This window comes from Camelus bactrianus, chromosome 27 (assembly GCF_048773025.1).
Source record: "Camelus bactrianus isolate YW-2024 breed Bactrian camel chromosome 27, ASM4877302v1, whole genome shotgun sequence".
Classification (NCBI taxonomy): domain Eukaryota; kingdom Metazoa; phylum Chordata; class Mammalia; order Artiodactyla; family Camelidae; genus Camelus; species Camelus bactrianus.
This window is the reverse complement of record NC_133565.1, coordinates 5,104,417-5,248,595: the sequence shown is the minus strand read 5'-3', so window position 1 is coordinate 5,248,595 and position 144,179 is coordinate 5,104,417.

Here is a 144,179-nt window from a genome sequence, read left to right as displayed (position 1 = left end):
GGTTGGAGATAGTACCTCCCCATAAATATGTATGGAGTGGAGTTTGCAACTGAAGAGAAACTTTGTGTTCCCAACAAGCTAGGTGAAGGACGGCTTTCACACACACTTATCTCTGAGAACTGAGCATGTGGAGAGACGTTCGTTCATCTAGCACAAAGGGAACGGGTTGCAGGAGAAACTTTTACTCTGGTTTCTCAGTCTGTTTACTACTGCCGGTTTGAAGTTCCTGCAGTTTTCACTGTAAAACCGAGTTGGAGCTAGTACCTCCCCATATATATGTATGGAGTGGAGTTTGCAACTGAAGAGAAACTTTGTGTTCCCAACAAGCTAGGTGAAGGACGGCTTTCACACACACTTATCTCTCAGAAATGAGCTTGTGGAGAGACGTTCGTTCATCTAGCACAAAGGGAACGGGTTGCAGGTGAAACTTTTACTCTGGTTTCTCAGTCTGTTTCCTAGTGCCGGTTTGAAGTTCCTGCAGTTTTCACTGTAAAACCGAGTTGGAGCTAGTACCTCCCCATATATATGTATGGAGTGGAATTTGCAACTGAAGGGAAACTTTGTATTCCCAAAAAGCTAGGTGAAGGACGGCTTTCACACACAATTATCTCTCAGATCTGAGCATGTGGAGAGACGTTCGTTCATCTAGCACAAAGGGAACGGGTTGCAGGAGAAACTTTTCCTCTGGTTTCTCAGTCTGTTTCCTAGTGCCTGTTTGAAGTTCCTGCAGTTTTCACTGTAAAACCGTGTTGGAGCTAGTACCTCCCCATAAATATGTATGGAGTGGAGTTTGCAACTGAAGAGAAACTTTGTGTTCCCTACAAGCTAGGTGAAGGACGGCTTTCACACACACTTATCTGTCAGAACTGAGCATGTGGAGAGACGTTCGTTCATCTAGCACAAAGGGAACGGTTTGCAGGAGAAACTTTTACTCTGGTTTCTCAGTCTGTTTCCTAGTGCTGCTTTGAAGTTCCTGCAGTTTTCACTGTAAAACCGTGTTGGAGCTAGTACCTCCCCATAAATATGTATGGAGTGGTGTTTGCAACTGAAGAGAAACTTTGTGTTCCCAACAAGCTAGGTGAAGGACGGCTTTCACACACACTTATCTCTCAGAACTGAGCATGTGGAGAGACGTTCGTTCATCTAGCACAAAGGGAACGGGTTGCAGGAGAAACTTTTATTCTGGTTTCTAAGTCTGTTTCCTAGTGCCGGTTTGAAGTTCCTGCAGTTTTCACTGTAAAACCGTGTTGGAGCTAGTACCTCCCCATAAATATGTATGGAGTGGAGTTTGCAACTGAAGAGAAACTTTGTGTTCCCCACAAGCTAGGTGAAGGACGGCTTTCACACACACTTTTCTCTCACAACTGAGCATGTGGAGAGACGTTCGTTCATCTAGCACAAAGGGAACGGGTTGCAGGAGAAGCTTTTACTCTGGTTTCTCAGTGTTTTTCCTAGTGCCGATTTGAATTTCTTGCAGATTTCACTGTAAAACCGAGTTGGAGCTAGTACCTCCCCATATATATGTATGGAGTGGAGTTTGCTACTGAAGAGAAACTTTGTGTTCCCAACAAGCTAGGTGAAGGACGGCTTTCACACTCACTTATCTCTCAGAAATGAGCGTGTGGAGAGACTTTCGTTCATCTAGCACAAAGGGAACGGGTTGCAGGAGAAACTTTTGCTCTGGTTTCTCTGTCTGTTTCCTAGTGCAGGTTTGAATTTCCTGCAGTTTTCACTGTAAAACCGAGTTGGAGCTAGTACCTCCCCGTATATATGTATGGACTGGAGTTTGCAACTGAAGAGAAACTTTGTGTTCCCAACAAGCTAGGTGAAGGACGGCTTTCACACACACTTATCTGTCAGAACTGAGCATGTGGAGAGACGTTCGTTCATCTAGCACAAAGGAAACGGGTTGCAGGAGAAACTTTTACTCTGGTTTCTCAGTCTGTTTCCTAGTGCTGGATTGAAGTTCCTGCAGTTTTCACTGTAAAACCGGGTTGGAGCTAGTACCTCCCCATAAATATGTATGGAGTGGAGTTTGCATCTGAAGAGAAACTTTGTGTTCCCAACAAGCTAGGTGAAGGACGGCTTTCACACACACTTATCTCTCAGAACTGAGCATGTGGAGAGACGTTCGTTCATCTAGCACAAAGGGAACGGGTTGCTGGAGAAACTTTTCCTCTGGTTTCTCAGTCTGTTTCCTAGTGCCGGTTTGAAGTTCCTGCAGTTTTCACTGTAAAACCGGGTTGGAGCTAGTACCTCCCCATAAATATGTATGGAGTGGAGTTTGCAACTGAAGAGAAACTTTGTGTTCCCAACAAGCTAGGTGAAGGACGGCTTTCACACACACTTATCTGTCAGAACTGAGCATGTGGAGAGACGTTCGTTCATCTAGCACAAAGGGAACGGGTTGCAGGAGAAACTTTTACTCTGGTTTCTCAGTCTGTTTCCTAGTGCTGGTTTGAAGTTCCTGCAGTTTTCACTGTAAAACCGAGTTGGAGCTAGTACCTCCCCATATATATGTATGGAGTGGAGTTTGCAACTGAAGAGAAACTTTGTGTTCCCAACATGATAGGTGAAGTACGGCTTTCACACACACTTATCTCTCAGAAATGAGCTTGTGGAGAGACGTTCGTTCATCTAGCACAAAGGGAACTGGTTGCAGAGGAAACTTTTACTCTGGTTTCGCAGTATGTTTTGTAGTGCCGGTTTGAAGTTCCTGCAGTTTTCACTATAAAACCGGGTTGGAGCTAGTACCTCCCCATATATATGTATGGAGTGGAATTTGCAACTGAAGAGTAACTTTGTATTCCCAACAAGCTGGGTAAAGAACGGCTTTCACACACACTTATCTCTCAGAACTGAGCATGTGGAGAGACGTTCGTTCATCTAGCACAACGGGAAAGGGTTGCAGGAGAAAATTTTACTCTGTTTTTCAGTCTGTTTCCTAGTGCCGGTTTGAATTTCCTGCAGTTTTCACTGTAAAACCGAGTTTTGGCTAGTACCTCCCCATATATATGTATGGACTGGAGTTTGCATCTGAAGAGAAACTTTGTGTTTCCAAAAAGCCAGGTGAAGGACGGCTTTCACACACACATATCTCTCAGAACTGAGCATGTGGAGAGACGTTCGTTCATCTAGCACAAAGGGAACGGGTTGCAGGAGAAGCTTTTACTCTGGTTTCTCAGTCTGTTTCCTAGTGCCGGTTTGAAGTTCCTGCAGTTTTCACTGTAAAACCGAGTTGGAGCTACTACCTCCCCATATATATGTATGGATTGGTGTTTGCAACCTAAGAGAAACTTTGTGTTCCCAACAAGATATGTGAAGGACGGCTTTCACACACACTTATCTCTCAGAAATGAGCTTGTGGAGAGACGTTCGTTCATCTAGCACAAAGGGAACGGGTTGCAGAGGAAACTTTTACTCTGGTTTCTCAGTCTGTTTTCTAGTGCCGGTTTGAAGTTCCTGCAGTTTTCACTATAAAACCGAGTTGGAGCTAGTACCTCCCCATATATATGTATGGAGTGGAATTTGCAACTGAAGAGAAACTTTGTATTCCCAACAAGCTAGGTAAAGAACGGCTTTCACACACACTTATCTCTCAGAACTGAGCATGTGGAGAGACGTTCGTTCATCTAGCACAAAGGGAACGGGTTGCAGGAGAAACTTTTCCTCTGGTTTCTTAGTCTGTTTCCTAGTGCCGGTTTGAAGTTCCTGCAGTTTTCACTGTAAAACCGGGTTGGAGCTAGTATCTCCCCATAAATATGTATGGAGTGGAGTTTGCAACTGAAGAGAAACTTTGTGTTCCCAACAAGCTAGGTGAAGGACGGCTTTCACACACACTTATCTGTCAGAACTGAGCATGTGGAGAGACGTTCGTTCATCTAGCACAAAGGGAACGGGTTGCAGGAGAAACTTTTACTCTGGTTTCTCAGTTTGTTTCCTAGTGCCGGTTTGAAGTTCCTGCACTTTTCACTGTAAAACCGAGTTGTAGCTAGTACCTCCCCATATATATGTATGGAGTGGAGTTTGCAACTGAAGAGAAACTTTGTGTTCCCAACAAGCTAGGTGAAGGACGGCTTTCACACACACTTATCTCTCAGAACTGAGCATGTTGAGAGATGTTCGTTCATCTAGCACAAAGGGAACGTGTTGCAGGTGAAACTTTTACTCTGGTTTCTCAGTCTGTTTCCTAGTGCCGGTTTGAAGTTCCTGCAGTTTTCACTGTAAAACCGAGTTGGAGCTAGTACCTCCCCATAAATATTTATGGAGTGGTGTTTGCAACTGAAGAGAAACTTTGTGTTCCCAACAAGCTAGGTGAAGGACGGCTTTCACACACAATTATCTGTCAGAACTGAGCATGTGGAGAGACGTTCGTTCATCTAGCACAAAGGGAACGGGTTGCTGGAGAAACTTTTCCTCTGGTTTCTCAGTCTGTTTCCTAGTGCCGGTTTGAAGTTCCTGCAGTTTTCACTGTAAAACCGGGTTGGAGCTAGTACCTCCCCATAAATATGTATAGAGTGGAGTTTGCAACTGAAGAGAAACTTTGTGTTCCCAACAAGCTAGGTGAAGAACGGCTTTCACACACACTTTTCTCTCAGAACTGAGCATGTGGAGAGACGTTCGTTCATCTAGCACAAAGGGAACGGGTTGCAGGAGAAGCTGTTACTCTGCTTTCTCAGTCTGTTTCCTAGTGCCGGTTTGAAGTTCCTGCAGTTTTCACTGTAAAACCGGGTTGGAGCTAGTACCTCCCCATAAATATGTATGGAGTGGAGTTTGCAACTGAAGAGAAACTTTGTGTTCCCAACAAGCTAGGTGAAGAACGGCTTTCACACACACTTTTCTCTCAGAACTGAGCATGTGGAGAGACGTTCGTTCATCTAGCACAAAGGGAACGGGTTGCAGGAGAAGCTGTTACTCTGGTTTCTCAGTCTGTTTCCTAGTGCCGGTATGAAGTTCCTGCACTTTTCACTGTAAAACCGAGTTGGAGCTAGTACCTCCCCATATATATGTATGGGGTGGAGTTTGCTACTGAAGAGAAACTTTGTGTTCCCAACAAGCTAGGTGAAGGACGGCTTTCACACACACATATCTCTCAGAACTGAGCGTGTGGAGAGACGTTCGTTCATCTAGCACAAAGGGAACGGGTTGCAGGAGAAACTTTTACTCTGGTTTCTCTGTCTGTTTCCTAGTGCAGGTTTGAAGTTCCTGCAGTTTTCACTGTAAAACCGAGTTGGAGCTAGTACCTCCCCATATATATGTATGGACTGGAGTTTGCATCTGAAGAGAAACTTTGTGTTCCCAACAAGCTAGGTGAAGGACGGCTTTCACACACACTTATCTCTCAGAACTGAGCATGTGGAGAGACGTTCGTTCATCTAGCACAATGGGAACGGGTTGCAGGAGAAATTTTTCCTCTGGTTTCTCAGTCTGTTTCCTAGTGCCGGTTTGAAGTTCCTGCAGTTTTCACTGTAAAACCGGGTTGGAGATAGTACCTCCCCATAAATATGTATGGAGTGGAGTTTGCAACTGAAGAGAAACTTTGTGTTCCCAACAAGCTAGGTGAAGGACGGCTTTCACACACACTTATCTCTGAGAACTGAGCATGTGGAGAGACGTTCGTTCATCTAGCACAAAGGGAACGGGTTGCAGGAGAAACTTTTACTCTGGTTTCTCAGTCTGTTTACTACTGCCGGTTTGAAGTTCCTGCAGTTTTCACTGTAAAACCGAGTTGGAGCTAGTACCTCCCCATATATATGTATGGAGTGGAGTTTGCAACTGAAGAGAAACTTTGTGTTCCCAACAAGCTAGGTGAAGGACGGCTTTCACACACACTTATCTCTCAGAAATGAGCTTGTGGAGAGACGTTCGTTCATCTAGCACAAAGGGAACGGGTTGCAGTTGAAACTTTTACTCTGGTTTCTCAGTCTGTTTCCTAGTGCCGGTTTGAAGTTCCTGCAGTTTTCACTGTAAAACCGAGTTGGAGCTAGTACCTCCCCATATATATGTATGGAGTGGAATTTGCAACTGAAGGGAAACTTTGTATTCCCAAAAAGCTAGGTGAAGGACGGCTTTCACACACAATTATCTCTCAGATCTGAGCGTGTGGAGAGACGTTCGTTCATCTAGCACAAAGGGAACGGGTTGCAGGAGAAACTTTTCCTCTGGTTTCTCAGTCTGTTTCCTAGTGCCTGTTTGAAGTTCCTGCAGTTTTCACTGTAAAACCGTGTTGGAGCTAGTACCTCCCCATAAATATGTATGGAGAGGAGTTTGCAACTGAAGAGAAACTTTGTGTTCCCAACAAGCTAGGTGAAGGACGGCTTTCACACACACTTATCTGTCAGAACTGAGCATGTGGAGAGACGTTCGTTCATCTAGCACAAAGGGAACGGGTTGCAGGAGAAACTTTTACTCTGGTTTCTCAGTCTGTTTCCTAGTGCTGCTTTGAAGTTCCTGCAGTTTTCACTGTAAAACCGAGTTGGAGCTAGTACCTCCCCATATATATGTATGGAGTGGAGTTTGCAACTGAAGAGAAACTTTGTGTTCCCAACAAGCTAGGTCAAGGACGGCTTTCACACACACTTATCTCTCAGAACTGAGCATGTGGAGAGACGTTCGTTCATCTAGCACAAAGGGAACGGGTTGCAGGAGAAACTTTTATTCTGGTTTCTAAGTCTGTTTCCTAGTGCCGGTTTGAAGTTCCTGCAGTTTTCACTGTAAAACCGTGTTGGAGCTAGTACCTCCCCATAAATATGTATGAAGTGGAGTTTGCAACTGAAGAGAAACTTTGTGTTCCCCACAAGCTAGGTGAAGGACGGCTTTCACACACACTTTTCTCTCACAACTGAGCATGTGGAGAGACGTTCGTTCATCTAGCACAAAGGGAACGGGTTGCAGGAGAAGCTTTTACTCTGGTTTCTCAGTGTTTTTCCTAGTGCCGATTTGAATTTCTTGCATATTTCACTGTAAAACCGAGTTGGAGCTAGTACCTCCCCATATAAATGTATGGAGTGGAGTTTGCTACTGAAGAGAAACTTTGTGTTCCCAACAAGCTAGGTGAAGGACGGCTTTCACACACACTTATCTCTCAGAAATGAGCGTGTGGAGAGACTTTCGTTCATCTAGCACAAAGGGAACGGGTTGCAGGAGAAACTTTTGCTCTGGTTTCTCTGTCTGTTTCCTAGTGCAGGTTTGAATTTCCTGCAGTTTTCACTGTAAAACCGAGTTGGAGCTAGTACCTCCCCGTATATATGTATGGACTGGAGTTTGCAACTGAAGAGAAACTTTGTGTTCCCAACAAGCTAGGTGAAGGACGGCTTTCACACACACTTATCTGTCAGAACTGAGCATGTGGAGAGACGTTCGTTCATCTAGCACAAAGGAAACGGGTTGCAGGAGAAACTTTTACTCTGGTTTCTCAGTCTGTTTCTTAGTGCTGGTTTGAAGTTCCTGCAGTTTTCACTGTAAAACCGGGTTGGAGCTAGTACCTCCCCATAAATATGTATGGAGTGGAGTTTGCATCTGAAGAGAAACTTTGTGTTCCCAACAAGCTAGGTGAAGGACGGCTTTCACACACACTTATCTCTCAGAACTGAGCATGTGGAGAGACGTTCGTTCATCTAGCACAAAGGGAACGGGTTGCTGGAGAAACTTTTCCTCTGGTTTCTCAGTCTGTTTCCTAGTGCCGGTTTGAAGTTCCTGCAGTTTTCACTGTAAAACCGGGTTGGAGCTAGTACCTCCCCATAAATATGTATGGAGTGGAGTTTGCAACTGAAGAGAAACTTTGTGTTCCCAACAAGCTAGGTGAAGGACGGCATTCACACACACTTATCTGTCAGAACTGAGCATGTGGAGAGACGTTCGTTCATCTAGCACAAAGGGAACGGGTTGCAGGAGAAACTTTTACTCTGGTTTCTCAGTCTGTTTCCTAGTGCTGGTTTGAAGTTCCTGCAGTTTTCACTGTAAAACCGAGTTGGAGCTAGTACCTCCCCATATATATGTATGGAGTGGAGTTTGCAACTGAAGAGAAACTTTGTGTTCCCAACAAGCTAGGTGAAGGATGGCTTTCACACACACTTATCTCTCAGAACTGAGCATGTGGAGAGACGTTCGTTCATCTAGCACAAAGGAACGGGTTGCAGGAGAAACTTTTACTCTGGTTTCTCAGTCTGTTTCCTAGTGCCGGTTTGAAGTTCCTGCAGTTTTCACTGTAAAACCGGGTTGGAGCTAGTACCTCCCCATAAATATGTATGGATTGGAGTTTGCAACTGAAGAGAAACTTTGTGTTCCCAACAAGCTAGGTGAAGAACGTCTTTCACACACACATTTCTCTCAGAACTGAGCATGTGGAGAGACGTTCGTTCATCTAGCACAAAGGGAACGGGTTGCAGGAGAAGCTTTTACTCTGGTTTCTCAGTCTGTTTCCTAGTGCCGGTTTGAAGTTCCTGCAGTTTTCACTGTAAAACCGGAGTTGGAGCTAGTACCTCCCCATATATATGTATGGGGTGGAGTTTGCTACTGAAGAGAAACTTTGTGTTCCCAACAAGCTAGGTGAAGGACGGCTTTCACACACACTTATCTCTCAGAACTGAGCGTGTGGAGAGACGTTCGTTCATCTAGCACAAAGGGAACGGGTTGCAGGAGAAACTTTTACTCTGGTTTCTCTGTCTGTTTCCTAGTGCAGGTTTGAAGTTCCTGCAGTTTTCACTGTAAAACCGAGTTGGAGCTAGTACCTCCCCATATATATGTATGGACTGGAGTTTGCATCTGAAGAGAAACTTTGTGTTCCCAACAAGCTAGGTGAAGGACGGCTTTCACACACACTTATCTCTCAGAACTGAGCATGTGGAGAGACGTTCGTTCATCTAGCACAAAGGGAACTGGTTGCAGGAGAAACTTTTCCTCTGGTTTCTCAGTCTGTTTCCTAGTGCCGGTTTGAAGTTCCTGCAGATTTCACTGTAAAACCGGGTTGGAGCTAGTACCTCCCCATAAATATGTATGGAGTGGAATTTGCAACTGAAGAGAAACTTTGTGTTCCCAACAAGCTAGGTGAAGGACGGCTTTCACACACACTTATCTCTCAGAACTGAGCATGTGGAGAGACGTTCGTTCATCTAGCACAAAGGGAACGGTTTGCAGGAGAAACTTTTACTCTGGTTTCTCAGTCTGTTTACTACTGCCGGTTTGAATTTCCTGCACTTTTCACTGTAAAACCGAGTTGGACCTAGTACCTCCCCATATATATGTATGGAGTGGAGTTTGCAACTGAAGAGAAACTTTGTGTTCCCAACAAGCTAGGTGAAGGACGGCTTTCACACACACTTATCTCTCAGAACTGAGCATGTGGAGAGACGTTCGTTCATCTAGCACAAAGGGAACGGTTTGCAGGAGAAACTTTTACTCTGGTTTCTCAGTCTGTTTCCTAGTGCCGGTTTGAAGTTCCTGCAGTTTTCACTGTAAAACCGAATTGGAGCTAGTACCTCCCCATATATATGCATGGATTGGAGTTTGCAACTGAAGAGAAACTTTGTGTTCCCAACAAGCTAGGTGAAGGACGGCTTTCACACACACTTATCTCTCCGAACTGGGCATGTGGATAGACGTTCGTTCATCTAGCACAAAGGGAACGGGTTGCAGGAGAAACTTTTACTCTGGTTTCTCAGTCTGTTTCCTAGTGCCGGTTTGAAGTTCCTGCACTTTTCACTGTAAAACCGAATTGGAGCTAGTACCTCCGCATATATATGTATGGATTGGAGTTTGCAACTGAAGAGAAACTTTGTGTTCCCAACAAGCTAGGTGAAGGACGGCTTTCACACACACTTATCTCTCAGAACGGAGCATGTGGAGAGACGTTCGTTCATCTAGCACAAAAGGAACGGTTTGCAGGAGAAACTTTTACTCTGGTTTCTCAGTTTGTTTCCTAGTGCCGGTGAAGTTCCTGCACTTTTCACTGTAAAACCGAGTTGAAGCTAGTACCTCCCCATATATATGTATGGAGTGGAGTTTGCAACTGAAGAGAAACTTTGTGTTCCCAACAAGCTAGGTGAAGGACGGCTTTCACACACACTTATCTCTCAGAACTGAGCATTTTGAGAGATGTTCGTTCATCTAGCACAAAGGGAACGGGTTGCAGGTTAAACTTTTACTCTGGTTTCTCAGTCTGTTTCCTAGTGCCGGTTTGAAGTTCCTGCAGTTTTCACTGTAAAACCGAGTTGGAGCTAGTACCTCCCCATAAATATTTATGGAATGGTGTTTGCAACTGAAGAGAAAATTGGTGTTACCAACAAGCTAGATGAAGGGCGGCTTTCACACACACTTATCTCTCAGAACTGAGCATGTGGAGAGACGTTCGTTCATCTAGCACAAAGGGAACGGGTTGCAGGAGAAGCTTTTCCTCTGGATTCTCAGTCTGTTTCCTAGTGCCGGTTTGAAGTTCCTGCAGTTTTCACTGTAAAACCGAGTTGGAGCTAGTACCTCCCCATATATATGTATGGATTTGTGTTTGCAACTGAAGAGAAACTTTGTGTTCCCAACATGATAGGTGAAGTACGGCTTTCACACACACTTATCTCTCAGAAATGAGCTTGTGGAGAGACGTTCGTTCATCTAGCACAAAGGGAACTGGTTGCAGAGGAAACTTTTACTCTGGTTTCGCAGTCTGTTTTCTAGTGCCGGTTTGAAGTTCCTGCAGTTTTCACTATAAAACCGGGTTGGAGCTAGTACCTCCCCATATATATGTATGGAGTGGAATTTGCAACTGAAGAGTAACTTTGTATTCCCAACAAGCTGGGTAAAGAACGGCTTTCACACACACTTATCTCTCAGAACTGAGCATGTGGAGAGACGTTCGTTCATCTAGCACAACGGGAAAGGGTTGCAGGAGAAAATTTTACTCTGTTTTTCAGTCTGTTTCCTAGTGCCGGTTTGAATTTCCTGCAGTTTTCACTGTAAAACCGAGTTGGGGCTAGTACCTCCCCATATATATGTATGGACTGGAGTTTGCATCTGAAGAGAAACTTTGTGTTTCCAAAAAGCCAGGTGAAGGACGGCTTTCACACACACATATCTCTCAGAACTGAGCATGTGGAGAGACGTTCGTTCATCTAGCACAAAGGGAACGGGTTGCAGGAGAAGCTTTTACTCTGGTTTCTCAGTCTGTTTCCTAGTGCCGGTTTGAAGTTCCTGCAGTTTTCACTGTAAAACCGAGTTGGAGCTACTACCTCCCCATATATATGTATGGATTGGTGTTTGCAACCTAAGAGAAACTTTGTGTTCCCAACAAGATATGTGAAGGACGGCTTTCACACACACTTATCTCTCAGAAATGAGCTTGTGGAGAGACGTTCGTTCATCTAGCACAAAGGGAACGGGTTGCAGAGGAAACTTTTACTATGGTTTCTCAGTCTGTTTTCTAGTGCCGGTTTGAAGTTCCTGCAGTTTTCACTATAAAACCGAGTTGGAGCTAGTACCTCCCCATATATATGTATGGAGTGGAATTTGCAACTGAAGAGAAACTTTGTATTCCCAACAAGCTAGGTAAAGAACGGCTTTCACACACACTTATCTCTCAGAACTGAGCATGTGGAGAGACGTTCGTTCATCTAGCACAACGGGAAAGGGTTGCAGGAGAAACTTTTACTCTGTTTTTTAAGTCTGTTTCCTAGTGCCGGTTTGAATTTCCTGCAGTTTTCACTGTAAAACCGAGTTGGAGCTAGTACCTCCCCATATATATGTATGGACTGGAGTTTGCATCTGAAGAGAAACTTTGTGTTTCCAAAAAGCCAGGTGAAGGACGGCTTTCACACACACTTATCTCTCAAAACTGAGCATGTGGAGAGACGTTCGTTCATCTAGCACAAAGGGAACGGGTTGCAGGAGAAACTTTTACTCTGGTTTCTCAGTCTGTTTACTACTGCCGGTTTGAAGTTCCTGCAGTTTTCACTGTAAAACCGGGTTGGAGCTAGTACCTCCCCATAAATATGTATGGAGTGGAGTTTGCAACTGAAGAGAAACTTTGTGTTCCCAACAAGCTAGGTGAAGGACGGCTTTCACACACACATATCTCTCAGAACTGAGCATGTGGAGAGACGTTCGTTCATCTAGCACAAAGGGAACGGGTTGCAGGAGAAGCTTTTACTCTGGTTTCTCAGTCTGTTTCCTAGTGCCGGTTTGAAGTTCCTGCAGTTTTCACTGTAAAACCGAGTTGGAGCTAGTACCTCCCCATATATATGTATGGAGTGGAGTTTGCAACTGAAGAGAAACTTTGTGTTCCCAACAAGCTAGGTGAAGGATGGCTTTCACACACACTTATCTCTCAGAACTGAGCATGTGGAGAGACGTTCGTTCATCTAGCACAAAGGAACGGGTTGCAGGAGAAACTTTTACTCTGGTTTCTCAGTCTGTTTCCTAGTGCCGGTTTGAAGTTTCTGCAGTTTTCACTGTAAAACCGGGTTGGAGCTAGTACCTCCCCATAAATATGTATGGATTGGAGTTTGCAACTGAAGAGAAACTTTGTGTTCCCAACAAGCTAGGTGAAGAACGTCTTTCACACACACATTTCTCTCAGAACTGAGCATGTGGAGAGACGTTCGTTCATCTAGCACAAAGGGAACGGGTTGCAGGTTAAACTTTTACTCTGGTTTCTCAGTCTGTTTCCTAGTGCCGGTTTGAAGTTCCTGCAGTTTTCACTGTAAAACCGGAGTTGGAGCTAGTACCTCCCCATATATATGTATGGGGTGGAGTTTGCTACTGAAGAGAAACTTTGTGTTCCCAACAAGCTAGGTGAAGGACGGCTTTCACACACACTTATCTCTCAGAACTGAGCGTGTGGAGAGACGTTCGTTCATCTAGCACAAAGGGAACGGGTTGCAGGAGAAACTTTTACTCTGGTTTCTCTGTCTGTTTCCTAGTGCAGGTTTGAAGTTCCTGCAGTTTTCACTGTAAAACCGAGTTGGAGCTAGTACCTCCCCATATATATGTATGGACTGGAGTTTGCATCTGAAGAGAAACTTTGTGTTCCCAACAAGCTAGGTGAAGGACGGCTTTCACACACACTTATCTCTCAGAACTGAGCATGTGGAGAGACGTTCGTTCATCTAGCACAAAGGGAACTGGTTGCAGGAGAAACTTTTCCTCTGGTTTCTCAGTCTGTTTCCTAGTGCCGGTTTGAAGTTCCTGCAGATTTCACTGTAAAACCGGGTTGGAGCTAGTACCTCCCCATAAATATGTATGGAGTGGAATTTGCAACTGAAGAGAAACTTTGTGTTCCCAACAAGCTAGGTGAAGGACGGCTTTCACACACACTTATCTGTCAGAACTGAGCATGTGGAGAGACGTTCGTTCATCTAGCACAAAGGGAACGGGTTGCAGGAGAAACTTTTACTCTGGTTTCTCAGTCTGTTTACTACTGCCGGTTTGAATTTCCTGCACTTTTCACTGTAAAACCGAGTTGGACCTAGTACCTCCCCATATATATGTATGGAGTGGAGTTTGCAACTGAAGAGAAACTTTGTGTTCCCAACAAGCTAGGTGAAGGACGGCTTTCACACACACTTATCTCTCAGAACTGAGCATGTGGAGAGACGTTCGTTCATCTAGCACGAAGGGAACGGGTTGCAGGAGAAACTTTTACTCTGGTTTCTCAGTCTGTTTCCTAGTGCCGGTTTGAAGTTCCTGCAGTTTTCACTGTAAAACCGAATTGGAGCTAGTACCTCCCCATATATATGTATGGATTGGAGTTTGCAACTGAAGAGAAACTTTGTGTTCCCAACAAGCTAGGTGAAGGACGGCTTTCACACACACTTATCTCTCCGAACTGGGCATGTGGATAGACGTTCGTTCATCTAGCACAAAGGGAACGGGTTGCAGGAGAAACTTTTACTCTGGTTTCTCAGTCTGTTTCCTAGTGCCGGTTTGAAGTTCCTGCACTTTTCACTGTAAAACCGAATTGGAGCTAGTACCTCCGCATATATATGTATGGATTGGAGTTTGCAACTGAAGAGAAACTTTGTGTTCCCAACAAGCTAGGTGAAGGACGGCTTTCACACACACTTATCTCTCAGAACGGAGCATGTGGAGAGACGTTCGTTCATCTAGCACAAAAGGAACGGTTTGCAGGAGAAACTTTTACTCTGGTTTCTCAGTTTGTTTCCTAGTGCCGGTGAAGTTCCTGCACTTTTCACTGTAAAACCGAGTTGAAGCTAGTACCTCCCCATATATATGTATGGAGTGGAGTTTGCAACTGAAGAGAAACTTTGTGTTCCCAACAAGCTAGGTGAAGGACGGCTTTCACACACACTTATCTCTCAGAACTGAGCATTTTGAGAGATGTTCGTTCATCTAGCACAAAGGGAACGGGTTGCAGGTTAAACTTTTACTCTGGTTTCTCAGTCTGTTTCCTAGTGCCGGTTTGAAGTTCCTGCAGTTTTCACTGTAAAACCGAGTTGGAGCTAGTACCTCCCCATAAATATTTATGGAATGGTGTTTGCAACTGAAGAGAAAATTGGTGTTACCAACAAGCTAGATGAAGGGCGGCTTTCACACACACTTATCTCTCAGAACTGAGCATGTGGAGAGACGTTCGTTCATCTAGCACAAAGGGAACGGGTTGCAGGAGAAGCTTTTCCTCTGGATTCTCAGTCTGTTTCCTAGTGCCGGTTTGAAGTTCCTGCAGTTTTCACTGTAAAACCGAGTTGGAGCTAGTACCTCCCCATATATATGTATGGATTGGTGTTTGCAACTGAAGAGAAACTTTGTGTTCCCAACATGATAGGTGAAGTACGGCTTTCACACACACTTATCTCTCAGAAATGAGCTTGTGGAGAGACGTTCGTTCATCTAGCACAAAGGGAACTGGTTGCAGAGGAAACTTTTACTCTGGTTTCGCAGTCTGTTTTCTAGTGCCGGTTTGAAGTTCCTGCAGTTTTCACTATAAAACCGGGTTGGAGCTAGTACCTCCCCATATATATGTATGGAGTGGAATTTGCAACTGAAGAGTAACTTTGTATTCCCAACAAGCTGGGTAAAGAACGGCTTTCACACACACTTATCTCTCAGAACTGAGCATGTGGAGAGACGTTCGTTCATCTAGCACAACGGGAAAGGGTTGCAGGAGAAAATTTTACTCTGTTTTTCAGTCTGTTTCCTAGTGCCGGTTTGAATTTCCTGCAGTTTTCACTGTAAAACCGAGTTGGGGCTAGTACCTCCCCATATATATGTATGGACTGGAGTTTGCATCTGAAGAGAAACTTTGTGTTTCCAAAAAGCCAGGTGAAGGACGGCTTTCAAACACACATATCTCTCAGAACTGAGCATGTGGAGAGACGTTCGTTCATCTAGCTCAAAGGGAACGGGTTGCAGGAGAAGCTTTTACTCTGGTTTCTCAGTCTGTTTCCTAGTGCCGGTTTGAAGTTCCTGCAGTTTTCACTGTAAAACCGAGTTGGAGCTACTACCTCCCCATATATATGTATGGATTGGTGTTTGCAACCTAAGAGAAACTTTGTGTTCCCAACAAGATATGTGAAGGACGGCTTTCACACACACTTATCTCTCAGAAATGAGCTTGTGGAGAGACGTTCGTTCATCTAGCACAAAGGGAACGGGTTGCAGAGGAAACTTTTACTATGGTTTCTCAGTCTGTTTTCTAGTGCCGGTTTGAAGTTCCTGCAGTTTTCACTATAAAACCGTGTTGGAGCTAGTACCTCCCCATATATATGTATGGAGTGGAATTTGCAACTGAAGAGAAACTTTGTATTCCCAACAAGCTAGGTAAAGAACGGCTTTCACACACACTTATCTCTCAGAACTGAGCATGTGGAGAGACGTTCGTTCATCTAGCACAACGGGAAAGGGTTGCAGGAGAAACTTTTACTCTGTTTTTTAAGTCTGTTTCCTAGTGCCGGTTTGAATTTCCTGCAGTTTTCACTGTAAAACCGAGTTGGAGCTAGTACCTCCCCATAAATATTTATGGAGTGGTGTTTGCAACTGAAGAGAAACTTTGTGTTACCAACAAGCTAGATGAAGGGCGGCTTTCACACACACTTATCTCTCAGAAATGAGCATGTGGAGAGACGTTCGTTCATCTAGCACAAAGGGAACGGGTTGCAGGTGAAACTTTTACTCTGGTTTCTCAGTCTGTTTCCTAGTGCCGGTTTGAAGTTCCTGCAGTTTTCACTGTAAAACCGGGTTGGAGCTAGTACCTCCCCATATATATGTATGGAGTGGAGTTTGCAACTGAAGAGAAACTTTGTGTTCCCTACAAGCTAGGTGAAGGACGGCTTTCACACACACTTATCTTTCAGAACTGAGCATGTGGAGAGATGTTCGTTCATCTAGCACAAAGGGAACGGGTTGCAAGTGAAGCTTTTACTCTGGTTTCTCCGTCTGTTTCCTAGTGCCGGTTTGAAGTTCCTGCAGTTTTCACTGTAAAACCGAGTTGGAGCTAGTACCTCCCCATATATATGTATGGAGTGGAGTTTGCAACTGAAGAGGATCTTTGTGTTCCCAACAAGCTAGGTGTAGGACGGCTTTCACACACACTTATGTCTTATAACTGAGAATGTGGAGAGACGTTCGTTCATCTAGCACAAAGGGAACGGGTTGCAGGAGAAACTTTTACTCTGGTTTCTCAGTCTGTTTCCTAGTGCCGGTTTGAAGTTCCTGCAGTTTTCACTGTAAAACCGAGTTGGAGCTAGTACCTCCCCATATATATGTATGGGGTGGAGTTTGCTACTGAAGAGAAACTTTGTGTTCCCAACAAGCTAGGTGAAGGACGGCTTTCACACACACTTATCTCTCAGAACTGAGAGTGTGGAGAGACGTTCGTTCATCTAGCACAAAGGGAACGGGTTGCAGGAGAAACTTTTACTCTGGTTTCTCTGTCTGTTTCCTAGTGCAGGTTTGAAGTTCCGGAAGTTTTCACTGTAAAACCGAGTTGGAGCTAGTACCTCCCCATATATATGTACGGACTGGAGTTTGCAACTGAAGAGAAACTTTGTGTTCCCAACAATCTAGGTGAAGGACGGCTTTCACACACACTTATCTCTCAGAACTGAGCATGTGGAGAGACGTTCGTTCATCTAGCACAAAGGGAACGGGTTGCAGGAGAAACTTTTCCTCTAGTTTCTCAGTCTGTTTCCTAGTGCCGGTTTGAAGTTACTGCAGTTTTCACTGTAAACCCGGGTTAGAGCTAGTACCTCCCCATAAATATGTATGGAGTGGAGTTTGCAACTGAAGAGAAACTTTGTGTTCCCAACAAGCTAGGTGAAGGACGGCTTTCACACACACTTATCTGTCAGAACTGAGCATGTGGAGAGACGTTCGTTCATCTAGCACAAAGGGAACGGGTTGCTGGAGAAACTTTTACTCTGGTTTCTCAGTCTGTTTCCTAGTGCTGGTTTGAAGTTCCAGCAGTTTTCACTGTAAAACCGAGTTGGAGCTTGTACTTCCCCATATATATGTATGGAGTGGAGTTTGCAACTGAAGAGAAACTTTGTGTTCCCAACAAGCTAGGTGAAGGACGGCTTTCACACACACTTATCTCTCAGAACTGAGCATGTGGAGAGACGTTCGTTCATCTAGCACAAAGGGAACGGTTTGCAGGAGAAACTTTTACTCTGGTTTCTCAGTCTGTTTCCTAGTGCCGGTTTGAATTTCCTGCAGTTTTCACTGTAAAACCGGGTTGGAGCTAGTACCTCCCCATAAATATGTATGGAGTGGAGTTTGCAACTGAAGAGAAACTTTGTGTTCCCAACAAGCTAGGTGAAGAACGGCTTTCACACACACTTTTCTCTCAGAACTGAGCATGTGGAGAGACGTTCGTTCATCTAGCACAAAGGGAACGGGTTGCAGGAGAAGCTTTTACTCTGGTTTCTCAGTCTTTTTCCTAGTGCCGGTTTGAAGTTCCTGCAGTTTTCACTGTAAAACCGAGTTGGAGCTAGTACCTCCCCATATATTTGTATGGATTGGAGTTTGCAACTGAAGAGAAACTTTGTGTTCCCAACAAGCTAGGTGAAGGACGGCTTTCACACACACTTATCTCTCAGAAATGAGCTTGTGGAGAGACGTTCGTTCATCTAGCACAAAGGGAACGAGTTGCAGGAGAAACTTTTACTCTGGTTTCTCAGTCTGTTTCCTAGTGCCGGTTTGAAGTTCCTGCAGTTTTCACTGTAAAACCGAGTTGGAGCTAGTACCTCCCCATATATATGTATGGAGTGGAATTAGCAACTGAAGGGAAACTTTGTATTCCCAACAAGCTAGGTGAAGGACGGCTTTCACACACAATTATCTCTCAGAACGGAGCGTGTGGAGAGACGTTCGTTCATCTAGCACAAAGGGAACGGGTTGCAGGAAAAACTTTTCCTCTGGTTTCTCAGTCTGTTTCCTAGTGCCGGTTTGAAGTTCCTGCAGTTTTCACTGTAAAACCGAGTTGGAGCTTGTACTTCCCCATATATATGTATGGAGTGGAGTTTGCTACTGAAGAGAAACATTGTGTTCCCAACAAGCTAGGTGAAGGACGGCTTTCACACACACTTATCTGTCAGATCTGATCATGTGGAGAGACGTTCGTTCATCTAGCACAAAGGGAACGGATTGCAGGAGAAACTTTTACTCTGGTTTCTCAGTCTGTTTCCTAGTGCCGGTATGAAGTTCCTGCAGTTTTCACTGTAAAACGGAGTTGGAGCTAGTACCTCCCCATATATATGTATGGAGTGGAGTTTGCTACTGAAGAGAAACTTTGTGTTCCCAACAAGCTAGGTGAAGGACGGCTTTCACACACACTTATCTCTCAGAACTGAGTGTGTGGGGAGACGTTCGTTCCTCTACCACAAAGGGAACGGGTTGCAGGAGAAACAATTACTCTGGTTTCTCTGTCTGTTTCCTAGTGCAGGTTTGAAGTTCCTGCAGTTTTCACTGTAAAACCGAGTTGGAGCTAGTACCTCCCCATATATATGTATGGACTGGAGTTTGCAACTGAGGAGAAACTTTGTGTTCCCAACAAGCTAGGTGAAGGACGGCTTTCACACACACTTATCTCTCAGAACTGAGCATGTGGAGAGACGTTCGTTCATCTAGCACAAAGGGAACGTGTTGCAGGAGAAAATTTTCCTCTGGTTTCTCAGTCTGTTTCCTAGTGCCGGTTTGAAGTTCCTGCAGTTTTCACTGTAAAACCGTGTTGGAGCTAGTACCTCCCCATAAATATGTATGGAGTGGAGTTTGCAACTGAAGAGAAACTTTGTGTTCCCAACAAGCTAGGTGAAGAACGGCTTTCACACACACTTTTCTCTCAGAACTGAGCATGTGGGAGACGTTCGTTCATCTAGCACAAAGGGAACGGGTTGCAGGAGAAGCTTTTACTCTGGTTTCTCAGTCTTTTTCCTAGTGCCGGTTTGAAGTTCCTGCAGTTTTCACTGTAAAACCGAGTTGGAGCTAGTACCTCCCCATATATTTGTATGGATTGGAGTTGGCAACTGAAGAGAAACTTTGTGTTCCCAACAAGTTAGGTTAAGGACGGCTTTCACACACACTTATCTCTCAGAAATGAGCTTGTGGAGAGACGTTCGTTCATCTAGCACAAAGGGAACGAGTTGCAGGAGAAACTTTTACTCTGGTTTCTCAGTCTGTTTCCTAGTGCCGGTTTGAAGTTCCTGCAGTTTTCACTGTAAAACCGAGTTGGAGCTAGTACCTCCCCATATATATGTATGGAGTGGAATTAGCAACTGAAGGGAAACTTTGTATTCCCAACAAGCTAGGTGAAGGACGGCTTTCACACACAATTATCTCTCAGAACGGAGCGTGTGGAGAGACGTTCGTTCATCTAGCACAAAGGGAACGGGTTGCAGGAAAAACTTTTCCTCTGGTTTCTCAGTCTGTTTCCTAGTGCCGGTTTGAAGTTCCTGCAGTTTTCACTGTAAAACCGAGTTGGAGCTTGTACTTCCCCATATATATGTATGGAGTGGAGTTTGCTACTGAAGAGAAACATTGTGTTCCCAACAAGCTAGGTGAAGGACGGCTTTCACACACACTTATCTGTCAGATCTGATCATGTGGAGAGACGTTCGTTCCTCTAGCACAAAGGGAACGGGTTGCAGGAGAAACAATTACTCTGGTTTCTCTGTCTGTTTCCTAGTGCAGGTTTGAAGTTCCTGCAGTTTTCACTGTAAAACCGAGTTGGAGCTAGTACCTCCCCATATATATGTATGGACTGGAGTTTGCAACTGAGGAGAAACTTTGTGTTCCCAACAAGCTAGGTGAAGGACGGCTTTCACACACACTTATCTCTCAGAACTGAGCATGTGGAGAGACGTTCGTTCATCTAGCACAAAGGGAACGTGTTGCAGGAGAAAATTTTCCTCTGGTTTCTCAGTCTGTTTCCTAGTGCCGGTTTGAAGTTCCTGCAGTTTTCACTGTAAAACCGGGTTGGAGCTAGTACCTCCCCATAAATATGTATGGAGTGGAGTTTGCAACTGAAGAGAAACTTTGTGTTCCCAACAAGCTAGGTGAAGGACGGCTTTCACACACACTTATCTGTCAGAACTGAGCATGTGGAGAGACGTTCGTTCATCTAGCACAAAGGGAACGGGTTGCAGGAGAAACTTTTACTCTGGTTTCTCAGTCAGTTTCCTAGTGCTGGTTTGATGTTCCTGCAGTTTTCACTGTAAAACCGTGTTGGAGCTAGTACCTCCCCATATATATGTATGGAGTGGAGTTTGCAACTGAAGAGAAACTTTGTGTTCCCAACAAGCTAGGTGAAGGACGGCTTTCACACACACTTATCTCTCAGAACTGAGCATGTGGAGAGACGTTCGTTCATCTAGCACAAAGGGAACGGGTTGCAGGAGAAACTTTTATTCTGGTTTCTAAGTCTGTTCCCTAGTGCCGGTTTGAATTTCCTGCAGTTTTCACTGTAAAACCGTGTTGGAGCTAGTACCTCCCCATAAATATGTATGGAGTGGAGTTTGCAACTGAAGAGAAACTTTGTGTTCCCAACAAGCTAGGTGAAGAACGGCTTTCACACACACTTTTCTCTCAGAACTGAGCATGTGGGAGACGTTCGTTCATCTAGCACAAAGGGAACGGGTTGCAGGAGAAGCTTTTACTCTGGTTTCTCAATCTTTTTCCTAGTGCCGGTTTGAAGTTCCTGCAGTTTTCACTGTAAAACCGAGTTGGAGCTAGTACCTCCCCATATATTTGTATGGATTGGAGTTTGCAACTGAAGAGAAACTTTGTGTTCCCAACAAGCTAGGTGAAGGACGGCTTTCACACACACTTATCTCTCAGAAATGAGCTTGTGGAGAGACGTTCGTTCATCTAGCAGAAAGGGAACGAGTTGCAGGAGAAACTTTTACTCTGGTATCTCAGTCTGTTTCCTAGTGCCGGTTTGAAGTTCCTGCAGTTTTCACTGTAAAACCGAGTTGGAGCTAGTACCTACCCATATATATGTATGGACTGGAATTAGCAACTGAAGGGAAACTTTGTATTCCCAACAAGCTAGGTGAAGGACGGCTTTCACACACAATTATCTCTCAGAACGGAGCGTGTGGAGAGACGTTCGTTCATCTAGCACAAAGGGAACGGGTTGCAGGAAAAACTTTTCCTCTGGTTTCTCAGTCTGTTTCCTAGTGCCGGTTTGAAGTTCCTGCAGTTTTCACTGTAAAACCGAGTTGGAGCTTGTACTTCCCCATATAAATTTATGGAGTGGAGTTTGCTACTGAAGAGAAACATTGTGTTCCCAACAAGCTAGGTGAAGGACGGCTTTCACACACAATTATCTGTCAGATCTGAGCATGTGGAGAGACGTTCGTTCATCTAGCACAAAGGGAACGGATTGCAGGAGAAACTTTTACTCTGGTTTCTCATTCTGTTTCCTAGTGCCGGTTTGAAGTTCCTGCAGTTTTCACTGTAAAACGGAGTTGGAGCTAGTACCTCCCCATATATATGTATGGAGTGGAGTTTGCTACTGAAGAGAAAATTTGTGTTCCCAACAAGCTAGGTGAAGGACGGCTTTCACACACACTTATCTCTCAGAACTGAGCGTGTGGAGAGACGTTCGTTCATCTAGCACAAAGGGAACGGGTTGCAGGAGAAACTTTTACTCTGGTTTCTCTGTCTGTTTCCTAGTGCAGGTTTGAAGTTCCTGCAGTTTTCACTGTAAAACCGAGTTGGAGCTAGTACCTCCCCATATATATGTATGGACTGGAGTTTGCAACTGAGGAGAAACTTTGTGTTCCCAACAAGCTAGGTGAAGGACGGCTTTCACACACACTTATCTGTCAGAACTGAGCATGTGGAGAGACGTTCGTTCATCTAACACAAAGGGAACGGTTTGCAGGAGAAACTTTTACTCTGGTTTCTCAGTCTGTTTCCTAGTGCTGGTTTGATGTTCCTGCAGTTTTCACTGTAAAACCGAGTTGGAGCTAGTACCTCCCCATATATATGTATGGAGTGGAGTTTGCAACTGAAGAGAAACTTTGTGTTCCCAACAAGCTAGGTGAAGGACGGCTTTCACACACACTTATCTCTCAGAACTGAGCATGTGGAAAGACGTTCGTTCATCTAGCACAAAGGGAACGGGTTGCAGGAGAAACTTTTATTCTGGTTTCTAAGTCTGTTTCCTAGTGCCGGTTTGAAGTTCCTGCAGTTTTCACTGTAAAACCGTGTTGGAGCTAGTACCTCCCCATAAATATGTATGGAGTGGAGTTTGCAACTGAAGAGAAACTTTGTGTTCCCAACAAGCTAGGTGAAGAACGGCTTTCACACACACTTTTCTCTCAGAACTGAGCATGTGGAGAGACGTTCGTTCATCTAGCACAAAGGGAACGCGTTGCAGGAGAAGCTTTTACTCTGGTTTCTCAGTCTGTTTCCTAGTGCCGGTTTGAAGTTCCTGCAGTTTTCACTGTAAAACCGAGTTGGAGCTAGTACCTCCCCATATATATGTATGGAGTGGAATTAGCAACTGAAGGGAAACTTTGTATTCCCAACAAGCTAGGTGAAGGACGGCTTTCACACACAATTATCTCTCAGAACGGAGCGTGTGGAGAGACGTTCGTTCATCTAGCACAAAGGGAACGGGTTGCAGGAAAAACTTTTCCTCTGGTTTCTCAGTCTGTTTCCTAGTGCCGGTTTGAAGTTCCTGCAGTTTTCACTGTAAAACCGAGTTGGAGCTTGTACTTCCCCATATATATGTATGGAGTGGAGTTTGCAACTGAAGAGAAACATTGTGTTCCCAACAAGCTAGGTGAAGGACGGCTTTCACACACACTTATCTGTCAGATCTGAGCATGTGGAGAGACGTTCGTTCATCTAGCACAAAGGGAACGGATTGCAGGAGAAACTTTTACTCTGGTTTCTCAGTCTGTTTCCTAGTGCCGGTTTGAAGTTCCTGCAGTTTTCACTGTAAAACCGAGTTCGAGCTAGTACCTCCCCATATATATGTATGGAGTGGAGTTTGCTACTGAAGAGAAACTTTGTGTTCCCAACAAGCTAGGTGAAGGACAGCTTTCACACACACTTATCTCTCAGAACTGAGCGTGTGGAGAGACGTTCGTTCATCTAGCACAAAGGGAACGGGTTGCAGGAGAAACTTTTACTCTGGTTTCTCTGTCTGTTTCCTAGTGCAGGTTTGAAGTTCCTGCAGTTTTCACTGTAAAACCGAGTTGGAGCTGGTACCTCCCCATATATATGTATGGACTGGAGTTTGCAACTGAGGAGAAACTTTGTGTTCCCAACAAGCTAGGTGAAGGACGGCTTTCACACACACTTATCTCTCAGAACTGAGCATGTGGAGAGACGTTCGTTCATCTAGCACAAAGGGAACGGGTTGCAGGAGAAACTTTTACTCTGGTTTCTCAGTCTGTTTACTACTGCCGGTTTGAAGTTCCTGCAGTTTTCACTGTAAAACCGGGTTGGAGCTAGTACCTCCCCATAAATATGTATGGAGTGGAGTTTGCAACTGAAGGAAACTTTGTGTTCCCAACAAGCTAGGTGAAGGACGGCTTTCACACACACTTATCTGTCAGAACTGAGCATGTGGAGAGACGTTCGTTCATCTAACACAAAGGGAACGGTTTGCAGGAGAATCTTTTACTCTGGTTTCTCAGTCTGTTTCCTAGTGCTGGTTTGATGTTCCTGCAGTTTTCACTGTAAAACCGAGTTGGAGCTAGTACCTCCCCATATATATGTATGGAGTGGAGTTTGCAACTGAAGAGAAACTTTGTGTTCCCAACAAGCTAGGTGAAGGACGGCTTTCACACACACTTATCTCTCAGAACTGAGCATGTGGAGAGACGTTCGTTCATCTAGCACAAAGGGAACGGGTTGCAGGAGAAACTTTTATTCTGGTTTCTAAGTCTGTTTCCTAGTGCCGGTTTGATGTTCCTGCAGTTTTCACTGTAAAACCGTGTTGGAGCTAGTACCTCCCCATAAATATGTATGGAGTGGAGTTTGCAACTGAAGAGAAACTTTGTGTTCCCAACAAGCTAGGTGAAGAACGGCTTTCACACACACTTTTCTCTCAGAACTGAGCATGTGGAGAGACGTTCGTTCATCTAGCACAAAGGGAACGGGTTGCAGGAGAAGCTTTTACTCTGGTTTCTCAGTCTGTTTCCTAGTGCCGGTTTGAAGTTCCTGCAGTTTTCACTGTAAAACCGAGTTGGAGCTAGTACCTCCCCATATATATGTATGGAGTGGAATTAGCAACTGAAGGGAAACTTTGTATTCCCAACAAGCTAGGTGAAGGACGGCTTTCACACACAATTATCTCTCAGAACGGAGCGTGTGGAGAGACGTTCGTTCATCTAGCACAAAGGGAACGGGTTGCAGGAAAAACTTTTCCTCTGGTTTCTCAGTCTGTTTCCTAGTGCCGGTTTGAAGTTCCTGCAGTTTTCACTGTAAAACCGAGTTGGAGCTTGTACTTCCCCATATATATGTATGGAGTGGAGTTTGCAACTGAAGAGAAACATTGTGTTCCCAACAAGCTAGGTGAAGGACGGCTTTCACACACACTTATCTGTCAGATCTGAGCATGTGGAGAGACGTTCGTTCATCTAGCACAAAGGGAACGGATTGCAGGAGAAACTTTTACTCTGGTTTCTCAGTCTGTTTCCTAGTGCCGGTTTGAAGTTCCTGCAGTTTTCACTGTAAAACGGAGTTGGAGCTAGTACCTCCCCATATATATGTATGGAGTGGAGTTTGCTACTGAAGAGAAACTTTGTGTTCCCAACAAGCTAGGTGAAGGACGGCTTTCACACACACTTATCTCTCAGAACTGAGCGTGTGGAGAGACGTTCGTTCATCTAGCACAAAGGGAACGGGTTGCAGGAGAAACTTTTACTCTGGTTTCTCTGTCTGTTTCCTAGTGCAGATTTGAAGTTCCTGCAGTTTTCACTGTAAAACCGAGTTGGAGCTAGTACCTCCCCATATATATGTATGGACTGGAGTTTGCAACTGAGGAGAAACTTTGTGTTCCCAACAAGCTAGGTGAAGGACGGCTTTCACACACACTTATCTCTCAGAACTGAACATGTGGAGAGACGTTCGTTCATCTAGCAGAAAGGGAACGTGTTGCAGGAGAAACTTTTCCTCTGGTTTCTCAGTCTGTTTCCTAGTGCCGGTTTGAAGTTCCTGCAGTTTTCACTGTAAAACCGGGTTGGAGCTAGTATCTCCCCATAAATATGTATGGAGTGGAGTTTGCAACTGAAGAGAAACTTTGTGTTCCCAACAAGCTAGGTGAAGGACGGCTTTCACACACACTTATCTGTCAGAACTGAGCATGTGGAGAGACGTTCGTTCATCTAGCACAAAGGGAACGGGTTGCAGGAGAAACTTTTACTCTGATTTCTCAGTCTGTTTCCTAGTGCTGGTTTGATGTTCCTGCAGTTTTCACTGTAAAACCGAGTTGGAGCTAGTACCTCCCCATATATATGTATGGAGTGGAGTTTGCAACTGAAGAGAAACTTTGTGTTCCCAACAAGCTAGGTGAAGGACGGCTTTCACACACACTTATCTCTCAGAACTGAGCATGTGGAGAGACGTTCGTTCATCTAGCACAAAGGGAACGGGTTGCAGGAGAAATTTTTATTCTGGTTTCTAAGTCTGTTTCCTAGTGCCGGTTTGAAGTTCCTGCAGTTTTCACTGTAAAACCGTGTTGGAGCTAGTACCTCCCCATAAATATGTATGGAGTGGAGTTTGCAACTGAAGAGAAACTTTGTGTTCCCAACAAGCTAGGTGAAGAACGGCTTTCACACACACATTTCTCTCAGAACTGAGCATGTGGAGAGACGTTCGTTCATCTAGCACAAAGGGAACGGGTTGCAGGAGAAGCTTTTACTCTGGTTTCTCAGTCTTTTTCCTAGTGCCGGTTTGAAGTTCCTGCAGTTTTCACTGTAAAACCGAGTTGGAGCTAGTACCTCCCCATATATTTGTATGGATTGGAGTTTGCAACTGAAGAGAAACTTTGTGTTCCCAACAAGCTAGGTGAAGGACGGCTTTCACACACACTTATCTCTCAGAAATGAGCTTGTGGAGAGACGTTCGTTCATCTAGCACAAAGGGAACGAGTTGCAGGAGAAACTTTTACTCTGGTTTCTCAGTCTGTTTCCTAGTGCCGGTTTGAAGTTCCTGCAGTTTTCACTGTAAAACCGAGTTGGAGCTAGTACCTCCCCATATATATGTATGGAGTGGAATTAGCAACTGAAGGGAAACTTTGTATTCCCAACAAGCTAGGTGAAGGACGGCTTTCACACACAATTATCTCTCAGAACGGAGCGTGTGGAGAGACGTTCGTTCATCTAGCACAAAGGGAACGGGTTGCAGGAAAAACTTTTCCTCTGGTTTCTCAGTCTGTTTCCTAGTGCCGGTTTGAAGTTCCTGCAGTTTTCACTGTAAAACCGAGTTGGAGCTTGTACTTCCCCATATATATGTATGGAGTGGAGTTTGCAACTGAAGAGAAACATTGTGTTCCCAACAAGCTAGGTGAAGGACGGCTTTCACACACACTTATCTGTCAGATCTGAGCATGTGGAGAGACGTTCGTTCATCTAGCACAAAGGGAACGGATTGCAGGAGAAACTTTTACTCTGGTTTCTCAGTCTGTTTCCTAGTGCCGGTTTGAAGTTCCTGCAGTTTTCACTGTAAAACGGAGTTGGAGCTAGTACCTCCCCATATATATGTATGGAGTGGAGTTTGCTACTGGAGAAAACTTTGTGTTCCCAACAAGCTAGGTGAAGGACGGCTTTCACACACACTTATCTCTCAGAACTGAGCGTGTGGAGAGACGTTCGTTCATCTAACACAAAGGGAACGGGTTGCAGGAGAAACTTTTACTCTGGTTTCTCTGTCTGTTTCCTAGTGCAGGTTTGAAGTTCCTGCAGTTTTCACTGTAAAACCGAGTTGGAGCTAGTACCTCCCCATATATATGTATGGACTGGAGTTTGCAACTGAGGAGAAACTTTGTGTTCCCAACAAGCTAGGTGAAGGACGGCTTTCACACACACTTATCTCTCAGAACTGAGCATGTGGAGAGACGTTCGTTCATCTAGCACAAAGGGAACGTGTTGCAGGAGAAACTTTTCCTCTGGTTTCTCAGTCTGTTTCCTAGTGCCGGTTTGAAGTTCCTGCAGTTTTCACTGTAAAACCGGGTTGGAGCTAGTACCTCCCCATAAATATGTATGGAGTGGAGTTTGCAAATGAAGAGAAACTTTGTGTTCCCAACAAGCTAGGTGAAGGACGGCTTTCACACACACTTATCTGTCAGAACTGAGCATGTGGAGAGACGTTCGTTCATCTAGCACAAAGGGAACGGGTTGCAGGAGAAACTTTTACTCTGGTTTCTCAGTCTGTTTCCTAGTGCTGGTTTGATGTTCCTGCAGTTTTCACTGTAAAACCGAGTTGGAGCTAGTACCTCCCGATATATATGTATGGAGTGGAGTTTGCAACTGAAGAGAAACTTTGTGTTCCCAACAAGCTAGGTGAAGGACGGCTTTCACACACACTTATCTCTCAGAACTGAGCATGTGGAGAGACGTTCGTTCATCTAGCACAAAGGGAACGGGTTGCAGGAGAAACTTTTATTCTGGTTTCTAAGTCTGTTTCCTAGTGCCGGTTTGAAGTTCCTGCAGTTTTCACTGTAAAACCGTGTTGGAGCTAGTACCTCCCCATAAATATGTATGGAGTGGAGTTTGCAACTGAAGAGAAACTTTGTGTTCCCAACAAGCTAGGTGAAGAACGGCTTTCACACACACTTTTCTCTCAGAACTGAGCATGTGGAGAGACGTTCGTTCATCTAGCACAAAGGGAACGGGTTGCAGGAGAAGCTTTTACTCTGGTTTCTCAGTCTGTTTCCTAGTGCCGGTTTGAAGTTCCTGCAGTTTTCACTGTAAAACCGAGTTGGAGCTAGTACCTCCCCATATATATGTATGGAGTGGAATTAGCAACTGAAGGGAAACTTTGTATTCCCAACAAGCTAGGTGAAGGACGGCTTTCACACACAATTATCTCTCAGAACGGAGCGTGTGGAGAGACGTTCGTTCATCTAGCACAAAGGGAACGGGTTGCAGGAAAAACTTTTCCTCTGGTTTCTCAGTCTGTTTCCTAGTGCCGGTTTGAAGTTCCTGCAGTTTTCACTGTAAAACCGAGTTGGAGCTTGTACTTCCCCATATATATGTATGGAGTGGAGTTGGCAACTGAAGAGAAACATTGTGTTCCCAACAAGCTAGGTGAAGGACGGCTTTCACACACACTTATCTGTCAGATCTGAGCATGTGGAGAGACGTTCGTTCATCTAGCACAAAGGGAACGGATTGCAGGAGAAACTTTTACTCTGGTTTCTCAGTCTGTTTCCTAGTGCCGGTTTGAAGTTCCTGCAGTTTTCACTGTAAAACGGAGTTGGAGCTAGTACCTCCCCATATATATGTATGGAGTGGAGTTTGCTACTGAAGAGAAACTTTGTGTTCCCAACAAGCTAGGTGAAGGACGGCTTTCACACACACTTATCTCTCAGAACTGAGCGTGTGGAGAGACTTTCGTTCATCTAGCACAAAGGGAACGGGTTGAAGGAGAAACTTTTACTCTGGTTTCTCTGTCTGTTTCCTAGTGCAGATTTGAAGTTCCTGCAGTTTTCACTGTAAAACCGAGTTGGAGCTAGTACCTCCCCATATATATGTATGGACTGGAGTTTGCAACTGAGGAGAAACTTTGTGTTCCCAACAAGCTAGGTGAAGGACGGCTTTCACACACACTTATCTCTCAGAACTGAACATGTGGAGAGACGTTCGTTCATCTAGCAGAAAGGGAACGTTTTGCAGGAGAAACTTTTCCTCTGGTTTCTCAGTCTGTTTCCTAGTGCCGGTTTGAAGTTCCTGCAGTTTCCACTGTAAAACCGGGTTGGAGCTAGTATCTCCCCATAAATATGTATGGAGTGGAGTTTGCAACTGAAGAGAAACTTTGTGTTCCCAACAAGCTAGGTGAAGGACGGCTTTCACACACACTTATCTGTCAGAACTGAGCATGTGGAGAGACGTTCGTTCATCCAGCACAAAGGGAACGGGTTGCAGGAGAAACTTTTACTCTGATTTCTCAGTCTGTTTCCTAGTGCTGGTTTGATGTTCCTGCAGTTTTCACTGTAAAACCGAGTTGGAGCTAGTACCTCCCCATATATATGTATGGAGTGGAGTTTGCAACTGAAGAGAAACTTTGTGTTCCCAACAAGCTAGGTGAAGGACGGCTTTCACACACACTTATCTCTCAGAACTGAGCATGTGGAGAGACGTTCGTTCATCTAGCACAAAGGGAACGGGTTGCAGGAGAAACTTTTATTCTGGTTTCTAAGTCTGTTTCCTAGTGCCGGTTTGAAGTTCCTGCAGTTTTCACTGTAAAACCGTGTTGGAGCTAGTACCTCCCCATAAATATGTATGGAGTGGAGTTTGCAACTGAAGAGAAACTTTGTGTTCCCAACAAGTTAGGTGAAGAACGGCTTTCACACACACATTTCTCTCAGAACTGAGCATGTGGAGAGACGTTCGTTCATCTAGCACAAAGGGAACGGGTTGCAGGAGAAGCTTTTACTCTGGTTTCTCAGTCTTTTTCCTAGTGCCGGTTTGAAGTTCCTGCAGTTTTCACTGTAAAACCGAGTTGGAGCTAGTACCTCCCCATATATTTGTATGGATTGGAGTTTGCAACTGAAGAGAAACTTTGTGTTCCCAACAAGCTAGGTGAAGGACGGCTTTCACACACACATATCTCTCAGAAATGAGCTTGTGGAGAGACGTTCGTTCATCTAGCACAAAGGGAACGAGTTGCAGGAGAAACTTTTACTCTGGTTTCTCAGTCTGTTTCCTAGTGCCGGTTTGAAGTTCCTGCAGTTTTCACTGTAAAACCGAGTTGGAGCTAGTACCTCCCCATATATATGTATGGAGTGGAATTAGCAACTGAAGGGAAACTTTGTATTCCCAACAAGCTAGGTGAAGGACGGCTTTCACACACAATTATCTCTCAGAACGGAGCGTGTGGAGAGACGTTCGTTCATCTAGCACAAAGGGAACGGGTTGCAGGAAAAACTTTTCCTCTGGTTTCTCAGTCTGTTTCCTAGTGCCGGTTTGAAGTTCCTGCAGTTTTCACTGTAAAACCGAGTTGGAGCTTGTACTTCCCCATATATATGTATGGAGTGGAGTTTGCAACTGAAGAGAAACATTGTGTTCCCAACAAGCTAGGTGAAGTACGGCTTTCACACACACTTATCTGTCAGATCTGAGCATGTGGAGAGACGTTCGTTCATCTAGCACAAAGGGAACGGATTGCAGGAGAAACTTTTACTCTGGTTTCTCAGTCTGTTTCCTAGTGCCGGTTTGAAGTTCCTGCAGTTTTCACTGTAAAACGGAGTTGGAGCTAGTACCTCCCCATATATATGTATGGAGTGGAGTTTGCTACTGAAGAAAACTTTGTGTTCCCAACAAGCTAGGTGAAGGAAGGCTTTCACACACACTTATCTCTCAGAACTGAGCGTGTGGAGAGACGTTCGTTCATCTAACACAAAGGGAACGGGTTGCAGGAGAAACTTTTACTCTGGTTTCTCTGTCTGTTTCCTAGTGCAGGTTTGAAGTTCCTGCAGTTTTCACTGTAAAACCGAGTTGGAGCTAGTACCTCCCCATATATATGTATGGACTGGAGTTTGCAACTGAGGAGAAACTTTGTGTTCCCAACAAGCTAGGTGAAGGACGGCTTTCACACACACTTATCTCTCAGAACTGAGCATGTGGAGAGACGTTCGTTCATCTAGCACAAAGGGAACGTGTTGCAGGAGAAACTTTTCCTCTGGTTTCTCAGTCTGTTTCCTAGTGCCGGTTTGAAGTTCCTGCAGTTTTCACTGTAAAACCGGGTTGGAGCTAGTACCTCCCCATAAATATGTATGGAGTGGAGTTTGCAAATGAAGAGAAACTTTGTGTTCCCAACAAGCTAGGTGAAGGACGGCTTTCACACACACTTATCTGTCAGAACTGAGCATGTGGAGAGACGTTCGTTCATCTAGCACAAAGGGAACGGGTTGCAGGAGAAACTTTTACTCTGGTTTCTCAGTCTGTTTCCTAGTGCTGGTTTGATGTTCCTGCAGTTTTCACTGTAAAACCGAGTTGGAGCTAGTACCTCCCGATATATATGTATGGAGTGGAGTTTGCAACTGAAGAGAAACTTTGTGTTCCCAACAAGCTAGGTGAAGGACGGCTTTCACACACACTTATCTCTCAGAACTGAGCATGTGGAGAGACGTTCGTTCATCTAGCACAAAGGGAACGGGTTGCAGGAGAAACTTTTATTCTGGTTTCTAAGTCTGTTTCCTAGTGCCGGTTTGAAGTTCCTGCAGTTTTCACTGTAAAACCGTGTTGGAGCTAGTACCTCCCCATAAATATGTATGGAGTGGAGTTTGCAACTGAAGAGAAACTTTGTGTTCCCAACAAGCTAGGTGAAGAACGGCTTTCACACACACTTTTCTCTCAGAACTGAGCATGTGGAGAGACGTTCGTTCATCTAGCACAAAGGGAACGGGTTGCAGGAGAAGCTTTTACTCTGGTTTCTCAGTCTTTTTCCTAGTGCCGATTTGAAGTTCCTGCAGTTTTCACTGTAAAACCGAGTTGGAGCTAGTACCTCCCCATATATATGTATGGAGTGTAGTTTGCTACTGAAGAGAAACTTTGTGTTCCCAACAAGCTAGGTGAAGGACGGCTTTCACACACACTTATCTCTCAGAACTGAGCGTGTGGAGAGACTTTCGTTCATCTAGCACAAAGGGAACGGGTTGCAGGAGAAACTTTTGCTCTGGTATCTCTGTCTGTTTCCTAGTGCAGGTTTGAAGATCCTGCAGTTTTCACTGTAAAACCGAGTTGGAGCTAGTACCTCCCCGTATATATGTATGGACTGGAGTTTGCAACTGAAGAGAAACTTTGTGTTCCCAACAAGCTAGGTGAAGGACGGCTTTTACACACACTTCTCTGTCAGAACTGAGCATGTGGAGAGACGTTCGTTCATCTAGCACAAAGGGAACGGGTTGCAGGAGAAACTTTTACTCTGGTTTCTCAGTCTGTTTCCTAGTGCTGGTTTGAAGTTCCTGCAGTTTTCACTGTAAAACCGGGTTGGAGCTAGTACCTCCAAATAAATATGTATGGAGTGGAGTTTGCAACTGAAGAGAAACTTTGTGTTCCCAACAAGCTAGGTGAAGGACGGCTTTCACACACACTTATCTGTCAGAACTGAGCATGTGGAGAGACGTTCGTTCATCTAGCACAAAGGGAACGGGTTGCTGGAGAAACTTTTCCTCTGGTTTCTCAGTCTGTTTCCTAGTGCCGGTTTGAAGTTCCTGCAGTTTTCACTGTAAAACCGGGTTGGAGCTAGTACCTCCCCATAAATATGTATGGAGTGGAGATTGCAACTGAAGAGAAACTTTGTGTTCCCAACAAGCTAGGTGAAGGACGGCTTTCACACACACTTATCTGTCAGAACTGAGCATGTGGAGAGACGTTCGTTCATCTAGCACAAAGGGAACGGGTTGCAGGAGAAACTTTTACTCTGGTTTCTCAGTCTGTTTCCTAGTGCCGGTTTGAAGTTCCTGCAGTTTTCACTGTAAAACCGAGTTGGAGCTAGTACCTCCCCATATATATGTATGGATTGGTGTTTGCAACTGAAGAGAAACTTTGTGTTCCCAACAAGATAGGTGAAGGACGGCTTTCACACACACTTATCTCTCAGAACTGAGCATGTGGAGAGACGTTCGTTCATCTAGCACAACGGGAAAGGGTTGCAGGAGAAACTTTTACTCTGGTTTCTCAGTCTGTTTCCTAGTGCCGGTTTGAATTTCCTGCAGTTTTCACTGTAATACCGAGTTGGAGCTAGTACCTCCCCATATATATGTATGGACTGGAGTTTGCATCTGAAGAGAAACTTTGTGTTTCCAAAAAGCCAGGTGAAGGACGGCTTACACACACACTTATCTCTCAGAACTGAGCATGTGGAGAGACGTTCGTTCATCTAGCACAAAGGGAACGGGTTGCAGGAGAAACTTTTACTCTGGTTTCTTAGTCTGTTTACTACTGCCGGTTTGAAGTTCCTGCAGTTTTCACTGTAAAACCGAGTTGGAGCTAGTACCTCCCCATATATATGTATGGAGTGGAGTTTGCAACTGAAGAGAAACTTTGTGTTCCCAACAAGCTAGGTGAAGGACGGCTTTCACACACACTTATCTCTCAGAACGGAGCATGTGGAGAGACGTTCGTTCATCTAGCACAAAGGGAACGGATTGCAGGAGAAACTTTTACTCTGGTTTCTCAGTCTGTTTCCTAGTGCCGGTTTGAAGTTCCTGCAGTTTTCACTGTAAAACGGAGTTGGAGCTAGTACCTCCCCATATATATGTATGGAGTGGAGTTTGCTACTGAAGAAAACTTTGTGTTCCCAACAAGCTAGGTGAAGGAAGGCTTTCACACACACTTATCTCTCAGAACTGAGCGTGTGGAGAGACGTTCGTTCATCTAACACAAAGGGAACGGGTTGCAGGAGAAACTTTTACTCTGGTTTCTCTGTCTGTTTCCTAGTGCAGGTTTGAAGTTCCTGCAGTTTTCACTGTAAAACCGAGTTGGAGCTAGTACCTCCCCATATATATGTATGGACTGGAGTTTGCAACTGAGGAGAAACTTTGTGTTCCCAACAAGCTAGGTGAAGGACGGCTTTCACACACACTTATCTCTCAGAACTGAGCATGTGGAGAGACGTTCGTTCATCTAGCACAAAGGGAACGTGTTGCAGGAGAAACTTTTCCTCTGGTTTCTCAGTCTGTTTCCTAGTGCCGGTTTGAAGTTCCTGCAGTTTTCACTGTAAAACCGGGTTGGAGCTAGTACCTCCCCATAAATATGTATGGAGTGGAGTTTGCAAATGAAGAGAAACTTTGTGTTCCCAACAAGCTAGGTGAAGGACGGCTTTCACACACACTTATCTGTCAGAACTGAGCATGTGGAGAGACGTTCGTTCATCTAGCACAAAGGGAACGGGTTGCAGGAGAAACTTTTACTCTGGTTTCTCAGTCTGTTTCCTAGTGCTGGTTTGATGTTCCTGCAGTTTTCACTGTAAAACCGAGTTGGAGCTAGTACCTCCCGATATATATGTATGGAGTGGAGTTTGCAACTGAAGAGAAACTTTGTGTTCCCAACAAGCTAGGTGAAGGACGGCTTTCACACACACTTATCTCTCAGAACTGAGCATGTGGAGAGACGTTCGTTCATCTAGCACAAAGGGAACGGGTTGCAGGAGAAACTTTTATTCTGGTTTCTAAGTCTGTTTCCTAGTGCCGGTTTGAAGTTCCTGCAGTTTTCACTGTAAAACCGTGTTGGAGCTAGTACCTCCCCATAAATATGTATGGAGTGGAGTTTGCAACTGAAGAGAAACTTTGTGTTCCCAACAAGCTAGGTGAAGAACGGCTTTCACACACACTTTTCTCTCAGAACTGAGCATGTGGAGAGACGTTCGTTCATCTAGCACAAAGGGAACGGGTTGCAGGAGAAGCTTTTACTCTGGTTTCTCAGTCTTTTTCCTAGTGCCGATTTGAAATTCCTGCAGTTTTCACTGTAAAACCGAGTTGGAGCTAGTACCTCCCCATATATATGTATGGAGTGGAGTTTGCTACTGAAGAGAAACTTTGTGTTCCCAACAAGCTAGGTGAAGGACGGCTTTCACACACACTTATCTCTCAGAACTGAGCGTGTGGAGAGACTTTCGTTCATCTAGCACAAAGGGAACGGGTTGCAGGAGAAACTTTTGCTCTGGTATCTCTGTCTGTTTCCTAGTGCAGGTTTGAAGATCCTGCAGTTTTCACTGTAAAACCGAGTTGGAGCTAGTACCTCCCCGTATATATGTATGGACTGGAGTTTGCAACTGAAGAGAAACTTTGTGTTCCCAACAAGCTAGGTGAAGGACGGCTTTTACACACACTTCTCTGTCAGAACTGAGCATGTGGAGAGACGTTCGTTCATCTAGCACAAAGGGAACGGGTTGCAGGAGAAACTTTTACTCTGGTTTCTCAGTCTGTTTCCTAGTGCTGGTTTGAAGTTCCTGCAGTTTTCACTGTAAAACCGGGTTGGAGCTAGTACCTCCAAATAAATATGTATGGAGTGGAGTTTGCAACTGAAGAGAAACTTTGTGTTCCCAACAAGCTAGGTGAAGGACGGCTTTCACACACACTTATCTGTCAGAACTGAGCATGTGGAGAGACGTTCGTTCATCTAGCACAAAGGGAACGGGTTGCTGGAGAAACTTTTCCTCTGGTTTCTCAGTCTGTTTCCTAGTGCCGGTTTGAAGTTCCTGCAGTTTTCACTGTAAAACCGGGTTGGAGCTAGTACCTCCCCATAAATATGTATGGAGTGGAGATAGCAACTGAAGAGAAACTTTGTGTTCCCAACAAGCTAGGTGAAGGACGGCTTTCACACACACTTATCTGTCAGAACTGAGCATGTGGAGAGACGTTCGTTCATCTAGCACAAAGGGAACGGGTTGCAGGAGAAACTTTTACTCTGGTTTCTCAGTCTGTTTCCTAGTGCCGGTTTGAAGTTCCTGCAGTTTTCACTGTAAAACCGAGTTGGAGCTAGTACCTCCCCATATATATGTATGGATTGGTGTTTGCAACTGAAGAGAAACTTTGTGTTCCCAACAAGATAGGTGAAGGACGGCTTTCACACACACTTATCTCTCAGAACTGAGCATGTGGAGAGACGTTCGTTCATCTAGCACAACGGGAAAGGGTTGCAGGAGAAACTTTTACTCTGGTTTCTCAGTCTGTTTCCTAGTGCCGGTTTGAATTTCCTGCAGTTTTCACTGTAATACCGAGTTGGAGCTAGTACCTCCCCATATATATGTATGGACTGGAGTTTGCATCTGAAGAGAAACTTTGTGTTTCCAAAAAGCCAGGTGAAGGACGGCTTACACACACACTTATCTCTCAGAACTGAGCATGTGGAGAGACGTTCGTTCATCTAGCACAAAGGGAACGGGTTGCAGGAGAAACTTTTACTCTGGTTTCTCAGTCTGTTTACTACTGCCGGTTTGAAGTTCCTGCAGTTTTCACTGTAAAACCGAGTTGGAGCTAGTACCTCCCCATATATATGTATGGAGTGGAGTTTGCAACTGAAGAGAAACTTTGTGTTCCCAACAAGCTAGGTGAAGGACGGCTTTCACACACACTTATCTCTCAGAACGGAGCATGTGGAGAGACGTTCGTTCATCTAGCACAAAGGGAACGGGTTGCAGGAGAAACTTTTACTCTGGTTTCTCAGTTTGTTTCCTAGTGCCGGTTTGAAGTTCCTGCATTTTTCACTGTAAAACCGAGTTGTAGCTAGTACCTCCCCATATATATGTATGGACTGGAGTTTGCATCTGAAGAGAAACTTTGTGTTTCCAAAAAGCCAGGTGAAGGACGGCTTACACACACACTTATCTCTCAGAACTGAGCATGTGGAGAGACGTTCGTTCATCTAGCACAAAGGGAACGGGTTGCAGGAGAAACTTTTACTCTGGTTTCTCAGTCTGTTTACTACTGCCGGTTTGAAGTTCCTGCAGTTTTCACTGTAAAACCGAGTTGGAGCTAGTACCTCCCCATATATATGTATGGAGTGGAGTTTGCAACTGAAGAGAAACTTTGTGTTCCCAACAAGCTAGGTGAAAGACGGCTTTCACACACACTTATCTCTCAGAAATGAGCTTGTGGAGAGACGTTCGTTCATCTACCACAAAGGGAACGGGTTGCAGGTGAAACTTTTACTCTGGTTTCTCAGTCTGTTTCCTAGTGCCGGTTTGAAGTTCCTGCAGTTTTCACTGTAAAACCGAGTTGGAGCTAGTACCTCCCCATATATATGTATGGAGTGGAATTTGCAACTGAAGGGAAACTTTGTATTCCCAAAAAGCTAGGTGAAGGACGGCTTTCACACACAATTATCTCTCAGAACTGAGTATGTGGAGAGACGTTCGTTCATCTAGCACAAAGGGATCGGGTTGCAGGAGAAACTTTTCCTCTGGTTTCTCAGTCTGTTTCCTAGTGCCTGTTTGAAGCTCCTGCAGTTTTCACTGTAAAACCGAGTTGGAGCTAGTACCTCCCCATATATATGTATGGGGTGGAGTTTGCTACTGAAGAGAAACTTTGTGTTCCCAACAAGCTAGGTGAAGGACGGCTTTCACACACACTTTTCTCTCAGAACTGAGCGTGTGGAGAGACGTTCGTTCATCTAGCACAAAGGGAACGGGTTGCAGGAGAAACTTTTACTCTGGTTTCTCTGTCTGTTTCCTAGTGCAGGTTTGAAGTTCCTGCAGTTTTCACTGTAAAACCGAGTTGGAGCTAGTACCTCCCCATATATATGTATGGACTGGAGTTTGCATCTGAAGAGAAACTTTGTGTTCCCAACAAGCTAGGTGAAGGACGGCTTTCACACACACTTATCTCTCAGAACTGAGCATGTGGAGAGACGTTCGTTCATCTAGCACAAAGGGAACGGGTTGCAGGAGAAACTTTTCCTCTGGTTTCTCAGTCTGTTTCCTAGTGCCGGTTTGAAGTTCCTGCAGTTTTCACTGTAAAACCGGGTTGGAGCTAGTACCTCCCCATAAATATGTATGGAGTGGAGTTTGCAACTGAAGAGAAACTTTGTGTTCCCAACAAGCTAGGTGAAGGACGGCTTTCACACACACTTATCTCTCAGAACGGAGCATGTGGAGAGACGTTCGTTCATCTAGCACAAAAGGAACGGGTTGCAGGAGAAACTTTTACTCTGGTTTCTCAGTTTGTTTCCTAGTGCCGGTTTGAAGTTCCTGCACTTTTCACTGTAAAACCGAGTTGTAGCTAGTACCTCCCCATATATATGTATGGAGTGGAGTTTGCAACTGAAGAGAAACTTTGTGTTCCCAACATGATAGGTGAAGGACGGCTTTCACACACACTTATCTCTCAGAAATGAGCTTGTGGAGAGACGTTCGTTCATCTAGCACAAAGGGAACGGGTTGCAGAGGAAACTTTTACTCTGGTTTCTCAGTCTGTTTTCTAGTGCCGGTTTGAAGTTCCTGCAGTTTTCACTATAAAACCGGGTTGGAGCTAGTACCTCCCCATATATATGTTTGGAGTGGAATTTGCAACTGAAGAGAAACTTTGTATTCCCAACAAGCTGGGTAAAGAACGGCTTTCACACACACTTATCTCTCAGAACTGAGCATGTGGAGAGACGTTCGTTCATCTAGCACAACGGGAAAGGGTTGCAGGAGAAACTTTTACTCTGTTTTTTCAGTCTGTTTCCTAGTGCCGGTTTGAATTTCCTGCAGTTTTCACTGTAAAACCGAGTTTGAGCTAGTACCTCCCCATATATATGTATGGACTGGAGTTTGCATCTGAAGAGAAACTTTGTGTTTCCAAAAAGCCAGGTGAAGGACGGCTTTCACAAACACATATCTCTCAGAACTGAGCATGTGGAGAGACGTTCGTTCATCTAGCACAAAGGGAACGGGTTGCATGAGAAGCTTTTACTCTGGTTTCTCAGTCTGTTTCCTAGTGCCGGTTTGAAGTTCCTGCAGTTTTCACTGTAAAACCGAGTTGGAGCTAGTACCTCCCCATATATATGTATGGATTGGTGTTTGCAACTGAAGAGAAACTTTGTGTTCCCAACAAGATAGGTGAAGTACGGCTTTCACACACACTTATCTCTCAGAAATGAGCTTGTGGAGAGACGTTCTTTCATCTAGCACAAAGGGAACGGGTTGCAGAGGAAACTTTTACTGTGGTTTCTCAGTCTGTTTTCTAGTGCCGGTTTGAAGTTCCTGCAGTTTTAACTATAAAACCGAGTTGGAGCTAGTACCTCCCCATATATATGTATGGATTGGAATTTGCAACTGAAGAGAAACTTTGTATTCCCAACAAGCTAGGTAAAGAACGGCTTTCACACACACTTATCTCTCAGAACTGAGCATGTGGAGAGAAGTTCGTTCATCTAGCACAACGGGAAAGGGTTGCAGGAGAAACTTTTACTCTGTTTTTTAAGTCTGTTTCCTAGTGCCGGTTTGAAGTTCCTGCAGTTTTCACTGTAAAACCGAGATGGAGCTAGTACCTCCCCATATATATGTATGGACTGGAGTTTGCATCTGAAGAGAAACTTTGTTTTTCCCAAAAGCCAGGTGAAGGACGGCTTTCACACACACTTATCTCTCAGAACTGAGCATGTGGAGAGACGTTCGTTCATCTAGCACAAAGGGAACGGGTTGCAGGAGAAACTTTTACTCTGGTTTCTCTATCTGTTTACTACTGCCGGTTTGAAGTTCCTGCAGTTTTCACTGTAAAACCGAGTTGGAGCTAGTACCTCCCCATATATATGTATGGAGTGGAGTTTGCAACTGAAGAGAAACTTTGTGTTCCCAACAAGCTAGGTGAAGGAAGGCTTTCACACACACTTATTTCTCAGAAATGAGCTTGTGGAGAGACGTTCGTTCATCTAGCACAAAGGGAACGTGTTGCAGGTGAAACTTTTACTCTGGTTTCTCAGTCTGTTTCCTAGTGCCGGTTTGAAGTTCCTGCAGTTTTCACTGTAAAACCGAGTTGGAGCTAGTACCTCCCCATATATATGTATGGAGTGGAATTTGCAACTGAAGGGAAAATTTGTATTCCCAAAAAGCTAAATGAAGGACGGCTTTCACACACAATTATCTCTCAGAACTGAGCGTGTGGAGAGACGTTCGTTCATCTAGCACAAAGGGAACGGGTTGCAGGAGAAACTTTTACTCTGGTTTCTCAGTCTGTTTCCTAGTGCTGGTTTGATGTTCCTGCAGTTTTCACTGTAAAACCGAGTTGGAGCTAGTACCTCCCGATATATATGTATGGAGTGGAGTTTGCAACTGAAGAGAAACTTTGTGTTCCCAACAAGCTAGGTGAAGGACGGCTTTCACACACACTTATCTCTCAGAACTGAGCATGTGGAGAGACGTTCGTTCATCTAGCACAAAGGGAACGGGTTGCAGGAGAAACTTTTATTCTGGTTTCTAAGTCTGTTTCCTAGTGCCGGATTGAAGTTCCTGCAGTTTTCACTGTAAAACCGTGTTGGAGCTAGTACCTCCCCATAAATATGTATGGAGTGGAGTTTGCAACTGAAGAGAAACTTTGTGTTCCCAACAAGCTAGGTGAAGAACGGCTTTCACACACACTTTTCTCTCAGAACTGAGCATGTGGAGAGACGTTCGTTCATCTAGCACAAAGGGAACGGGTTGCAGGAGAAGCTTTTACTCTGGTTTCTCAGTCTGTTTCCTAGTGCCGGTTTGAAGTTCCTGCAGTTTTCACTGTAAAACCGAGTTGGAGCTAGTACCTCCCCATATATATGTATGGAGTGGAATTAGCAACTGAAGGGAAACTTTGTATTCCCAACAAGCTAGGTGAAGGACGGCTTTCACACACAATTATCTCTCAGAACGGAGCGTGTGGAGAGACGTTCGTTCATCTAGCACAAAGGGAACGGGTTGCAGGAAAAACTTTTCCTCTGGTTTCTCAGTCTGTTTCCTAGTGCCGGTTTGAAGTTCCTGCAGTTTTCACTGTAAAACCGAGTTGGAGCTTGTACTTCCCCATATATATGTATGGAGTGGAGTTGGCAACTGAAGAGAAACATTGTGTTCCCAACAAGCTAGGTGAAGGACGGCTTTCACACACACTTATCTGTCAGATCTGAGCATGTGGAGAGACGTTCGTTCATCTAGCACAAAGGGAACGGATTGCAGGAGAAACTTTTACTCTGGTTTCTCAGTCTGTTTCCTAGTGCCGGTTTGAAGTTCCTGCAGTTTTCACTGTAAAACGGAGTTGGAGCTAGTACCTCCCCATATATATGTATGGAGTGGAGTTTGCTACTGAAGAGAAACTTTGTGTTCCCAACAAGCTAGGTGAAGGACGGCTTTCACACACACTTATCTCTCAGAACTGAGCGTGTGGAGAGACGTTCGTTCATCTAGCACAAAGGGAACGGGTTGCAGGAGAAACTTTTACTCTGGTTTCTCTGTCTGTTTCCTAGTGCAGATTTGAAGTTCCTGCAGTTTTCACTGTAAAACCGAGTTGGAGCTAGTACCTCCCCATATATATGTATGGACTGGAGTTTGCAACTGAGGAGAAACTTTGTGTTCCCAACAAGCTAGGTGAAGGACGGCTTTCACACACACTTATCTCTCAGAACTGAACATGTGGAGAGACGTTCGTTCATCTAGCAGAAAGGGAACGTGTTGCAGGAGAAACTTTTCCTCTGGTTTCTCAGTCTGTTTCCTAGTGCCGGTTTGAAGTTCCTGCAGTTTTCACTGTAAAACCGGGTTGGAGCTAGTATCTCCCCATAAATATGTATGGAGTGGAGTTTGCAACTGAAGAGAAACTTTGTGTTCCCAACAAGCTAGGTGAAGGACGGCTTTCACACACACTTATCTGTCAGAACTGAGCATGTGGAGAGACGTTCGTTCATCTAGCACAAAGGGAACGGGTTGCAGGAGAAACTTTTACTCTGATTTCTCAGTCTGTTTCCTAGTGCTGGTTTGATGTTCCTGCAGTTTTCACTGTAAAACCGAGTTGGAGCTAGTACCTCCCCATATATATGTATGGAGTTGAGTTTGCAACTGAAGAGAAACTTTGTGTTCCCAACAAGCTAGGTGAAGGACGGCTTTCACACACACTTATCTCTCAGAACTGAGCATGTGGAGAGACGTTCGTTCATCTAGCACAAAGGGAACGGGTTGCAGGAGAAACTTTTATTCTGGTTTCTAAGTCTGTTTCCTAGTGCCGGTTTGAAGTTCCTGCAGTTTTCACTGTAAAACCGTGTTGGAGCTAGTACCTCCCCATAAATATGTATGGAGTGGAGTTTGCAACTGAAGAGAAACTTTGTGTTCCCAACAAGTTAGGTGAAGAACGGCTTTCACACACACATTTCTCTCAGAACTGAGCATGTGGAGAGACGTTCGTTCATCTAGCACAAAGGGAACGGGTTGCAGGAGAAGCTTTTACTCTGGTTTCTCAGTCTTTTTCCTAGTGCCGGTTTGAAGTTCCTGCAGTTTTCACTGTAAAACCGAGTTGGAGCTAGTACCTCCCCATATATTTGTATGGATTGGAGTTTGCAACTGAAGAGAAACTTTGTGTTCCCAACAAGCTAGGTGAAGGACGGCTTTCACACACACTTATCTCTCAGAAATGAGCTTGTGGAGAGACGTTCGTTCATCTAGCACAAAGGGAACGAGTTGCAGGAGAAACTTTTACTCTGGTTTCTCAGTCTGTTTCCTAGTGCCGGTTTGAAGTTCCTGCAGTTTTCACTGTAAAACCGAGTTGGAGCTAGTACCTCCCCATATATATGTATGGAGTGGAATTAGCAACTGAAGGGAAACTTTGTATTCCCAACAAGCTAGGTGAAGGACGGCTTTCACACACAATTATCTCTCAGAACGGAGCGTGTGGAGAGACGTTCGTTCATCTAGCACAAAGGGAACGGGTTGCAGGAAAAACTTTTCCTCTGGTTTCTCAGTCTGTTTCCTAGTGCCGGTTTGAAGTTCCTGCAGTTTTCACTGTAAAACCGAGTTGGAGCTTGTACTTCCCCATATATATGTATGGAGTGGAGTTTGCAACTGAAGAGAAACATTGTGTTCCCAACAAGCTAGGTGAAGGACGGCTTTCACACACACTTATCTGTCAGATCTGAGCATGTGGAGAGACGTTCGTTCATCTAGCACAAAGGGAACGGATTGCAGGAGAAACTTTTACTCTGGTTTCTCAGTCTGTTTCCTAGTGCCGGTTTGAAGTTCCTGCAGTTTTCACTGTAAAACGGAGTTGGAGCTAGTACCTCCCCATATATATGTATGGAGTGGGGTTTGCTACTGAAGAAAACTTTGTGTTCCCAACAAGCTAGGTGAAGGAAGGCTTTCACACACACTTATCTCTCAGAACTGAGCGTGTGGAGAGACGTTCGTTCATCTAACACAAAGGGAACGGGTTGCAGGAGAAACTTTTACTCTGGTTTCTCTGTCTGTTTCCTAGTGCAGGTTTGAAGTTCCTGCAGTTTTCACTGTAAAACCGAGTTGGAGCTAGTACCTCCCCATATATATGTATGGACTGGAGTTTGCAACTGAGGAGAAACTTTGTGTTCCCAACAAGCTAGGTGAAGGACGGCTTTCACACACACTTATCTCTCAGAACTGAGCATGTGGAGAGACGTTCGTTCATCTAGCACAAAGGGAACGTGTTGCAGGAGAAACTTTTCCTCTGGTTTCTCAGTCTGTTTCCTAGTGCCGGTTTGAAGTTCCTGCAGTTTTCACTGTAAAACCGGGTTGGAGCTAGTACCTCCCCATAAATATGTATGGAGTGGAGTTTGCAAATGAAGAGAAACTTTGTGTTCCCAACAAGCTAGGTGAAGGACGGCTTTCACACACACTTATCTGTCAGAACTGAGCATGTGGAGAGACGTTCGTTCATCTAGCACAAAGGGAACGGGTTGCAGGAGAAACTTTTACTCTGGTTTCTCAGTCTGTTTCCTAGTGCTGGTTTGATGTTCCTGCAGTTTTCACTGTAAAACCGAGTTGGAGCTAGTACCTCCCGATATATATGTATGGAGTGGAGTTTGCAACTGAAGAGAAACTTTGTGTTCCCAACAAGCTAGGTGAAGGACGGCTTTCACACACACTTATCTCTCAGAACTGAGCATGTGGAGAGACGTTCGTTCATCTAGCACAAAGGGAACGGGTTGCAGGAGAAACTTTTATTCTGGTTTCTAAGTCTGTTTCCTAGTGCCGGTTTGAAGTTCCTGCAGTTTTCACTGTAAAACCGTGTTGGAGCTAGTACCTCCCCATAAATATGTATGGAGTGGAGTTTGCAACTGAAGAGAAACTTTGTGTTCCCAACAAGCTAGGTGAAGAACGGCTTTCACACACACTTTTCTCTCAGAACTTAGCATGTGGAGAGACGTTCGTTCATCTAGCACAAAGGGAACGGGTTGCAGGAGAAGCTTTTACTCTGGTTTCTCAGTCTTTTTCCTAGTGCCGATTTGAAGTTCCTGCAGTTTTCACTGTAAAACCGAGTTGGAGCTTGTACCTCCCCATATATATGTATGGAGTGGAGTTTGCTACTGAAGAGAAACTTTGTGTTCCCAACAAGCTAGGTGAAGGACGGCTTTCACACACACTTATCTCTCAGAACTGAGCGTGTGGAGAGACTTTCGTTCATCTAGCACAAAGGGAACGGGTTGCAGGAGAAACTTTTGCTCTGGTATCTCTGTCTGTTTCCTAGTGCAGGTTTGAAGATCCTGCAGTTTTCACTGTAAAACCGAGTTGGAGCTAGTACCTCCCCGTATATATGTATGGACTGGAGTTTGCAACTGAAGAGAAACTTTGTGTTCCCAACAAGCTAGGTGAAGGACGGCTTTTACACACACTTCTCTGTCAGAACTGAGCATGTGGAGAGACGTTCGTTCATCTAGCACAAAGGGAACGGGTTGCAGGAGAAACTTTTACTCTGGTTTCTCAGTCTGTTTCCTAGTGCTGGTTTGAAGTTCCTGCAGTTTTCACTGTAAAACCGGGTTGGAGCTAGTACCTCCAAATAAATATGTATGGAGTGGAGTTTGCAACTGAAGAGAAACTTTGTGTTCCCAACAAGCTAGGTGAAGGACGGCTTTCACACACACTTATCTGTCAGAACTGAGCATGTGGAGAGACGTTCGTTCATCTAGCACAAAGGGAACGGGTTGCTGGAGAAACTTTTCCTCTGGTTTCTCAGTCTGTTTCCTAGTGCCGGTTTGAAGTTCCTGCAGTTTTCACTGTAAAACCGGGTTGGAGCTAGTACCTCCCCATAAATATGTATGGAGTGGAGATTGCAACTGAAGAGAAACTTTGTGTTCCCAACAAGCTAGGTGAAGGACGGCTTTCACACACACTTATCTGTCAGAACTGAGCATGTGGAGAGACGTTCGTTCATCTAGCACAAAGGGAACGGGTTGCAGGAGAAACTTTTACTCTGGTTTCTCAGTCTGTTTCCTAGTGCCGGTTTGAAGTTCCTGCAGTTTTCACTGTAAAACCGAGTTGGAGCTAGTACCTCCCCATATATATGTATGGATTGGTGTTTGCAACTGAAGAGAAACTTTGTGTTCCCAACAAGATAGGTGAAGGACGGCTTTCACACACACTTATCTCTCAGAACTGAGCATGTGGAGAGACGTTCGTTCATCTAGCACAACGGGAAAGGGTTGCAGGAGAAACTTTTACTCTGGTTTCTCAGTCTGTTTCCTAGTGCCGGTTTGAATTTCCTGCAGTTTTCACTGTAATACCGAGTTGGAGCTAGTACCTCCCCATATATATGTATGGACTGGAGTTTGCATCTGAAGAGAAACTTTGTGTTTCCAAAAAGCCAGGTGAAGGACGGCTTACACACACACTTATCTCTCAGAACTGAGCATGTGGAGAGACGTTCGTTCATCTAGCACAAAGGGAACGGGTTGCAGGGGAAACTTTTACTCTGGTTTCTCAGTCTGTTTACTACTGCCGGTTTGAAGTTCCTGCAGTTTTCACTGTAAAACCGAGTTGGAGCTAGTACCTCCCCATATATATGTATGGAGTGGAGTTTGCAACTGAAGAGAAACTTTGTGTTCCCAACAAGCTAGGTGAAGGACGGCTTTCACACACACTTATCTCTCAGAACGGAGCATGTGGAGAGACGTTCGTTCATCTAGCACAAATGGAACGGGTTGCAGGAGAAACTTTTACTCTGGTTTCTCAGTTTGTTTCCTAGTGCCGGTTTGAAGTTCCTGCATTTTTCACTGTAAAACCGAGTTGTAGCTAGTACCTCCCCATATATATGTATGGACTGGAGTTTGCATCTGAAGAGAAACTTTGTGTTTCCAAAAAGCCAGGTGAAGGACGGCTTACACACACACTTATCTCTCAGAACTGAGCATGTGGAGAGACGTTCGTTCATCTAGCACAAAGGGAACGGGTTGCAGGAGAAACTTTTACTCTGGTTTCTCAGTCTGTTTACTACTGCCGGTTTGAAGTTCCTGCAGTTTTCACTGTAAAACCGAGTTGGAGCTAGTACCTCCCCATATATATGTATGGAGTGGAGTTTGCAACTGAAGAGAAACTTTGTGTTCCCAACAAGCTAGGTGAAAGACGGCTTTCACACACACTTATCTCTCAGAAATGAGCTTGTGGAGAGACGTTCGTTCATCTACCACAAAGGGAACGGGTTGCAGGTGAAACTTTTACTCTGGTTTCTCAGTCTGTTTCCTAGTGCCGGTTTGAAGTTCCTGCAGTTTTCACTGTAAAACCGAGTTGGAGCTAGTACCTCCCCATATATATGTATGGAGTGGAATTTGCAACTGAAGGGAAACTTTGTATTCCCAAAAAGCTAGGTGAAGGACGGCTTTCACACACAATTATCTCTCAGAACTGTGTATGTGGAGAGACGTTCGTTCATCTAGCACAAAGGGATCGGGTTGCAGGAGAAACTTTTCCTCTGGTTTCTCAGTCTGTTTCCTAGTGCCTGTTTGAAGCTCCTGCAGTTTTCACTGTAAAACCGAGTTGGAGCTAGTACCTCCCCATATATATGTATGGGGTGGAGTTTGCTACTGAAGAGAAACTTTGTGTTCCCAACAAGCTAGGTGAAGGACGGCTTTCACACACACTTATCTCTCAGAACTGAGCGTGTGGAGAGACGTTCGTTCATCTAGCACAAAGAGAACGGGTTGCAGGAGAAACTTTTACTCTGGTTTCTCTGTCTGTTTCCTAGTGCAGGTTTGAAGTTCCTGCAGTTTTCACTGTAAAACCGAGTTGGAGCTAGTACCTCCCCATATATATGTATGGACTGGAGTTTGCATCTGAAGAGAAACTTTGTGTTCCCAACAAGCTAGGTGAAGGACGGCTTTCACACACACTTTTCTCTCAGAACTGAGCATGTGGAGAGACGTTCGTTCATCTAGCACAAAGGGAACGGGTTGCAGGAGAAACTTTTCCTCTGGTTTCTCAGTCTGTTTCCTAGTGCCTGTTTGAAGTTCCTGCAGTTTTCACTGTAAAACCGGGTTGGAGCTAGTACCTCCCCATAAATATGTATGGAGTGGAGTTTGCAACTGAAGAGAAACTTTGTGTTCCCAACAAGCTAGGTGAAGGACGGCTTTCACACACACTTATCTCTCAGAACGGAGCATGTGGAGAGACGTTCGTTCATCTAGCACAAAAGGAACGGGTTGCAGGAGAAACTTTTACTCTGGTTTCTCAGTTTGTTTCCTAGTGCCGGTTTGAAGTTCCTGCACTTTTCACTGTAAAACCGAGTTGTAGCTAGTACCTCCCCATATATATGTATGGAGTGGAGTTTGCAACTGAAGAGAAACTTTGTGTTCCCAACATGATAGGTGAAGGACGGCTTTCACACACACTTATCTCTCAGAAATGAGCTTGTGGAGAGACGTTCGTTCATCTAGCACAAAGGGAACGGGTTGCAGGTGAAACTTTTACTCTGGTTTCTCAGTCTGTTTCCTAGTGCCGGTTTGAAGTTCCTGCAGTTTTCACTGTAAAACCGAGTTGGAGCTAGTACCTCCCCATATATATGTATGGAGTGGAATTTGCAACTGAAGGGAAAATTTGTATTCCCAAAAAGCTAGATGAAGGACGGCTTTCACACACAATTATCTCTCAGAACTGAGCGTGTGGAGAGACGTTCGTTCATCTAGCACAAAGGGAACGGGTTGCAGGAGAAACTTTTACTCTGGTTTCTCAGTCTGTTTCCTAGTGCCGGTTTGAAGTTCCTGCAGTTTTCACTGTAAAACCGAGTTGGAGCTAGTACCTCCCCATATATATGTATGGATTGGAGTTTGCAACTGAAGAGAAACTTTGTGTTCCCAACAAGCTAGGTGAAGGACGGCTTTCACACACACTTATCTCTCCGAACTGGGCACGTGGATAGTCGTTCGTTCATCTAGCACAAAGGGAACGGGTTGCAGGAGAAACTTTTACTCTGGTTTCTCAGTCTGTTTCCTAGTGCAGGTTTGAAGTTCCTGCAGTTTTCACTGTAAAACCGAGTTGGAGCTAGTACCTCCCCATATATATGTATGGACTGGAGTTTGCAACTGAGGAGAAACTTTGTGTTCCCAACAAGCTAGGTGAAGGACGGCTTTCACACATACTTATCTCTCAGAACTGAGCATGTGGAGAGACGTTCGTTCATCTAGCACAAAGGGAACGTGTTGCAGGAGAAACTTTTCCTCTGGTTTCTCAGTCTGTTTCCTAGTGCCGGTTTGAAGTTCCTGCAGTTTTCACTGTAAAACCGGGTTGGAGCTAGTACCTCCCCATAAATATGTATGGAGTGGAGTTTGCAACTGAAGAGAAACTTTGTGTTCCCAACAAGCTTGGTGAAGGACGGCTTTCACACGCACATATCTCTCAGAACTGAGCATGTGGAGAGACGTTCGTTCATCTAGCACAAAGGGAACGGGTTGCAGGAGAAACTTTTACTCTGGTTTCTCAGTTTGTTTCCTAGTGCCGGTTTGAAGTTCCTGCACTTTTCACTGTAAAACCGAGTTGTAGCTAGTACCTCCCCATATATATGTATGGAGTGGATTTTGCAACTGAAGAGAAACTTTGTGTTCCCAACATTATAGGTGAAGGACGGCTTTCACACACACTTATCTCTCAGAAATGAGCTTGTGGAGAGACGTTCGTTCATCTAGCACAAAGGGAACGGGTTGCAGAGGAAACTTTTACTCTGGTTTCTCAGTCTGTTTTCTAGTGCCGGTTTGAAGTTCCTGCAGTTTTCACTATAAAACCGGTTGGAGCTAGTACCTCCCCATATATATGTTTGGAGTGGAATTTGCAACTGAAGAGAAACTTTGTATTCCCAACAAGCTGGGTAAAGAACGGCTTTCACACACACTTATCTCTCAGAACTGAGCATGTGGAGTGACGTTCGTTCATCTAGCACAACGGGAAAGGGTTGCAGGAGAAACTTTTACTCTGTTTTTTCAGTCTGTTTCCTAGTGCCGGTTTGAATTTCCTGCAGTTTTCACTGTAAAACCGAGTTGGAGCTAGTACCTCCCCATATATATGTATGGACTGGAGTTTGCATCTGAAGAGAAACTTTGTGTTTCCAAAAAGCCAGGTGAAGGACGGCTTTCACAAACACATATCTCTCAGAACTGAGCATGTGGAGAGACGTTCGTTCATCTAGCACAAAGGGAACGGGTTGCAGGAGAAGCTTTTACTCTGGTTTCTCAGTCTGTTTCCTAGTGCCGGTTTGAAGTTCCTGCAGTTTTCACTGTAAAACCGAGTTGGAGCTAGTACCTCCCCATATATATGTATGGATTGGTGTTTGCAACTGAAGAGAAACTTTGTGTTCCCAACAAGATAGGTGAAGTACGGCTTTCACACACACTTATCTCTCAGAAATGAGCTTGTGGAGAGACGTTCGTTCATCTAGCACAAAGGGAACGGGTTGCAGAGGAAACTTTTACTGTGGTTTCTCAGTCTGTTTTCTAGTGCCGGTTTGAAGTTCCTGCAGTTTTCACTATAAAACCGAGTTGGAGCTAGTACCTCCCCATATATATGTATGGAGTGGAATTTGCAACTGAAGAGAAACTTTGTATTCCCAACAAGCTAGGTAAAGAACGGCTTTCACACACACTTATCTCTCAGAACTGAGCATGTGGAGAGACGTTCGTTCATCTAGCACAACGGGAAAGGGTTGCAGGAGAAACTTTTACTCTGTTTTTTAAGTCTGTTTCCTAGTGCCGGTGTGAAGTTCCTGCAGTTTTCACTGTAAAACCGAGTTGGAGCTAGTACCTCCCCATATATATGTATGGACTGGAGTTTGCATCTGAAGAGAAACTTTGTGTTTCCAAAAAGCCAGGTGAAGGACGGCTTTCACACACACTTATCTCTCAGAACTGAGCATGTGGAGAGACGTTCGTTCATCTAGCACAAAGGGAACGGGTTGCAGGAGAAACTTTTACTCTGGTTTCTCAGTCTGTTTACTACTGCCGGTTTGAAGTTCCTGCAGTTTTCACTGTAAAACCGAGTTGGAGCTAGTACCTCCCCATATATATGTATGGAGTGGAGTTTGCAACTGAAGAGAAACTTTGTGTTCCCAACAAGCTAGGTGAAGGACGGCTTTCACACACACTTATCTCTCAGAAATGAGCTTGTGGAGAGACGTTCGTTCATCTAGCACAAAGGGAACGGGTTGCAGGTGAAACTTTTACTCTGGTTTCTCAGTCTGTTTCCTAGTGCCGGTTTGAAGTTCCTGCAGTTTTCACTGTAAAACCGAGTTGGAGCTAGTACCTCCCCATATATATGTATGGAGTGGAATTTGCAACTGAAGGGAAAATTTGTATTCCCAAAAAGCTAGGTGAAGGACGGCTTTCACACACAATTATCTCTCAGAACTGAGCGTGTGGAGAGACGTTCGTTCATCTAGCACAAAGGGAACGGGTTGCAGGAGAAACTTTTACTCTGGTTTCTCAGTCTGTTTCCTAGTGCCGGTTTGAAGTTCCTGCAGTTTTCACTGTAAAACCGAGGTGGAGCTAGTACCTCCCCATATATATGTATGGATTGGAGTTTGCGACTGAAGAGAAACTTTGTGTTCCCAACAAGCTAGGTGAAGGACGGCTTTCACACACACTTATCTGTCAGAACTGAGCATGTGGAGAGACGTTCGTTCATCTAGCACAAAGGGAACGGGTTGCAGGAGAAACTTTTCCTCTGGTTTCTCAGTCTGTTTCCTAGTGCCGGTTTGAAGTTCCTGCAGTTTTCACTGTAAAACCGGGTTGGAGCTAGTACCTCCCCATAAATATGTATGGAGTGGAGTTTGCAACTGAAGAGAAACTTTGTGTTCCCAACAAGCTTGGTGAAGGACGGCTTTCACACACACTTATCTGTCAGAACTGAGCATGTGGAGAGACGTTCGTTCATCTAGCACAAAGGGAACGGGTTGCAGGAGAAACTTTTACTCTGGTTTCTCAGTCTGTTTCCTAGTGCTGGTTTGATGTTCTTGCAGTTTTCACTGTAAAACCGAGTTGGAGCTAGTACTTCCCCATATATATGTATGGAGTGGAGTTTGCAACTGAAGAGAAACTTTGTGTTCCCAACAAGCTAGGTGAAGGACGGCTTTCACACACACTTATCTCTCAGAACTGAGCATGTGGAGAGACGTTCGTTCATCTAGCACAAAGGGAATGGGTTGCAGGAGAAACTTTTACTCTGGTTTCTCAGTCTGTTCCCTAGTGCCGGTTTGAACTTCCTGCAGTTTTCAATGTAAAACCGAGTTGGAGCTAGTACCTCCCCATATATATGTATGGATTGGAGTTTGCAACTGAAGAGAAACTTTGTGTTCCCAACAAGCTAGGTGAAGGACGGCTTTCACACACACTTATCTGTCAGCACTGAGCATGTGGAGAGACGTTCGTTCATCTAGCACAAAGGGAACGGGTTGCAGGAGAAACTTTTACTCTGGTTTCTCAGTCTGTTTCCTAGTGCCGGTTTGAAGTTCCTGCAGTTTTCACTGTAAAACCGAGTTGGAGCTAGTACCTCCCCATATATATGTATGGATTGGAGTTTGCAACTGAAGAGAAACTTTGTGTTCCCAACAAGCTAGGTGAAGGACGGCTTTCACACACACTTATCTCTGAGAACTGAGCATGTGGAGAGACGTTCGTTCATCTAGCACAAAGGGAACGGGTTGCAGGGGAAACTTTTATTCTGGTTTCTCAGTCTGTTTCCTAGTGCCGGTTTGAAGTTCCTGCAGTTTTCACTGTAAAACCGGGTTGGAGCTAGTACCTCCCCATAAATATGTATGGAGTGGAGTTTGCAACTGAAGAGAAACTTTGTGTTCCCAACAAGCTAGGTGAAGAACGGCTTTCACACACACTTTTCTCTCAGAACTGAGCATGTGGAGAGACGTTCGTTCATCTAGCACAAAATGAACGGGTTGCAGGAGAAGCTTTTACTCTGGTTTATCAGTCTGTTTCCTAGTGCCGGTTTGAAGTTCCTGCAGTTTTCACTGTAAATCCGAGTTGGAGCTAGTACCTCCCCATATATATGTATGGATTGGAGTTTGCAACTGAAGAGAAACTTTGTGTTCCAAGCAAGATAGGTGAAGGACGGCTTTCACAGACACTTATCTCTCAGAAATGAGCTTGTGGAGAGACGTTCGTTCATCTAGCACAAAGGGAACGGGTTGCAGGAGAAACTTTTACTCTGGTTTCTCAGTCTGTTTTCTAGTGCCGGTTTGAAGTTCCTGCAGTTTTCACTGTAAAACCGAGTTGGAGCTAGTACCTCCCCATATATATGTATGGAGTGGAGTTTGCAACTGAAGAGAAACTTTGTGTTCCCAACAAGCTAGGTGAAGGACGGCTTCCACACACACTTATCTCTCAGAAATGAGCTTGTGGAGAGACGTTCGTTCATCTAGCACAAAGGGAACGGGTTGCAGGTGAAACTTTTACTCTGGTTTCTCAGTCTGTTTCCTAGTGCCGGTTTGAAGTTCCTGCAGTTTTCACTGTAAAACCGAGTTGGAGCTAGTACCTCCCCATATATATGTATGGAGTGGAATTTGCAACTGAAGGGAAACTTTGTATTCCCAACAAGCTAGGTGAAGGACGGCTTTCACACACAATTATCTCTCAGAACTGAGCGTGTGGAGAGACGTTCGTTCATCTAGCACAAAGGGAACGGGTTGCAGGGAAATCTTTTCCTCTGGTTTCTCAGTCTGTTTCCTAGAGCCTGTTTGAAGTTCCTGCAGTTTTCACTGTAAAACCGAGTTGGAGCTTGTACTTCCCCATATATATGTATGGAGTGGAGTTTGCAACTGAAGAGAAACTTTGTGTTCCCAACAAGCTATGTGAAGGACGGCTTTCACACATACTTATCTGTCAGATCTGAGCATGTGGAGAGACGTTCGTTCATCTAGCACAAAGGGAACGGGTTGCAGGAGAAACTTTTACTCTGGTTTCTCAGTCTGTTTCCTAGTGCCGGATTGAAGTTCCTGCAGTTTTCACTGTAAAACCGAGTTGGAGCTAGTACCTACCCATATATATGTATGGGGTGGAGTTTGCTACTGAAGAGAAACTTTGTGTTCCCAACAAGCTAGGTGAAGGACGGCTTTCACACACATTTATCTCTCAGAAATGAGCTTGTGGAGAGACGTTCGTTCATCTAGCACAAAGGGAACGGTTTGCAGAGGAAACTTTTACTCTGGTTTCTCAGTCTGTTTTCTAGTGCCGGTTTGAAGTTCCTGCAGTTTTCACTATAAAACCGGGTTGGAGCTAGTACCTCCCCATATATATGTTTGGAGTGGAATTTGCAACTGAAGAGAAACTTTGTATTCCCAACAAGCTGGGTAAAGAACGGCTTTAACACACACTTATCTCTCAGAACTGAGCATGTGGAGAGACGTTCGTTCATCTAGCACAACGGGAAAGGGTTGCAGGAGAAACTTTTACTCTGTTTTTTCAGTCTGTTTCCTAGTGCCGGTTTGAATTTCCTGCAGTTTTCACTGTAAAACCGAGTTGGAGCTAGTACCTCCCCATATATATGTATGGACTGGAGTTTGCATCTGAAGAGAAACTTTGTGTTTCCAAAAAGCCAGGTGAAGGACGGCTTTCACACACACATATCTCTCAGAACTGAGCATGTGGAGAGACGTTCGTTCATCTAGCACAAAGGGAACGGGTTGCAGGAGAAGCTTTTACTCTGGTTTCTCAGTCTGTTTCCTAGTGCCGGTTTGAAGTTCCTGCAGTTTTCACTGTAAAACCGAGTTGGAGCTAGTACCTCCCCATATATATGTATGGATTGGTGTTTGCAACTGAAGAGAAACTTTGTGTTCCCAACAAGATAGGTGAAGTACGGCTTTCACACACACTTATCTCTCAGAAATGAGCTTGTGGAGAGACGTTCGTTCATCTAGCACAAAGGGAACGGGTTGCAGGAGAAACTTTTACTCTGGTTTCTCAGTCTGTTTACTACTGCCGGTTTGAAGTTCCTGCAGATTTCACTGTAAAACCGAGTTGGAGCTAGTACCTCCCCATATATATGTATGGAGTGGAGTTTGCAACTGAAGAGAAACTTTGTGTTCCCAACAAGCTAGGTGAAGGACGGCTTTCACACACACTTATCTCTCAGAAATGAGCTTGTGGAGAGACGTTCGTTCATCTAGCACAAAAGGAACGGGTTGCAGGTGAAACTTTTACTCTGGTTTCTCAGTCTGTTTCCTAGTGCCGGTTTGATGTTCCTGCAGTTTTCACTGTAAAACCGAGTTGGAGCTAGTACCTCCCCATATATATGTATGGAGTGGAATTTGCAACTGAAGGGAAAATTTGTATTCCCAAAAAGCTAGGTGAAGGACGGCTTTCACACACAATTATCTCTCAGAACTGAGCGTGTGGAGAGACGTTCGTTCATCTAGCACAAAGGGAACGGGTTGCAGGAGAAACTTTTACTCTGGTTTCTCAGTCTGTTTCCTAGTGCCGGTTTGAAGTTCCTGCAGTTTTCACTGTAAAACCGGGTTGGAGCTAGTACCTCCCCATATATATGTATGGATTGGAGTTTGCAACTGAAGAGAAACTTTGTGTTCCCAACAAGCTAGGTGAAGGACGGCTTTCACACACACTTATCTCTCCGAACTGGGCATGTGGATAGTCGTTCGTTCATCTAGTACAAAGGGAACGGGTTGCAGGAGAAACTTTTACTCTGGTTTCTCAGTCTGTTTCCTAGTGCCGGTTTGAAGTTCCTGCAGTTTTCACTGTAAAACCGAGGTGGAGCTAGTACCTCCCCATATATATGTATGGATTGGAGTTTGCAACTGAAGAGAAACTTTGTGTTCCCAACAAGATAGGTGAAGGACGGCTTTCACACACACTTATCTCTCAGAAATGAGCTTGTGGAGAGACGTTCGTTCATCTAGCACAAAGGGAACGGGTTGCAGGAGAATCTTTAACTCTGGTTTCTCAGTCTGTTTTCTAGTGCCGGTTTGAAGTTCCTGCAGTTTTCACTGTAAAACCGAGTTGGAGCTAGTACCTCCCCATATATATGTATGGAGTGGAGTTTGCAACTGAAGAGAAACTTTGTGTTCCCAACAAGCTAGGTGAAGGACGGCTTTCACACACAATTATCTCTCAGAACTGAGCGTGTGGAGAGACGTTCGTTCATCTAGCACAAAGGGAACGGGTTGCAGGGAAATCTTTTCCTCTGGTTTCTCAGTCTGTTTCCTAGAGCCTGTTTGAAGTTCCTGCAGTTTTCACTGTAAAACCGAGTTGGAGCTAGTACCTCCCCATATATATGTATGGACTGGAGTTTGCATCTGAAGAGAAACTTTGTGTTTCCAAAAAGCCAGGTGAAGGACGGCTTTCACACACACATATCTCTCAGAACTGAGCATGTGGAGAGACGTTCGTTCATCTAGCACAAAGGGAACGGGTTGCAGGAGAAGCTTTTACTCTGGTTTCTCAGTCTGTTTCCTAGTGCCGGTTTGAAGTTCCTGCAGTTTTCACTGTAAAACCGAGTTGGAGCTAGTACCTCCCCATATATATGTATGGATTGGTGTTTGCAACTGAAGAGAAACTTTGTGTTCCCAACAAGATAGGTGAAGTACGGCTTTCACACACACTTATCTCTCAGAAATGAGCTTGTGGAGAGACGTTCGTTCATCTAGCACAAAGGGAACGGGTTGCAGAGGAAACTTTTACTGTGGTTTCTCAGTCTGTTTTCTAGTGCCGGTTTGAAGTTCCTGCAGTTTTCACTATAAAACCGAGTTGGAGCTAGTACCTCCCCATATATATGTATGGAGTGGAATTTGCAACTGAAGAGAAAATTTGTATTCCCAACAAGCTAGGTAAAGAACGGCTTTCACACACACTTATCTCTCAGAACTGAGCATGTGGAGAGACGTTCGTTCATCTAGCACAACGGGAAAGGGTTGCAGGAGAAACTTTTACTCTGTTTTTTAAGTCTGTTTCCTAGTGCCGGTTTGAATTTCCTGCAGTTTTCACTGTAAAACCGAGTTGGAGCTAGTACCTCCCCATATATATGTATGGACTGGAGTTTGCATCTGAAGAGAAACTTTGTGTTTCCAAAAAGCCAGGTGAAGGACGGCTTTCACACACACTTATCTCTCAGAACTGAGCATGTGGAGAGACGTTCGTTCATCTAGCACAAAGGGAACGGTTTGCAGGAGAAACTTTTACTCTGGTTTCTCAGTCTGTTTACTACTGCCGGTTTGAAGTTCCTGCAGATTTCACTGTAAAACCGAGTTGGAGCTAGTACCTCCCCATATATATGTATGGAGTGGAGTTTGCAACTGAAGAGAAACTTTGTGTTCCCAACAAGCTAGGTGAAGGACGGCTTTCACACACACTTATCTCTCAGAAATGAGCTTGTGGAGAGACGTTCGTTCATCTAGCACAAAGGGAACGGGTTGCAGGTGAAACTTTTACTCTGGTTTCTCAGTCTGTTTCCTAGTGCCGGTTTGAAGTTCCTGCAGTTTTCACTGTAAAACCGAGTTGGAGCTAGTACCTCCCCATATATATGTATGGAGTGGAATTTGCAACTGAAGGGAAAATTTGTATTCCCAAAAAGCTAGGTGAAGGACGGCTTTCACACACAATTATCTCTCAGAACTGAGCGTGTGGAGAGACGTTCGTTCATCTAGCACAAAGGGAACGGGTTGCAGGAGAAACTTTTACTCTGGTTTCTCAGTCTGTTTCCTAGTGCCGGTTTGAAGTTCCTGCAGTTTTCACTGTAAAACCGAGTTGGAGCTAGTACCTCCCCATATATATGTATGGATTGGAGTTTGCAACTGAAGAGAAACTTTGTGTTCCCAACAAGCTAGGTGAAGGACGGCTTTCACACACACTTATCTCTCCGAACTGGGCATGTGGATAGTCGTTCGTTCATCTAGCACAAAGGGAACGGGTTGCAGGAGAAACTTTTACTCTGGTTTCTCAGTCTGTTTCCTAGTGCCGGTTTGAAGTTCCTGCAGTTTTCACTGTAAAACCGAGTTGGAGCTAGTACCTCCCCATATATATGTATGGATTGGAGTTTGCAACTGAAGAGAAACTTTGTGTTCCCAACAAGCTAGGTGAAGGACGGCTTTCACACACACTTATCTCTCAGAACGGAGCATGTGGAGAGACGTTCGTTCATCTAGCACAAAGGGAACGGGTTGCAGGAGAAACTTTTACTCTGGTTTCTCATTTTGTTTCCTAGTTCCGGTTTGAAGTTCCTGCAGTTTTCACTGTAAAACCGAGTTGGAGCTAGTACCTCCCCATATATATGTATGGAGTGGAGTTAGCAACTGAAGAGAAACTTTGTGTTCCCAACAAGCTAGGTGAAGGACGGCTTTCACACACACTTATCTCTCAGAACTGAGCATGTGGAGAGACGTTCGTTCATCTAGCACAAAGGGAATGGGTTGCAGGAGAAACTTTTACTCTGGTTTCTCAGTCTGTTCCCTAGTGCCGGTTTGAACTTCCTACAGTTTTCAATGTAAAACCGAGTTGGAGCTAGTACCTCCCCATATATATGTATGGATTGGAGTTTGCAACTGAAGAGAAACTTTGTGTTCCCAACAAGCTAGGTGAAGGACGGCTTTCACACACACTTATCTCTCCGAACTGAGCATGTGGAGAGACGTTCGTTCATCTAGCACAAAGGGAACGGGTTGCAGGAGAAACTTTTCCTCTGGATTCTCAGTCTGTTTCCTAGTGCCGGTTTGAAGTTCCTGCAGTTTTCACTGTAAAACCGGGTTGGAGCTAGTACCTCCCCATAAATATGTATGGAGTGGAGTTTGCAACTGAAGAGAAACTTTGTGTTCCAACAAGCTAGGTGAAGGACGGCTTTCACACACACTTATCTGTCAGCACTGAGCATGTGGAGAGACGTTCGTTCATCTAGCACAAAGGGAACGGGTTACAGGAGAAACTTTTACTCTGCTTTCTCAGTCTGTTTCCTAGTGCCGGTTTGAAGTTCCTGCAGTTTTCACTGTAAAACCGAGTTGGAGCTAGTACCTCCCCATATATATGTATGGATTGGAGTTTGCAACTGAAGAGAAACTTTGTGTTCCCAACAAGCTAGGTGAAGGACGGCTTTCACACACACTTATCACTCAGAACTGAGCATGTGGAGAGACGTTCGTTCATCTAGCACAAAGGGAACGGGTTGCAGGAGAAACTTTTATTCTGGTTTCTCAGTCTGTTTCCTAGTGCCGGTTTGAAGTTCCTGCAGTTTTCACAGTAAAACCGGGTTGGAGCTAGTACCTCCCCATAAATATGTATGGAGTGGAGTTTGCAACTGAAGAGAAACTTTGTGTTCCCAACAAGCTAGGTGAAGAACGGCTTTCACACACACATTTCTCTCAGAACTGAGCACGTGGAGAGACGTTCGTTCATCTAGCACAAAGGGAACGGGTTGCAGGAGAAGCTTTTACTCTGGTTTCTCAGTCTGTTTCCTAGTGCCGGTTTGAAGTTCCTGCAGTTTTCACTGTAAAACCGAGTTGGAGCTAGTACCTCCCCATATATATGTATGGATTGGAGTTTGCAACTGAAGAGAAACTTTGTGTTCCCAACAAGCTAGGTGAAGGACGGCTTTCACACACACTTATCTCTCAGAAATGAGCTTGTGGAGAGACGTTCGTTCATCTAGCACAAAGGGAACGGGTTGCAGGAGAAACTTTTACTCTGGTTTCTCAGTCTGTTTTCTAGTGCCGGTTTGAAGTTCCTGCAGTTTTCACTGTAAAACCGAGTTGGAGCTAGTACCTCCCCATATATATGTATGGAGTGGAATTTACAACTGAAGGGAAACTTTGTGTTCCCAGCAAGCTAGGTGAAGGACGGCTTTCACACTCAATTATCTCTCAGAACTGAGCGTGTGGAGAGACGTTCGTTCATCTAGCACAAAGGGAACGGGTTGCAGGGAAAACTTTTCCTCTGGATTCTCAGTCTGTTTCCTAGTGCCTGTTTGAAGTTCCTGCAGTTTTCACTGTAAAACCGAGTTGGAGCTTGTACTTCCCCATATATATGTATGGAGTGGAGTTTGCAACTGAAGAGAAACTTTGTGTTCCCAACAAGCTATGTGAAGGACGGCTTTCACACATACTTATCTGTCAGATCTGAGCATGTGGAGAGACGTTCGTTCATCTAGCACAAAGGGAACGGGTTGCAGGAGAAACTTTTACTCTGGTTTCTCAGTCTGTTTCCTAGTGCCGGATTGATGTTCCTGCAGTTTTCACTGTAAAACCGAGTTGGAGCTAGTACCTACCCATATATATGTATGGGGTGGAGTTTGCTACTGAAGAGAAACTTTGTGTTCCCAACAAGCTAGGTGAAGGACGGCTTTCACACTCACTTATCTCTCAGAACTGAGCATGTGGAGAGACGTTCGTTCATCTAGCAAAAAGGGAACGGGTTGCAGGAGAAACTTTTACTCTGGTTTCTCAGTCTGTTTCCTAGTGCAGGTTTGAAGTTCCTGCAGTTTTCACTGTAAAACCGAGTTGGAGCTAGTACCTCCCCATATATATGTATGGACTGGAGTTTGCAACTGAAGAGAAACTTTGTGTTCCCAACAAGCTAGTTGAAGGACGGCTTTCACACACAATTATCTCTCAGAACTGAGCATGTGGAGAGACGTTCGTTCATCTAGCACAAAGGGAACGGGTTGCAGGAGAAACTTTTACTCTGGTTTCTCAGTCTGTTTCCTAGTGCCGGTTTGAAGTTCCTGCAGTTTTCACTGTAAAACCGAGTTGGAGCTTGTACTTCCCCATAAATATGTATGGAGTGGACTTTGCAACTGAAGAGAAACTTTGTGTTCCCAACAAGCTAGGTGAAGGACGGCTTTCACACACACTTATCTGTCAGATCTGAGCATGTGGAGAGACGTTCGTTCATCTAGCACAAAGGGAACGGATTGCATGAGAAACTTTTACTCTGGTTTCTCAGTGTGTTTCCTAGTGCCGGTTTGAAGTTCCTGCAGTTTTCACTGTAAAACCGAGTTGGAGCTGGTACCTCCCCATATATATGTATGGAGTGGAGTTTGCTACTGAAGAGAAACTTTGTGTTCCCAACAAGCTAGGTGAAGGACGGCTTTCACACACACTTATCTCTCAGAACTGAGCGTGTGGAGAGACGTTCGTTCATCTAGCACAAAGGGAACGGGTTGCAGGAGAAACTTTTACTCTGGTTTCTCAGTCTGTTTCCTAGTGCAGGTTTGAAGTTCCTGCAGTTTTCACTGTAAAACCGGGTTGGAGCTAGTACCTCCCCATAAATATGTATGGAGTGGAGTTTGCAACTGAAGAGAAACTTTGTGTTCCCAACAAGCTAGGTGAAGGACGGCTTTCACACACACTTATCTGTCAGATCTGAGCATGTGGAGAGACGTTCGTTCATCTAGCACAAAGGGAATGGATTGCATGAGAAACTTTTACTCTGGTTTCTCAGTGTGTTTCCTAGTGCCGGTTTGAAGTTCCTGCAGTTTTCACTGTAAAACCGAGTTGGAGCTAGTACCTCCCCATATATATTTATGGAGTGGAGTTTGCTACTGAAGAGAAACTTTGTGTTCCCAACAAGCTAGGTGAAGGACGGCTTTCACACACACTTATCTGTCAGAACTGAGCATGTGGAGAGACGTTCGTTCATCTAGCACAAAGGGAACGGGTTGCAGGGGAAACTTTTACTCTGGTTTCTCAGTCTGTTTCCTAGTGCTGGTTTGAAGTTCCTGCAGTTTTCACTGTAAAACCGAGTTGGAGCTAGTACCTCCCCATATATATGTATGGATTGGAGTTTGCAACTGAAGAGAAACTTTGTGTTCCCAACAAGCTAGGTGAAGGACGGCTTTCACACACACTTATCTCTCCGAACTGAGCATGTGGAGAGACGTTCGTTCATCTAGCACAAAGGGAACGGGTTGCAGGAGAAACTTTTCCTCTGGTTTCTCAGTCTGTTTCCTAGTGCCGGTTTGAAGTTCCTGCAGTTTTCACTGTAAAACCGGGTTGGAGCTAGTACCTCCCCATAAATATGTATGGAGTGGAGTTTGCAACTGAAGAGAAACTTTGTGTTCCCAACAAGCTAGGTGAAGGACGGCTTTCACACACACTTACCTGTCAGAACTGAGCATGTGGAGAGACGTTCGTTCATCTAGCACAAAGGGAACGGGTTGCAGGAGAAACTTTTCCTCTGGTTTCTCAGTCTATTTCCTAGTGCCGGTTTGAAGTTCCTGCAGTTTTCACTGTAAAACCGGGTTGGAGCTAGTACCTCCCCATAAATATGTATGGAGTGGAGTTTGCAACTGAAGAGAAACTTTGTGTTCCCAACAAGCTAGGTGAAGGACGGCTTTCACACACACTTACCTGTCAGAACTGAGCATGTGGAGAGACGTTCGTTCATCTAGCACAAAGGGAACGGGTTGCAGGAGAAACTTTTACTCTGGTTTCTCAGTCTGTTTCCTAGTGCTGGTTTGAAGTTCCTGCAGTTTTCACTGTAAAACCGAGTTGGAGCTAGTACCTCCCCATATATATGTATGGATTGGAGTTTGCAACTGAAGAGAAACTTGGTGTTCCCAACAAGTTAGGTGAAGGACGGCTTTCACACACACTTATCTCTCAGAACTGAGCATGTGGAGAGACGTTCGTTCATCTAGCACAAAGGGAACGGGTTGCAGGAGAAACTTTTATTCTGGTTACTCAGTCTGTTTCCTAGTGCCGGTTTGAAGGTCCTGCAGTTTTCACTGTAAAACCGGGTTGGAGCTAGTACCTCCCCATAAATATGTATGGAGTGGAGTTTGCAACTGAAGAGAAACTTTGTGTTCCCAACAAGCTAGGTGAAGAACGGCTTTCACACACACTTTTCTCTCAGAACTGAGCATGTGGAGAGACGTTCGTTCATCTAGCACAAAGGGAACGGGTTGCAGGAGAAGCTTTTACTCTGGTTTCTCAGTCTGTTTCCTAGTGCCGGTTTGAAGTTCCTGCAGTTTTCACTGTAAAACCGAGTTGGAGCTAGTACCTCCCCATATATATGTATGGATTGTAGTTTGCAACTGAAGAGAAACTTTGTGTTCCCAACAAGCTAGGTGAAGGACGGCTTTCACACACACTTATCTCTCAGAACTGAGCATGTGGAGAGACGTTCGTTCATCTAGCAAAAAGGGAACGGGTTGCAGGAGAAACTTTTACTCTGGTTTCTCAGTCTGTTTCCTAGTGCCGGTTTGAAGTTCCTGCAGTTTTCACTGTAAAACCGGGTTGGAGCTAGTACATCCCCATAAATATGTATGGAGTGGAGTTTGCAACTGAAGAGAAACTTTGTGTTCCCAACAAGCTAGGTGAACGACGGCTTTCACACACACTTTTCTCTCAGAACTGAGCATGTGGAGAGACGTTCGTTCATCTAGCACAAAGGGAACGGGTTGCAGGAGAAGCTTTTACTCTGGTTTCTCAGTCTGTTTCCTAGTGCCGGTTTGAAGTTCCTGCAGTTTTCACTGTAAAACCGAGTTGGAGCTAGTACCTCCCCATATATATGTATGGATTGGAGTTTGCAACTGAAGAGAAACTTTGTGTTCCCAACAAGATAGGTGAAGGACGGCTTTCACACACACTTATCTCTCAGAAATGAGCTTGTGGAGAGACGTTCGTTCATCTAGCACAAAGGGAACGGGTTGCAGAGGAAAATTTTACTCTGGTTTCTCAGTCTGTTTTCTAGTGCCGGTTTGAAGTTCCTGCAGTTTTCACTGTAAAACCGAGTTGGAGCTTGTACTTCCCCATATATATGTATGGAGTGGAGTTTGCAACTGAAGAGAAACTTTGTGTTCCCAACAAGCTATGTGAAGGTCGGCTTTCACACATACTTATCTCTCAGATCTGAGCATGTGGAGAGACGTTCGTTCATCTAGCACAAAGGGAACGGGTTGCAGGAGAAACTTTTACTCTGGTTTCTCAGTCTGTTTCCTAGTGCCGGATTGAAGTTCCTGCAGTTTTCACTGTAAAACCGTGTTGGAGCTAGTACCTACCCATATATATGTATGGGGTGGAGTTTGCTACTGAAGAGAAACTTTGTGTTCCCAACAAGCTAGGTGAAGGACGGCTTTCACACTCACTTATCTCTCAGAACTGAGCGTGTGGAGAGACGTTCGTTCATCTAGCACAAAGGGAACGCGTTGCAGGAGAAACTTTTACTCTGGTTTCTCTGTCTGTTTCCTAGTGCAGGTTTGAAGTTCCTGCAGTTTTCACTGTAAAACCGAGTTGGAGCTAGTACCTCCCCATATATATGTATGGATTGGAGTTTGCAACTGAAGAGAAACTTTGTGTTCCCAACAAGCTAGGTGAAGGACGGCTTTCACACACACTTATCTCTCAGAACTGAGCATGTGGAGAGACGTTCGTTCATCTAGCACAAAGGGAACGGGTTGCAGGAGAAACATTTACTCTGGTTTCTCAGTCTGTTTCCTAGTGCCGGTTTGAAGTTCCTGCAGTTTTCACTGTAAAACCGGGTTGGAGCTAGAACCTCCCCATAAATATGTATGGAGTGGAGTTTGCAACTGAAGAGAAACTTTGTGTTCCCAACAAGCTAGGTGAAGAACGGCTTTCACACACACTTTTCTCTCAGAACTGAGCATGTGGAGAGACGTTCGTTCATCTAGCACAAAGGGAACGGGTTGCAGGAGAAGCTTTTACTCTGGTTTCTCAGTCTGTTTCCTAGTGCCGGTTTGAAGTTCCTGCAGTTTTCACAGTAAAACCGAGTTGGAGCTAGTACCTCCCCATATATATGTATGGATTGGAGTTTGCAACTGAAGAGAAACTTTGTGTTCCCAACAAGATAGGTGAAGGACGGCTTTCACACACACTTATCTCTCAGAAATGAGCTTGTGGAGAGACGTTCGTTCATCTAGCACAAAGGGAACGGGTTGCAGAGGAAACTTTTACTCTGGTTTCTCAGTCTGTTTTCTAGTGCCGGTTTGAAGTTCCTGCAGTTTTCACTGTAAAACCGGGTTGGAGCTAGTACCTCCCCATAAATATGTATGGAGTGGAGTTTGCAACTGAAGAGAAACTTTGTGTTCCCAACAAGCTATGTGAAGGTCGGCTTTCACACATACTTATCTGTCAGATCTGAGCATGTGGAGAGACGTTCGTTCATCTAGCACAAAGGGAACGGGTTGCAGGAGAAACTTTTACTCTGGTTTCTCAGTCTGTTTCCTAGTGCCGGATTGAAGTTCCTGCAGTTTTCACTGTAAAACCGAGTTGGAGCTAGTACCTACCCATATATATGTATGGGGTGGAGTTTGCTACTGAAGAGAAACTTTGTGTTCCCAACAAGCTAGGTGAAGGACGGCTTTCACACTCACTTATCTCTCAGAACTGAGCTTGTGGAGAGACGTTCGTTCATCTAGCACAAAGGGAACGGGTTGCAGGAGAAACTTTTACTCTGGTTTCTCTGTCTGTTTCCTAGTGCAGGTTTGAAGTTCCTGCAGTTTTCACTGTAAAACCGAGTTGGAGCTAGTACCTCCCCATATATATGTATGGATTGGAGTTTGCAACTGAAGAGAAACTTTGTGTTCCCAACAAGCTAGGTGAAGTACGGCTTTCACACACACTTATCTCTCAGAACTGAGCATATGGAGAGACGTTCGTTCATCTAGCACAAAGGGAACGGGTTGCAGGAGAAACATTTACTCTGGTTTCTCAGTCTGTTTCCTAGTGCCGGTTTGAAGTTCCTGCAGTTTTCACTGTAAAACCGGGTTGGAGCTAGTACCTCCCCATAAATATGTATGGAGTGGAGTTTGCAACTGAAGAGAAACTTTGTGTTCCCAACAAGCTAGGTGAAGAACGGCTTTCACACACACTTTTCTCTCAGAACTGAGCATGTGGAGAGACGTTCGTTCATCTAGCACAAAGGGAACGGGTTGCAGGAGAAGCTTTTACTCTGGTTTCTCAGTCTGTTTCCTAGTGCCGGTTTGAAGTTCCTGCAGTTTTCACTGTAAAACCGAGTTGGAGCTAGTACCTCCCCATATATATGTATGGATTGGAGTTTGCAACTGAAGAGAAACTTTGTGTTCCCAACAAGATAGGTGAAGGACGGCTTTCACACACACTTATCTCTCAGAAATGAGCTTGTGGAGAGACGTTCGTTCATCTAGCACAAAGGGAACGGGTTGCAGAGGAAACTTTTACTCTGGTTTCTCAGTCTGTTTTCTAGTGCCGGTTTGAAGTTCCTGCAGTTTTCACTGTAAAACCGGTTTGGAGCTAGTACCTCCCCATAAATATGTATGGAGTGGAGTTTGCAACTGAAGAGAAACTTTGTGTTCCCAACAAGCTAGGTGAAGGACGGCTTTCACACACACTTATCTGTCAGATCTGAGCATGTGGAGAGACGTTCGTTCATCTAGCACAAAGGGAACGGATTGCATGAGAAACTTTTACTCTGGTTTCTCAGTCTGTTTCCTAGTGCCGGTTTGAAGTTCCTGCAGTTTTCACTGTAAAACCGAGTTGGAGCTAGTACCTCCCCATATATATGTATGGAGTGGAGTTTGCTACTGAAGAGAAACTTTGTGTTCCCAACAAGCTAGGTGAAGGACGGCTTTCACACACACTTATCTCTCAGAACTGAGCGTGTGGAGAGACGTTCGTTCATCTAGCACAAAGGGAACGGGTTGCAGGAGAAACTTTTACTCTGGTTTCTCAGTCTGTTTCCTAGTGCAGGTTTGAAGTTCCTGCAGTTTTCACTGTAAAACCGAGTTGGAGCTAGTACCTCCCCATATATATGTATGGACTGGAGTTTGCAACTGAGGAGAAACTTTGTGTTCCCAACAAGCTAGGTGAAGGACGGCTTTCACACACACTTATCTGTCAGAACTGAGCATGTGGAGAGACGTTCGTTCATCTAGCACAAAGGGAACGTGTTGCAGGAGAAACTTTTCCTCTGGTTTCTCAGTCTGTTTCCTAGTGCCGGTTTGAAGTTCCTGCAGTTTTCACTGTAAAACCGGGTTGGAGCTAGTACCTCCCCATAAATATGTATGGAGTGGAGTTTGCAACTGAAGAGAAACTTTGTGTTCCCAACAAGCTAGGTGAAGGACGGCTTTCACACACACTTATCTGTCAGAACTGAGCATGTGGAGAGACGTTCGTTCATCTAGCACAAAGGGAACGGGTTGCAGGAGAAACTTTTCCTCTGGTTTCTCAGTCTGTTTCCTAGTGCCGGTTTGAAGTTCCTGCAGTTTTCACTGTAAAACCGTGTTGGAGCTAGTACCTCCCCATAAATATGTATGGAATGGAGTTTGCAACTGAAGAGAAACTTTGTGTTCCCAACAAGCTAGGTGAAGGACGGCTTTCACACACACTTATCTGTCACAACTGAGCATGTGGAGAGACGTTCGTTCATCTAGCACAAAGGGAACGGGTTGCAGGAGAAACTTTTACTCTGGTTTCTCAGTCTGTTTCCTAGTGCTGGTTTGAAGTTCCTGCAGTTTTCACTGTAAAACCGAGTTGGAGCTAGTACCTCCCCATATATATGTATGGATTGGAGTTTGCAACTGAAGAGAAACTTTGTGTTCCCAACAAGCTAGGTGAAGGACGGCTTTCACACACACTTATCTCTCAGAACTGAGCATGTGGAGAGACGTTCGTTCATCTAGCACAAAGGGAACGGGTTGCAGGAGAAACTTTTATTCTGGTTTCTCAGTCTGTTTCCTCGTGCCGGTTTGAAGTTCCTGCAGTTTTCACTTTAAAACCGGGTTGGAGCTAGTACCTCCCCATAAATATGTATGGAGTGGAGTTTGCAACTGAAGAGAAACTTTGTGTTCCCAACAAGCTAGGTGAAGAACGGCTTTCACACACACTTTTCTCTCAGAACTGAGCATGTGGAGAGACGTTCGTTCATCTAGCACAAAGGGAACGGGTTGCAGGAGAAGCTTTTACTCTGGTTTCTCAGTCTGTTTCCTAGCGCCGGTTTGAAGTTCCTGCAGTTTTCACTGTAAAACCGAGTTGGAGCTAGTACCTCCCCATATATATGTATGGATTGGAGTTTGCAACTGAAGAGAAACTTTGTGTTCCCAACAAGCTAGGTGAAGGACGGCTTTCACACACACTTATCTCTCAGAAATGAGCTTGTGGAGAGACGTTCGTTCATCTAGCACAAAGGGAACGGGTTGCAGAGGAAACTTTTACTCTGGTTTCTCAGTCTGTTTTCTAGTGCCGGTTTGAAGTTCCTGCAGTTTTCACTGTAAAACCGAGTTGGTGCTAGTACCTCCCCATATATATGTATGGAGTGGAGTTTGCAACTGAGGAGAAACTTTGTGTTCCCAACAAGCTAGTAGAAGGACGGCTTTCACACACACTTATCTCTCAGAACTGAGCATGTGGAGAGACGTTCGTTCATCTAGCACAAAGGGAACGTGTTGCAGGAGAAACTTTTCCTCTGGTTTCTCAGTCTGTTTCCTAGTGCCGGTTTGAAGTTCCTGCAGTTTTCACTGTAAAACCGGGTTGGAGCTAGTACCTCCCCATAAATATGTATGGAGTGGAGTTTGCAACTGAATAGAAACTTTGTGTTCCCAACAAGCTAGGTGAAGGACGGCTTTCACACACACATATCTGTCAGAAGTGAGCATGTGGAGAGACGTTCGTTCATCTAGCACAAAGGGAACGGGTTGCAGGAGAAACTTTTCCTCTGGTTTCTCAGTCTGTTTCCTAGTGCCGGTTTGAAGTTCCTGCAGTTTTCACTGTAAAACCGGGTTGGAGCTAGTACCTCCCCATAAATATGTATGGAGTGGAGTTTGCAACTGAAGAGAAACTTTGTGTTCCCAACAAGCTAGGTGAAGGACGGCTTTCACACACACTTATCTGTCAGAACTGAGCATGTGGAGAGACGTTCATTCATCTAGCAAAAAAGGGAACGGGTTGCAGGAGAAACTTTTACTCTGGTTTCTCAGTCTGTTTCCTAGTGCTGGTTTGAAGTTCCTGCAGTTTTCACTGTAAAACCGAGTTGGAGCTAGAACCTCCCCATATATATGTATGGAGTGGAGTTTGCAACTGAAGAGAAACTTTGTGTTCCCAACAAGCTAGGTGAAGGACGGCTTTCACACACACTTATCTCTCCGAACTGAGCATGTGGAGAGACGTTCGTTCATCTAGCACAAAGGGAACGGGTTGCAGGAGAAACTTTTCCTCTGGTTTCTCAGTCTGTTTCCTAGTGCCGGTTTGAAGTTCCTGCAGTTTTCACTGTAAAACCGAGTTGGAGCTAGTACCTCCCCTTATATATGTATGGAGTGGAGTTTGCAACTGAAGAGAAACTTTGTGTTCCCAACAAGCTAGGTGAAGGACGGCTTTCACACACACTTATCTGTCAGAACTGAGCATGTGGAGAGACGTTCGTTCATCTAGCACAAAGGGAACGGGTTGCAGGAGAAACTTTTACTCTGGTTTCTCAGTCTGTTTCCTAGTGCTGGTTTGAAGTTCCTGCAGTTTTCACTGTAAAACCGAGTTGGAGCTAGTACCTCCCCATATATATGTATGGATTGGAGTTTGCAACTGAAGAGAAACTTGGTGTTCCCAACAAGCTAGGTGAAGGACGGCTTTCACACACACTTATCTCTCAGAACTGAGCATGTGGAGAGACGTTCGTTCATCTAGCACAAAGGGAACGGGTTGCAGGAGAAACTTTTATTCTGGTTTCTCAGTCTGTTTCCTAGTGCCGGTTTGAAGTTCCTGCAGTTTTCACTGTAAAACCGGGTTGGAGCTAGTACCTCCCCATAAATATGTATGGAGTGGAGTTTGCAACTGAAGAGAAACTTTGTGTTCCCAACAAGCTAGGTGAAGAACGGCTTTCACACACACTTTTCTCTCAGAACTGAGCATGTGGAGAGACGTTCGTTCATCTAGCACAAAGGGAACGGGTTGCAGGAGAAGCTTTTACTCTGGTTTCTCAGTCTGTTTCCTAGTGCCGGTTTGAAGTTCCTGCAGTTTTCACTGTAAAACCGAGTTGGAGCTAGTACCTCCCCATATATATGTATGGATTGGAGTTTGCAACTGAAGAGAAACTTTGTGTTCCCAACAAGCTAGGTGAAGGACGGCTTTCACACACACTTATCTCTCAGAAATGAGCTTGTGGAGAGACGTTCGTTCATCTAGCACAAAGGGAACGGGTTGCAGAGGAAACTTTTACTCTGGTTTCTCAGTCTGTTTCCTAGTGCCGGTTTGAAGTTCCTGCAGTTTTCACTGTAAAACCGGGTTGGAGCTAGTACCTCCCCATAAATATGTATGGAGTGGAGTTTGCAACTGAAGAGAAACTTTGTGTTCCCAACAAGCTAGGTGAAGGACGGCTTTCACACACACTTATCTGTCAGAACTGAGCATGTGGAGAGACGTTCGTTCATCTAGCACAAAGGGAACGGGTTGCAGGAGAAACTTTTCCTCTGGTTTCTCAGTCTGTTTCCTAGTGCCGGTTTGAAGTTCCTGCAGTTTTCACTGTAAAACCGGGTTGGAGCTAGTACCTCCCCATAAATATGTATGGAGTGGAGTTTGCAACTGAAGAGAAACTTTGTGTTCCCAACAAGCTAGGTGAAGGACGGCTTTCACACACACTTATCTGTCAGTACTGAGCATGTGGAGAGACGTTCTTTCATCTAGCACAAAGGGAACGGGTTGCAGGAGAAACTTTTACTCTGGTTTCTCAGTCTGTTTCCTAGTGCTGGTTTGAAGTTCCTGCAGTTTTCACTGTAAAACCGAGTTGGAGCTAGTACATCCCCATATATATGTATGGATTGGAGTTTGCAACTGAAGAGAAACTTTGTGTTCCCAACAAGCTAGGTGAAGGACGGCATTCACACACACTTATCTCTCCGAACTGAGCATGTGGAGAGACGTTCGTTCATCTAGCACAAAGGGAACGGGCTGCAGGAGAAACTTTTTCTCTGGTTTCTCAGTCTGTTTCCTAGTGCCGGTTTGAAGTTCCTGCAGTTTTCACTGTAAAACCGAGTTGGAGCTAGTACCTCCCCTTATATATGTATGGAGTGGAGTTTGCAACTGAAGAGAAACTTTGTGTTCCCAACAAGCTAGGTGAAGGACGGCTTTCACACACACTTATCGGTCAGAACTGAGCATGTGGAGAGACGTTCGTTCATCTAGCACAAAGGGAACGGGTTGCAGGAGAAACTTTTACTCTGGTTTCTCAGTCTGTTTCCTAGTGCTGGTTTGAAGTTCCTGCAGTTTTCACTGTAAAACCGAGTTGGAGCTAGTACCTCCCCATATATATGTATGGATTGGAGTTTGCAACTGAAGAGAAACTTGGTGTTCCCAACAAGCTAGGTGAAGGACGGCTTTCACACACACTTATCTCTCAGAACTGAGCATGTGGAGAGACGTTCGTTCATCTAGCACAAAGGGAACGGGTTGCAGGAGAAACTTTTATTCTGGTTTCTCAGTCTGTTTCCTAGTGCCGGTTTGAAGTTCCTGCAGTTTTCACTGTAAAACCGGGTTGGAGCTAGTACCTCCCCATAAATATGTATGGAATGGAGTTTGCAACTGAAGAGAAACTTTGTGTTCCCAACAAGCTAGGTGAAGGACGGCTTTCACACACACTTATTTCTCAGAAATGAGCTTGTGGAGAGACGTTCGTTCATCTAGCACAAAGGGAACGGGTTGCAGAGGAAACTTTTACTCTGGTTTCTCAGTCTGTTTTCTAGTGCCGGTTTGAAGTTCCTGCAGTTTTCACTGTAAAACCGAGTTGGAGCTAGTACCTCCCCATATATATGTATGGAGTGGAGTTTGCAACTGAGGAGAAACTTTGTGTTCCCAACAAGCTAGGAGAAGGACGGCTTTCACACACACTTATCTCTCAGAACTGAGCATGTGGAGAGACGTTCGTTCATCTAGCACAAAGGGAACGTGTTGCAGGAGAAACTTTTCCTCTGGTTTCTCAGTCTGTTTCCTAGTGCCGGTTTGAAGTTCCTGCAGTTTTCACTGTAAAACCGGGTTGGAGCTAGTACCTCCCCATAAATATGTATGGAGTGGAGTTTGCAACTGAAGAGAAACTTTGTGTTCCCAACAAGCTAGGTGAAGGACGGCTTTCACACACACTTATCTGTCAGAAGTGAGCATGTGGAGAGACGTTCGTTCATCTAGCACAAAGGGAACGGGTTGCAGTAGAAACTTTTCCTCTGGTTTCTCAGTCTGTTTCCTAGTGCCGGTTTGAAGTTCCTGCAGTTTTCACTGTAAAACCGGGTTGGAGCTAGTACCTCCCCATAAATATGTATGGAGTGGAGTTTGCAACTGAAGAGAAACTTTGTGTTCCCAACAAGCTAGGTGAAGGACGGCTTTCACACACACTTATCTGTCAGAACTGAGCATGTGGAGAGACGTTCATTCATCTAGCACAAAGGGAACGGGTTGCAGGAGAAGCTTTTACTCTGGTTTCTCAGTCTGTTTCCTAGTGCCGGTTTGAAGTTCCTGCAGTTTTCACTGTAAAACCGAGTTGGAGCTAGTACCTCCCCATATATATGTATGGATTGGAGTTTGCAACTGAAGAGAAACTTTGTGTTCCCAACAAGCTAGGTGAAGGACGGCTTTCACACACACTTATCTCTCAGAAATGAGCTTGTGGAGAGACGTTCGTTCATCTAGCACAAAGGGAACGGGTTGCAGAGGAAACTTTTACTCTGGTATCTCAGTCTGTTTCCTATTGCCGGTTTGAAGTTCCTGCAGTTTTCACTGTAAAACCGGGTTGGAGCTAGTACCTCCCCATAAATATGTATGGAGTGGAGTTTGCAACTGAAGAGAAACTTTGTGTTCCCAACAAGCTAGGTGAAGGACGGCTTTCACACACACTTATCTGTCAGAACTGAGCATGTGGAGAGACGTTCGTTCATCTAGCACAAAGGGAACGGGTTGCAGGAGAAACTTTTCCTCTGGTTTCTCAGTCTGTTTCCTAGTGCCGGTTTGAAGTTCCTGCAGTTTTCACTGTAAAACCGGGTTGGAGCTAGTACCTCCCCATAAATATGTATGGAGTGGAGTTTGCAACTGAAGAGAAACTTTGTGTTCCCAACAAGCTAGGTGAAGGACGGCTTTCACACACACTTATCTGTCAGTACTGAGCATGTGGAGAGACGTTCGTTCATCTAGCACAAAGGGAACGGGTTGCAGGAGAAACTTTTACTCTGGTTTCTCAGTCTGTTTCCTAGTGCTGGTTTGAAGTTCCTGCAGTTTTCACTGTAAAACCGAGTTGGAGCTAGTACCTCCCCATATATATGTATGGATTGGAGTTTGCAACTGAAGAGAAACTTGGTGTTCCCAACAAGCTAGGTGAAGGACGGCTTTCACACACACTTATCTCTCAGAACTGAGCATGTGGAGAGACGTTCGTTCATCTAGCACAAAGGGAACGGGTTGCAGGAGAAACTTTTATTCTGGTTTCTCAGTCTGTTTCCTAGTGCCGGTTTGAAGTTCCTGCAGTTTTCACTGTAAAACCGGGTTGGAGCTAGTACCTCCCCATAAATATGTATGGAATGGAGTTTGCAACTGAAGAGAAACTTTGTGTTCCCAACAAGCTAGGTGAAGGACGGCTTTCACACACACTTATTTCTCAGAAATGAGCTTGTGGAGAGACGTTCGTTCATCTAGCACAAAGGGAACGGGTTGCAGAGGAAACTTTTACTCTGGTTTCTCAGTCTGTTTTCTAGTGCCGGTTTGAAGTTCCTGCAGTTTTCACTGTAAAACCGAGTTGGAGCTAGTACCTCCCCATATATATGTATGGAGTGGAGTTTGCAACTGAGGAGAAACTTTGTGTTCCCAACAAGCTAGGAGAAGGACGGCTTTCACACACACTTATCTCTCAGAACTGAGCATGTGGAGAGACGTTCGTTCATCTAGCACAAAGGGAACGTGTTGCAGGAGAAACTTTTCCTCTGGTTTCTCAGTCTGTTTCCTAGTGCCGGTTTGAAGTTCCTGCAGTTTTCACTGTAAAACCGGGTTGGAGCTAGTACCTCCCCATAAATATGTATGGAGTGGAGTTTGCAACTGAAGAGAAACTTTGTGTTCCCAACAAGCTAGGTGAAGGACGGCTTTCACACACACTTATCTGTCAGAAGTGAGCATGTGGAGAGACGTTCGTTCATCTAGCACAAAGGGAACGGGTTGCAGTAGAAACTTTTCCTCTGGTTTCTCAGTCTGTTTCCTAGTGCCGGTTTGAAGTTCCTGCAGTTTTCACTGTAAAACCGGGTTGGAGCTAGTACCTCCCCATAAATATGTATGGAGTGGAGTTTGCAACTGAAGAGAAACTTTGTGTTCCCAACAAGCTAGGTGAAGGACGGCTTTCACACACACTTATCTGTCAGAACTGAGCATGTGGAGAGACGTTCATTCATCTAGCACAAAGGGAACGGGTTGCAGGAGAAGCTTTTACTCTGGTTTCTCAGTCTGTTTCCTAGTGCCGGTTTGAAGTTCCTGCAGTTTTCACTGTAAAACCGAGTTGGAGCTAGTACCTCCCCATATATATGTATGGAGTGGAGTTTGCAACTGAGGAGAAACTTTGTGTTCCCAACAAGCTAGGAGAAGGACGGCTTTCACACACACTTATCTCTCAGAACTGAGCATGTGGAGAGACGTTCGTTCATCTAGCACAAAGGGAACGTGTTGCAGGAGAAACTTTTCCTCTGGTTTCTCAGTCTGTTTCCTAGTGCCGGTTTGAAGTTCCTGCAGTTTTCACTGTAAAACCGGGTTGGAGCTAGTACCTCCCCATAAATATGTATGGAGTGGAGTTTGCAACTGAAGAGAAACTTTGTGTTCCCAACAAGCTAGGTGAAGGACGGCTTTCACACACACTTATCTGTCAGAAGTGAGCATGTGGAGAGACGTTCGTTCATCTAGCACAAAGGGAACGGGTTGCAGGAGAAACTTTTACTCTGGTTTCTCAGTCTGTTTCCTAGTGCCGGTTTGAAGTTCCTGCAGTTTTCACTGTAAAACCGGGTTGGAGCTAGTACCTCCCCATAAATATGTATGGAGTGGAGTTTGCAACTGAAGAGAAACTTTGTGTTCCCAACAAGCTGGGTGAAGGACGGCTTTCACACACACTTATCTGTCAGAACTGAGCATGTGGAGAGACGTTCATTCATCTAGCACAAAGGGAACGGGTTGCAGGAGAAACTTTTACTCTGGTTTCTCAGTCTGTTTCCTAGTGCTGGTTTGAAGTTCCTGCAGTTTTCGCTGTAAAACCGAGTTGGAGCTAGAACCTCCCCATATATATGTATGGATTGGAGTTTGCAACTGAAGAGAAACTTTGTGTTCCCAACAAGCTAGGTGAAGGACGGCTTTCACACACACTTATCTCTCCGAACTGAGCATGTGGAGAGACGTTCGTTCATCTAGCACAAAGGGAACGGGTTGCAGGAGAAACTTTTCCTCTGGTTTCTCAGTCTGTTTCCTAGTGCCGGTTTGAAGTTCCTGCAGTTTTCACTGTAAAACCGAGTTGGAGCTAGTACCTCCCCTTATATATGTATGGAGTGGAGTTTGCAACTGAAGAGAAACTTTGTGTTCCCAACAAAATAGGTGAAGGACGGCTTTCACACACACTTATCTGTCAGAACTGAGCATGTGGAGAGACGTTCGTTCATCTAGCACAAAGGGAACGGGTTGCAGGAGAAACTTTTACTCTGGTTTCTCAGTCTGTTTCCTAGTGCTGGTTTGAAGTTCCTGCAGTTTTCACTGTAAAACCGAGTTGGAGCTAGTACCTCCCCATATATATGTATGGATTGGAGTTTGCAACTGAAGAGAAACTTGGTGTTCCCAACAAGCTAGGTGAAGGACGGCTTTCACACACACTTATCTCTCAGAACTGAGCATGTGGAGAGACGTTCGTTCATCTAGCACAAATGGAACGGGTTGCAGGAGAAACTTTTATTCTGGTTTCTCAGTCTGTTTCCTAGTGCCGGTTTGAAGTTCCTGCAGTTTTCACTGTAAAACCGGGTTGGAGCTAGTACCTCCCCATAAATATGTATGGAGTGGAGTTTGCAACTGAAGAGAAACTTTGTGTTCCCAACAAGCTAGGTGAAGAACGGCTTTCACACACACTTTTCTCTCAGAACTGAGCATGTGGAGAGACGTTCGTTCATCTAGCACAAAGGGAACGGGTTGCAGGAGAAGCTTTTACTCTGGTTTCTCAGTCTGTTTCCTAGTGCCGGTTTGAAGTTCCTGCAGTTTTCACTGTAAAACCGAGTTGGAGCTAGTACCTCCCCATATATATGTATGGATTGGAGTTAGCAACTGAAGAGAAACTTTGTGTTCCCAACAAGCAAGGTGAAGGACGGCTTTCACACACACTTATCTCTCAGAAATGAGCTTGTGGAGAGACGTTCGTTCATCTAGCACAAAGGGAACGGGTTGCAGAGGAAACTTTTACTCTGGTTTCTCAGTCTGTTTCCTAGTGCCGGTTTGAAGTTCCTGCAGTTTTCACTGTAAAACCGGGTTGGAGCTAGTACCTCCCCATAAATATGTATGGAGTGGAGTTTGCAACTGAAGAGAAACTTTGTGTTCCCAACAAGCTAGGTGAAGGACGGCTTTCACACACACTTATCTGTCAGAACTGAGCATGTGGAGAGACGTTCGTTCATCTAGCACAAAGGGAACGGGTTGCAGGAGAAACTTTTCCTCTGGTTTCTCAGTCTGTTTCCTAGTGCCGGTTTGAAGTTCCTGCAGTTTTCACTGTAAAACCGGGTTGGAGCTAGTACCTCCCCATAAATATGTATGGAGTGGAGTTTGCAACTGAAGAGAAACTTTGTGTTCCCAACAAGCTAGGTGAAGGACGGCTTTCACACACACTTATCTGTCAGTACTGAGCATGTGGAGAGACGTTCTTTCATCTAGCACAAAGGGAACGGGTTGCAGGAGAAACTTTTACTCTGGTTTCTCAGTCTGTTTCCTAGTGCTGGTTTGAAGTTCCTGCAGTTTTCACTGTAAAACCGAGTTGGAGCTAGTACCTCCCCATATATATGTATGGATTGGAGTTTGCAACTGAAGAGAAACTTTGTGTTCCCAACAAGCTAGGTGAAGGACGGCTTTCACACACACTTATCTCTCCGAACTGAGCATGTGGAGAGACGTTCGTTCATCTAGCACAAAGGGAACGGGTTGCAGGAGAAACTTTTTCTCTGGTTTCTCAGTCTGTTTCCTAGTGCCGGTTTGAAGTTCCTGCAGTTTTCACTGTAAAACCGAGTTGGAGCTAGTACCTCCCCTTATATATGTATGGAGTGGAGTTTGCAACTGAAGAGAAACTTTGTGTTCCCAACAAGCAAGGTGAAGGACGGCTTTCACACACACTTATCTGTCAGAACTGAGCATGTGGAGAGACGTTCGTTCATCTAGCACAAAGGGAACGGGTTGCAGGAGAAACTTTTACTCTGGTTTCTCAGTCTGTTTCCTAGTGCTGGTTTGAAGTTCCTGCAGTTTTCACTGTAAAACCGAGTTGGAGCTAGTACCTCCCCATATATATGTTTGGATTGGAGTTTGCAACTGAAGAGAAACTTGGTGTTCCCAACAAGCTAGGTGAAGGACGGCTTTCACACACACTTATCTCTCAGAACTGAGCATGTGGAGAGATGTTCGTTCATCTAGCACAAAGGGAACGGGTTGCAGGAGAAACTTTTATTCTGGTTTCTCAGTCTGTTTCCTAGTGCCGGTTTGAAGTTCCTGCAGTTTTCACTGTAAAACCGGGTTGGAGCTAGTACCTCCCCATAAATATGTATGGAGTGGAGTTTGCAACTGAAGAGAAACTTTGTGTTCCCAACAAGCTAGGTGAAGAAAGGCTTTCACACACACTTTTCTCTCAGAACTGAGCATGTGGAGAGACGTTCGTTCATCTAGCACAAAGGGAACGGTTTGCAGGAGAAGCTTTTACTCTGGTTTCTCAGTCTGTTTCCTAGTGCCGGTTTGAAGTTCCTGCAGTTTTCACTGTAAAACCGAGTTGGAGCTAGTACCTCCCCATATATATGTATGGATTGGAGTTTGCAACTGAAGAGAAACTTTGTGTTCCCAACAAGATAGGTGAAGGACGGCTTTCACACACACTTATCTCTCAGAAATGAGCTTGTGGAGAGACGTTCGTTCATCTAGCACAAAGGGAACGGGTAGCAGAGGAAACTTTTACTCTGGTTTCTCAGTCTGTTTTCTAGTGCCGGTTTGAAGTTCCTGCAGTTTTCACTGTAAAACCGAGTTGGAGCTAGTACCTCCCCATATATATGTATGGAGTGGAGTTTGCAACTGAAGAGAAACTTTGTGTTCCCAACAACCTAGGTGAAGGACGGCTTTCACACACACTTATCTCTCAGAAATGAGCTTGTGGAGAGACGTTCGTTCATCTAGCACTAAGGGAACTGGTTGCAGGTGAAACTTTTATTCTGGTTTCTCAGTCTGTTTCCTAGTGCCGGTTTGAAGTTCCTGCAGTTTTCACTGTAAAACCGAGTTGGAGCTAGTACCTCCCCATATATATGTATGGAGTGGAATTTGCAACTGAAGGGAAACTTTGTATTCCCAAAAAGCTAGGTGAAGGACGGCTTTCACACACAATTATCTCTCAGAACTGAGCGTGTGGAGAGACGTTCGTTCATCTAGCACAAAGGGAACGGGTTGCAGGAGAAACTTTTCCTCTGGTTTCTCAGTCTGTTTCCTAGTGCCGGTTTGAAGTTCCTGCAGTTTTCACTGTAAAACCGTGTTGGAGCTTGTACTTCCCCATATATATGTATGGAGTGGATTTTGCAACTGAAGAGAAACTTTGTGTTCCCAACAAGCTAGGTGAAGGACGGCTTTCACACACACTTATCTGTCAGATCTGAGGATGTGGAGAGACGTTCGTTCATCTAGCACAAAGGGAACGGGTTGCAAGAGAAACTTTTACTCTGGTTTCTCAGTCTGTTTCCTAGTGCCGGTTTGAAGTTCCTGCAGTTTTCACTGTAAAACCGGGTTGGAGCTAGTACCTCCCCATAAATATGTATGGAGTGGAGTTGGCAACTGAAGAGAAACTTTGTGTTCCCAACAAGCTAGGTGAAGGACGGCTTTCACACACACTTATCTGTCAGAACTGAGCATGTGGAGAGACGTTCGTTCATCTAGCACAAAGGGAACGGGTTGCAGGAGAAACTTTTACTCTGGTTTCTCAGTCTGTTTACTACTGCCGGTTTGAATTTCCTGCAGTTTTCACTGTAAAACCGAGTTGGACCTAGTACCTCCCCATATATATGTATGGAGTGGAGTTTGCAACTGAAGAGAAACTTTGTGTTCCCAACAAGCAAGGTGAAGGACGGCTTTCACACACACTTATCTCTCAGAACTGAGCATGTGGAGAGACGTTTGTTCATCTAGCACAAAGGGAACGGGTTGCAGGAGAAACTTTTACTCTGTTTTCTCAGTCTGTTTCCTAGTGCCGGTTTGAAGTTCCTGCAGTTTTCACTGTAAAACCGAGTTGGAGCTAGTACCTCCCCATATATATGTATGGATTGGAGTTTGCAACTGAAGAGAAACTTTGTGTTCCCAACAAGCTAGGTGAAGGAAGGCTTTCACACACACTTATCTCTCCGAACTGGGCATGTGTATAGACGTTCGTTCATCTAGCACAAAGGGAACGGGTTGGAGGAGAAACTTTTACTCTGGTTTCTCAGTCTGTTTCCTAGTGCCGGTTTGAAGTTCCTGCACTTTTCACTGTAAAACCGATTTGTAGCTAGTACCTCCCCATATATATGTATGGAGTGGAGTTTGCAACTGAAGAGAAACTTTGTGTTCCCAACAAGCTAGGTGAAGGACGGCTTTCACACACACTTATCTCTCAGAACTGATCATGTGGAGAGATGTTCGTTCATGTAGCACAAAGGGAACGGGTTGCAGGGGAAACTTTTACTCTGGTTTCTCAGTCTTTTTCCTAGTGCCGGTTTGAAGTTCCTGCAGTTTTCACTGTAAAACCGAGTTGGAGCTAGTACCTCCCCATATATATGTATGGAGTGGAGTTTGCAACTGAAGAGAAACTTTGTGTTCCCAACAACCTAGGTGAAGGACGGCTTTCACACACACTTATCTCTCAGAAATGAGCTTGTGGAGAGACGTTCGTTCATCTAGCACTAAGGGAACTGGTTGCAGGTGAAACTTTTACTCTGGTTTCTCAGTCTGTTTCCTAGTGCCGGTTTGAAGTTCCTGCAGTTTTCACTGTAAAACCGAGTTGGAGCTAGTACCTCCCCATATATATGTATGGAGTGGAATTTGCAACTGAAGGGAAACTTTGTATTCCCAAAAAGCTAGGTGAAGGACGGCTTTCACACACAATTATCTCTCAGAATTGAGCGTGTGGAGAGACGTTCGTTCATCTAGCACAAAGGGAACGGGTTGCAGGAGACACTTTTCCTCTGGTTTCTCAGTCTGTTTCCTAGTGCCTGTTTGAAGTTCCTGCAGTTTTCACTGTAAAACCGTGTTGGAGTTTGTACTTCCCCATATATATGTATGGAGTGGATTTTGCAACTGAAGAGAAACTTTGTGTTCCCAACAAGCTAGGTGAAGGACGGCTTTCACACACACTTATCTGTCAGATCTGAGGATGTGGAGAGACGTTCGTTCATCTAGCACAAAGGGAACGGGTTGCAAGAGAAACTTTTACTCTGGTTTCTCAGTCTGTTTCCTAGTGCCGGTTTGAAGTTCCTGCAGTTTTCACTGTAAAACCGGGTTGGAGCTAGTACCTCCCCATAAATATGTATGGAGTGGAGTTTGCAACTGAAGAGAAACTTTGTGTTCCCAACAAGCTAGGTGAAGGACGGCTTTCACACACACTTATCTGTCAGAACTGAGCATGTGGAGAGACGTTCGTTCATCTAGCACAAAGGGAACGGGTTGCAGGAGAAACTTTTACTCTGGTTTCTCAGTCTGTTTACTACTGCCGGTTTGAATTTCCTGCAGTTTTCACTGTAAAACCGAGTTGGACCTAGTACCTCCCCATATATATGTATGGAGTGGAGTTTGCAACTGAAGAGAAACTTTGTGTTCCCAACAAGCAAGGTGAAGGACGGCTTTCACACACACTTATCTCTCAGAACTGAGCATGTGGAGAGACGTTTGTTCATCTAGCACAAAGGGAACGGGTTGCAGGAGAAACTTTTACTCTGTTTTCTCAGTCTGTTTCCTAGTGCCGGTTTGAAGTTCCTGCAGTTTTCACTGTAAAACCGAGTTGGAGCTAGTACCTCCCCATATATATGTATGGATTGGAGTTTGCAACTGAAGAGAAACTTTGTGTTCCCAACAAGCTAGGTGAAGGACGGCTTTCACACACACTTATCTCTCCGAACTGGGCATGTGTATAGACGTTCGTTCATCTAGCACAAAGGGAACGGGTTGGAGGAGAAACTTTTACTCTGGTTTCTCAGTCTGTTTCCTAGTGCCGGTTTGAAGTTCCTGCACTTTTCACTGTAAAACCGATTTGTAGCTAGTACCTCCCCATATATATGTATGGAGTGGAGTTTGCAACTGAAGAGAAACTTTGTGTTCCCAACAAGCTAGGTGAAGGACGGCTTTCACACACACTTATCTCTCAGAACTGATCATGTGGAGAGATGTTCGTTCATGTAGCACAAAGGGAACGGGTTGCAGGGGAAACTTTTACTCTGGTTTCTCAGTCTGTTTCCTAGTGCCGGTTTGAAGTTCCTGCAGTTTTCAATGTAAAACCGAGTTGGAGCTAGTACCTCCCCATAAATATTTATGGAGTGGTGTTTGCAACTGAAGAGAAACTTTGTGTTACCAACAAGCTAGATGAAGGGCGGCTTTCACACACAATTATCTCTCAGAACTGAGCATGTGGAGAGACGTTCGTTCATCTAGCACAAAGGGAACGTTTTGCAGGTGAAACTTTTACTCTGGTTTCTCAGTCTGTTTCCTAGTGCCGGTTTGAAGTTCCTGCAGTTTTCACTGTAAAACCGAGTTGGAGCTAGTACCTCCCCATATATATGTATGGAGTGGAGTTTGCAACTGAAGAGAAAATTTGTGTTCCCAACAAGCTAGGTGAAGGACGGCTTTCACACACACTTATCTCTCAGAACTGAGCATGTGGAGAGACGTTCATTCATCTAGCACAAAGGGAACGGGTTGCAGGAGAAACTTTTACTCTGGTTTCTCTGTCTGTTTCCTAGTGCAGGTTTGATGTTCCTGCAGTTTTCACTGTAAAACCGAGTTGGAGCTAGTACCTCCCCATATATATGTATGGACTGGAGTTTGCAACTGAAGAGAAACTTTGTGTTCCCAACAAGCTAGGTGAAGGACGGCTTTCACACACACTTATCTCTCAGAACTGAGCATGTGGAGAGACGTTCGTTCATCTAGCACAAAAGGAACGGGTTGCAGGGGAAACTATTACTCTGGTTTCTCAGTCTGTTTCCTAGTGCCGGTTTGAAGTTCCTGCAGTTTTCACTGTAAAACCGGGTTGGGGCTAGTACCTCCCCATAAATATGTATGGAGTGGAGTTTGCAACTGAAGAGAAACTTTGTGTTCCCAACAAGCTAGGTGAAGGACGGCTTTCACACACAATTATCTGTCAGAACTGAGCATGTGGAGAGACGTTCGTTCATCTAGCACAAAGGGAACGGGTTGCTGGAGAAACTTTTACTCTGGTTTCTCAGTCTGTTTCCTAGTGCTGGTTTGAAGTTCCAGCAGTTTTCACTGTAAAACCGAGTTGGAACTAGTACCTCCCCATATATATGTATGGAGCGGAGTTTGCAACTGAAGAGAAACTTTGTGTTCCCAACAAGCTAGGTGAAGGACGGCTTTCACACACACTTATCTCTCAGAACTGAGCATGTGGAGAGACGTTCGTTCATCTAGCACAAAGGGAACGGTTTGCAGGAGAAACTTTTACTCTGGTTTCTCAGTCTGTTTCCTAGTGCCGGTTCGAATTTCCTGCAGTTTTCACTGTAAAACCGGGTTGGAGCTACTACCTCCCCATAAATATGTATGGAGTGGAGTTTGCAACTGAAGAGAAACTTTGTGTTCCCAACAAGATAGGTGGAGAACGGCTTTCACACACACTTTTCTCTCAGAACTGAGCATGTGGAGAGACGTTCGTTCATCTAGCACAAAGGGAACGAGTTGCAGGAGAAACTTTTACTCTGGTTTCTCAGTCTGTTTCCTAGTGCCGGTTTGAAGTTCCTGCAGTTTTCACTGTAAAACCGAGTTGGAGCTAGTACCTCCCCATATATATGTATGGAGTGGAATTAGCAACTGAAGGGAAACTTTGTATTCCCAACAAGCTAGGTGAAGGACGGCTTTCACACACAATTATCTCTCAGAACTAAGCGTGTGGAGAGACGTTCGTTCATCTAGCACAAAGGGAACGGGTTGCAGGAAAAACTTTTCCTCTGGTTTCTCAGTCTGTTTCCTAGTGCCGGTTTGAAGTTCCTGCAGTTTTCACTGTAAAACCGGGTTGGAGCTAGTACCTCCCCATAAATTTGTATGGAGTGGAGTTTGCAACTGAAGAGAAACTTTGTGTTCCAAACAAGCTAGGTGAAGAACTGCTTTCACACACACTTTTCTCTCAGAACTGAGCATGTGGAGAGACGTTCGTTCATCTAGCACAAAGGGAACGGGTTGCAGGAGAAGCTTTTACTCTGGTTTCTCAGTCTGTTTCCTAGTGCCATTTTGAAGTTCCTGCAGTTTTCACTGTAAAACCGAGTTGGAGCTAGTACCTCCCCATATATATGTATGGATTGGAGTTTGCAACTGAAGAGAAACTTTGTGTTCCCAACAAGATAGGTGAAGGACGGCTTTCACACACACTTATCTCTCAGAAATGAGCTTGTGGAGAGACGTTCGTTCATCTAGCACAAAGGGAACGGGTTGCAGAGGAAACTTTTACTCTGGTTTCTCAGTCTGTTTTCTAGTGCCGGTTTGAAGTTCCTGCAGTTATCACTGTAAAACCGAGTTGGAGCTAGTACCTCCCCATATATATGTATGGACTGGAGTTTGCAACTGAAGAGAAACTTTGTGTTCCCAACAAGCTAGGTGAAGGACGGCTTTCACACACACTTATCTCTCAGAACTGAGCATGTGGAGAGACGTTCGTTCATCTAGCACAAAGGGAAAGGGTTGCAGGAGAAACTATTACTCTGGTTTCTCAGTCTGTTTCCTAGTGCCGGTTTGAAGTTCCTGCAGTTTTCACTGTAAAACCGGGTTGGGGCTAGTACCTCCCCATAAATATGTATGGAGTGGAGTTTGCAACTGAAGAGAAACTTTGTGTTCCCAACAAGCTAGGTGAAGGACGGCTTTCACACACAATTATCTGTCAGAACTGAGCATGTGGAGAGACGTTCGTTCATCTAGCACAAAGGGAACGGGTTGCTGGAGAAACTTTTACTCTGGTTTCTCAGTCTGTTTCCTAGTGCTGGTTTGAAGTTCCAGCAGTTTTCACTGTAAAACCGAGTTGGAGCTAGTACCTCCCCATATATATGTATGGAGCGGAGTTTGCAACTGAAGAGAAACTTTGTGTTCCCAACAAGCTAGGTGAAGGACGGCTTTCACACACACTTATCTCTCAGTACTGAGCATGTGGAGAGACGTTCGTTCATCTAGCACAAAGGGAACGGTTTGCAGGAGAAACTTTTACTCTGGTTTCTCAGTCTGTTTCCTAGTGCCGGTTCGAATTTCCTGCAGTTTTCACTGTAAAACCGGGTTGGAGCTAGTACCTCCCCATAAATATGTATGGAGTGGAGTTTGCAACTGAAGAGAAACTTTGTGTTCCCAACAAGCTAGGTGAAGAACGGCTTTCACACACACTTTTCTCTCAGAACTGAGCATGTGGAGAGACGTTCGTTCATCTAGCACAAAGGGAACCGGTTGCAGGAGAAGCTTTTACTCTGGTTTCTCAGTCTTTTCCTAGTGCCGGTTTGAAGTTCCTGCAGTTTTCACTGTAAAACCGAGTTGGAGCTAGTACCTCCCCATATACTTGTATGGATTGGAGTTTGCAACTGAAGAGAAACTTTGTGTTCCCAACAAGCTAGGTGAAGGACGGCTTTCACACACACTTATCTCTCAGAAATGAGCTTGTGGAGAGACGTTCGTTCATCTAGCACAAAGGGAACGAGTTGCAGGAGAAACTTTTACTCTGGTTTCTCAGTCTGTTTCCTAGTGCCGGTTTGAAGTTCCTGCAGTTTTCACTGTAAAACCGAGTTGGAGCTAGTACCTCCCCATATATATGTATGGAGTGGAATTAGCAACTGAAGGGAAACTTTGTATTCCCAACAAGCTAGGTGAAGGAAGGCTTTCACACACAATTATCTCTCAGAACTAAGCGTGTGGAGAGACGTTCGTTCATCTAGCACAAAGGGAACGGGTTGCAGGAAAAACTTTTCCTCTGGTTTCTCAGTCTGTTTCCTAGTGCCGGTTTGAAGTTCCTGCAGTTTTCACTGTAAAACCGGGTTGGAGCTAGTACCTCCCCATAAATTTGTATGGAGTGGAGTTTGCAACTGAAGAGAAACTTTGTGTTCCAAACAAGCTAGGTGAAGAACTGCTTTCACACACACTTTTCTCTCAGAACTGAGCATGTGGAGAGACGTTCGTTCATCTAGCACAAAGGGAACGGGTTGCAGGAGAAGCTTTTACTCTGGTATCTCAGTCTGTTTCCTAGTGCCGTTTTGAAGTTCCTGCAGTTTTCACTGTAAACCGAGTTGGAGCTAGTACCTCCCCATATATATGTATGGATTGGAGTTTGCAACTGAAGAGAAACTTTGTGTTCCCAACAAGATAGGTGAAGGACGGCTTTCACACACACTTATCTCTCAGAAATGAGCTTGTGGAGAGACGTTCGTTCATCTAGCACAAAGGGAACGGGTTGCAGAGGAAACTTTTACTCTGGTTTCTCAGTCTGTTTTCTAGTGCCGGTTTGAAGTTCCTGCAGTTTTCACTGTAAAACCGAGTTGGAGCTAGTAACTCCCCATATATATGTATGGACTGGAGTTTGCAACTGAAGAGAAACTTTGTGTTCCCAACAAGCTAGGTGAAGGAAGGCTTTCACACACACTTATCTCTCAGAAATGAGCTTGTGGAGAGACGTTCGTTCATCTAGCACAAAGGGAACGGGTTGCAGGAGAAACTTTTACTCTGGTTTCTCAGTCTGTTTCCTAGTGCCGGTTTGAAGTTCCTACAGTTTTCACTGTAAAACCGAGTTGGAGCTAGTACCTCCCCATATATATGTATGGAGTGGAATTTGCAACTGAAGGGAAACTTTGTATTCCCAACAAGCTAGGTGAAGGACGGCTTTCACACACAATTATCTCTCAGAACTGAGCGTGTGGAGAGACGTTCGTTCATCTAGCACAAAAGGAACGGGTTGCAGGGAAAACTTTTCCTCTTGTTTCTCAGTCTGTTTCCTAGTGCCTGTTTGAAGTTCCTGCATTTTTCACTGTAAAACCGAGTTGGAGCTTGTACTTCCCCATATATATGTATGGAGTGGAGTTTGCAACTGAAGAGAAACTTTGTGTTCCCAACAAGCTAGGTGAAGGACGGCTTTCACACATACTTATCTGTCAGATCTGAGCATGTGGAGAGACGTTCGTTCATCTAGCACAAAGGGAACGGGTTGCAGGAGAAACTTTTACTCTGGTTTCTCAGTCTGTTTCCTAGTGCCGGTTTGAAGTTCCTGCAGTTTTCACTGTAAAACCGAGTTGGAGCTAGTACCTACCCATATATATGTATGGGGTGGAGTTTGCTACTGAAGAGAAACTTTGTGTTCCCAATAAGCTAGGTGAAGGACGGCTTTCACACTCACTTATCTCTCAGAACTGAGCGTGTGGAGAGACGTTCGTTCATCTAGCACAAAGGGAACGGGTTGCAGGACAAACTTTTACTCTGGTTTCTCTGTCTGTTTCCTAGTGCAGGTTTGAAGTTCCTGCAGTTTTCACTGTAAAACCGAGTTGGAGCTTGTACCTCCCCATATATATGTATGGACTGGAGTTTGTAAGTGAAGAGAAACTTTGTGTTCCCAACAAGCTAGGTGAAGGACGGCTTTCACACACACTTATCTCTCCGAACTGAGCATGTGGAGAGACGTTCGTTCATCTAGCACAAAGGGAACGGGTTGCAGGAGAAACTTTTCCTCTGGTTTCTCAGTCTGTTTCCTAGTGCCGGTTTGAAGTTCCTGCAGTTTTCACTGTAAAACCAGGTTGGAGCTAGTACCTCCCCATAAATATGTATGGAGTGGAGTTTGCAACTGAAGAGAAACTTTGTGTTTCCAACAAGCTAGGTGAAGGACGGCTTTCACACACACTTATCTCTCCGAACTGGGCATGTGGAGAGACGTTCATTCATCTAGCACAAAGGGAACGGGTTGCAGGAGAAACTTTTACTCTGGTTTCTCAGTCTGTTTCCTAGTGCCGGTTTGAAGTTCCTGCACTTTTCACTGTAAAACCGAGTTGGAGCTAGTACCTCCCCATATATATGTATGGAGTGGAGTTTGCAACTGAAGAGAAACTTTGTGTTCCCAACACGCTAGGTGAAGGACGGCTTTCACACACACTTATCTCTCAGAACTGAGCATGTGGAGAGACGTTCGTTCATCTAGCACAAAGGGAACGGGTTGCAGGAGAAACTTTTACTCTGGTTTCTCAGTCTGTTTCCTAGTGCCGGTTTGAAGTTCCTTCACTTTTCACTGTAAAACCGAGTTGGAGCTAGTACCTCCCCATATATATGTATGGTTTGGAGTTTGCAACTGAAGAGAAACTTTGTGTTCCCAACAAGCTAGGTGAAGGACGGCTTTCACACACACTTATCTCTCAGAACTGAGCATGTGGAGAGACGTTCGTTCATCTAGCACAAAGGGAACGGGTTGCAGGAGAAACTTTTACTCTGGTTTCTCAGTCTGTTTCCTAGTGCCGGTTTGAAGTTCCTTCACTTTTCACTGTAAAACCGAGTTGGAGCTAGTACCTCCCCATATATATGTATGGTTTGGAGTTTGCAACTGAAGAGAAACTTTGTGTTCCCAACAAGCTAGGTGAAGGACGGCTTTCACACACACTTATCTCTCAGAACTGAGCATGTGGAGAGACGTTCGTTCATCTAGCACAAAGGGAACGGGTTGCAGGACAAACTTTTACTCTGGTTTCTCTGTCTGTTTCCTAGTGCAGGTTTGAAGTTCCTGCAGTTTTCACTGTAAAACCGAGTTGGAGCTTGTACCTCCCCATATATATGTATGGACTGGAGTTTGCAAGTGAAGAGAAACTTTGTGTTCCCAACAAGCTAGGTGAAGGACGGCTTTCACACACACTTATCTCTCCGAACTGAGCATGTGGAGAGACGTTCGTTCATCTAGCACAAAGGGAACGGGTTGCAGGAGAAACTTTTCCTCTGGTTTCTCAGTCTGTTTCCTAGTGCCGGTTTGAAGTTCCTGCAGTTTTCACTGTAAAACCAGGTTGGAGCTAGTACCTCCCCATAAATATGTATGGAGTGGAGTTTGCAACTGAAGAGAAACTTTGTGTTTCCAACAAGCTAGGTGAAGGACGGCTTTCACACACACTTATCTCTCCGAACTGGGCATGTGGAGAGACGTTCATTCATCTAGCACAAAGGGAACGGGTTGCAGGAGAAACTTTTACTCTGGTTTCTCAGTCTGTTTCCTAGTGCCGGTTTGAAGTTCCTGCACTTTTCACTGTAAAACCGAGTTGGAGCTAGTACCTCCCCATATATATGTATGGAGTGGAGTTTGCAACTGAAGAGAAACTTTGTGTTCCCAACACGCTAGGTGAAGGACGGCTTTCACACACACTTATCTCTCAGAACTGAGCATGTGGAGAGACGTTCGTTCATCTAGCACAAAGGGAACGGGTTGCAGGAGAAACTTTTACTCTGGTTTCTCAGTCTGTTTCCTAGTGCCGGTTTGAAGTTCCTTCACTTTTCACTGTAAAACCGAGTTGGAGCTAGTACCTCCCCATATATATGTATGGTTTGGAGTTTGCAACTGAAGAGAAACTTTGTGTTCCCAACAAGCTAGGTGAAGGACGGCTTTCACACACACTTATCTCTCAGAACTGAGCATGTGGAGAGACGTTCGTTCATCTAGCACAAAGGGAACGGGTTGCAGGAGAAACTTTTACTCTGGTTTCTCAGTCTGTTTCCTAGTGCCGGTTTGAAGTTCCTTCACTTTTCACTGTAAAACCGAGTTGGAGCTAGTACCTCCCCATATATATGTATGGTTTGGAGTTTGCAACTGAAGAGAAACTTTGTGTTCCCAACAAGCTAGGTGAAGGACGGCTTTCACACACACTTATCTCTCAGAACTGAGCATGTGGAGAGACGTTCGTTCATCTAGCACAAAGGGAACGGGTTGCAGGAGAAACTTTTACTCTGGTTTCTCAGTTTGTTTCCTAGTGCCGGTTTGAAGTTCCTTCACTTTTCACTGTAAAACCGAGTTGGAGCTAGTACCTCCCCATATATATGTATGGAGTGGAGTTTGCAACTGAAGAGACACTTTGTGTTCCCAACAAGCTAGGTGAAGGACGGCTTTCACACACACTTATCTCTGAGAAATGAGCATGTGTAGAGACGTTCGTTCATCTAGCACAAAGGGAACTGGTTGCAGGATAAACTTTTACTCTGGTTTCTCAGTCTGTTTCCTAGTGCCGGTTTGAAGTTCCTGCAGTTTTCACTGTAAAACCGAGTTGGAGCTAGTACTTCCCCATATATATGTATGGACTGGAGTTTGCAACTGAAGAGAAACTTTGTGTTCCCAAAAAGCTAGGTGAAGAACGGCTTTCACACACACTTATCTCTCAGAACTGAGCATTTGGAGAGACGTTCGTTCATCTAGCACAAAGGGAACGGGTTGCAGGAGAAACTTTTACTCTGGTTTCTCAGTCTGTTTCCTAGTGCCGGTTTGAAGTTCCTGCAGTTTTCACTGTAAAACCGAGTTGGAGCTAGTACTTCCCCATATATATGTATGGAGTGGAGTTTGCAACTGAAGAGAAACTTTGTGTTCCCAACAAGCTAGGTGAAGGACGGCTTTCACACACATTTATCTCTCAGAACTGAGCATGTGGAGAGACGTTCGTTCATCTAGCACAAAGGGAACGGGTTGCACGAGAAACTTTTACTCTGGTTTCTATGTCTCTTTACTACTGCCGGTTTGAAGTTCCTGCAGTTTTCACTGTAAAACTGAGTTGGAGCTAGTACCTCCCCATATATATGTATGGAGTGGAATTTGCAACTGAAGGAAACTTTGTATTCCTAACAAGCTAGGTGAAGGACGGCTTTCACACACACTTATCTCTCAGAACTGAGCATGTGGAGAGACGTTCGTTCATCTAGCACAAAAGGAGCGTTTTGCAGGAGAAACTTTTACTCTGGTTTCTCAGTCTGTTTCCTAGTGCCGGTTTGAAGTTCCTGCAGTTATCACTGTAAAACCGAGTTGGAGCTAGTACCTCCCCATATATATGTATGGATTGGAGTTTGCAACTGAAGAGAAACTTTGTGTTCCCAAAAAGCCAGGTGAAGGACGGCTTTCACACACAATTATCTCTCAGAACTGAGCATGTGGAGAGACGTTCGTTCATCTAGCACAAAGGGAACGGGTTGCAGGAGAAACTTTTACTCTGGTTTCTCAGTCTGTTTCCTAGTGCCGGTTTGAAGTTCCTGCAGTTTTCCCTGTAGAACTGAGTTGGAGCTAGTACCTCCCCATATATATGTATGGAGTGGAGTTTGCATCTGAAGAGAAACTTTGTGTTCCCAACAAGCTAGGTGAAGGACGGCTTTCACACCCACTTATCTCTCAGAACTGAGCATGTGGAGAGACGTTCGTTCATGTAGCACAAAGGGAACGGTTTGCAGGGGAAAGTTTTACTCTGGTTTCTCAGTCTGTTTACTACTGCCGGTTTGAAGTTCCTGCAGTTTTCACTGTAAAACCGAGTTGGAGCTAGTACCTCCCCATATATATGTATGGAGTGGAGTTTGCAACTGAAGAGAAACTTTGTGTTCCCAACAAGCTAGTTGAAGGATGGCTTTCACACACAATTATCTCTCAGAAATGAGCTTGGGAGAGACGTTCGTTCATCTAGCACAAAGGGAACGGGTTGCAGGAGAAACTTTTACTCTGGTTTCTCAGTCTGTTTCCTAGTGCCGGTTTGAAGTTCCTGCAGTTTTCACTGTAAAACCGAGTTGGAGCTAGTACCTCCCCATATATATGTATGGAGTGGAATTTGCAACTGAAGAGAAACTTTGTATTCCCAACAAGCTAGGTAAAGGACGGCTTTCACACACACTTATCTCTCAGAACTGAGCATGTGGAGAGACGTTCGTTCATCTAGCACAAAGGGAACGGGTTGCGGGAGAAAATTTTACTCTGGTTTCTCAGTCTGTTTCCTAGTGCCGATTTGAAGTTCCTGCAGTTTTCACTGTAAAACCGAATTGGAGCTAGTACCTCCCCATATATATGTATGGACTGGAGTTTGCAACTGAAGAGAAACTTTGTGTTCCCAAAAAGCCAGGTGAAGGACGGCTTTCACACACACTTATCTCTCAGAACTGAGCATGTGGAGAGACGTTCGTTCATCTAGCACAAAGGGAACGGGTTGCAGGTGAAACTTTTACTCTGGTTTCTCAGTCTGTTTCCTAGTGCCGGTTTGAAGTTCCTGCAGTTTTCACTGTAAAACCGGGTTGGAGCTAGTACCTCCCCATATATATGTATGGAGTGGAGTTTGCAACTGAAGAGAAACTTTGTGTTCCCAACAAGCTAGGTGAAGGACGGCTTTCACACACAATTATCTCTCAGAACTGAGCATGTGGAGAGACGTTCGTTCATCTAGCAAAAAGGGAACGGGTTGCAGGAGAAACTTTTACTCTGGTTTCTCAGTCTGTTTCCTAGTGCCGGTTTGAAGTTCCTGCAGTTTTCACTGTAAAACAGAGTTGGAGCTAGTACCACCCCATATATATGTATGGAGTAGAGTTTTAAACTTAAGAGAAACTTTGTATTCCCAACAAGCTAGGTGAAGGACGGCATTCACACACACTTATCTCTCAGAACTGAGCATGTGGAGAGACGTTCGTTCATCTAGCACAAAGGGAACGGGTTGCAGGAGAAACTTTTACTCTGGTTTTTCATTCTGTTTCCTAGTGCCGGTTTGAAGTTCCTGCAGTTTTCACTGTAATATTGAGTTGGAGCTAGTACCTCCCCATATATATGTATGGAGTGGAGTTTGCAACTGAAGTTAAACTTTGTGTTCCCAACAAGCTAGGTGAAGGACGGCTTTCACACACACTTATATCTCAGAACTGAGCATGTGGAGAGACGTTCGTTCATCTAGCACAAAGGGAACGGGTTGCAGGAGAAACTATTACTCTGGTTTCTCAGTCTGTTTCCTAGTGCCGGTTTGAAGTTCCTGCAGTTTTCACTGTAAAACCGAGTTGGAGCTAGTACCTCCCCATATATATGTATGGACTGGAGTTTGCAACTGAAGAGAAACTTTGTGTTCCCAAAAAGCCAGGTGAAGTACGGCTTTCACACACAATTATCTCTCAGAACTGAGCATGTGGAGAGACGTTCGTTCATCTAGCACAAAGGGAACGGGTTGCAGGAGAAACTTTTACTCTGGTTTCTCAGTCTGTTTCCTAGTGCCGGTTTGAAGTTCCTGCAGTTTTCACTGTAAAACCGAGTTGGAGCTAGTACCTCCCCTTATATATGTATGGAGTGGAGTTTGCAACTGAAGAGAAACTTTGTGTTCCCAACAAGCTAGCTGAAGTACGGCTTTCACACACACTTATCTCTCAGAACTGAGCATGTGGAGAGAAGTTCGTTCATCTAGCACAAAGGGAACGGGTTGCAGGAGAAACTTTTACTCTGGTTTCTCAGTCATTTTCCTAGTGCCGGTTTGAAGTTCCTGCAGTTTTCACTGTAAAACCGAGTTGGAGCTAGTACCTCCCCATATATATGTATGGACAGGAGTTTGCAACTGAAGAGAAACTTTGTGTTCCCAAAAAGCCAGGTGAAGGACGGCTTTCACACACAATTATCTCTCAGAACTGAGCATGTGGAGAGACGTTCGTTCATCTAGCACAAAGGGAACGGGTTGCAGGAGAAACTTTTACTCTGGTTTCTCAGTCTGTTTCCTAGTGCCGGTTTGAAGTTCCTGCAGTTTTCACTGTAAAACCGAGTTGGAGCTAGTACCTCCCCTTATATATGTATGGAGTGGAGTTTGCAACTGAAGAGAAACTTTGTGTTCCCAACAAGCTAGCTGAAGTACGGCTTTCACACACACTTATCTCTCAGAACTGAGCATGTGGAGAGAAGTTCGTTCATCTAGCACAAAGGGAACGGGTTGCAGGAGAAACTTTTACTCTGGTTTCTCAGTCATTTTCTTAGTGCCGGTTTGAAGTTCCTGCAGTTTTCACTGTAGAACTGAGTTGGAGCTAGTACCTCCCCATATATATGTATGGAGTGGAGTTTGCATCTGAAGAGAAACTTTGTGTTCCCAACAAGCTAGGTGAAGGACGGCTTTCACACACACTTATCTCTCAGAACTGAGCATGTGGAGAGACGTTCGTTCATCTAGCACAAAGGGAACGGGTTGCACGAGAAACTTTTACTCTGGTTTCTCAGTCATTTTCCTAGGGCCGGTTTGAAGTTCCTGCAGTTTTCACTGTAAAACCGAGTTGGAGCTTGTACCTCCCCATATATATGTATGGAGTGGAGTTTGCAACTGAAGAGAAACTTTGTGTTCCCAAAAAGCCAGGTGAAGGACGGCTTTCACACACACTTATCTCTCAGAACTGAGCATGTGGAGAGACGTTCGTTCATCTAGCACAAAGGGAACGGCTTGCAGGAGAAACTTTTACTCTGGTTTCTCAGTCTGTTTCCTAGTGCCGGTTTGAAGTTCCTGCAGTTTTCACTGTAAAACCGAGTTGGAGCTAGTACCTCCCCATATATATGTATGGAGTGGAATTTGCAACTGAAGAGAAACTTTGTGTTCGCAACAAGCTAGCTGAAGGACGGCTTTCACACACACTTATCTCTCAGAACTGAGCATGTGGAGAGACGTTCGTTCATCTAGCAGAAAGGGAAGGGGTTGCAGGAGAAACTTTTACTCTGGTTTCTCATTCTGTTTCCTAGTTCCGGTTTGAAGTTCCTGCAGTTTTCACTCTAAAACCGAGTTGGAGCTAGTACCTCCCCATATATATGTATGGAATGGAGTTTGCATCTGAAGAGAAACTTTGTGTTCCCAACAAGCTAGGTGAAGGACGGCTTTCACACACACTTATCTCTCAGAACTTAGCATGTGGAGAGACGTTCGTTCAACTAGCACAAAGGGAACGGGTTGCAGGAGAAAGTTTTACTCTGGTTTCTAAGTCTGTTTACTACTGCCGGTTTGAAGTTCCTGCAGTTTTCAGTGTAAAAGTGAGTTGGAGCTAGTACATCCCCATATATATGTATGGAGTGGAATTTGCAACTGAAGGAAACTTTGTATTCCCAACAAGCTAGGTGAAGGACGGCTTTCACACACACTTATCTCTCAGAACTGAGCATGTGGAGAGACGTTCGTTCATCTAGCACAAAAGGAGCGTTTTGTAGGAGAAACTTTTACTCTGGTTTCTCAGTCTTTTTCCTAGTGCCGGTTTTAAGTTCCTGCAGTTTTCACTGTAAAACCGAGTTGGAGCTAGTACCTCCCCTTATATATGTATGGAGTGGAGTTTGCAACTGAAGAGAAACTTTGTGTTCCCAACAAGCTAGGTGAAGGACGGCTTTCACACACAATTATCTCTGAGAACTGAGCATGTGTAGAGACGTTCGTTCATCTAGCACAAAGGGAACGGGTTGCAGGGGAAACTTTTACTCTGGTTTCTCAGTCTGTTTCCTAGTGCCGGTTTGAAGTTCCTGCAGTTTTCACTGTAAAACCGGGTTGGAGCTAGTACCTCCCCATATATATGTATGGAGTGGAGTTTGCAACTGAAGAGAAACTTTGTGTTCCCAACAAGCTAGGTGAAGGACGGCTTTCACACACAATTATCTCTCAGAACTGAGCATGTGGAGAGACGTTCGTTCATCTAGCAAAAAGTGAACGGGTTGCAGGAGAAACTTTTACTCTGTTTTCTCAGTCTGTTTCCTAGTGCCTGTTTGAAGTTCCTGCAGTTTTCACTGTAAAACAGAGTTGGAGCTAGTACCTCCCCATATATATGTATGGAGTGGAATTGGCAACTGAAGAGAAACTTTGTATTCCCAACAAGCTAGGTGAAGGACGGCTTTCACACACACTTATCTCTCAGAACTGAGCATGTGGAGAGACGTTCGTTCATCTAGCACAAAGGGAACTGGTTGCAGGAGAAACTTTTACTCTGGTTTCTCAGTCTGTTTCCTAGTGCCGGTTTGAAGTTCCTGCAGTTTTCACTTTAAAACCGAGTTGGAGCTAGTACTTCCCCATATATATGTATGGACTGGAGTTTGCAACTGAAGAGAAACTTTGTGTTCCCAAAAAGCCAGGTGAAGGACGGCTTTCACACACACTTATCTCTCAGAACTGAGCATGTGGAGAGACGTTCGTTCATCTAGCACAAAGAGAACGGGTTGCAGGAGAAACTATTACTCTGGTTTCTCAGTCTGTTTCCTAGTGCCGGTTTGAAGTTCCTGCAGTTTTCACTGTAAAACCGAGGTGGAGCTAGTACCTCCCCATATATATGTATGGAGTGGAGTTTGCAACTGAAGAGAAACTTTGTGTTCCCAACAAGCTAGGTGAAGGACGGCTTTCACACACACTTATCTCTCAGAACTGAGCATTTGGAGAGACGTTCGTTCATCTAGCACAAAGGGAACGGGTTGCAGGAGAAACTTTTACTCTGGTTTCTCAGTCTGTTTCCTAGTGCCGGTTTGAAGTTCCTGCAGTTTTCACTGTAAAACCGAGTTGGAGCTAGTACCTACCAATATATATGTATGGAGTGGAGTTTGCAACTGAAGAGAAACTTTGTATTCCCAACAAGCTAGGTGAAGGACGGCTTTCACACACACTTATCTCTCAGAACTGAGCATGTGGAGAGACGTTCGTTCATCTAGCACAAAAGGAACGGGTTGCAGGAGAAACTTTTACTCTGGTTTCTCAGTCTGTTTCCTAGTGCCGGTTTGAAGTAACTGCAGTTTTCACTGTAAAACCGATTTGGAGCTAGTACCTCCCCATATATATGTATGGAGTGGAGTTTGCAACTGAAGAGAAACTTTGTGTTCCCAAAAAGCTAGGTGAAGGACGGCTTTCACACACACTTATCTCTCAGAACTGAGCATGTGGAGAGACGTTCGTTCATCTAGCACAAAGGGAACGGGTTGCACGAGAAACTTTTACTCTGGTTTCTATGTCTGTTTACTACTGCCGGTTTGAAGTTCCTGCAGTTTTCACTGTAAAACTGAGTTGGAGCTAGTACCTCCCCATATATATGTATGGAGTGGAATTTGCAACTGAAGGAAACTTTGTATTCCTAACAAGCTAGGTGAAGGACGGCTTTCACACACACTTATCTCTCAGAACTGAGCATGTGGAGAGACGTTCGTTCATCTAGCACAAAAGGAGCGTTTTGCAGGAGAAACTTTTTACTCTGGTTTCTCAGTCTGTTTCCTAGTGCCGGTTTGAAGTTCCTGCAGTTTTCACTGTAAAACCGAGTTGGAGCTAGTACCTCCCCATATATATGTATGGAGTGGAGTTTGCAACTGAAGAGAAACTTTGTGTTCCTAAAAAGCCAGGTGAAGGACGGCTTTCACACACAATTATCTCTCAGAACTGAGCATGTGGAGAGACGTTCGTTCATCTAGCACAAATGGAACGGGTTGCAGGAGAAACTTTTACTCTGGTTTCTCAGTCTGTTTCCTAGTGCCGGTTTGAAGTTCCTGCAGTTTTCACTGTAAAACCGAGTTGGAGCTAGTACCTCCCCTTATATATGTATGGAGTGGAGTTTGCATCTGAAGAGAAACTTTGTGTTCCCAACAAGCTAGGTGAAGGACGGCTTTCACACACACTTATCTCTCAGAACTGAGCATGTGGAGAGACGTTCGTTCATGTAGCACAAAGGGAACGGTTTGCAGGGGAAAGTTTTACTCTGGTTTCTCAGTCTGTTTACTACTGCCGGGTTGAAGTTCCTGCAGTTTTCACTGTAAAACCGTGTTGGAGCTAGTACCTCCCCATATATATGTATGGAGTGGAGTTTGCAACTGAAGAGAAACTTTGTGTTCCCAACAAGCTAGTTGAAGGATGGCTTTCACACACAATTATCTCTCAGAAATGAGCTTGGGAGAGACGTTCGTTCATCTAGCACAAAGGGAACGGGTTGCAGGAGAAACTTTTACTCTGGTTTCTCAGTCTGTTTCCTAGTGCCGGTTTGAAGTTCCTGCAGTTTTCACTGTAAAACCGAGTTGGAGCTAGTACCTCCCCATATATATGTATGGAGTGGAATTTGCAACTGAAGAGAAACTTTGTATTCCCAACAAGCTAGGTGAAGGACGGCTATCACACACACTTATCTCTCAGAACTGAGCATGTGGAGAGACGTTCGTTCATCTAGCACAAAGGGAACGGGTTGCAGGAGAAACTTTTACTCTGGTTTCTCAGTCTGTTTCCTAGTGCCGATTTGAAGTTCCTGCAGTTTTCACTGTAAAACCGAATTGGAGCTAGTACCTCCCCATATATATGTATGGACTGGAGTTTGCAACTGAAGAGAAACTTTGTGTTCCCAAAAAGCCAGGTGAAGGACGGCTTTCACACACACTTATCTCTCAGAACTGAGCATGTGGAGAGACGTTCGTTCATCTAGCACAAAGGGAACGGGTTGCAGGTGAAACTTTTACTCTGGTTTCTCAGTCTGTTTCCTAGTGCCGGTATGAAGTTCTTGCAGTTTTCACTGTAAAACCGGGTTGGAGCTAGTACCTCCCCATATATATGTATGGAGTGGAGTTTGCAACTGAAGAGAAACTTTGTGTTCCCAACAAGCTAGTTGAAGGACGGCTTTCACACACAATTATCTCTCAGAACTGAGCATGTGGAGAGACGTTCGTTCATCTAGCAAAAAGGGAACGGGTTGCAGGAGAAACTTTTACTCTGGTTTCTCAGTCTGTTTCCTAGTGCCGGTTTGAAGTTCCTGCAGTTTTCACTGTAAAACCGAGTTGGAGCTAGTACCTCCCCATATATATGTATGGAGTGGAATTTGCAACTGAAGAGAAACTTTGTGTTCGCAACAAGCTAGGTGAAGGACGGCTTTCACACACACTTATCTCTCAGAACTGAGCATGTGGAGAGACGTTCGTTCATTTGGCAGAAAGGGAAGGGGTTGCAGGAGAAACTTTTACTCTGGTTTCTCATTCTGTTTCCTAGTGCCGGTTTGAAGTTCCTGCAGTTTTCACTCTAAAACCGAGTTGGAGCTAGTACCTCCCCATATATATGTATGGAATGGAGTTTGCATCTGAAGAGAAACTTTGTGTTCCCAACAAGCTAGGTGAAGGACGGCTTTCACACACACTTATCTCTCAGAATTTAGTATGTGGAGAGACGTTCGTTCATCTAGCACAAAGGGAACGGGTTGCAGGAGAAAGTTTTACTCTGGTTTCTAAGTCTGTTTACTACTGCCGGTTTGAAGTTCCTGCAGTTTTCAGTGTAAAAGTGAGTTGGAGCTAGTACATCCCCATATATATGTATGGAGTGGAATTTGCAACTGAAGGAAACTTTGTATTCCCAACAAGCTAGGTGAAGGACGGCTTTCACACACACTTATCTCTCAGAACTGAGCATGTGGAGAGACGTTCGTTCATCTAGCACAAAAGGAGCGTTTTGTAGGAGAAACTTTTACTCTGGTTTCTCAGTCTGTTTCCTAGTGCCGGTTTGAAGTTCCTGCAGTTTTCACTGTAAAACCGAGTTGGAGCTAGTAACTCCCCATATATATGTATGGACTGGAGTTTGCTACTGAAGAGAAACTTTGTGTTCCCAAAAAGCCAGGTGAAGGACGGCTTTCACACACACTTATCTCTCAGAACTGAGCATGTGGAGAGACGTTCGTTCATCTAGCACAAAGGGAACGGGTTGCAGGAGAAACTTTTACTCTGATTTCTCAGTCTGTTTCCTAGTGCCGCTTTGAAGTTCCTGCAGTTTTCACTGTAAAACCGAGTTGGAGCTAGTACCTCCCCATACATATGTATGGAGTGGTGTTTGCAATTGAAGAGAAACTTTGTGTTCCCAACAAGCTAGGTGAAGGACGGCTTTCACACACACTTACCTCTCAGAACTGAGCATGTGGAGAGACGTTCGTTCATCTAGCACAAAGGGAACGGGTTGCAGGGAAAGTTTTACTCTGGTTTCTCAGTCTGTTTCCTAGTGCCGGTTTGAAGTTCCTGCAGTTTTTACTGTAAAACCGAATTGGAGCTAGTACCTACCCATATATATGTATGGAGTGGAGTTTGCAACTGAAGAGAAACTTTGTGTTCCCAACAAGCTAGGTGAAGGACGGCTTTCACACACACTTTTCTCTCAGAACTGAGCATGTGAAGAGACGTTCGTTCATCTAGCACAAAGGGAACGGGTTGCAGGAGAAACTTTTACTCTGTTTTCTCAGTCTGTTTCCTAGTGCCGGTTTGAAGTTCCTGCAGTTTTCACTGTAAAATTGAGTTGGAGCTAGTACCTCCCCATATATATGTATGGAGTGAAGTTTGCAACTGAAGTTAAACTTTGTGTTCCCAACAAGCTAGGTGAAGGACGGCTTTCACACACACTTATATCTCAGAACTGAGCATGTGGAGAGACGTTCGTTCATCTAGCACAAAGGGAACGGGTTGCAGGAGAAACTATTACTCTGGTTTCTCAGTCTGTTTCCTAGTGCCGGTTTGAAGTTCCTGCAGTTTTCACTGTAAAACAGAGTTGGAGCTAGTACCTCCCCAAATATATTTATGGACTGGAGTTTGCAACTGAAGAGAAACTTTGTGTTCCCAAAAAGCCAGGTGAAGGACGGCTTTCACAAACAATTATCTCTCAGAACTGAGCATGTGGAGAGACGTTCGTTCATCTAGCACAAAGGGAACGGGTTGCAGGAGAAACTTTTACTCTGGTTTCTCAGTCTGTTTCCTAGTGCCGGTTTGAAGTTCCTGCAGTTTTCACTGTAAAACCGAGTTGGACCTAGTACCTCCCCTTGTATATGTATGGAGTGGAGTTTGCAACTGAAGAGAAACTTTGTGTTCCCAACAAGCTAGCTGAAGTACGGCTTTCACACACACTTATCTCTCAGAACTGAGCATGTGGAGAGAAGTTCGTTCATCTAGCACAAAGGGAACGGGTTGCAGGAGAAACTTTTACTCTGGTTTCTCAGTCATTTTCCTAGTGCCGGTTTGAAGTTCCTGCAGTTTTCACTGTAGAACAGAGTTGGAGCTAGTACCTCCCCATTTATATGTATGGAGTGGAGTTTGCATCTGAAGAGAAACTTTGTGTTCCCAACAAGCTAGGTGAAGGACGGCTTTCACACACACTTATCTCTCAGAATTGAGCATGTGGAGAGACGTTCGTTCATGTAGCACAAAGGGAACGGGTTGCAGGAGAAAGTTTTACTCTGGTTTCACAGTCTGGTTACTACTGCCTGTTTGAAGTTCCTGCAGTTTTCACTGTAAAACCGAGTTGGAGCTAGTACCTCCCCATATATATGTATGGAGTGGAGTTTGCAACTGAAGAGAAACTTTGTGTTCCCAACAAGCTAGTTGAAGGATGGCTTTCACACACAATTATCTCTCAGAAATGAGCTTGTGGAGAGACGTTCGTTCATCTAGCACAAAGGGAAAGGGTTGCAGGAGAAACTTTTACTCTGGTTTCTCAGTCTGTTTCCTAGTGCCGGTTTTATGTTCCTGCAGTTTTCACAGTAAAACCGAGTTGGAGCTAGTACCTCCCCATATATATGTATGGAGTGGAATTTGCAACTGAAGAGAAACTTTGTATTCCCAACAAGCTAGGTGAAGGACGGCTTTCACACACAATTATCTCTCAGAACTGAGCATGTGGAGAGACGTTCGTTCATCTAGCAGAAAGGGAACGGTTTGCAGGAGAAAATTTTACTCTGGTTTCTCAGTCTGTTTCCTAGTGCCGGTTTGAAGTTCCTGCAGTTTTCACTGTAAAACCGAGTTGGAGCTAGTACCTCCCCATATATATGTATGGAGTGGAATTTGCAACTGAAGAGAAACTTTGTATTCCCAACAAGCTAGGTGAAGGACGGCTTTCACACACAATTATCTCTCAGAACTGAGCATGTGGAGAGACATTCGTTCATCTAGCAGAAAGGGAACGGTTTGCAGGAGAAAATTTTACTCTGGTTTCTCAGTCTGTTTCCTAGTGCCGGTTTGAAGTTCCTGCAGTTTTCACTGTAAAACCGAGTTGGAGCTAGTACCTCCCCATATATATTTATGGAGTGGAATTTGCAACTGAAGAGAAACTTTGTATTCCCAACAAGCTAGGTGAAGGACGGCTTTCACACACAATTATCTCTCAGAACTGAGCATGTGGAGAGACGTTCGTTCATCTAGCAGAAAGGGAACGGTTTGCAGGAGAAACTTTTACTCTGGTTTCTCAGTCTGTTTCCTAGTGCCGGTTTGAAGTTCCTGCAGTTTTCACTGTAAAACCGAGTTGGACCTAGTACCTCCCCTTATATATGTATGGAGTGGAGTTTGCAACTGAAGAGAAACTTTGTGTTCCCAACAAGCTAGCTGAAGTACGGCTTTCACACACACTTATCTCTCAGAACTGAGCATGTGGAGAGAAGTTCGTTCATCTAGCACAAAGGGAACGGGTTGCAGGAGAAACTTTTACTCTGGTTTCTCAGTCATTTTCCTAGTGCCGGTTTGAAGTTCCTGCAGTTTTCACTGTAGAACTGAGTTGGAGCTAGTACCTCCCCATTTATATGTATGGAGTGGAGTTTGCATCTGAAGAGAAACTTTGTGTTCCCAACAAGCTAGGTGAAGGACGGCTTTCACACACACTTATCTCTCAGAATTGAGCATGTGGAGAGACGTTCGTTCATGTAGTACAAAGGGAACGGGTTGCAGGAGAAAGTTTTACTCTGGTTTCACAGTCTGGTTACTACTGCCTGTTTGAAGTTCCTGCAGTTTTCACTGTAAAACCGAGTTGGAGCTAGTACCTCCCCATATATATGTATGGAGTGGAGTTTGCAACTGAAGAGAAACTTTGTGTTCCCAACAAGCTAGTTGAAGGATGGCTTTCACACACAATTATCTCTCAGAACTGAGCATGTGGAGAGAAGTTCGTTCATCTAGCACAAAGGGAACGGGTTGCAGGAGAAACTTTTACTCTGGTTTCTCAGTCATTTTCCTAGTGCCGGTTTGAAGTTCCTGCAGTTTTCACTGTAGAACTGAGTTGGAGCTAGTACCTCCCCATTTATATGTATGGAGTGGAGTTTGCATCTGAAGAGAAACTTTGTGTTCCCAACAAGCTAGGTGAAGGACGGCTTTCACACACACTTATCTCTCAGAATTGAGCATGTGGAGAGACGTTCGTTCATGTAGCACAAAGGGAACGGGTTGCAGGAGAAAGTTTTACTCTGGTTTCACAGTCTGGTTACTACTGCCTGTTTGAAGTTCCTGCAGTTTTCACTGTAAAACCGAGTTGGAGCTAGTACCTCCCCATATATAAGTATGGAGTGGAGTTTGCAACTGAAGAGAAACTTTGTGTTCCCAACAAGCTAGGTGAAGGACGGCTTTCACACACAATTATCTCTCAGAACTGAGCATGTGGAGAGACGTTCGTTCATGTAGCACAAAGGGAACGGGTTGCAGGAGAAACTTTTACTCTGGTTTCTCAGTCTGATTCCTAGTGCCGGTTTGAAGTTCCTGCAGTTTTCACTGTAAAACAGAGTTGGAGCTAGTACCACCCCATATATATGTATGGTGTAGAGTTTGAAACTTAAGAGAAACTTTGTATTCCCAACAAGCTAGGTGAAGGACGGCTTTCACACACACTTATCTCTCAGAACTGAGCATGTGGAGAGACGTTCGTTCATCTAGCACAAAGGGAACGGGTTGCAGGAGAAACTTTTACTCTGGTTTTTCATTCTGTTTCCTAGTGCCGGTTTGAAGTTCCTGCAGTTTTCACTGTAAAATTGAGTTGGAGCTAGTACCTCCCCATATATATGTATGGAGTGGAGTTTGCAACTGAAGAGAAACTTTGTGTTCCCAACAAGCTAGGTGAAGGACGGCTTTCACACGCACTTATATCTGAGAACTGAGCATGTGGAGAGACGTTCGTTCATCTAGCACAAAGGGAACGGGTTGCAGGAGAAACTATTACTCTGGTTTCTCAGTCTGTTTCCTAGTGCCGGTTTGAGGTTCCTGCAGTTTTCACTGTAAAACCGAGGTGGAGCTAGTACCTCCCCATATATATGTAAGGAGTGGTGTTTGCAACTGAATAGAAACTTTGTGTTCATAACAAGCTAGGTGAAGGACGGCTTTCACACACAATTATCTCTCAGAACTGAGCATGTGGAGAGACGTTCGTTCATTTAGCAAAAAGGGAACGGGTTGCAGGAGAAACTTTTACTCTGGTTTCTCAGTCTGTTTCCTAGTGCAGGTTTGACGTTCCTGCAGTTTTCACTGTAAATCCGAGTTGGAGCTAGTACCTCCCCATATATATGTATGGACTGGAGTTTGCAACTGAAGAGAAACTTTGTGTTCCCAACAAGCTAGGTGAAGGACGGCTTTCACACACACTTATCTCTCAGAACTGAGCATGTGGAGAGACGTTCGTTCATCTAGCACAAAGGGAACGGGTTGCAGGGAAACTTTTACTCTGGTTTCTCAGTCTGTTTCCTAGTGCCGTTTTGAAGTTCCTGCAGTTTTTACTGTAAAACCGAATTGGAGCTAGTACCTCCCCATATATATGTATGGAGTGGAGTTTGCAACTGAAGAGAAACTTTGTGTTCCCAACAAGCTAGGTGAAGGACGGCTTTCACACACACTTATCTCTCAGAACTGAGCATGTGGAGAGACGTTCGTTCATCTAGCACAAAGGGAACGGGTTGCAGGAGAAACTTTTACTCTGGTTTCTCAGTCATTTTCCTAGTGCCGGTTTGAAGTTCCTGCAGTTTTCACTGTAAAACCGGGTTGGAGCTAGTACCTCCGTTATATATGTATGGATTGGAGTTTGCAACTGAAGAGAAACTTTGTGTTCCCAACAAGCTAGGTGAAGGACGGCTTTCACACACAATTATCTCTCAGAACTGAGCATGTGGAGAGACGTTCGTTCATCTAGCAAAAAGGGAACGGGTTGCAGGAGAAACTTTTACTCTGGTTTCTCAGTCTGATTCCTAGTGCCGGTTTGAAGTTCCTGCAGTTTTCACTGTAAAACAGAGTTGGAGCTAGTACCACCCCATATATATGTATGGTGTAGAGTTTGAAACTTAAGAGAAACTTTGTATTCCCAACAAGCTAGTTGAAGGACGGCTTTCACACACACTTATCTCTCAGAACTGAGCATGTGGAGAGACGTTCGTTCATCTAGCACAAAGGGAACGGGTTGCAGGAGAAACTTTTACTCTGGTTTTTCATTCTTTTTCCTAGTGCCGGTTTGAAGTCCCTGCAGTTTTCACTGTAAAATTGAGTTGGAGCTAGTACCTCCCCATATATATGTATGGAGTGGAGTTTGCAACTGAAGTCAAACTTTGTGTTCCCAACAAGCTAGGTGAAGGACGGCTTTAACACGCACTTATATCTCAGAACTGAGCATGTGGAGAGACGTTCGTTCATCTAGCACAAAGGGAACGGTTTGCAGGGGAAACTATTACTCTGGTTTCTCAGTCTGTTTCCTAGTGCCGGTTTGACGTTCCTGCAGTTTTCACTGTAAAACCGAAGTGGAGCTAGTACCTCCCCATATATATGTAAGGAGTGGAGTTTGCAACTGAATAGAAACTTTGTGTTCATAACAAGCTAGGTGAAGGACGGCTTTCACACACACTTATCTCTCAGAACTGAGCATGTGGAGAGACGTTCGTTCATTTAGCAAAAAGGGAACGGGTTGCCGGAGAAACTTTTACTCTGGTTTCTCAGTCTGTTTACTAGTGCCGGTTTGAAGTTCCTTCAGTTTTCACTGTAAAACCGTGTTGGAGCTAGTACCTCCCCATATAAATGTATGGAGTGGAATTTGCAACTGAAGAGAAACTTTGTATTCCCAACAAGCTAGGTGAAGGACGGCTTTCACACACACTTATCTCTCAGAACTGAGCATGTGGAGAGACGTTCGTTCATCTAGCACCAAATGAGCGGATTGTAGGAGAAACTTTTACTCTGGTTTCTCAGTCTGTTTCCTAGTGCCGGTTTGAAGTTCCTGCAGTTTTCACTGTAAAACCGAGTTGGAGCTTGTACCTCCCCATATATATGTATGGACTGGAGTTTGCAACTGAAGAGAAACTTTGTGTTCCCAAAAAGCCAGGTGAAGGACGGCTTTCACACACAATTATCTCTCAGAACTGAGCATGTGGAGAGACGTTCGTTCATCTAGCACAAAGGGAACGGTTTGCAGGAGAAACTTTTACTCTGGTTTCTCAGTCTGTTTCCTAGTGCCGGTTTGAAGTTCCTGCAGTTTTCACTGTAAAACCGAGTTGGAGCTAGTACCTCCCCTTATATATGTATGGAGTGGAGTTTGCAACTGAAAAGAAACTTTGTGTTCCCAACAAGCTAAGTGAAGGACGGCTTTCACACACATTATCTCTCAGATCTGAGCATGTGGAGAGACGTTCGTTCATCTAGCACAAATGGAACGGGTTGCAGGAGAAACTTTTACTCTGGTTTCTCAGTCTGTTTCCTAGTGCCGGTTTTAAGTTCCTGCAGTTTTCACAGTAAAACCGAGTTGGAGCTAGTACCTCCCCATATATATGTATGGAGTGGAATTTGCAACTGAAGAGAAACTTTGTGTTCCCAACAAGCAAGGTGAAGGACGGCTTTCACACACACTTATCTCTCAGAACTGAGCATGTTTAGAGACGTTCGTTCATCTAGCACAAAGGGAACGGGTTGCAGGAGAAAATTTTACTCTGGTTTCTCAGTCTGTTTCCTAGTGCCGGTTTGAAGTTCCTGCAGTTTTCACTGTAAAACCGAGTTGGAGCTTGTACCTCCCCATATATATGTATGGAGTGGGGTTTGCAAATGAAGAGAAACTTTGTGTTCCCAACAAGCTAGGTGAAGGACGGCTTTCACACACACTTATCTCTCAGAACTGAGCATGTGGAGAGACGTTCGTTCATCTAGCACAAAGGGAACGGGTTGCAGGAGAAACTTTTACTCTGGTTTCTCAGTCTGTTTCCTAGTGCCGGTTTGACGTTCCTGCAGTTTTCACTGTAAATCCGAGTTGGAGCTAGTACCTCCCCATATATATGTATGGAGTGGAGTTTGCAACTGAAGAGAATCTTTGTGTTCCCAACAAGCTAGGTGAAGGACGGCTTTCACACACACTTATCTCTCAGAACTGAGCATGTGGAGAGACGTTCGTTCATCTAGCACAAAGGGAAAGGGTTGCAGGAGAAACTTTTACTCTGGTTTCTCAGTCTGTTTCCTAGTGCCGGTTTCAAGTTCCTGCAGTTTTCACTGTAAATCCGAGTTGGAGCTAGTACCTCCCCATATATATGTATGGACTGGAGTTTGCAACTGAAGAGAAACTTTGTGTTCCCAAAAAGCCAGGTGAAGGACGGCTTTCACACACAATTATCTCTCAGAACTGAGCATGTGGAGAGACGTTCGTTCATCTAGCACAAAGGGAACGGGTTGCAGGAGAAACTTTTACTCTGGTTTCTCAGTCTGTTTCCTAGTGCCGGTTTGAAGTTCCTGCAGTTTTCACTGTAAAACCGAGTTGGAGCTAGTACCTCCCCATATATATGTATGGACTGGAGTTTGCAACTGAAGAGAAACTTTGTGTTCCCAAAAAGCCAGGTGAAGGACGGCTTTCACACACAATTATCTCTCAATACTGAGCATGTGGAGAGACGTTCGTTCATCTAGCACAAAGGGAACGGGTTGCAGGAGAAACTTTTACTCTGGTTTCTCAGTCTGTTTCCTAGTGCCGGTTTGAAGTTCCTGCAGTTTTCACAGTAAAACCGAGTTGGAGCTAGTACCTCCCCATATATATGTATGGAGTGGAGTTTGCAACTGAAGAGAAACTTTGTGTTCCCAACAAGCAAGGTGAAGGACGGCTTTCACACACACTTATCTCTCAGAACTGAGCATGTGGAGAGACGTTCGTTCATCTAGCACAAAGGGAACGGGTTGCAGGAGAAACTTTTACTCTGGTTTCTCAGTCTGTTTCCTAGTGCCGGATTGAAGTTCCTGCAGTTATCACTGTAAAACCGAGTTGGAGCTTGTACCTCCCCATATATATGTATGGAGTGGGGTTTGCAACTGAAGAGAAACTTTGTGTTCCCAACAAGCTAGGTGAAGGACGGCTTTCACACACTCTTATCTCTCAGAACTGAGCATGTGGAGAGACGTTCGTTCATCTAGCACAAAGGGAACGGGTTGCAGGAGAAACTTTTACTCTGGTTTCTCAGTCTGTTTCCTAGTGCCGGTTTGACGTTCCTGCAGTTTTCACTGTAAATCCGAGTTGGAGCTAGTACCTCCCCATATATATGTATGGACTGGAGTTTGCAACTGAAGAGAATCTTTGTGTTCCCAACAAGCTAGGTGAAGGACGGCTTTCACACACACTTATCTCTCAGAACTGAGCATGTGGATAGACGTTCGTTCATCTAGCACAAAGGGAAAGGGTTGCAGGAGAAACTTTTACTCTGGTTTCTCAGTCTTTTTCCTAGTGCCGGTTTGAAGTTCCTGCAGTTTTCACTGTAAAACCGAGTTGGAGCTAGTACCTCCCCATATATATGTATGGACTGGAGTTTGCAACTGAAGAGAAACTTTGTGTTCCCAAAAAGACAGGTGAAGGACGGCTTTCACACACAATTATCCCTCAGAACTGAGCATGTGGAGAGACGTTCGTTCATCTAGCACAAAGGGAACGGGTTGCAGGTTAAACTTTTACTCTGGTTTCTCAGTCTGTTTCCTAGTGCAGGTTTGAAGTTCCTGCAGTTTTCACTGTAAAACCGAGTTGGAGCTAGTACCTCCCCATATATATGTATGGACTGGAGTTTGCAACTGAAGAGAAACTTTGTGTTCCCAAAAAGCCAGGTGAAGGACGGCTTTCACACACAATTATCTCTCAGAACTGAGCATGTGGAGAGACGTTCGTTCATCTAGCACAAAGGGAACGGGTTGCAGGAGAAACATTTACTCTGGTTTCTCAGTCTGTTTCCTAGTGCCGGTTTGACGTTCCTGCAGTTTTCACTGTAAATCCGAGTTGGAGCTAGTACCTCCCCATATATATGTATGGAGTAAAGTTTGCAACTGAAGAGAAACTTTGTGTTCCCAACAAGCTAGGTGAAGGACGGCTTTCACACACACTTATCTCTCAGAACTGAGCATGTGGAGAGACGTTCGTTCATCTAGCACAAAGGGAAAGGGTTGCAGGAGAAACTTTTCCTCTGGTTTCTCAGTCTGTTTCCTAGTGCCGGTTTGAAGTTCCTGCAGTTTTCACTGTAAAACCGAGTTGGAGCTAGTACCTCCCCATATATATGTATGGAGTGGAGTTTGCAACTGAAGAGAAACTTTGTGTTCCCAACAAGCAAGGTGAAGGACGGCTTTCACACACACTTATCTCTCAAAACTGAGCATGTGGAGAGACGTTCGTTCATCTAGAACAAAGGGAACTGGTTGCAGGAGAAACTTTTACTCTGGTTTCTCAGTCTGTTTCCTAGTGCCGGTTTGAAGTTCCTGCAGTTTTCACTGTAAAACCGAGTTGGAGCTTGTACCTCCCCATATATATGTATGGAGTGGGGTTTGCAACTGAAGAGAAACTTTGTGTTCCCAACAAGCTATGTGAAGGACGGCTTTCACACACTCTTATCTCTCAGAACTGAGCATGTGGAGAGACGTTCGTTCATCTAGCACAAAGGGAACGGGTTGCAGGAGAAACTTTTACTCTGGTTTCTCAGTCTGTTTCCTAGTGCCGGTTTGACGTTCCTGCAGTTTTCACTGTAAATCCGAGTTGGAGCTAGTACCTCCCATATATATGTATGGACTGGAGTTTGCAACTGAAGAGAAACTTTGTGTTCCCAACAAGCTAGGTGAAGGACGGCTTTCACACACAATTATCTCTCAGAAATGAGCATGTGGAGAGACGTTCGTTCATCTAGCACAATGGGAAAGGGTTGCAGGAGAAACTTTTACTCTGGTTTCTCAGTCTGTTTCCTAGTGCCGGTTTGAAGTTCCTGCAGTTTTCACTGTAAAACCGAGTTGGAGCTTGTACCTCCCCATATATATGTATGGACTGGAGTTTGCAACTGAAGAGAAACTTTGTGTTCCCAAAAAGCCAGGTGAAGGACGGCTTTCACACACAATTATCTCTCAGAACTGAGCATGTGGAGAGACGTTCGTTCATCTAGCACAAAGGGAACGGGTTGCAGGAGAAACTTTTACTCTGGTTTCTCAGTCTGTTTCCTAGTGCCGGTTTGAAGTTCCTGCAGTTTTCACTGTAAAACCGAGTTGGAGCTAGTACCCCCCCTTATATATGTATGGAGTGGAGTTTGCAACTGAAAAGAAACTTTGTGTTCCCAACAAGCAAGGTGAAGGACGGCTTTCACACACACTTATCTTTCAGAACTGAGCATGTGGAGAGACGTTCGTTCATCTAGCACAAATGGAACGGGTTGCAGGAGTAACTTTTACTCTGGTTTCTCAGTCTGTTTCCTAGTGCCGGTTTGAAGTTCCTGCAGTTTTCACAGTAAAACCGAGTTGGAGCTAGTACCTCCCCATATATATGTATGGAGTGGAGTTTCAACTGAAGAGAAACTTTGTGTTCTCAACAAGCTAGGTGAAGGACGGCTTTCACACACACTTATCTCTCAGAACTGAGCATGTGGAGAGACGTTCGTTCATCTAGCACAAAGGGAACGGGTTGCAGGAGAAAATTTTACTCTGGTTTCTCAGTCTGTTTCCTAGTGCCGGTTTGAAGTACCTGCAGTTTTCACTGTAAAACCGAGTTGTAGCTTGACCTCCCCATATGTATGTATGGAGTGGGGTTTGCAACTGAAGAGAAACTTTGTGTTCCCAACAAGCTAGTTGAAGGACGGCTTTCACACACTCTTATCTCTCAGAACTGAGCATGTGGAGAGACGTTCGTTCATCTAGCACAATGGGAAAGGGTTGCAGGAGAAACTTTTACTCTGGTTTCTCAGTCTGTTTCCTAGTGCCGGTTGGAAGTTCCTGCAGTTTTCACTGTAAAACCGAGTTGGAGCTTGTACCTCCCCATATATATGTATGGACTGGAGTTTGCAACTGAAGAGAAACTTTGTGTTCCCAAAAAGCCAGGTGAAGGACGGCTTTCACACACAATTATCTCTCAGAACTGAGCATGTGGAGAGACGTTCGTTCATCTAGCACAATGGGAAAGGGTTGCAGGAGAAACTTTTACTCTGGTATCTCGGTCTGTTTCCTAGTGCCGGTTGGAAGTTCCTGCAGTTTTCACTGTAAAACCGAGTTGGAGCTTGTACCTCCCCATATATATGTATGGACTGGAGTTTGCAACTGAAGAGAAACTTTGTGTTCCCAAAAAGCCAGGTGAAGGACGGCTTTCACACACAATTATCTCTCAGAACTGAGCATGTGGAGAGACGTTCGTTCATCTAGCACAAAGGGAACGGGTTGCAGGAGAAACTTTTACTCTGGTTTCTCAGTCTGTTTCCTAGTGCCGGTTTGAAGTTCCTGCAGTTTTCACTGTAAAACCGAGTTGGAGCTAGTACCCCCCCTTATATATGTATGGATTGGAGTTTGCAACTGAAAAGAAACTTTGTGTTCCCAACAAGCAAGGTGAAGGACGGCTTTCACACACACTTATCTTTCAGAACTGAGCATGTGGAGAGACGTTCGTTCATCTAGCACAAATGGAACGGGTTGCAGGAGTAACTTTTACTCTGGTTTCTCAGTCTGTTTCCTAGTGCCGGTTTGAAGTTCCTGCAGTTTTCACAGTAAAACCGAGTTGGAGCTAGTACCTCCCCATATATATGTATGGAGTGGAGTTTCAACTGAAGAGAAACTTTGTGTTCCCAACAAGCTAGGTGAAGGACGGCTTTCACACACACTTATCTCTCAGAACTGAGCATGTGGAGAGACGTTCGTTCATCTAGCACAAAGGGAACGGGTTGCAGGAGAAAATTTTACTCTGGTTTCTCAGTCTGTTTCCTAGTGCCGGTTTGAAGTACCTGCAGTTTTCACTGTAAAACCGAGTTGGAGCTTGACCTCCCCATATGTATGTATGGAGTGGGGTTTGCAACTGAAGAGAAACTTTGTGTTCCCAACAAGCTAGTTGAAGGACGGCTTTCACACACTCTTATCTCTCAGAACTGAGCATGTGGAGAGACGTTCGTTCATCTAGCACAATGGGAAAGGGTTGCAGGAGAAACTTTTACTCTGGTTTCTCAGTCTGTTTCCTAGTGCCGGTTGGAAGTTCCTGCAGTTTTCACTGTAAAACCGAGTTGGAGCTTGTACCTCCCCATATATATGTATGGACTGGAGTTTGCAACTGAAGAGAAACTTTGTGTTCCCAAAAAGCCAGGTGAAGGACGGCTTTCACACACAATTATCTCTCAGAACTGAGCATGTGGAGAGACGTTCGTTCATCTAGAACAATGGGAAAGGGTTGCAGGAGAAACTTTTACTCTGGTTTCTCAGTCTGTTTCCTAGTGCCGGTTGGAAGTTCCTGCAGTTTTCACTGTAAAACCGAGTTGGAGCTTGTACCTCCCCATATATATGTATGGACTGGAGTTTGCAACTGAAGAGAAACTTTGTGTTCCCAAAAAGCCAGGTGAAGGACGGCTTTCACACACAATTATCTCTCAGAACTGAGCATGTGGAGAGACGTTCGTTCATCTAGCACAAAGGGAACGGGTTGCAGGAGAAACTTTTACTCTGGTTTCTCAGTCTGTTTCCTAGTGCCGGTTTGAAGTTCCTGCAGTTTTCACTGTAAAACCGAGTTGGAGCTAGTACCCCCCCTTATATATGTATGGATTGGAGTTTGCAACTGAAAAGAAACTTTGTGTTCCCAACAAGCAAGGTGAAGGACGGCTTTCACACACACTTATCTTTCAGAACTGAGCATGTGGAGAGACGTTCGTTCATCTAGCACAAATGGAACGGGTTGCAGGTGTAACTTTTACTCTGGTTTCTCAGTCTGTTTCCTAGTGCCGGTTTGAAGTTCCTGCAGTTTTCACAGTAAAACCGAGTTGGAGCTAGTACCTCCCCATATATATGTATGGAGTGGAGTTTGCAACTGAAGAGAAACTTTGTGTTCCCAACAAGCAAGGTGAAGGACGGCTTTCACACACACTTATCTCTCAGAACTGAGCATGTGGAGAGACGTTCGTTCATCTAGCAAAAAGGGAACGGGTTGCAGGAGAAAATTTTACTCTGGTTTCTCAGTCTGTTTCCTAGTGCCGGTTTGAAGTACCTGCAGTTTTCACTGTAAAACCGAGTTGGAGCTTGACCTCCCCATATATATGTATGGAGTGGGGTTTGCAACTGAAGAGAAACTTTGTGTTCCCAACAAGCTAGGTGAAGGACGGCTTTCACACACTCTTATCTCTCAGAACTGAGCATGTGGAGAGACGTTCGTTCATCTAGCACAAAGGGAACGGGTTGCAGGAGAAACTTTTACTCTGGTTTCTCAGTCTGTTTCCTAGTGCCGGTTTGACGTTCCTGCAGTTTTCACTGTAAATCCGAGTTGCAGCTAGTACCTCCCCATATATATGTATGGACTGGAGTTTGCAACTGAAGAGAAACTTTGTGTTCCCAACAAGCTAGGTGAAGGACGGCTTTCACACACACTTATCTCTCAGAACTGAGCATGTGGAGAGACGTTCGTTCATCTAGCACAAAGGGAAAGGTTTGCAGGAGAAACTTTTACTCTGGTTTCTCAGTCTGTTTCCTAGTGCCGGTTTGAAGTTCCTGCAGTTTTCACTGTAAAACCGAGTTGGAGCTAGTACCACCCCATATATATGTATGGACTGGAGTTTGCAACTGAAGAGAAACTTTGTGTTGCCAAAAAGCCAGGTGAAGGACGGCTTTCACACACAATTATCTCTCAGAACTGAGCATGTGGAGAGACGTTCGTTCATCTAGCACAAAGGGAACGGGTTTCAGGTGAAACTTTTACTCTGGTTTCTCAGTCTGTTTCCTAGTGCCGGTTTGAAGTTCCTGCAGTTTTCACTGTAAAACCGAGTTGGAGCTAGTACACCCCCTTATATATGTATGGAGTGGAGTTTGCAACTGAAAAGAAACTTTGTGTTCCCAACAAGATAGGTGAAGAACGGCTTTCACACACACTTATCTTTCAGAACTGAGCATGTGGAGAGACGTTCGTTCATCTAGCACAAATGGAACGGGTTGCAGGAGAAACTTTTACTCTGGTTTCTCAGTCTGTTTCCTAGTGCCGGTTTTAAGTTCCTGCAGTTTTCACAGTAAAACCGAGTTGGAGCTAGTACCTCCCCATATATATGTATGGAGTGGAGTTTGCAACTGAAGAGAAACTTTGTGTTCCCAACAAGCAAGTTGAAGGACGGCTTTCACACACACTTATCTCTCAGAACTGAGCATGTGGAGAGACGTTCGTTCATCTAGCACAAAGGGAACGGGTTGCAGGAGAAACTTTTACTCTGGTTTCTCAGTCTGTTTCCTAGTGCCGGTTGGAAGTTCCTGCAGTTTTCACTGTAAAACCGAGTTGGAGCTAGTACCTCCCCATATATATGTATGGACTGGAGTTTGCAACTGAAGAGAAACTTTGTGTTCCCAAAAAGCCAGGTGAAGGACGGCTTTCACACACAATTATCTCTCAGAACTGAGCATGTGGAGAGACGTTCGTTCATCTAGCACAAAGGGAACGGGTTGCAGGAGAAACTTTTACTCTGGTTTCTCAGTCTGTTTCCTAGTGCCGGTTTGAAGTTCCTGCAGTTTTCACTGTAAAACCGAGTTGGAGCTAGTACCCCCCCTTATACATGTATGGAGTGGAGTTTGCAACTGAAAAGAAACTTTGTGTTCCCAACAAGCTAGGTGAAGGACGGCTTTCACACACACTTATCTTTCAGAACTGAGCATGTGGAGAGACGTTCGTTCATCTAGCACAAAGGGAAAGGGTTGCAGGAGAAACTTTTACTCTGGTTTCTCAGTCTGTTTCCTAGTGCCGGTTTGAAGTTCCTGCAGTTTTCACTGTAAATCCGAGTTGGAGCTTGTACCTCCCCATATATATGTATGGACTGGAGTTTGCAACTGAAGAGAAACTTTGTGTTCCCAAAAAGCCAGGTGAAGGACGGCTTTCACACACAATTATCTCTCAGAACTGAGCATGTGGAGAGACGTTCGTTCATCTAGCACAAAGGGAACGGGTTGCAGGAGAAACTTTTACTCTGGTTTCTCAGTCTGTTTCCTAGTGCCGGTTTGAAGTTCCTGCAGTTTTCACTGTAAAACCGAGTTGGAGCTAGTACCTCCCCTTATATATGTATGGAGTGGAGTTTGCAACTGAAAAGAAACTTTGTGTTCCCAACAAGCTAGGTGAAGGACGGCTTTCACACACATTATCTCTCAGAACTGAGCATGTGGAGAGACGTTCGTTCATCTAGCACAAATGGAACGGGTTGCAGGAGAAACTTTTACTCTGGTTTCTCAGTCTGTTTCCTAGTGCCGGTTTGACGTTCCTGCAGTTTTCACTGTAAATCCGAGTTGGAGCTAGTACCTCCCCATATATATGTATGGACTGGAGTTTGCAACTGAAGAGAAACTTTGTGTTCCCAACAAGCTAGGTGAAGGACGGCTTTCACACACACTTATCTCTCAGAACTGAGCATGTGGATAGACGTTCGTTCATCTAGCACAAAGGGAAAGGGTTGCAGGAGAAACTTTTACTCTGGTTTCTCAGTCTTTTTCCTAGTGCCGGTTTGAAGTTCCTGCAGTTTTCACTGTAAAACCGAGTTGGAGCTAGTACCTCCCCATATATATGTATGGACTGGAGTTTGCAACTGAAGAGAAACTTTGTGTTCCCAAAAAGACAGGTGAAGGACGGCTTTCACACACAATTATCCCTCAGAACTGAGCATGTGGAGAGACGTTCGTTCATCTAGCACAAAGGGAACGGGTTGCAGGTTAAACTTTTACTCTGGTTTCTCAGTCTGTTTCCTAGTGCAGGTTTGAAGTTCCTGCAGTTTTCACTGTAAAACCGAGTTGGAGCTAGTACCTCCCCATATATATGTATGGACTGGAGTTTGCAACTGAAGAGAAACTTTGTGTTCCCAAAAAGCCAGGTGAAGGACGGCTTTCACACACAATTATCTCTCAGAACTGAGCATGTGGAGACACGTTCGTTCATCTAGCACAAAGGGAACGGGTTGCAGGAGAAACTTTTACTCTGGTTTCTCAGTCTGTTTCCTAGTGCCGGTTTGACGTTCCTGCAGTTTTCACTGTAAATCCGAGTTGGAGCTAGTACCTCCCCATATATATGTATGGAGTAAAGTTTGCAACTGAAGAGAAACTTTGTGTTCCCAACAAGCTATGTGAAGGACGGCTTTCACACACTCTTATCTCTCAGAACTGAGCATGTGGAGAGACGTTCGTTCATCTAGCACAAAGGGAACGGGTTGCAGGAGAAACTTTTACTCTGGTTTCTCAGTCTGTTTCCTAGTGCCGGTTTGACGTTCCTGCAGTTTTCACTGTAAATCCGAGTTGGAGCTAGTACCTCCCATATATATGTATGGACTGGAGTTTGCAACTGAAGAGAAACTTTGTGTTCCCAATAAGCTAGGTGAAGGACGGCTTTCACACACAATTATCTCTCAGAAATGAGCATGTGGAGAGACGTTCGTTCATCTAGCACAATGGGAAAGGGTTGCAGGAGAAACTTTTACTCTGGTTTCTCAGTCTGTTTCCTAGTGCCGGTTTGAAGTTCCTGCAGTTTTCACTGTAAAACCGAGTTGGAGCTTGTACCTCCCCATATATATGTATGGACTGGAGTTTGCAACTGAAGAGAAACTTTGTGTTCCCAAAAAGCCAGGTGAAGGACGGCTTTCACACACAATTATCTCTCAGAACTGAGCATGTGGAGAGACGTTCGTTCATCTAGCACAAAGGAAACGGGTTGCAGGAGAAACTTTTACTCTGGTTTCTCAGTCTGTTTCCTAGTGCCGGTTTGAAGTTCCTGCAGTTTTCACTGTAAAACCGAGTTGGAGCTAGTACCCCCCCTTATATATGTATGGAGTGGAGTTTGCAACTGAAAAGAAACTTTGTGTTCCCAACAAGCAAGGTGAAGGACGGCTTTCACACACACTTATCTTTCAGAACTGAGCATGTGGAGAGACGTTCGTTCATCTAGCACAAATGGAACGGGTTGCAGGAGTAACTTTTACTCTGGTTTCTCAGTCTGTTTCCTAGTGCCGGTTTGAAGTTCCTGCAGTTTTCACAGTAAAACCGAGTTGGAGCTAGTACCTCCCCATATATATGTATGGAGTGGAGTTTCAACTGAAGAGAAACTTTGTGTTCCCAACAAGCTAGGTGAAGGACGGCTTTCACACACACTTATCTCTCAGAACTGAGCATGTGGAGAGACGTTCGTTCATCTAGCACAAAGGGAACGGGTTGCAGGAGAAAATTTTACTCTGGTTTCTCAGTCTGTTTCCTAGTGCCGGTTTGAAGTACCTGCAGTTTTCACTGTAAAACCGAGTTGGAGCTTGACCTCCCCATATGTATGTATGGATTGGGGTTTGCAACTGAAGAGAAACTTTGTGTTCCCAACAAGCTAGTTGAAGGACGGCTTTCACACACTCTTATCTCTCAGAACTGAGCATGTGGAGAGACGTTCGTTCATCTAGCACAATGGGAAAGGGTTGCAGGAGAAACTTTTACTCTGGTTTCTCAGTCTGTTTCCTAGTGCCGGTTGGAAGTTCCTGCAGTTTTCACTGTAAAACCGAGTTGGAGCTTGTACCTCCCCATATATATGTATGGACTGGAGTTTGCAACTGAAGAGAAACTTTGTGTTCCCAAAAAGCCAGGTGAAGGACGGCTTTCACACACAATTATCTCTCAGAACTGAGCATGTGGAGAGACGTTCGTTCATCTAGCACAATGGGAAAGGGTTGCAGGAGAAACTTTTACTCTGGTTTCTCAGTCTGTTTCCTAGTGCCGGTTGGAAGTTCCTGCAGTTTTCACTGTAAAACCGAGTTGGAGCTTGTACCTCCCCATATATATGTATGGACTGGAGTTTGCAACTGAAGAGAAACTTTGTGTTCCCAAAAAGCCAGGTGAAGGACGGCTTTCACACACAATTATCTCTCAGAACTGAGCATGTGGAGAGACGTTCGTTCATCTAGCACAAAGGGAACGTGTTGCAGGAGAAACTTTTACTCTGGTTTCTCAGTCTGTTTCCTAGTGCCGGTTTGAAGTTCCTGCAGTTTTCACTGTAAAACCGAGTTGGAGCTAGTACCCCCCCTTATATATGTATGGATTGGAGTTTGCAACTGAAAAGAAACTTTGTGTTCCCAACAAGCAAGGTGAAGGACGGCTTTCACACACACTTTTCTTTCAGAACTGAGCATGTGGAGAGACGTTCGTTCATCTAGCACAAATGGAACGGGTTGCAGGAGTAACTTTTACTCTGGTTTCTCAGTCTGTTTCCTAGTGCCGGTTTGAAGTTCCTGCAGTTTTCACAGTAAAACCGAGTTGGAGCTAGTACCTCCCCATATATATGTATGGAGTGGAGTTTGCAACTGAAGAGAAACTTTGTGTTCCCAACAAGCAAGGTGAAGGACGGCTTTCACACACACTTATCTCTCAGAACTGAGCATGTGGAGAGACGTTCGTTCATCTAGCAAAAAGGGAACGGGTTGCAGGAGAAAATTTTACTCTGGTTTCTCAGTCTGTTTCCTAGTGCCGGTTTGAAGTACCTGCAGTTTTCACTGTAAAACCGAGTTGGAGCTTGACCTCCCCATATATATGTATGGAGTGGGGTTTGCAACTGAAGAGAAACTTTGTGTTCCCAACAAGCTAGGTGAAGGACGGCTTTCACACACTCTTATCTCTCAGAACTGAGCATGTGGAGAGACGTTCGTTCATCTAGCACAAAGGGAACGGGTTGCAGGAGAAACTTTTACTCTGGTTTCTCAGTCTGTTTCCTAGTGCCGGTTTGACGTTCCTGCAGTTTTCACTGTAAATCCGAGTTGCAGCTAGTACCTCCCCATATATATGTATGGACTGGAGTTTGCAACTGAAGAGAAACTTTGTGTTCCCAACAAGCTAGGTGAAGGACGGCTTTCACACACACTTATCTCTCAGAACTGAGCATGTGGAGAGACGTTCGTTCATCTAGCACAAAGGGAAAGGTTTGCAGGAGAAACTTTTACTCTGGTTTCTCAGTCTTTTTCCTAGTGCCGGTTTGAAGTTCCTGCAGTTTTCACTGTAAAACCGAGTTGGAGCTAGTACCACCCCATATATATGTATGGACTGGAGTTTGCAACTGAAGAGAAACTTTGTGTTGCCAAAAAGCCAGGTGAAGGACGGCTTTCACACACAATTATCTCTCAGAACTGAGCATGTGGAGAGACGTTCGTTCATCTAGCACAAAGGGAACGGGTTTCAGGTGAAACTTTTACTCTGGTTTCTCAGTCTGTTTCCTAGTGCCGGTTTGAAGTTCCTGCAGTTTTCACTGTAAAACCGAGTTGGAGCTAGTACACCCCCTTATATATGTATGGAGTGGAGTTTGCAACTGAAAAGAAACTTTGTGTTCCCAACAAGATAGGTGAAGAACGGCTTTCACACACACTTATCTTTCAGAACTGAGCATGTGGAGAGACGTTCGTTCATCTAGCACAAATGGAACGGGTTGCAGGAGAAACTTTTACTCTGGTTTCTCAGTCTGTTTCCTAGTGCCGGTTTTAAGTTCCTGCAGTTTTCACAGTAAAACCGAGTTGGAGCTAGTACCTCCCAATATATATGTATGGAGTGGAGTTTGCAACTGAAGAGAAACTTTGTGTTCCCAACAAGCAAGTTGAAGGACGGCTTTCACACACACTTATCTCTCAGAACTGAGCATGTGGAGAGACGTTCGTTCATCTAGCACAAAGGGAACGGGTTGCAGGAGAAACTTTTACTCTGGTTTCTCAGTCTGTTTCCTAGTGCCGGTTTGACGTTCCTGCAGTTTTCACTGTAAAACCGAGTTGGAGCTAGTACCTCCCCATATATATGTATGGACTGGAGTTTGCAACTGAAGAGAAACTTTGTGTTCCCAAAAAGCCAGGTGAAGGACGGCTTTCACACACAATTATCTCTCAGAACTGAGCATGTGGAGAGACGTTCGTTCATCTAGCACAAAGGGAACGGGTTGCAGGAGAAAATTTTACTCTGGTTTCTCAGTCTGTTTCCTAGTGCCGGTTTGAAGTTCCTGCAGTTTTCACTGTAAAACCGAGTTGGAGCTAGTACCCCCCCTTATACATGTATGGAGTGGAGTTTGCAACTGAAAAGAAACTTTGTGTTCCCAACAAGCTAGGTGAAGGACGGCTTTCACACACACTTATCTTTCAGAACTGAGCATGTGGAGAGACGTTCGTTCATCAAGCACAAAGGGAAAGGGTTGCAGGAGAAACTTTTACTCTGGTTTCTCAGTCTGTTTCCTAGTGCCGGTTTGAAGTTCCTGCAGTTTTCACTGTAAATCCGAGTTGGAGCTTGTACCTCCCCATATATATGTATGGACTGGAGTTTGCAACTGAAGAGAAACTTTGTGTTCCCAAAAAGCCAGGTGAAGGACGGCTTTCACACACAATTATCTCTCAGAACTGAGCATGTGGAGAGACGTTCGTTCATCTAGCACAAAGGGAACGGGTTGCAGGAGAAACTTTTACTCTGGTTTCTCAGTCTGTTTCCTAGTGCCGGTTTGAAGTTCCTGCAGTTTTCACTGTAAAACCGAGTTGGAGCTAGTACCTCCCCTTATATATGTATGGAGTGGAGTTTGCAACTGAAAAGAAACTTTGTGTTCCCAAAGAGATAAGTGAAGGACGGCTTTCACACACATTATCTCTCAGAACTGAGCATGTGGAGAGACGTTCGTTCATCTAGCACAAATGGAACGGGTTGCAGGAGAAACTTTTACTCTGGTTTCTCAGTCTGTTTCCTAGTGCCGGTTTTAAGTTCCTGCAGTTTTCACAGTAAAACCGAGTTGGAGCTAGTACCTCCCCATATATATGTATGGAGTGGAATTTGCAACTGAAGAGAAACTTTGTGTTCCCAACAAGCAAGGTGAAGGACGGCTTTCACACACACTTATCTCTCAGAACTGAGCATGTTTAGAGACGTTCGTTCATCTAGCACAAAGGGAACGGGTTGCAGGAGAAAATTTTACTCTGGTTTCTCAGTCTGTTTCCTAGTGCCGGTTTGAAGTTCCTGCAGTTTTCACTGTAAAACCGAGTTGGAGCTTGTACCTCCCCATATATATGTATGGAGTGGGGTTTGCAACTGAAGAGAAACTTTGTGTTCCCAACAAGCTAGGTGAAGGACGGCTTTCTCACACTCTTATCTCTCAGAACTGAGCATGTGGAGAGACGTTCGTTCATCTAGCACAAAGGGAACGGGTTGCAGGAGAAACTTTTACTCTGGTTTCTCAGTCTGTTTCCTAGTGCCGGTTTGACGTTCCTGCAGTTTTCACTGTAAATCCGAGTTGGAGCAAGTACCTCCCCATATATATGTATGGAGTGGAGTTTGCAACTGAAGAGAATCTTTGTGTTCCCAACAAGCTAGGTGAAGGACGGCTTTCACACACACTTATCTCTCAGAACTGAGCATGTGGAGAGACGTTCGTTCATCTAGCACAAAGGGAAAGGGTTGCAGGAGAAACTTTTACTCTGGTTTCTCAGTCTGTTTCCTAGTGCCGGTTTCAAGTTCCTGCAGTTTTCACTGTAAAACCGAGTTGGAGCTAGTACCTCCCCATATATATGTATGGACTGGAGTTTGCAACTGAAGAGAAACTTTGTGTTCCCAAAAAGCCAGGTGAAGGACGGCTTTCACACACAATTATCTCTCAGAACTGAGCATGTGGAGAGACGTTCGTTCATCTAGCACAAAGGGAACGGGTTGCAGGAGAAACTTTTACTCTGGTTTCTCAGTCTGTTTCCTAGTGCCGGTTTGAAGTTCCTGCAGTTTTCACTGTAAAACCGAGTTGGAGCTAGTACCTCCCCATATATATGTATGGACTGGAGTTTGCAACTGAAGAGAAACTTTGTGTTCCCAAAAAGCCAGGTGAAGGACGGCTTTCACACACAATTATCTCTCAAAACTGAGCATGTGGAGAGACGTTCGTTCATCTAGCACAAAGGGAACGGGTTGCAGGAGAAACTTTTACTCTGGTTTCTCAGTCTGTTTCCTAGTGCCGGTTTGAAGTTCCTGCAGTTTTCACTGTAAAACCGAGTTGGAGCTAGTACCTCCCCTTATATATGTATGGAGTGGAGTTTGCAACTGAAAAGAAACTTTGTGTTCCCAACAAGCTTGGTGAAGGACGGCTTTCACACACACTTATCTTTCAGAACTGAGCATGTGGAGAGACGTTCGTTCATCTAGCACAAATGGAACGGGTTGCAGGAGAAACTTTTACTCTGGTTTCTCAGTCTGTTTCCTAGTGCCGGTTTGAAGTTCCTGCAGTTTTCACAGTAAAACCGAGTTGGAGCTAGTACCTACCCATATATATGTATGGAGTGGAGTTTGCAACTGAAGAGAAACTTTGTGTTCCCAACAAGCAAGGTGAAGGACGGCTTTCACACACACTTATCTCTCAGAACTGAGCATGTGGAGAGACGTTCGTTCATCTAGCACAAAGGGAACGGGTTGCAGGAGAAACTTTTACTCTGGTTTCTCAGTCTGTTTCCTAGTGCCGGATTGAAGTTCCTGCAGTTATCACTGTAAAACCGAGTTGGAGCTTGTACCTCCCCATATATATGTATGGAGTGGGGTTTGCAACTGAAGAGAAACTTTGTGTTCCCAACAAGCTAGGTGAAGGACGGCTTTCACACACTCTTATCTCTCAGAACTGAGCATGTGGAGAGACGTTCGTTCATCTAGCACAAAGGGAACGGGTTGCAGGAGAAACTTTTACTCTGGTTTCTCAGTCTGTTTCCTAGTGCCGGTTTGACGTTCCTGCAGTTTTCACTGTAAATCCGAGTTGGAGCTAGTACCTCCCCATATATATGTATGGAGTGGAGTTTGCAACTGAAGAGAAACTTTGTGTTTACAACAAGCTAGGTGAAGGACGGCTTTCACACACACTTATCTCTCAGAACTGAGCATGTGGATAGACGTTCGTTCATCTAGCACAAAGGGAAAGGTTTGCAGGAGAAACTTTTCCTCTGGTTTCTCAGTCTGTTTCCTAGTGCCGGTTTGAAGTTCCTGCAGTTTTCACTGTAAAACCGAGTTGGAGCTAGTACCTCCCCATATATATGTATGGACTGGAGTTTGCAACTGAAGAGAAACTTTGTGTTACCAAAAAGACAGGTGAAGGACGGCTTTCACACACAATTATCCCTCAGAACTGAGCATGTGGAGAGACGTTCGTTCATCTAGCTCAAAGGAACGGGTTGCAGGTTAAACTTTTACTCTGGTTTCTCAGTCTGTTTCCTAGTGCAGGTTTGAAGTTCCTGCAGTTTTCACTGTAAAACCGAGTTGGAGCTAGTACCTCCCCATATATATGTATGGACTGGAGTTTGCAACTGAAGAGAAACTTTGTGTTCCCAAAAAGCCAGGTGAAGGACGGCTTTCACACACAATTATCTCTCAGAACTGAGCATGTGGAGAGACGTTCGTTCATCTAGCACAAAGGGAACGGGTTGCAGGAGAAACTTTTACTCTGGTTTCTCAGTCTGTTTCCTAGTGCCGGTTTGACGTTCCTGCAGTTTTCACTGTAAATCCGAGTTGGAGCTAGTACCTCCCCATATATATGTATGGACTGGAGTTTGCAACTGAAGAGAATCTTTGTGTTCCCAACAAGCTAGGTGAAGGACGGCTTTCACACACACTTATCTCTCAGAACTGAGCATGTGGAGAGACGTTCGTTCATCTAGCACAAAGGGAAAGGGTTGCAGGAGAAACTTTTACTCTGGTTTCTCAGTCTGTTTCCTAGTGCCGGTTTGAAGTTCCTGCAGTTTTCACTGTAAAACCGAGTTGGAGCTAGTACCTCCCCATATATATGTATGGACTGGAGTTTGCAACTGAAGAGAAACTTTGTGTTCCCAAAAAGACAGGTGAAGGACGGCTTTCACACACAATTATCCCTCAGAACTGAGCATGTGGAGAGACGTTCATTCATCTAGCACAAAAGGAACGGGTTGCAGGTTAAACTTTTACTCTGGTTTCTCAGTCTGTTTCCTAGTGCAGGTTTGAAGTTCCTGCAGTTTTCACTGTAAAACCGAGTTGGAGCTAGTACCTCCCCATATATATGTATGGACTGGAGTTTGCAACTGAAGAGAAACTTTGTGTTCCCAAAAAGCCAGGTGAAGGACGGCTTTCACACACAATTATCTCTCAGAACTGAGCATGTGGAGAGACGTTCTTTCATCTAGCACAAATGGAACGGGTTGCAGGAGAAACTATTACTCTGGTTTCTCAGTCTGTTTCCTAGTGCCGGTTTGAAGTTCCTGCAGTTTTCACTGTAAAACCGAGTTGGAGCTAGTACCTCCCCTTATATATGTATGGAGTGGAGTTTGCAACTGAAAAGAAACTTTGTGTTCCCAACAAGCTAGGTGAAGGACGGCTTTCACACACACTTAGCTCTCAGAACTGAGCATGTGGAGAGACGTTCGTTCATCTAGCACAAATGGAACGGGTAGCAGGAGAAACTTTTACTCTGGTATCTCAGTCTGTTTCCTAGTGCCGGTTTGAAGTTCCTGCAGTTTTCACAGTAAAACCGAGTTGGAGCTAGTACCTCCCCATATATATGTATGGAGTGGAGTTTGCAACTGAAGAGAAACTTTGTGTTCCCAACAAGCAAGGTGAAGGACGGCTTTCACACACACTTATCTCTCAGAACTGAGCATGTGGAGAGACGTTCGTTCATCTAGCACAAAGGGAACGGGTTGCAGGAGAAACTTTTACTCTGGTTTCTCAGTCTGTTTCCTAGTGCCGGTTTGACGTTCCTGCAGTTTTCACTGTAAATCCGAGTTGGAGCTAGTACCTCCCATATATATGTATGGACTGGAGTTTGCAACTGAAGAGAAACTTTGTGTTCCCAACAAGCTAGGTGAAGGACGGCTTTCACACACAATTATCTCTCAGAAATGAGCATGTGGAGAGACGTTCGTTCATCTAGCACAATGGGAAAGGGTTGCAGGAGAAACTTTTACTCTGGTTTCTCAGTCTGTTTCCTAGTGCCGGTTGGAAGTTCCTGCAGTTTTCACTGTAAAACCGAGTTGGAGCTTGTACCTCCCCATATATATGTATGGACTGGAGTTTGCAACTGAAGAGAAACTTTGTGTTCCCAAAAAGCCAGGTGAAGGACGGCTTTCACACACAAATATCTCTCAGAACTGAGCATGTGGAGAGACGTTCGTTCATCTAGCACAAAGGGAACGGGTTGCAGGAGAAACTTTTACTCTGGTTTCTCAGTCTGTTTCCTAGTGCCGGTTTGAAGTTCCTGCAGTTTTCACTGTAAAACCGAGTTGGAGCTAGTACCCCCCCTTATATATGTATGGAGTGGAGTTTGCAACTGAAAAGAAACTTTGTGTTCCCAACAAGCAAGGTGAAGGACGGCTTTCACACACACTTATCTCTCAGAACTGAGGATGTGGAGAGACGTTCGTTCATCTAGCACAAAGGGAACGGGTTGCAGGAGAAACTTTTACTCTGGTTTCTCAGTCTGTTTCCTAGTGCCGGTTTGAAGTTCCTGCAGTTTTCACTGTAAAACCGAGTTGGAGCTTGTACCTCCCCATATATATGTATGGAGTGGGGTTTGCAACTGAAGAGAAACTTTGTGTTCCCAACAAGCTATGTGAAGGACGGCTTTCACACACTCTTATCTCTCAGAACTGAGCATGTGGAGAGACGTTCGTTCATCTAGCACAAAGGGAACGGGTTGCAGGAGAAACTTTTACTCTGGTTTCTCAGTCTGTTTCCTAGTGCCGGTTTGACGTTCCTGCAGTTTTCACTGTAAATCCGAGTTGGAGCTAGTACCTCCCATATATATGTATGGACTGGAGTTTGCAACTGAAGAGAAACTTTGTGTTCCCAACAAGCTAGGTGAAGGACGGCTTTCACACACAATTATCTCTCAGAAATGAGCATGTGGAGAGACTTTCGTTCATCTAGCACAATGGGAAAGGGTTGCAGGAGAAACTTTTACTCTGGTTTCTCAGTCTGTTTCCTAGTGCCGGTTGGAAGTTCCTGCAGTTTTCACTGTAAAACCGAGTTGGAGCTTGTACCTCCCCATATATATGTATGGACTGGAGTTTGCAACTGAAGAGAAACTTTGTGTTCCCAAAAAGCCAGGTGAAGGACGGCTTTCACACACAATTATCTCTCAGAACTGAGCATGTGGAGAGACGTTCGTTCATCTAGCACAAAGGGAACGGGTTGCAGGAGAAACTTTTACTCTGGTTTCTCAGTCTGTTTCCTAGTGCCGGTTTGAAGTTCCTGCAGTTTTCACTGTAAAACCGAGTTGGAGCTAGTACCCCCCCTTATATATGTATGGAGTGGAGTTTGCAACTGAAAAGAAACTTTGTGTTCCCAACAAGCAAGGTGAAGGACGGCTTTCACACACACTTATCTTTCAGAACTGAGCATGTGGAGAGACGTTCGTTCATCTAGCACAAATGGAACGGGTTGCAGGAGTAACTTTTACTCTGGTTTCTCAGTCTGTTTCCTAGTGCCGGTTTGAAGTTCCTGCAGTTTTCACAGTAAAACCGAGTTGGAGCTAGTACCTCCCCATATATATGTATGGAGTGGAGTTTGCAACTGAAGAGAAACTTTGTGTTCCCAACAAGCAAGGTGAAGGACGGCTTTCACACACACTTATCTCTCAGAACTGAGCATGTGGAGAGACGTTCGTTCATCTAGCACAAAGGGAACGGGTTGCAGGAGAAAATTTTACTCTGGTTTCTCAGTCTGTTTCCTAGTGCCGGTTTGAAGTACCTGCAGTTTTCACTGTAAAACCGAGTTGGAGCTTGACCTCCCCATATATATGTATGGAGTGGGGTTTGCAACTGAAGAGAAACTTTGTGTTCCCAACAAGCTAGTTGAAGGACGGCTTTCACACACTCTTATCTCTCAGAACTGAGCATGTGGAGAGACGTTCGTTCATCTAGCACAAAGGGAACGGGTTGCAGGAGAAACTTTTACTCTGGTTTCTCAGTCTGTTTCCTAGTGCCGGTTTGACGTTCCTGCAGTTTTCACTGTAAATCCGAGTTGGAGCTAGTACCTCCCCATATATATGTATGGACTGGAGTTTGCAACTGAAGAGAAACTTTGTGTTCCCAACAAGCTAGGTGAAGGACGGCTTTCACACACAATTATCTCTCAGAAAAGAGCATGTGGAGAGACGTTCGTTCATCTAGCACAATGGGAAAGGGTTGCAGGAGAAACTTTTACTCTGGTTTCTCAGTCTGTTTCCTAGTGCCGGTTGGAAGTTCCTGCAGTTTTCACTGTAAAACCGAGTTGGAGCTTGTACCTCCCCATATATATGTATGGACTGGAGTTTGCAACTTAAGAGAAACTTTGTGTCCCAAAAAGCCAGGTGAAGGACGGCTTTCACACACAATTATCTCTCAGAACTGAGCATGTGGAGAGACGTTCGTTCATCTAGCACAAAAGGAACGGGTTGCAGGAGAAACTTTTACTCTGGTTTCTCAGTCTGTTTCCTAGTGCCGGTTTGAAGTTCCTGCAGTTTTCATTGTAAAACCGAGTTGGAGCTAGTACCCCCCCTTATATATGTATGGATTGGAGTTTGCAACTGAAAAGAAACTTTGTGTTCCCAACAAGCAAGGTGAAGGACGGCTTTCACACACACTTATCTTTCAGAACTGAGAATGTGGAGAGACGTTCGTTCATCTAGCACAAATGGAACGGGTTGCAGGAGTAACTTTTACTCTGGTTTCTCAGTCTGTTTCCTAGTGCCGGTTTGAAGTTCCTGCAGTTTTCACAGTAAAACCGAGTTGGAGCTAGTACCTCCCCATATATATGTATGGAGTGGAGTTTGCAACTGAAGAGAAACTTTGTGTTCCCAACAAGCAAGGTGAAGGACGGCTTTCACACACAATTATCTCTCAGAACTGAGCATGTGGAGAGACGTTCGTTCATCTAGCACAAAGGGAACGGGTTGCAGGAGAAAATTTTACTCTGGTTTCTCAGTCTGTTTCCTAGTGCCGGTTTGAAGTACCTGCAGTTTTCACTGTAAAACCGAGTTGGAGCTTGACCTCCCCATATATATGTATGGAGTGGGGTTTGCAACTGAAGAGAAACTTTGTGTTCCCAACAAGCTAGGTGAAGGACGGCTTTCACACACTCTTATCTCTCAGAACTGAGCATGTGGAGAGACGTTCGTTCATCTAGCACAAAGGGAACGGGTTGCAGGAGAAACTTTTACTCTGGTTTCTCAGTCTGTTTCCTAGTGCCGGTTTGACGTTCCTGCAGTTTTCACTGTAAATCCGAGTTGCAGCTAGTACCTCCCCATATATATGTATGGACTGGAGTTTGCAACTGAAGAGAAACTTTGTGTTCCCAACAAGCTAGGTGAAGGACGGCTTTCACACACACTTATCTCTCAGAACTGAGCATGTGGAGAGACGTTCTTTCATCTAGCACAAAGGGAAAGGTTTGCAGGAGAAACTTTTACTCTGGTTTCTCAGTCTGTTTCCTAGTGCCGGTTTGAAGTTCCTGCAGTTTTCACTGTAAAACCGAGTTGGAGCTAGTACCAACCCATATATATGTATGGACTGGAGTTTGCAACTGAAGAGAAACTTTGTGTTGCCAAAAAGCCAGGTGAAGGACGGCTTTCACACACAATTATCTCTCAGAACTGAGCATGTGGAGAGACGTTCGTTCATCTAGCACAAAGGGAACGGGTTTCAGGTGAAACTTTTACTCTGGTTTCTCAGTCTGTTTCCTAGTGCCGGTTTGAAGTTCCTGCAGTTTTCACTGTAAAACCGCGTTGGAGCTAGTAGCCCCCCTTATATATGTATGGAGTGGAGTTTGCAACTGAAAAGAAACTTTGTGTTCCCAACAAGCTAGGTGAAGGACGGCTTTCACACACACTTATCTTTCAGAACTGAGCATGTGGAGAGACGTTCGTTCATCTAGCAAAAATGGAACGAGTTGCAGGAGAAACTTTTACTCTGGTTTCTCAGTCTGTTTCCTAGTGCCGGTTTTAAGTTCCTGCAGTTTTCACAGTAAAACCGAGTTGGAGCTAGTACCTCCCCATATATATATATGGAGTGGAGTTTGCAACTGAAGAGAAACTTTGTGTTCCCAACAAACAAGTTGAAGGACGGCTTTCACACACACTTATCTCTCAGAACTGAGCATGTGGAGAGACGTTCGTTCATCTAGCACAAAGGGAACGGGTTGAAGGAGAAACTTTTACTCTGGTTTCTCAGTCTGTTTCCTAGTGCCGGTTTGACGTTCCTGCAGTTTTCACTGTAAAACCGAGTTGGAGCTAGTACCTCCCCATATATATGTATGGACTGGAGTTTGCAACTGAAGAGAAACTTTGTGTTCCCAAAAAGCCAGGTGAAGGACGGCTTTCACACACAATTATCTCTCAGAACTGAGCATGTGGAGAGACGTTCGTTCATCTAGCACAAAGGGAACGGGTTGCAGGAGAAACTTTTACTCTGGTTTCTCAGTCTGTTTCCTAGTGCCGGTTTGAAGTTCCTGCAGTTTTCACTGTAAAACCGAGTTGGAGCTAGTACCCCCCCTTATACATGTATGGAGTGGAGTTTGCAACTGAAAAGAAACTTTGTGTTCCCAACAAGCTAGGTGAAGGACGGCTTTCACACACACTTATCTTTCAGAACTGAGCATGTGGAGAGACGTTCGTTCATCTAGCACAAAGGGAAAGGGTTGCAGGAGAAACTTTTACTCTGGTTTCTCAGTCTGTTTCCTAGTGCCGGTTTGAAGTTCCTGCAGTTTTCACTGTAAAACCGAGTTGGAGCTAGTACCTCCCCATATATTTGTATGGAGTGGAGTTTGCAACTGAAGAGAAACTTTGTGTTCCCAAAAAGCCAGTTGAAGGACGGCTTTCACACACACTTATCTCTCAGAACTGAGCTTGTGGAGAGACTTTCGTTCATCTAGCACAAAGGGAACGGGTTGCAGGAGAAACTTTTACTCTGGTTTCTCAGTCTGTTTCCTAGTGCCGGTTTGAAGTTCCTGCAGTTTTCACTGTAAAACCGAGTTGGAGCTAGTATCTCCCCTTATATATGTATGGAGTGGAGTTTGCAACTGAAAAGAAACTTTGTGTTCCCAACAAGCTAGGTGAAGAACGGCTTTTACACACTCTTATCTTTCAGAACTGAGCATGTGGGGAGACGTTCGTTCATCTAGCACAAATGGAACGGGTTGAAGGAGAAACTTTTACTCTGGTTTCTCAGTCTGTTTCCTAGTGCCGGTGTGAAGTTCCTGCAGTTTTCACAGTAAAACCGAGTTGGAGCTAGTACCTCCCCATATATATGTATGGAGTGGTGTTTGCAACTGAAGAGAAACTTTGTGTTCCCAACAAGCAAGTTGAAGGACGGCTTTCACACACACTTATCTCTCAGAACTGAGCATGTGGAGAGACATTCGTTCATCTAGCACAAAGGGAACGGGTTGCAGGAGAAACTTTTACTCTGGTTTCTCAGTCTGTTTCCTAGTGCCGGTTTGAAGTTCCTGCAGTTTTCACTGTAAATCCGAGTTGGAGCTAGTACCTCCCCATATATATGTATGGACTGGAGTTTGCAACTGAAGAGAAACTTTGTGTTCCCAACAAGCTAGGTGAAGGACGGCTTTCACACACACTTATCTCTCAGAACTGAGAATGTGGAGAGACGTTCGTTCATCTAGCACAAAGGGAAAGGGTTGCAGGAGAAACTTTTACGCTGGTTTCTCAGTCTGTTTCCTAGTGCCGGTTTGAAGTTCCTGCAGTTTTCACTGTAAAACCGAGTTGGAGCTAGTTACTCCCCATATATATGTATGGACTGGAGTTTGCAACTGAAGAGAAACTTTGTGTTCCCAAAAAGCCAGGTGAAGGATGGCTTTCACACACGCTTATCTCTCAGAACTGAGCATGTGGAGAGACTTTCGTTCATCTAGCACAAAGGGAACGGGTTGCAGGAGAAACTTTTACTCTGGTTTCTCAGTCTGTTTCCTAGTGCCGGTTTGAAGTTCCTGCAGTTTTCACTGTAAAACCGAGTTGGAGCTATTACCTCCCCATATATATGTATGGAGTGGTGTTTGCAACTGAAGAGAAAATATGTGTTCCCAACAAGCTAGGTGAAGGACGGCTTTCACACACACTTATCTCTCAGAACTGAGCATGTGGAGAGACGTTCGTTCATCTAGCACAAAGGGAACGGGTTGCAGGGTAACTATTACTCTGGGTTCTCAGTCTGTTTCCTAGTGCCGGTTTGAAGTTCCTGCAGTTTTCACTGTAAAACTGAGTTGGAGCTAGTACCTCCCCATATATATGTAAGGAGTGGAGTTTGCAACTGAAGAGAAACTTTATTTTCCCAACAAGCTAGGTGAAGGACGGCTTTCACACACACTTATCTCTCAGAACTGAGCATGTGGAGAGACGTTCGTTCATCTAGCACAAAGGGAACGGGTTGCAGGAGAAACTTTTACTCTGGTTTCTCAGTCAGTTTCCTAGTGCCGGGTTGAAGTTCCTGCAGTTTTCACTGTAATACCGAGTTGGAGCTAGTACCTCCCCATATATATGTATGGACTGGAGTCTGCAACTGAAAAGAAACTTTGTCTTCCCAACAAGCTAGTTGAAGGACGGCTTTCACACACACTTATCTCTCAGAATTGAGCATGTGGAGAGACGTTCGTTCATCTAGCACAAAGGAAACGGGTTGCAGGAGAAACTTTTACTCTGGTTTCTCAGTCTGTTTCCTAGTGCCGGTTTGAAGTTCCTGCATTTTTCACTGTAAAACCGAGTTGGAGCTAGTACCTCCCCATATATATGTATGGAGTGGAGTTTGCAACTGAAGAGAAACTTTGTGTTCCCAACAAGCTAGGTGAAGGACGGCTTTCACACACACTTATCTCTCAGAATTGAGCATGTGGAGAGACGTTCGTTCATCTAGCACAAAGGGAACGGGTTGCAGGAGAAACTTTTACTCTGGTTTCTCAGTCTGTTTCCTAGTGCTGGTTTGAAGTTCCTGCAGTTTTCACTGTAAAACCGAGTTGGAGCTAGTACCTCCCCATAAATATGTATGGAGTGGAGTTTGCAACTGAAGAGAAACTTTGTGTTCCCAACAAGCTAGGTGAAGGACGGCTTTCACACACACTTATCTGTCAGAACTGAGCATGTGGAGAGACGTTCGTTCATCTAGCACAAAGGGAACGGGTTGCAGGAGTAACTTTTACTCTGGTTTCTCAGTCTGTTTCCTAGTGCCGGTTGGAAGTTCCTGCAGTTTTCACTGTAAAACCGAGTTGGAGCTAGTACCTCCCCATATATATGTATGGAGTGGAGTTTGCAACTGAAGAGAAACTTTGTATTCCCAACAAGCAAGGTGAAGGACGGCTTTCACACACACTTATCTCTCAGAACTGAGCATGTGGAGAGACGTTCGTTCATCTAGCACAAAGGGAACGGGTTGCAGGGGAAACTTTTACTCTGGTTTCTCAGTCTGTTTCCTAGTGCCGGTTTGAAGTTCCTGCAGTTTTCACTGTAAAACCGAGTTGGAGCTTGTACCTCCCCATATATATTTATGGAGTGGGGATTGCAACTGAAGAGAAACTTTGTGTTCCCAACAAGCAAGGTGAAGGACGGCTTTCACACACACTTATCTCTCAGAACTGAGCATGTGGAGAGACGTTCGTTCATCTAGCACAAAGGGAACGGGTTGCAGGGGAAACTTTTACTCTGGTTTCTCAGTCTGTTTCATAGTGCCGGTTTGAAGATCTTGCAGTTTTCACTGTAAAACCGAGTTGGAGATAGTACCTCCCCATATATATGTATGGAGTGGTGTTGGCAACTGAAGAGAAACTATGTGTTCCCAACAAGCTAGGTGAAGGACGGCATTCACACACACTTATCTCTCAGAACTGAGCATGTTGAGAGACGTTCGTTCATCTAGCACAAAGGGAACGGGTTGCAGGGAAACTTATACTCTGGGTTCTCAGTCTGTTTCCTATTGCCGGTTTGATGTTCCTTCACTTTTCACTGTAAACCGAGTTGGAGCTAATACCTCCCCATATATATGTATGAATTGGAGTCTGCAACTAAAGAGAAACTTTGTGTTCCCAACAAGCTAGGTGAAGGACGGCTTTCACACACACTTATCTCTCCGAACTGAGCATGTGGAGAGACGTTCGTTCATCTAGCACATAGGGAACTGGTTGCAGGAGAAATTTTTACTCTGGTTTCTCAGTTTGTTTCCTAGTGCCGGTTTGAAGTTCCTGCAGTTTTCACTGTAAAACCGAGTTGGGGCTAGTACCTCCCCATATATATGTATGGAGTGGAGTTTGCAACTGAAGTGAAACTTTGTGTTCCCAACAAGCTAGGTGAAGGACGGCTTTCACACACACTTATATCTCAGAACTGAGCATGTGGAGGGACGTTCGTTCATCTAGCACAAAGGGAACGGGTTGCAGGAGAAACTTTTACTCTGATTTCTCAGTCTGTTTCCTAATGCCGGTTTGAAGTTCCTGCAGTTTTCACTGTAAAACCGAGTTGGAGCTAGTACCTCCCCATATATATTTATGGAGTGGAGTTTGCAACTGAAGAGAAACTTTGTGTTCCCAACAAGCTAGGTGAAGGACGGCTTTCACACACACTTATCTCTCAGAACTGAGCATGTGGAGAGACGTTCGTTCATCTAGCACAAAGGGAACGGGTTGCAGGTGAAACTTTTACTCTGCTTTCTCAGTCTGTTTCCTAGTGCCGGTTTGAAGTTCCTGCAGTTTTCACTGTAAAATCGAGTTGGAGCTAGTACTTCCCCATATATATGTATGGATTGGAGTTTGCAACTGAAGAGAAACTTTGTGTTCCCAACAAGCTAAATGAAGGACAGCTTTAACACACACTTATCTCTCAGAACTGAGCATGTGGAGAGACGTTCGTTCATCTAGCACAAAGGGAACGGGTTGCAGGAGAAACTTTTACTCTGGTTTCTCAGTCTGTTTACTACTGCCGGTTTGAAGTTCCTGCAGTTTTCACTGTAAAACCGAGTTGGAGCTAGTACCTCCCCATATATATGTATGGAGTGGTGTTTGCAACTGAAGAGAAACTTTGTGTTCCCAACAAGCTAGTTGAAGGATGGCTTTCACACACAATTATCTCTCAGAACTGAGCATGTGGTGAGACGTTCGTTCATCTAGCACAAAGGGAACGGGTTGCAGGAGAAACTTTTATCTGTTTTCTCAGTCTGTTTCCTAGTGCCGGTTTGAAGTTCCTGCAGTTTTCACTGTAAAACCGAGTTGGAGCTAGTACCTCCCCATATATATGTATGGAGTGGAGTTTGCAACTGAAAAGAAACTTTGTGTTCCCAACAAGCTAGGTGAAGGACGGCTTTCACACACAATTATCTCTCAGAACTGAGCATGTGGAGAGACGTTCGTTCATCTAGCACAAAGGGAACGGGTTGCAGGAGAAACTTTTACTCTGGTTTCTCAGTCTGTTTCCTAGTGCCGGTTTGAAGTTCCTGCAGTTTTCACTGTAATACCGATTTGGAGCTAGTACCTCCCCATATATATGTATGGACTGGAGTTTGCAACTGAAAAGAAACTATATCTTCCCAACAAGCTAGGTGAAGGACGGCTTTCACACACACTTATCTCTCAGAATTGAGCATGTGGAGAGACGTTCGTTCATCTAGCACAAAGGAAACGGGTTGCAGGAGAAACTTTTACTCTGGTTTCTCAGTCTGTTTCCTAGTGCCGGTTTGAAGTTCCTGCATTTTTCACTGTAAAACCGAGTTGGAGCTAGTACCTCCCCATATATATGTATGGAGTGGAGTTTGCAACTGAAGAGAAACTTTGTGTTCCCAACAAGCTAGGTGAAGGACGGCTTTCACACACACTTATCTCTCAGAATTGAGCATGTGGAGAGACGTTCGTTCATCTAGCACAAAGGGAACGGGTTGCAGGAGAAACTTTTACTCTGGTTTCTCAGTCTGTTTCCTAGTGCCGTTTTGAAGTTCCTGCAGTTTTCACTGTAAAACCGAGTTGGAGCTAGTACCTCCCCATATATATGTATGGAGTGGAGTTTGCAACTGAAGAGAAACTTTGTGTTCCCAACAAGCTAGGTGAAGGACGGCTTTCACACACACTTATCTGTCAGAACTGAGCATGTGGAGAGACGTTCGTTCATCTAGCACAAAGGGAACGGGTTGCAGGTGTAACTTTTACTCTGGTTTCTCAGTCTGTTTCCTAGTGCCAGTTGGAAGTTCCTGCAGTTTTCACTGTAAAACCGAGTTGGAGCTAGTACCTCCCCATATATATGTATGGAGTGGAGTTTGCAACTGAAGAGAAACTTTGTATTCCCAACAAGCAAGGTGAAGGACGGCTTTCACACACACTTATCTCTCAGAACTGAGCATGTGGAGAGACGTTCGTTCATCTAGCACAAAGGGAACGGGTTGCAGGGGAAACTTTTACTCTGGTTTCTCAGTCTGTTTCCTAGTGCCGGTTTGAAGTTCCTGCAGTTTTCACTGTAAAACCGAGTTGGAGCTTGTACCTCCCCATATATATTTATGGAGTGGGGTTTGCACCTGAAGAGAAACTTTGTGTTCCCAACAAGCAAGTTGAAGGACGGCTTTCACACACACTTATCTCTCAGAACTGAGCATGTGGAGAGACGTTCGTTCATCTAGCACAAAGGGAACGGGTTGCAGGGGAAACTTTTACTCTGGTTTCTCAGTCTGTTTCCTAGTGCCGGTTTGAAGATCTTGCAGTTTTCACTGTAAAACCGAGTTGGAGCTAGTACCTCCCCATATATATGTATGGAGTGGTGTTGGCAACTGAAGAGAAACTATGTGTTCCCAACAAGCTAGGTGAAGGACGGCATTCACACACACTTATCTCTCAGAACTGAGCATGTTGAGAGACGTTCGTTCATCTAGCACAAAGGGAACTGGTTGCAGGAGAAATTTTTACTCTGGTTTCTCAGTTTGTTTCCTAGTGCCGGTTTGAAGTTCCTGCAGTTTTCACTGTAAAACCGAGTTGGAGCTAGTACCTCCCCATATATATGTATGGAGTGGAGTTTGCAACTGAAGTGAAACTTTGTGTTCCCAACAAGCTAGGTGAAGGACGGCTTTCACACACACTTATATCTCAGAACTGAGCATGTGGAGGGACGTTCGTTCATCTAGCACAAAGGGAACGGGTTGCAGGAGAAACTTTTACTCTGGTTTCTCAGTCTGTTTCCTAATGCCGGTTTGAAGTTCCTGCAGTTTTCACTGTAAAACCGAGTTGGAGCTAGTACCTCCCCATATATATGTATGGAGTGGAGTTTGCAACTGAAGAGAAACTTTGTGTTCCCAACAAGCTAGGTGAAGGACGGCTTTCACACACACTTATCTCTCCGAACTGAGCATGTGGAGAGACGTTCGTTCATCTAGCACAAAGGGAACGGGTTGCAGGTGAAACTTTTACTCTGCTTTCTCTGTCTGTTTCCTAGTGCCGGTTTGAAGTTCCTGCAGTTTTCACTGTAAAATCGAGTTGGAGCTAGTACCTCCCCATATATATATATGGATTGGAGTTTGCAACTGAAGAGAAACTTTGTGTTCCCAACAAGCTAAGTGAAGGACAGCTTTAACACACACTTATCTCTCAGAACTGAGCATGTGGAGAGACGTTCGTTCATCTAGCACAAAGGGAACGGGTTGCAGGAGAAACTTTTACACTGGTTTCTCAGTCTGTTTACTACTGCCGGTTTGAAGTTCCTGCAGTTTTCACTGTAAAACCGAGTTGGAGCTAGTACCTCCCCATATATATGTATGGAGTGGAATTTGCAACAGAAGAGAAACTTTGTATTCCCAACAAGCTAGGTGAAGGACGGCTTTCACACACAATTATCTCTCAGAACTGAGCATGTGGAGAGACGTTCGTTCATCTAGCACAAAGGGAACGGGTTGCAGGAGGAACTTTTACTCTGCTTTCTCAGTCTGTTTCCTAGTGCCGGTTTGAAGTTCCTGAAGTTTTCACAGTAAAACCGAGTTGGAGCTAGTACCTCCCCATATATATATGTATGGATTGGAGTTTGCAACTGAAGAGAAACTTTGTGTTCCCAACAAGCTAAGTGAAGGACAGCTTTAACACACACTTATCTCTCAGAACTGAGCATGTAGAGAGACGTTCGTTCATCTAGCACAAAGGGAACCGGTTGCAGGAGAAACTTTTACTCTTGTTTCTCAGTCTGTTTCCTACTGCCGGTTTGAAGTTCCTGCAGTTTTCACTGTAAAACCGAGTTGGAGCTAGTACCTCCCCATATATATGTATGGAGTGGTGTTTGCAACTGAAGAGAAACTTTGTGTTCCCAACAAGCTAGGTGAAGGATGGCTTTCACACACAATTGTCTCTCAGAACTGAGCATGTGGAGAGACGTTCGTTCATCTAGCACAAAGGGAACGGGTTGCAGGATAAACTTTTACTCTGGTTTCTCAGTCAGTTTCCTAGTGCCGGTGTGAAGTTCCTGCAGTTTTCACTGTAAAAACGAATTGGAGCTCGTAACTCCCCATATATATGTGTGGACTGGAGTTTGCAACTGAAGAGAAACATTGTGTTCCCCAAAAGCCAGGTGAAGGCGGCTTTCACACACACTTATCACTCAGAACTGAGCATGTGGAGAGACGTTCGTTCATCTAGCACAAAGGGAACGGGTTGCAGGAGAATCTATTACTCTGGTTTCTCAGTCATATTCCTAGTGCCGGTTTGAAGTTCCTGCAGTTTTCACTGTAAAACCGAGTTGGACCTAGTACCACCCCATATATATGTATGGAGTGGTGTTTGCAACTGAAGAGAAACTATGTGTTCCCAACAAGCTAGGTGAAGGACGGCTTTCACACACACTTATCTCTCAGAACTGAGCATGTGGAAATACGTTCGTTCATCTAGCACAAAGGGAACGGTTTGCAGGGAAACTTTTACTCTGGGTTCTCAGTCTGTTTCCTAGTGACGGTTTGAAGTTCCTGCAGTTTTCACTGTAAAACCGAGTTGGAACTAGTACCTCCCAATATATATGTATGGAGTGGAATTTGCAACTGAAGAGAATCTTTGTGTTCCCAACAAGCTAGGTGAAGGACGGCTTTCACATATACTTATCTCTCCGAACTGAGCTTGTGGAGAGACGTTCGTTCATCTAGGACAAAGGAACGGGTTGCAGGAGAAATTTTACTCTGGTTTCTCAGTCTGTTTCCTAGTGCCGGTTTGAAGTTCTTGCACTTTTCACTGTAAAACCGAGTTGGAGCTAGTACCTCCCCATATATATGTATGGAGTGGAGTTTGCAACTGAAGAGAAACTTTGTGTTCCCAACAAAATAGGTGAAGGACGGCTTTCACACACCATTATCTCTCAGAACTGAGCATGTGGAGAGACGTTCGTTCATCTAGCACAAAGGGAATGGGTTGCAGGAGAAACTTTTACTCTGGTTTCTCAGTCTGTTTCCTAGTGCCGGTTTGAAGTTCCTGCACTTTTCACTGTAAAACCGAGTTGGAGCTAGTACCTCCGCATATATATTTATGGATTGGAGTTTGCAACTGAAGAGAAACTTTTTGTTCCCTACAAGCTAGGTGAAGGACGGCTTTCACACACAGTTATCTCTCCGAACTGAGCATGTGGAGAGACGTTCGTTCATCTAGCACAAAGGGAACGGTTTGCAGGAGAAACTTTTACTCTGGTTTCTCAGTTTGTTTCCTAGTGCCGGTTTGAATTTCCTGCAGTTTTCAGTGTAAAACCGAGTTGGAGCTTGTACCTCCCCATATATATGTATGGAGTGGAGATTGCAACTGAAGAGAAACTTTGTGTTCCCAACAAGCTAGGTGAAGGACGGCTTTCACACACACTTATCTCTCAGAACTGAGCATGTGGAGAGACGTTCGTTCATCTAGCACAAAGGGAACGGGTTGCAGGAGAAACTTTTACTCTGGTTTCTCAGTCTGTTTCCTAGTGCCGGTTTGAAGTTCCTGCAGTTTTCACTGTAAAACCGAGTTGGAGCTAGTACCTCCCCATATATATGTATGGAGTGGAGTTTGCAACTGAAGAGAAACTTTGTGTTCCCAACAAGCTAAGTGAAGGACAGCTTTAACACACACTTATCTCTCAGAACTGAGCATGTGGAGAGACGTTCGTTAATCTAGCACAAAGGGATCGGGTTGCAGGAGAAACTTTTACTCTGGTTTCTCAGTCTGTTTACTACTGCCGGTTTGAATTTCCTGCAGTTTTCACTGTAAAACCGAGTTGGACCTAGTACCACCCCATATATATGTATGGAGTGGTGTTTGCAACTGAAGAGAAACTATGTGTTCCCAACAAGCTAGGTGAAGGACGGCTTTCACACACACTTATCTCTCAGAACTGAGCATGTGGAGAGACGTTCGTTCATCTAGCACAAAGGGAACGGGTTGCAGGTAAACTTTTACTCTGGGTTCTCAGTCTGTTTCCTAGTGACGGTTTGAAGTTCCTGCAGTTTTCACTGTAAAACCGAGTTGGAGCTAGTACCTCCCAATATATATGTATGGAGTGGAATTTGCAACTGAAGAGAATCTTTGTATTCCCAACAAGCTAGGTGAAGGACGGCTTTCACATATACTTATCTCTCCGAACTGAGCTTGTGGAGAGACGTTCGTTCATCTAGGACAAAGGGAACGGGTTGCAGGAGAAATTTTACTCTGGTTTCTTAGTCTGTTTACTACTGCCGGTTTGAATTTCCTGCGGTTTTCACTGTAAAACCGAGTTGGACCTAGTACCACCCCATATATATGTATGGAGTGGTGTTTGCAACTGAAGAGAAACTATGTGTTCCCAACAAGCTAGGTGAAGGAAGGCTTTCACACACACTTATCTCTCAGAACTGAGCATGTGGAGAGACGTTCGTTCATCTAGCACAAAGGGAACGGGTTGCAGGGAAACTTTTACTCTGGTTTCTCAGTCTGTTTCCTAGTGCCGTTTTGATGTTCCTGCACTTTTCAGTGTAAAACCGAGTTGGAGCTAGTACCTCCCCATATATATGTATGGATTGGAGTTTGCAACTGAAGAGAAACTTTGTGTTCCCAACAAAATAGGTGAAGGACGGCTTTCACACACAATTATCTCTCAGAACTGAGCATGTGGAGAGACGTTCGTTCATCTAGCACAAAGGGAACGTGTTGCAGGAGAAACATTTACTCTGGTTTCTCAGTCTGTTTCCTAGTGCCAGTTTGAAGTTCATGCAGTTTTCACTGTAAAACTGAGTTGGAGCTAGTAACTCCCCATATATATGTAAGGAGTGGAGTTTGCAACCGAAGAGAAACTTTATTTTCCCAACAAGCTAGGTGAAGGACGGCTTTCACACACACTTATCTCTCAGAACTTAGCATGTGGAGAGACGTTCGTTCATCTAGCACAAAGGGAACGGGTTGCAGGAGAAACTTTTACTCTGGGTTCTCAGTCTGTTTCCTAGTGCCGGTTTGAAGTTCCTGCAGTTTTCACTGTAAAACCGAGTTGGAGCTAGTACCTCCCCATATATATTTATGGAGTGGAGTTTGCAACTGAAGAGAAACTTTGTGTTCCCAACAAGCTAGGTGAAGGACGGCTTTCACACACACTTATCTCTCAGAAATGAGCATGTGGAGAGACGTTCGTTCATCTAGCAGAAAGGGAACGGTTTGCAGGAGAAATTTTTACTCTGGTTTCTCAGTCTGTTTCCTAGTGCCGGTTTGAAATTCCTGCAGTTTTCACTGTAAAACCGAGTTGGAGCTAGTACATCCCCATATATATGTATGGAGTGGAGTTAGCAACTGAAGAGAAACTTTGTGTTCCCAACAAGCTAGGTGAAGTACGGCTTTCACACACACATATCTGTCAGAACTGAGCATGTGGAGAGACGATCGTTCATCTAGCACAAAGGGAACGGGTTGCAGGAGAAACTTTTACTCTGGTTTCTCAGTCTGTTTCCTAGTGCCGGTTTGAAGTTCCTGCAGTTTTCACTGTAAAACCGAGTTGGAGCTAGTACCTCCCCATATATATGTATGGAGTGGAGTTTGCAACTGAAGAGAAACTTTGTGTTCCCAACAAGCTAGGTGAAGGACGGCTTTCACACACACTTATCTCTCCGAACTGAGCATGTGGAGAGACGTTCGTTCATCTAGCACAAAGGGAACGGGTTGCAGGAGAAACTTTTACTCTGGTTTCTCAGTCTGTTTCCTGGTGCCGGTTTGAAGTTCCTGCACTTTTCACTGTAAAACCGAGTTGGAGCTAATACCTCCCCATATATATGTATGGATTGTAGTTTGCAACTGAAGAGAAACTTTGTGTTCCCAACAAGCTAGGTGAAGGACGGATTTCACACACACTTATCTATCAGAACTGATCATGTGGAGAGACGTTCGTTCATCTAGCACAAAGGGAACGGGTTGCAGGAGAAAATTTTACTCTGGTTTCTCAGTCTGTTTACTACTCCCGGTTTGAAGTTCCTGCAGTTTTCACTGTAAAACCGTGTTGGAGCTAGTACCTCCCCATATATATGTATGGAGTGGAGTTTGCAACTGAAGAGAAACTTTGTTTTCCCAACAAGCTAGGTGAAGGATGGCTTTCACACACAATTATCTCTCAGAAATGAGCTTGTGGAGAGACGTTCGTTCATCTAGCACAAAGGGAACGGGTTGCAGGAGAAACTTTTACTCTGGTTTCTCAGTCTGCTTCCTAGTGCCGGTTTGATGTTCCTGCAGTTTTCACTGTAAAACCGAGTTGGAGCTAGTACCTCCCCATATATATATATGGAGTGGAATTTGCAACTGAAGAGAAACTTTGTATTCCCAACAAGCTAGGTGAAGGACGGCTATCACACACACTTATCTCTCAGAACTGAGCACGTGGAGAGACGTTCGTTCATCTAGCACAAAGGGAACTGGTTGCAGGAGAAACTTTTACTCTGGTTTCTCAGTCTGTTTCCTAGTGCCGGTTTGAAGTTCCTGCAGTTTTCAATGTAAAACTGAGTTGGAGCTAGTACCTCCCCATATATATGTATGGAGTGGTGTTTGCAACTGAAGAGAAACTTTGTGTTCCCAACAAGCTAGGTGAAGGTCGGCTATCACACACACTTATCTCTCAGAACTGAGCACGTGGAGAGACGTTCGTTCATCTAGCAAAAAGGGAACTGGTTGCAGGAGAAACTTTTACTCTGGTTTCTCGGTCTGTTTCCTAGTGCCGGTTTGAAGTTCCTGCAGTTTTCACTGTAAAACCGAGTTGGAGCTAGTACCTCCCCATATATATGTATGGAGTGGAGTTTGCAACTGAGGAGAAACTTTGTGTTCCCAACAAGCTAGGTGAAGGACGGCTTTCACACACACTTATCTCTCCGAACTGAGCTTGTGGAGAGACGTTCGTTCATCTAGCACAAAGGGAACGGGTTGCAGGAGAAACTTTTACTCTGGTTTCTCAGTCTGCTTCCTAGTGCCGGTTTGATGTTCCTGCAGTTTTCACTGTAAAACCGAGTTGGAGCTAGTACCTCCCCATATATATATATGGAGTGGAATTTGCAACTGAAGAGAAACTTTGTATTCCCAACAAGCTAGGTGAAGGACGGCTATCACACACACTTATCTCTCAGAACTGAGCACGTGGAGAGACTTTCGTTCATCTAGCACAAAGGGAACTGGTTGCAGGAGAAACTTTTACTCTGGTTTCTCAGTCTGTTTCCTAGTGCCGGTTTGAAGTTCCTGCAGTTTTCAATGTAAAACTGAGTTGGAGCTAGTACCTCCCCATATATATGTATGGAGTGGTGTTTGCAACTGAAGAGAAACTTTGTGTTCCCAACAAGCTAGGTGAAGGTCGGCTATCACACACACTTATCTCTCAGAACTGAGCACGTGGAGAGACGTTCGTTCATCTAGCAAAAAGGGAACTGGTTGCAGGAGAAACTTTTACTCTGGTTTCTCGGTCTGTTTCCTAGTGCCGGTTTGAAGTTCCTGCAGTTTTCACTGTAAAACCGAGTTGGAGCTAGTACCTCCCCATATATATGTATGGAGTGGAGTTTGCAACTGAGGAGAAACTTTGTGTTCCCAACAAGCTAGGTGAAGGACGGCTTTCACACACACTTATCTCTCCGAACTGAGCTTGTGGAGAGACGTTCGTTCATCTAGCAAAAAGGGAACGGGTTGCAGGAGAAACTTTTACTCTGGTTTCTCAGTCTGTTTCCTAGTGCCGGTTTGATGTTCCTGCACTTTTCACTGTAAACCGAGTTGGAGCTAATACCTCCCCATATATATGTATGGATTGGAGTCTGCAACTGAAGAGAAACTTTGTGTTCCCAACAAGCTAGGTGAAGGACGGCTTTCACACACACTTATCTCTCCGAACTGAGCATGTGGAGAGACGTTCGTTCATCAAGCACAAAGGGAACGGGTTGCAGAGGAAACTTTTACTCTGGTTTCTCAGTCTGTTTCCTAGTGCCGGTTTGATGTTCCTGCACTTTTCACTGTAAACCGAGTTGGAGCTAATACCTCCCCATATATATGTATGAATTGGAGTCTGCAACTGAAGAGAAACTTTGTGTTCCCAAGAAGCTAGGTGAAGGACGGCTTTCACACACACTTATCTCTCCGAACTGAGCATGTGGAGAGACGTTCGTTCATCTAGCACAAAGGGAACGGGTTGCAGGAGAAATTTTTACTCTGGTTTCTCAGTCTGTTTCCTAGTGCCGGTTTGAAGTTCCTGCAGTTTTCACTGTAAAACCGAGTTGGAGCTAGTACCTCCCCATATATATGTATGGAGTGGAGTTTGCAACTGAAGAGAAACTTTGTGTTCCCAAAAAGCTAGGTGAAGGACGGCTTTCACACACACTTATCTCTCAGAACTGAGCATGTGGAGAGACGATCGTTCATCTAGCACAAATGGAACGGGTTGCAGGAGAAACTTTTACTCTGGTTTCTCAGTCTGTTTCCTAGTGCCGGTTTGAAGTTCCTGCAGTTTTCACTGTAAAACCGAGTTGGAGCTAGTACCTCCCCATATATATGTATGGAGTGTAGTTTGCAACTGAAGAGAAACTTTGTGTTCCCAACAAGCTAGTTGAAGGACGGCTTTCACACCCACTTATCTCTCCGAACTGAGCATGTGGAGAGACGTTCGTTCATCTAGCACAAAGAGAACGGGTTGCAGGAGAAACTTTTACTCTGGTTTCTCAGTCTGTTTCCTAGTGCCGGTTTGAAGTTCCTGCACTTTTCACTGTAAAACCGAGTTGGAGCTAATACCTCCCCATATATATGTATGGATTGGAGTTTGCAACTGAAGAGAAACTTTGTGTTCCCAACAAGCTAGGTGAAGGACGGCTTTCACACACACTTATCTCTCCGAACTGAGCATGTGGAGAGACGTTCGTTCATCTAGCACATAGGGAACGGGTTGCAGGAGAAACTTTTACTCTGGTTTCTCAGTTTGTTTCCTAGTGCCGGTTTGAATTTCCTGCAGTTTTCACTGTAAAACCGAGTTGGAGCTAGTACCTCCCCATATATATGTATGGAGTGGAGTTTGCAACTGAAGAGAAACTTTGTGTTCCCAACAAGCTAGGTGAAGAACGGCTTTCACACACACTTATCTCTCAGAACTGAGCATGTGGAGAGACGTTCGTTCATCTAGCACAAAGGGAACGGGTTGCAGGAGAAACTTTTACTCTGGTTTCTCAGTCTGTTTCCTAGTGCCGGTTTGAAGTTCCTGCAGTTTTCACTGTAAAACCGAGTTTTAGCTAGTACCTCCCCATATATATGTATGGATTGGAGTTTGCAACTGAAGAGAACCTTTGTGTTCCCAACAAGCTAGGTGAAGGACGGCTTTCACACACACTTATCTCTCAGAACTGATCATGTGGAGAGACGTTCGTTCATCTAGCAAAAAGGGAACGGGTTGCAGGAGAAACTTTTACTCTGGTTTCTCAGTCTGTTTACTACTGCCGGTTTGAAGTTCCTGCAGTTTTCACTGTAAAACCGTGTTGGAGCTAGTACCTCCCCATATATATGTATGGAGTGGAGTTTGCAACTGAAGAGAAACTTTGTTTTCCCAACAAGCTAGGTGAAGGATGGCTTTCACACACAATTATCTCTCAGAAATGAGCTTGTGGAGAGACGTTCGTTCATCTAGCACAAAGGGAACGGGTTGCAGGAGAAACTTTTACTCTGGTTTCTCAGTCTGCTTCCTAGTGCCGGTTTGATGTTCCTGCAGTTTTCACTGTAAAACCGAGTTGGAGCTAGTACCTCCCCATATATATATATGGAGTGGAATTTGCAACTGAAGAGAAACTT